The 121,896-nt window shown below is 36.2% G+C and overlaps 4 protein-coding genes across 5 annotated transcripts; 1 reads left to right on the top strand and 3 right to left on the bottom strand.

The window, feature by feature from the left end:
- Window positions 1–215: 215 nt before the first annotated feature.
- On the bottom strand, window positions 216–70,683 carry LOC128868945 (organic cation transporter protein). 2 transcript variants are annotated; one of them, XM_054111604.1, is made up of 4 exons: window positions 70,496–70,683; window positions 69,986–70,090; window positions 1,577–2,199; window positions 216–1,520 (listed from the first exon to the last, which is right to left on the bottom strand). In XM_054111604.1, exons 2-4 carry the CDS (start codon window positions 70,026–70,028, stop codon window positions 531–533), a joined length of 1,656 nt encoding a protein of 551 aa, XP_053967579.1. In that variant the 5' UTR covers window positions 70,029–70,090; window positions 70,496–70,683; the 3' UTR covers window positions 216–530. The 2 variants fall into 2 exon arrangements, with proteins under 2 accessions (XP_053967579.1, XP_053967569.1); XM_054111594.1 differs by having other exon boundaries at window positions 70,555–70,683.
- An 853-nt stretch (window positions 70,684–71,536) lies between these two features.
- On the bottom strand, window positions 71,537–73,380 carry LOC128858736 (uncharacterized). The gene is made up of 4 exons (XM_054095258.1): window positions 72,876–73,380; window positions 72,377–72,786; window positions 71,699–72,195; window positions 71,537–71,639 (listed from the first exon to the last, which is right to left on the bottom strand). The coding sequence occupies exons 1-4, from the start codon at window positions 73,378–73,380 to the stop codon at window positions 71,537–71,539; spliced, it is 1,515 nt and encodes a 504-aa protein (XP_053951233.1).
- Window positions 73,381–98,451: 25,071 nt separating this feature from the next.
- On the top strand, window positions 98,452–100,998 carry LOC128868936 (uncharacterized). The gene is made up of 4 exons (XM_054111566.1): window positions 98,452–98,912; window positions 98,982–99,296; window positions 99,372–99,483; window positions 100,907–100,998. The coding sequence occupies exons 1-4, from the start codon at window positions 98,724–98,726 to the stop codon at window positions 100,972–100,974; spliced, it is 684 nt and encodes a 227-aa protein (XP_053967541.1). The 5' UTR covers window positions 98,452–98,723; the 3' UTR covers window positions 100,975–100,998.
- On the bottom strand, window positions 100,978–102,168 carry LOC128868940 (single-stranded DNA-binding protein, mitochondrial). The gene is made up of 4 exons (XM_054111578.1): window positions 102,029–102,168; window positions 101,886–101,964; window positions 101,715–101,823; window positions 100,978–101,514 (listed from the first exon to the last, which is right to left on the bottom strand). The coding sequence occupies exons 1-4, from the start codon at window positions 102,050–102,052 to the stop codon at window positions 101,295–101,297; spliced, it is 432 nt and encodes a 143-aa protein (XP_053967553.1). The 5' UTR covers window positions 102,053–102,168; the 3' UTR covers window positions 100,978–101,294.
- Window positions 102,169–121,896: the final 19,728 nt, after the last annotated feature.

The following is a 121,896-nucleotide window of genomic DNA, read 5'->3' as shown; positions in this document are numbered from 1 at the left end:
AAAAAAAGCTTCGATCGGGCACAAGATTATCTATTAATAAAACTAATTTTTCTTGTCCGATTGGTTTTAGATGAATCTGCAAGGACTTGTGATGTTCACCGCAAGGGACTTCTGGAGAAACGGGCTTCACACAAACAGCGATAACTTTTGCAATTATTAATTTTTTTTTTTGAAATTTTGGTCAAGTCAAGTTAAAACATGATGTTTTTATGCTATGTTTTTATTTTTGTTAAATAAATTAATTAAGTAGCAAAAAAAAATTCGTGAAAATCATCATTTTTTCGGGCCTCTGACTACCCCTAACCCCTTAATTTGTAGCTTCACTTCTATATTACTATAAAATGGCGTATAACACTAAGCCCAGGCAACAATTTAAAAACAATTTACTACTTATCGAAATATATATAAAGCAATATACAAAAGAAAAAAACAACAAACATTCAGAGTATCAACAAATTTAACTTGGTATCCCAGTTGCGTACTTTGCTCGCTTGTGTACGATCGGCATGGCGGCATTCTCAAGTGCCAAATCACTTTGTCCCCATCACCTTCAAAGGCATCATCTGTTCGGGGTCTTCTGGGTAAATACTGTCTTTTCTGGGCTTACGGCCCGCACATTGCGCGAACCAGGTATCACCTTTGCCGAAGTTTTCGCCATCATCCAACGACTCGGGCATAGGTTTGTTCATTGTCTCCGGCAAGAACATCACCCAAAAACCAGACAGAAGTGCGATAATACCGAACACCACCGCTGGTATTTTCGGATCAAAGGAATCGAGCAACGTAATGAGTGGCGTGAGTGCGCCGGAGAAACGTGCGCACATAGAACCTAGACCCATTGCCGAATTGCGTACAACTGTTGGGAACAACTCGGCCGAGTAGTTGTAAATGACGGCAAAGGAACCGGCTATGAAGAGTTTGCCTATCATGACGATGGCCGTAGAGGTGGTACTTCCTTGGGCAATGTACGACGCCACGATGCAGCAAGTGCCACCAGCAAGCATAAGTGTGCTGGTGATGGGACGACGGCCGAGTCGATCCAGCACGAGCACAATGATAAAATAACTGGGGAATTCCACGAGGCCCATAATGAAGAGTATCAGAAAGGGATTGCCGTACAACTTGCCGGCGCTGAGTGAGAGCCCATAGTAGACGAGCGAGTTGGCAAACCAACAGAGACACACATTCAGTGTCTTCATGCGCAGATTGGGTGTTCGGAAGAGACCACCCAAACCGCCGGAACTTTTCTCCTCAATTGTAGCTTGCTGCTTGGCTTTTTGTATGTAATAATTCTTGTCCACCGATATGCCTGAGTCATTAATGCGCAGGCCCTTGATCACAATGTCGACTGCCTCTTCGGTGCGCCCCTGCATCCATAGCCAACGTGGTGATTCGTCCAACCACCACCAATGACCAACGAACAGCAGGCCATGCAGGCCGTAAACGATTTGCAACAGCTGACGATCCTTGATGAGTGCACCCCAACCGGCTACTAACATAATGCCACCAGCGAAGACGGCCTTAAAATAGAATTTAAATAATGAATTATCATAAAACTATTTTAAAAATTACACACCTGGAATGTGATGCCACACACAGTGCGTTTACTAGCGCCCACCAACTCCATAGTCAGCACGAAGCCACAAATATAGGCACCAGCTGAGCCGAAAATGCCCAAAAAGAAACGCGCTGCCATAAAGGAGAAATACTCTGGTATGAAGGCTACGGCAACGCCTATTATCAACTGCAGCAGCGCCGACCAGCAGAATACCGTCTTACGTCCGATCTTATCCGCCAGACCGCCCAAAGTTACAGCACCGGTAAATACACCCAACATGAAAACCGTCTGCACAACAGAACCGAGCCATCGGCGATCGCAGACGAAGTTCCAATCAATCGCACGTGAGTCGTGATAGTAAGTGCGATCGTAAACATACGAAGTGCAGGCGACTGTGTTATTTTGTGCATCGTACATGTGACAGTTGTCTAATTCGCCGCTGGCCTTCAATGGTATGGCAGCAAGTATATCGGAGGAGTTCCAGGGTGTGAACGAGTAGCTGCTGTTGTCGACGCCCTCAATGAAGCAACGATGTTCTGGCACGGCAGCAACTGTGACCAACGAGAGCATATGCAGACCAGCCGTTAAGCCAGAAAAGACTTGCAGGAGGAATTGTATGGCCTGGTAACGTCCAAATTCGCCTGAAAAGAATGAAATGAAGTCAGACAATTAGGTATTGCATTGAGTTAGTGCTCAAAATTATTATAATTGTACAAATGTAATTGTGAATCCAATTTTGTGAAGTGCTTTTCTAAAAAACGCTACATCTTTTTAAGCTAAACGTTGCCTAGTTGCAATCCATATTCATTCAGGAAAATATAATTCAAGTTCAGAATTTCAATTTTTAGTTCAGAAACTGGTTCGCTGTACAGGTATCCCTTGTATAACGCGGTCTTATACAACGCGGTTTCGATATAACGCGATTTGGAAAAATTAGGTTTCAGTATAACGCGAAATTTAGGCTTATATAATATAACGCGAAAGGGAAAATACATAATTATCAAATCTGGTAACACTAATTTGCGTACCACATATTTATAATATGTAATGTATTTTTAATGTAAACCGGGAATTACCCTTTTTTGCCTTAGATAGATAGAATAGATATTAATCTAGCACCTTATTACGAAATTGAAAAGGAGCTTAAAAAACCACCCACCAAAAACTGATAACAGATTTTGCAATTATAAAACCAGTAGAAGAACCACAAGGTCCCACAACTAGTTTCTTATCCAATAGCGAAAACTATGTTGAAGAAATATCTTCTGATGAAGCTATTGCTCCCTCAAAACGCCCACGTGCAAAGATCTTTGAAGACAGTGAAACAGATTAATTACCATATGAAGTTTGAAGAATAACAATAAATTTTTAATAAACCTTTAATTTGTTTTATATTAGTTTGTTTTTAAATTTTTTGTTTTGTGTTTTTAATTGTATAAGAAAGTATGAACTTTAGTATTGAGTTGAAATATATGTGCATCTGTTATTTTGTATGTATTTTATTTAAAAAAAAACCTATTGGAACATAACCCCCAAATTTATATGAAAACTATGTTTTAGATAACGCGGAATTACATAACGCGCAATTCTTCTGGAACGTAACTATCGCGTTATACGAGGGATACCTGTACGTATTTCAATATAACTCAGAAAGTTATAGGAGTCCCATTATGAGACCTGCAGATGTTATTGAGTATAGTTTTGGCTATTCTGGTTCACAATTTATGGGGAACCCATTGATAATGTAAACAGCTTCACTTATCAACGAAGCCAAATTACACTGGACGGTGGAGCAAAAGACGATATCGATGCGAGAATCAAAAAAGCCAAAACAGCTTTTGCAAGCCTCAAAAAGATCAGGTCTTCCAAACAACTGACAACGCGCACCAAACTACGAGTTTTTAATTCGAATGTTATATTCCTCCTATTATATAGCTGTGAAGCACGTTTGGTGTCTATATTTGCCACACGGATGTGTGAACCGATGTCTGAGAACATTACCCGTATAGGGTGGCCAGACAATTGGATTTCAAACGAACAACTCTTTAATCGAAGCAGACAAAAACCAATTGACATTGAAATACGAGAGTGCAAATGGAATTGGATTGGCCATACGTTGCGCAAACCAGCAACCGACAGGCACTGGACTGGAATCCACAAGGATCGCGCCGCAAGGGACACCCTAAAGGATCTTGGCGACCTAGCCTTTTATAGAAATTGACGAATCTCTCTCATGGACCCAAATTAAGACGAAAGCGAGAAGTTGACAACATTGGAAAACATTTGTTTCGGCACTATGCGCGCAAAGACGGCGCGATATCAATCAATAATAATTATATATAATAACACTAGTCTACAAGGAAAAGTATCCGAAATAATTTAAACTAATATCTGCTTCTCTGTCCATGCAAAATTCGGATTGATAACTAAAATTAATTTATTAGTTTGAGTTTTCGAGATATCCTAACCTAAAAGTGCAAAAAACCCCATTTTTGCCCATATTTGAGGTTATGTAGCCTTGCAGATGTTTTCTTTCACCAAAATTAAAGGATGGCATCTTTAAATACAATCCTTCTTTTTTCAAATGGCGTTTTGTTTGCTCAAATATAATTTTTTTTCGCAGAGATATCGCATTTTGAAATTTTCATGTTTCGAAATTTTCCTACGCCTGAAAATCGATTAAGATAACATAGACATGATATATTCGATTACTAATTTTTTTGAATTGAGTCTTATTTTTCTTAAAATTTTGTCTCACACCATAAGTGTGCTGACTCACCACATCCCTACACTATCTAACCTTTGGGTACCGAGTCACACACAGCCCTAACCCCTAGAAACCACCCCTATCATACCGCGAGCAGGCTAACCCACATAACCGCAAGCAGGCTTTCCCACAAACTCCAAATTTACATACTATTAATCCATATATTTCAGACCCTCAAACCCGTATGAGGTTTCGCAATCGCACAGAATGGATGTAGTCATAACTTGTTGGTAGCAAGGATGTAGCAACAAAATGGTGCGGAAGCGCTAATTGGATTCCTGATGAATCACCACTTTAACCAACAAACCAATATTTTACCCAAAAAAATTAATAAAATAACAGAAAATTCCAAAAATGTTGGAAAGAACCCAACAGCATTCAACAAATTTAAAAAGTATTAAAGTCTTTTCGAAATTCTTCAGTTTACTTCTTATTATACTCAAGACTACAAATAACCTATAACTACCGAGGTAGAAGAATATGGAATTATAAAGGAATTCCAAGCAGGACTTAGAAAGAATTACCCGACGGTTGACAATATTTACAATCTGGTGTCAATAGTTCACTTAAAGTTTCGTGAGAGAAAAAATGTGTATGTTTTTTGTTGACTTTAAAGCCGCCTTTGGCAAGGTACCTAGGAAACTGCTAATTTACAAATTACACGAAATGAGAATTTCAACAAAATTTGTTAACTTCATTGAGAAAATATATCAGAAATCTATCTTAATCATTTGTCAGCCAATAATATATCTCAACAATTAAACACAACTTCTGGGGTTAACCGTTTGAGTGCTAAGCGATTTTCTTTAATACATACGAAAATTGCGAAGCAAAATTTGGTCTAAGAAAACTGAAATATGATGGCTTTACAAATATAAGCATAGAGAACACAAAAAATTACATATTTCAATAATTTTATTTTTATTTTGTAGACTAAACTATTAGTTATGATTATAAGAAAAACTTATTTACATTTTTTTAATATCATCTTTTATTTTTTTTTTACAACAAGTTCCGGTATTATTATTCAAATTTTGGCACATTTGTGGTTCCCCACACATGTACCATGCACACCTTTTTTGCAAATGTTGCATATTAGCCGGGAACGCTTTGGATTTTTAGATCCTTTTACACTACATACTACACATTTGCGCAATTTTGTGCCAGGTAATTTTTGCAGGTTGAATTTTTGCCTTGATGAAGAAGGTATTTCTGCGGATTTTTTGCTCAACCATCGTATCTCGATAGCTTCTATTATTTTTGAAATAAATTTTAGTCTATTCATAGGCTTCGTTTCATTGTAGCGGTATAATATGTACGCATTTAACACCATTCTCCCAAAAACATTGAATACCACCTTCTTCCAGTATTTTAGGGTTCTCCTTTCATCAAGGTACACATAGAGCATTTTGTCTGACTCGTCAATACCACCCATGTACTTGTTGTAATCATGTATCATTTTTGGTTTTTCCTTCACTGATTCATATGATTTCTTACTTTTCCTTACTGTTACCTTATCGGTGCTGCTATTTGTTGAAATTAAGATCACTGGATGCTTTTTGGTCTTCTTGTCTCGATGTGCACACATTAAAATATCTTTGGTCTTAAAATATTTTGTTTCACCAACATTAAGATTTTTTGCTGCAGTGGGAATTTCTCTTTTGTTTCTTTTAATAGTTCCAGTTATATATGTTGCTTGTTGAAATAAACTCTTGGCTAGGCTGACACTCGTAAAAAAATTATCTAGGAATACATGATATCCCTTATTTAGATTGTTCCCTACTTTCAACAGTTTTTCAACAACAGTGTACCCTAGACCATATTTTTTTACATTATCTTTATCAGTTGACCCTTTATAACAAAAGAAAGATACACAGTAATTGGAAACAGCATCACAGAGCATCCAGAATTTTATTCCCCACTTGTGGTGTTTTTTATTTGGCATGTACTGCTTTATTTGCGTGTGACAATGCGTACCAACCAAGGACTCATCGATAGATAATTGTTGGTGTGGGACGTAATAGAGACGAAATAGTTTGTTGGCATGATCAACTTCAAAGGCAAATCTAGCACATGGATCATAGTCAGGATGACCTGGTGGAGCAAGAGTACTATTATTAACCATGTGGAAAAACTTGAGAATTAACTGGAATCGATCTCTTGGAAACATTCGTTTGAACCACGGAATACATCTGGAGTTCTTCTGCCAATATGAATACATGGTGGGTCTTTTTGTAATCCCCATCTCCAAAATAACCGCTATGAATGCCTTTAACTCCAATAACGTTAATGGCTTCCAAGCAAACACTCGTGATTTTGGTTTCAAGTTTGCGTTATTCAAGAAATTTGTAGCGTACCGGTTAGTCTCTAGAACTATTGTGTTGAGGAATTTGGTGGTAAAGAAAAGATTGAAATAGTCAAGTGGTTGTGAATTTGAAGGTAGCGCATGCTTTGGTCCCGGTGTTTCCAAAAAAATCGGGGGTTTATGGGAGAATTGCATATTAGAGGATATAGTAGTAAATATGTTATTTTCAAGGTTATCCCCCATGTTATTCTCGTCTTCGTCGGAACTATCACTAAAAATGCGCATCGTCCGGGTAGTAAACACTCTAATTTCACTTAAACTCGAATCACTATCATAGTCCATTTCATTGTCGGAATCCGGTATCGTATCTTCCACGTCAGTAAATTCTTCACTACTAGACATGGTCAGGAATTATTTTCAAAATATCGATATTGAACGAAAAATAAAAATTGTTTTTAACGGTCTGAACTAATTTATACTTTTATATGACATACATTTTTGATAAATATCGCAAAATAATATTCAACACGTTTGTTGAAACGTCGGCTGTTTCAATATTTTGCGCTTCGTCTGCGAAAATCTATAATTTATTTAGAAAATTAGTTTACAAATTTAGTTTAAATTTACAATTCATACTTAGATATAGATGTATGCATATATTATATATATATATATATAGGTACTTACATTGTGCTTCAGCGCACTTGTCTGCACGCGGCGATGGCTCCAAAGTAAAAGAACGAACTTTACTTTGAACCGAGCTCGTGAAGTGCAGCGCAAGTATGCATTTTTAAGCACCAAACAAAGGTAATTATTAATTACAACGCAATTACACCGCGTTGTAACAACGTTCCTAGCCGAACGCCAAATGCACAGTGATGCAATCGTCGCTATAGCGACGCGCCGCAAATTTGGAGTAATTAGTTATCGTCGCTATATCGACGAATCGCACTCAAACGGTTAAGCAAGGTTATCTATTATCTCCAATGCTTTTCGCCTTATACCTCAATGGCCAGCATAAGGAGGCTTGTTAATTGATAATTACAACACAAGGCTTTTACTTTATGCGGATGATTTCTTGCTTCTTTCGGACGATATAATCGTATATATGTATTAAAGGTCTTCCAATAAGAGGTGTTATTTTGATATTCAATCGACCCTGGGCTGTTGGCGTAGACCTTCTCTTTCACGTGGTCCCAAACAAAGAAGTCACAAGGTGTTAAATCACAAGATCTCGGTGGCCAATTGTGATCATCTCTTCGAGAGATAACACTGTCCGAAAACTTTTCCCGTAAAAGATCAATGGTTTCGTTGCTTGTGCGGCACATACCGCCGTCTTATTGAAAATAAACGTTGTTCAGATCAATACCATTCAATTCCGGCCATATAAAATCGTTAATCATCTCTCGATAGCACCGAATAATACCTGTTATTGGAAAACCCTTTATTACGAAAAACGATAAAAAATTTAAAAAGGTATTGCGAAAAATGGAATATGGAGGTGAATCTTACAAAATCGGCGATAATGCTTTTCGGACAAGGGGGAAAGTTAGGAGAGAAGAAAAATGGCTGTACATGGGAAAAGAAATAGTAATCGTAAATGAGTATTGCTACTTAGGGGTGTTATTTACACCAAAATTGTCTTTTAAAAACATTTCGAAATTAAAAATGCGGCAATAGCAAGCATAAATAGCTTATGGAATAGTTTTTTTAGGACAAAGAAAATATATCTCAGTGTTAATTGGGAAATGTTCCAGGCTTTTTGTCGACCCATTCAAAGTTATGCAGCTCAGGTGTGGGGGCATGGATTGTTTGAAGTTGTAGATAGATTACATTTGCATTTTATAAAGAAGATTTTCAAATTACCTGACTGGGCACTCCCTTACGCTATCTTTCTTAACAGAGGATTAGCACAAAACACATTTATGATCTATCACTACACTTGAAATATATATGTACATACATAAGATATTATTCGAATACAGGAATGAAAGACTGCCTCATATTCTGTCAAAAACGGTTTCAAAGCAAACAATTTTCTGAGACTGTATAAGAAAAATTGCTCCATCTGTAACTTAAATGAAATGGAAACAAACCAGCATATTAAAATTTTATCAACGCGCAGCTTTTGGGAAACACTTTCTAGTCCAATCTGAAATTATACAAATTCTCAATGGTATCGATGAGCCAAATTGGAGAAATCCTACGAGCTTTGTTATTGGTGCTTTACGATGTACGCAATTTGTTATGAAAAATTTAGATTTTTATGAAAGCGTAACTTAAATATCACACATTTCCTTTTGAATAAAGAATCATGAAAAAGCTGTGAGCCTCTCTATGTACATCCATCGTAATACGTTACTCGGTAACTATTACTGCATAAGTATTTATATTACTTTTCTATAACATTTATAAACTAAAAACAAACAACTTGGTGAACGTTGCCGAATATCGACGGGAACGGGTTCGGCCGAAATATTTCTCATATTTATTCAATTTAATTTATCTATAAGTACATATGTATATGTAAAATTCATAGTCTATAATTTATTAGAGTTCAATCATGTTAATTCATAATGGTGATTTTCGGTTTTGACAGTAACAAATGAAAGTTATTTGTATAGACGACAGCGAGAGGTATTCCATTCTAAATCCCTTTTTCACTAGTCCCACTAGTGGCACGAAATGAGTGTGTTGAATTTAACACTTTGCGAGGTTTTACTACTTTATTAATTTACTTTGATTTCCCTAACTACCCGATTCCAGCAAACTATTTACTTATTTAATACTGCAAAAACTCTGAGGCCCTACAGATGCATGTGAAATTTTGCGCGTGCCCATACTCGTTGCCTACTTTTAGGCTGTTTTGTTAATAATTAGCAACGCTCAAAATTTGGGAAGTCTGCCATATTAGACAAGTTGTGTGCATTAGTTTTAATGTTTATTTTGTAGGCTAGCGTTATTGAAATGTTGAAGGAACAAAATCGTGCAAAGTTCACGCAAATTACCGTAAAAAAGGATATGGAATTCCAATTGTATGTAAACATTCATCGAATGCAGGAAATGATCTAATATCAATAGTTAATGCTTTGTTAGTAAGTAAATAGTTAGTTTAGTAAATAGCATTTCATATATTTAGCATGCTTGTTTCGCTAATTTTCTTATAAGAAAACTTAATTGCTAGTACAGACTAGTGATGTCTGTGTGTGACACGTTCACTTGTAATATGTTCACATATTGTTTTTTGAGCTTAATTTACCAAACCGCCATACAAAATTTCATCCTTGACAGTGAAGAATTGAGAAATATGCGAGATAAATCTTTTGAATTCTAAATCAAGATTTTAAATCTGTTTTTTGAATCAGAGCTTTGGCTAGGATAGTTTCTTGTTAAATTTCTTGAACTAATGTGAGAAGGTGGCAATCACAAGCCTCCCAGGCGGCAAAGTTTGCATTAATTATCTTTAATTTGATATTTAACTTTTTTTGATCGGTTAACAGATGTTATACATTTTTATGATGCACTTTTTTTCTTTAATTAGAGTAGTGCGAGTAGCTCAATACTCGTTCGAAACTCGTTCATTGCTCAAATACTGAGATATTACTTCGAGATTTTCGAGCTGGTGAACAATTTGAACAGCTAAACAAAAATTGTCAACTTTATTTATCAACATATCTTTAGCTTCCCACCGACTTTAGCACTGTGTATAAATAATTTGTAAAATTTAAAAAGAAGTGCTTACGAAAGAGTCATAATAATCAAAATGATTGCTCCGATTACCCGAAAAAGCTCCACAGCTCTACATACTCGAGTTCATGTTCGACAATTTTCGAGCAATCAGCATCGAAGAGATACCCGAGCAATCGATGCTCATATGCCCGGGCTATTCGAAAATGTGCGAACCAAATCTAGAGCTGTATCTTTAATGTAAACCCGTTAATTGGCGATATCTCGAAAACTATGTACAGTGTACTCTCCCTTAAGCGGACACCTGAAGACTGACAAAATTGACCGCTTATAAGAAAAATATAAAAAGTGTTCATAAAAATGTGTAATAGATGTTTGTTTAAACAGTTTTATTTGCAAAACTAGAATATTAATACAGACATACATATTACACAAAGAAAGGATTGTCACCAATTTTTTTTCAAGAATTAAAAAACAAAACTTATTAAACCAGATATTCAAATTGAATTCAATTTATTAAACCTTGAATCAAATTGATTTAAAACAGACAGAAATTTTAGCTTGGCGAGTTTTTCCTTTAATTTCAATATCTTGAAGATGTATTTGGAGATCAGTGTGCAGTTCAACACCCTTAAAGTCGTTGTGGTTTAGTTATCTTATATTTAAATAAGCCTCTTTATAGAAAGTTACCTTGTCGTCAATCTCATTTTTTATAGTCATACTTCATCTTCGGACGAGATGGCCAACGATTCTTGGGCAACAGTTAATACTTCAGTATTGATATTTTTCAAATCTTCATCTAAATTAAGATAGTCTTCCACGTTAACTTGGATTTCGCTCTGAACTCGTTTAATAACGTTGGAGAACTGAGCAAGTGCTGATAGTTGAAGCTTATCTTCTGCGGTCCAACCGCTATCGTTATTGGGCATATCTGTTTTCCCAAACCCAGCCTTATCAAAACATTTTTTCATTGGTTGTGTATTGAGTTGCTCCCACGCTTTATGCATGAAATAAACAACATCTAATGAATTGATTTTAACAACTCCATAGCAGAATTTGTCTCTACCATCCGAAATGAAATGTGTTTTAAAAGTACATAAACTTAAAGTTTTCTTAACGCCTGACAAAATGCTGTTACGTTTGCTGGGAGAAAAATAACTTTAACAGTTTTCAGTTTTAGATCGCGAGGATGGGAAGCCGCATTATCTAGAAATATTTTTCTATCGAACTGCACGACAAAATATGCCACCAAATCAGACGTCATCTAAGTCTTTTTGTTTGATCTCCACGTAACGTGAACTGTTTTGCAACTGCAAATTTATGTTGCAAAATGCCCGAGGTCTTGCAGATTTCCCAATAACAAAAAGGCGTTTTCTTTATCCAGCCATATTGACGCAATGTAAAATCGTAAGCCTAAACTTAGCCACTTTTGTACCTGTGCATTTTTCACGTTTTAATGTAAATGCTTTATCGGGCATTGCTCGGAAAAACAATCCAGTCTCATCTGCATTATAAATGTTGCGCGAATCAAATCCTTCAACCAAATATGGTACATTTTCGGTAAAACTTTTGACATCATATTGATGGATGAAGCACTAAAATCGTCGTAATTGAGTCTCACTGAAATTTCTCTAACTTTGCTTCTTATAAGTGTGCCTTACAAAGGAATGCCTTTATTTCGTACCTTTACAAACCATTCGTAGCACAATTTATCAATATTTAGGCCTTTGGGCTTTAGCAGACTCATTAAAAACAAGTTCTTCGTATATAGGGGGATAGTAAACGTAAAAACAATGTTGTACGCTATCCTGTTATGAGGCATTAAAATATCCGCGTCCTGTTATGAGAGGGTTGTTCGCGCAAGAGGGAAAAATTCTCAAAAACCCTTAAGCATTTCTTAGTACTGAAAAAATTGTCCGTTTATGGGAGGTGTTGCAAAATTAACTAATAGGTGGCGCAAAATTAATCATCCAATTTTGTTTTTAAAGAATTTTTTTACTAAATAAAAATAATTATTTTGTGTGATGGAAATATTTATTTTGATATTTACGCCCTCCCGCACTGTGTATTATTATATATCAAACATTTTATATATTTTTACTAAACTTCCTTTATCGGAAATTGTAAATTGCATTCCTTTTCAAGCCACCTTGCAGCCATCGTCCCTGCTTTTTACTGTTTTCTTCCTGTCACACATCTTATGAAGAATAAATCTCACTTGAGGGTTGTACAACGATAATGCCTCAAAGGCCTTGCCTAACCGGTGCAAATGAAAACACATTCGGTTATGACCGGTAGGATAACCTGTGAGAAATCTTAAGTCGGCGCATCGGAACTAATATCGTCATTCTTACTGCAGAGGTATCCAAAAAGGTGTGCTAGTCTACGACGTTACGTATATTCGAATTTCGATTTTTTTGGTGGCGATATGTTGATACTCATGTCTCTCACTCATGCCGACGAGTTCGGCAGCTGTTTTGCTTGCACGTGTTTCGGCTCGTCTTCGATTTTTCCTATTCAAAAAGATGGTTCAAAGAACCTGTATCAAATTTTGCGTGAAAAACGAAATTAAGTGCGCGGATGCATTCCGAATGTTAACAGTGTCATACGGAGAATCTACTTTGGACCAAAGTAACGTTTATCGGTGGTACAAAATGTTCTGAGAAGGCCGAAAAGATGTGAACGACTAAAAACATGCCGGACGCCCGAGCACTTCAACAACAGACGAAAAAATTGATGAAGCGAAGAAAATGGTATTGGCCAATCGTCGAATCACCGTTAGAGAAGTTGCTGAGGACCTAGTCACATCAACTAGATCATGCCATTCGACTTTTTTCAATGATTTGAGCATGAGACGGGTCGCCGCAAAATTCGTAGCAAAACTGCTCAATTTCGACCAAAAGCAGCATCGCATGAACATTGCGAATGAAATGTTGGACTCTGTTCGCGACGACCCAGAGGGTCGAATCGTGGGTTTATGATTATGACGTGGAAACCAAAGCTCAATCATCTCAATGGAAGCTGCCGCACGAACCAAGACCGAAAAAAGCACCCCAAGTTCGGTCGAATGTCAAAGATTTGCTTACCATTTTCTTCGATTGCAGGGCCGTTGCGCATTATGAGTTCTTGCCACAGGGTAAAACGGTCAATAAGGAATATTATATTACCTGGAAATTATGCGCAATTTGCGCGAAGCAATCCGCCAGAAACGCCCGGATTTGTGGAAGAACAAAAATTGGCTCTTGCATCACGATAACGCACTAATCACACATGGTTGCTTGTGCGCGACAACACACTAATGATGCCACAGCCACCGTATTCCCCAGATCTGGCCCCCTGTGACTTTTCTTGTTCCCGAAACTGAAGAGGCCCATGAAAGGACGACGCTACGTTACGATTGACGAGATAAAGACGGCATCGAAGGAGGATCTGTGCAAGATAAAAACAAATAATTTTTTGAAGTGCTTCGAAGATTGGAAAAAACGTTGGCATAAGTGCATAATATCTCATGGGGATTACTTTAAAGGGGGCAAAATAGATATTAATGAATAAATAAATAATTTTTGAAAAAACACAAAATTTGCGATACTTTTTGAATACACCTCGTATTTATACGCATTCGATAATACTTTACCAAGTATACACAGCCGGCGACAAACGATAACTCTAAATTTTGACCTGGTTTTTTTTGTTCGTTTTTTGAATGTTCATGGTTTTGTTTAAGAATATCTCATTGTCTAACAGAAACCATAAGTGAAAGTTTCGAACTTATACAAAAATCAGAAGATTTCCACAAAATTTCCTCACAACTCCATGGTTTTTTATTTGAATTTTTAGGGTAAATTTGCGTATACAGTTTTATATCTTATTAAATTTTCATACAATAAAAAGCAAGTTTAAAGTAGCTAAAAAATTCGTTTGATTTTTTATATTTTTTTTTAACTGACGGTGTTGCATTTTCTCTATATAAAGAAAGCGCATTTGTTTTAGGTATATGCGCAAAACCGTCAGGCGAAAAAAAATACCAAAAACCAACGGGATTTTTTAACCACTTCAAACTTGCACATTACCATACTAAAACATTACCATAAAAAAAGTTTTAAATCTTCATACCAAAAATGTATATCCATAGTCCTCACCCAGTATGGCCTCGATTAAGGCATCTTCAAGCTTTTTTTGCCTGTCCAGTGTACAGACGTCCAGACGTCCAGGCGTTCCTTGACCTCTCTGTATAAGCGAGTGATTTGTGAATTTCAGCACAGGCGAAAGATGATTGCACAAATATTTGTGTACTATCATCGAGGTTTATGCACATTTACATGTATATTTCGTACCATATATTATATGTATAAAAACAAGTTTAATAAGTCATTTCATTTGACAAGCAAATGACGAGTTCAACTGTTTTTGCAGTCTCTCTGAGCAACCGCTGGCTTCGACTGCCAATGCGGTTAACACAAAGTTTGCATTTAGTAAAAAGCAAATATTTGTGGTTATGGCTGATTGAAACCGTAAAGTTTTCAATTATTACTTACTAATATATTTTTATATACATTTGATTTTATTTGCATCTTTCTGATTAAGTGTTAAAAAATAACCAATGATTTCCCACATCTTAATTACTTCGATAAAGCTATGAACTTTTACTTACTGTGCTTATGTATATAAGTATACACATTTACATACGAACATCCGATTGTACGTATGGGCATTACAAAGCCATAAATATAAACATTTTGCACTTTCATTAGCGGTTTTAATGGTTGCCTAAAGCGATTCGATTGTACGAGTACAATTTATTCGGCTCAGAATATGCAAAATAATCTGTACAAGGTGGTCCAACGACAAGTGTCTTTTGAGTATGTTGAATCATGGTCGCGGAAATGTCGTACGACGTAAAATCAGGAAGCAATAAGTAGAAGTAAGTATGCAAAAGTCGCTAAATTCAAAAATACCGGATATTGCTTTTACAAGGTTCCATTGACGTAAATGCCTATTTTCTTCCTTAACGTCTCTCTGTTTGTGCTATAGAGTAGTTTGAATTGTAACTAAAATTTGGCTGAAGAGTACTCTTCAAAAAATAAAATTGTTGAATCTGGAGATCAGAAAACTTACGCTTGATCGCCAAGTAGCCAATGCACTTGCAGGGATTAGTATAAATTTTGAAATGGAAAATTTTTGACAATAGGCTGCTAGAAACGCAAACTATAAGAGTCATGAGTACTAAAATTGAATTAGTAGAGCTTAGTTTTAAATGAATTGCGTAATATTCCAAGCAGTCAACTCAGCAATCAGTCTTTCTCCCAATCGATCTTCTTTTCAGTGTCAAGCGGCCACCTCGAAGCAGAGAATCGACCTCGTAGATATTTTGGAGAGTTGCATTACAAACCGAAGTTATATGAAAAACAATACAAAATCGATACAGGCCTCCAGAGTTAATATCGTCACATCTAGGTAAAGGCACAAATAGGAAACTGCCAACAAGATCTTAAAATGTCCAAACCAGCTACATGTATACTGGAAAGCCCTCCATTTGCTGCAACAGTGTCTTAATCCAAAAAACCAAAATGCCGAGAAAAACAACTTCAACGCTTTCAACTTACCGTGTCTCTCTAAGTAAAAGTAAGGATATGTATTTTTTACATAGCATTAAATAAGAACCTGTGGTCATTTCTATCATATTAGGTACTACATTTGCCAGATTTTTATTCGAGTTTCTTCTCCGATTTGCAATAGGCGTAAATGTTGTCTTAGGAAAGGAGAGACCGACAGATTTAAGTCGACTTCGAATGATAAGTGGTTTTATGAGAACTTTTTTCATGGCAGAAGTGAACTCGGAACATAGTATTTTCCTCTGAGGTTGACCGATATCAATTATCGACCGGGTGACCGAAACAATTTATCTATTATTTGATATTTCATGTCCACAGAAAAAATTGGCGTTCCCACGACAGTCGGTTCTACGTAACCAGAACGACCCGGATTTATATCCGGCCAAGGACTGTCACTTCAGCAGCATTCCCTGCATACATATGTATAGAGAATGTTTATGCTGCCACAACAACAACAACAACAGAAAAAATTATCATGGTTTTAAATTGCTTCCATTTTTTTTAAATGAAAACTTATATTTGGGTCACCCTTTACTATTCAACTCATTTCCAATTGTTGTAGTTAAAAGCGTCAAATTATATAAAATTAATTTAAGAAAATCAGAAACATTTGATTGCGAATTGACACTTGCGCGAACTTTGCTTCTTCGTCTTGCAATTTAATGCAGAAAGTTTCTTTTTTTATTCAATTGAAACATTTTTAAATTTAATTCCATTATTGTTTGCTGCAATAACGCCATGACTCAAAAAAATATAGATTCGAGAGAATCGAAACATGAAAATAAGCCATTTTTTTCGAATGAGAGTTAGAAATACCGCTAAGAGTTGAAAGATATCGCTATGAATTTTTTCCACAGCTTCGAGGAAGAGCTGTCTGTAATTTTTAGTGTAATAAAATTATTCATAATTTATTTATTCATACTTATATTTCTAATAAATAAATAAATAAATAAATAAATAAAAAAATTCTACACATACATACATATGTATGTATGTATATACACATATTCAGTTGTAACCACATAATTAAGTCAATTCAAGTCTAAGTTTGAAGAAGTTTAAAAATTGCATTAATTTAAAAATTTTTTTTTACATGCAATGTTGAGAATTTTCTTGAATAAATGCTTATATTCTAAAGGCTTTTTTGTACAAAAAAATGCCCAGCATCGTTTCCAAAAAAAAAAGCAATCAAAGCAATGTTTGTGCGACCTAAACTTTCACTTTGTTGTACTAAAATTAACTGCATGCCTTAAATTTTCCTGATTAAAAAGTTATAAATTTTTGATGAAATTATTTTTCTAATACCATTCGTGAAATTTTCATTTGTGAATTTTGTGCAAAGTTAAGAGCTTTGATTTGTAAGGTCTTTGTTATATAATGAACTATATTTTTTTTTAATATGGCTTTAATAATAATGTGTATTTTTAGCTGCATGACAACTATAGATATCGATGGTGAGATAACTATGGTTTCACAGCTGAGAATGGCAAATTGTGTTGACATTTCTGTTCAGTAAGGTTTGGCAAGTCAACATAAATAGTTTAACGCCAGAACAACACTTTCAAATAGTGGAAATTTGCTTTGGAAAAATAAATCTGTTCGCAATGTTCATAGAGCTCTTCGTTCATTTTTCGGTCAACATAATCGGCCTATCCAGGAATTTTGTATTTTTGTTTCACTAGGAATTTAAACCATTGGTTTATGTTAACAAACCAAGAACTCTTGTACGCATGTTAGCATACCTAAGATAGTTCTGCAGTCCTTTCGCGAGAGCGTAAGTACGAATTGAGTCAGTTTTTTGCTGCTAGTTGTATACATGACTTTTGCTGTTTGGATGTGGTCCGATTAGTCCACCTAGCTTCCACTCGCCTTTTCATGTGATCGTCCTTTTTAAAAGAAAGTAAATACATTTTTATTAAAGCTTAGCTTTGCCATCTTTCCGGCAAGTTCATTATTCCGCGCTAACTCGGATAAATGCAGGAAATGCAGAGAGGATGTTAAGGAAACTTTAGAATACCTTCTGTGCGTTTGTCCGGTATTATTAAAAACGCGACTAAAATGCCTGGGAGCGCCACGGTTTGAGGGTCTGGAGGACGTCTCAAAAGCGGAGCTTCCAGCTCTACTTAGATTCACCAAAAGCGCTGACATCCTACATGATGTCTACTTTCGGTATTCATAGAGGTCGGTCTCCATCTGGTATCGCTAGGGACCAAAAGGTCTATGCGTGGCTTATTGCCAACCAGGTTAACCTAACCTAACCTAACCTTCTTTTAAAAACTCGGCAATTTCTTTCCGGACAACTCAATAATTCGATAAGATACAAAGAGCTTAACATTTTTAGCTCGAGCAACAAACTCTTTTTGCTAGAGAATTTAGTGCAAGTAAGTCATGGTTTGAATCACTTGTATGTGATCACAGGGCTGTAAACCTCGAAAATTCAGTTGTGAAGGCGCTGTTATCAAAATACGTATTGTGTTCATATTTAGAGTCGCTCACTAAATTTTGTTTTTTTTTTTTGTGTAAATATTTTTTTATTTGCAATCTATCTTAATATAATGATATTCAGCAAATTAGGTCTTATAAACTAATAGCAGCGGTAGTATTTGTACAAATGCAAAACTACATATAAAATTACGATATTTGTTCTAAGATTTGATCTTAAATGTATTAAATTTCATTTGTACTAATGAGTTGCTTATCTTCATATAGGAACTTATGTATTTTGTTTTTTATTTAGTGTTGAATAAATAATTTAATTGAGCAAAATTAGAGAAATGGCAAGTCTAAGATATGATTACGCTTCAGTCGTATTGTTTCATTACTTGAGTCTAATTGCCAAAATTTAACTAATTATTTCATAGAGTATTAAACGAGCTTCATTCTAACCTATTAAATAGTTTGTTTTATATTAAATTAATGAATTGATTTACCTCTTCAATTTCTATACATTGCATTCATGTACACATTTTTGCATTCAATAAAAATAAAAAAATTGGGAGCAAGTGCTATCGCCGGCATATTAATGATGTGTTGTTGTAATCACCATTCAACGTTGTCTATAATCAATTGTTCATCATTATTATATTTTCCCCATTGAATTGCCTGTAAAAGGTGGCGCAAAATTAATCAACCTATCGGTAGATTTATAATTTTTCCAAACGGCGTCGCACGTCAATCATTTTCGACACTTGTCAACTAGAGAGCTGCAGAACTCGTATACAAACAGACAAGCAATGGTGCGCGCAAAGATAAAAATAAAGATTTCGCTAACTCAAAATCATTTTTGTGTTTATTTAGTCAAAATTTATTTAAAAGAAATAGATTATTAATTTTGCGCCCCCTTGTGTGTATGTACGTATTTAATTATTTAAAGTTAATCAATTTTTTTTCCAAAAAATAAACAAATCAATAATTTTCACGAGATTTAGTTGTTTGTAAATGAATTTAAGGCTAATTAATTTTTTTCCCCAAAAAACAAAATAAACAAATAATTTTCACGTGATTTAGTGGCTTTGCAAATAAATTGTAAATAAATTGTTAACACTTGCTATTGACTGCTTAGATACAATGCAATCAATTATGATGGAGAGCACTTAAACGCTTAAATTGATTTGGATTCGTTTGCATTTCGATTTGTGTTCTTACTGACAATATACATAGTTGTGTGCATGTGTGCTTGTGTGTTTTTATGTAAATAAAATAATTGACTTTGTAAATTTCGAAATGGCGCGTGTATATACAAATAAATATACCTACGTACTTACATGTAATATTTACGCACTCGAACGTACAATTTAGTCCATAAATGCGTTGATTGGTCTTAATTAGGCCACCAAATCGATAAGCAATAATAAAATGTATACAGTTAGTCACACTTAAAATGGGACAAACATCGCGTGTAGGTATAAAAATCAAATATATATTAGATAGGGTGCCCCAAATACATAGTAGTTTTTGCAACATACTCTGTTTTGACACTGGCAATTCTTTCCCGATAGAATTTAATGCAATGAGAAGATCGAGACAGGCTTTTTAGCGAGCAGTCGTGCTCCCCTTTACTATCAACAATGATCTTTTAGAATCACGTTAGCTCAAGCACCAGCACGTTTCAAATGATCTCGGACTATCTGCTAATAAAATCTGGGATCGAACCTTCATATCCGTGCAACGATCAACAACCAGACGAAAGAAATTCATGATACGCCGACGAATGCAAACGTGGAACTGTCAAAATTTAATAATACAACTAAAATATAACCCTGGATCCGACTTCGTTTTTACATAAGAGTAATGGGGTAGAAAAAATAGTGCATTTCAGAAAAGTGCATTTCTCTGGCGCGCCCAAACACAGTTTAAATATGTAAATGGTTAATTATGCAAGCTCATTTAAAAACTTTTCTCTGCAGATTCCTGAAACGGCCAAACAATAAGAGACCAAATAAGATATTCCTTATTGAATTTTTCTCTCTTTACACATACATGTGCAGTCTTGTAGATGGTTTTTTTTTAATATTTTTTGAGTGAAATGGAAAGCCTTTGTACCATAATTAAGGTGAAATAAAGGGATGATACTCACGCTAATTGATTTTATATTTATTTTTATCACATACTTCCTTAATGGCAAGTTGTTGCTAATAAAAGCCAAAGCTGAATACTTAAAACAAAAATTCAAAATTGTAGGCAAAGGGTGATTTTTTAGCTATTATCTTTTTAAACAGTTGGCTTAAACAGCTGACGCACATTTCGTGTTTTGTTTCACTGTCAAACATCTTCAGTTTGGTCTATAATTTAACCATGAATCGTCTTACAAACGAACAACGCTTGCAAATCATTGAATTTTATTATAAAAATGCGTGTTCTGTTAAGAAAGTTTAAAGTCGAAAAATTGTGTTCAGAGACGAAGCTCATTTTTGTTTCAATGGGTACGTAAATAAGCAGAATTGTCGGTTTTGGAGTGAAGATCAGCCTGAAGAATTGCAAGAGCTACCAATGTATCCAGAAAAGGTCACAGTTTGGTGCGGTTTATGGGCTGGAGGTATCATTGGACCGGACTTCTTCAAAGATGCTGCGAATCCTAAGGTAACTGTGAATGGTGAGCGCTACCGTGAAATGATATCCATCTTTTTTTTGCCCAAAATGCAAGAGCTTGACTTCCATGACATGTGGTTTCAGCAAGACGGTGCCACATGCAACCCAGCACGCGTAACAATGGACTTGTTGAGAGGCGAGTTCGGTGAATATTTTATTTCACGTTCGGTACCTGTCAATTGGCCACCCACTTCAATTAACGCATTGGAAGATAACATTAAAGCATTTATATTTGAGATACCGGCCGAAACATTGGAAAGAGTATGCCAAAATTGGACTAAGCGGATGGACCATTTGAAGCGCAGTCGCGGTCAACATTTGCATGAAATAATCTTGAAACATGATATTATATGGACTGTACTATCGATTTAAATAAAAATTGCATGCATTTTTCTGAATTTTACGTGTGTTTTTTTGAAAAACTTTGCTATAGCTCTTAAAAAATTACATTTTATTTATTTCCCTAAGTTGGCGCGGAGGGCTTCTAATTGCAGTCTTTGTTGGCCATATACCGCACCATGACTCCATTTTGGGTGGGGCAGAGTTTATTAAAATTCGGGCGGCTGTCGGTGTTCGAATAACAGTTCGATCAAACGAGTACTTTGAGCATTCGTTTATATATGTCATAGAACTGAATATGCATTTTTCAATGACGAGTGGTACATTCGTTGATGTGATGATTCGATAAGAACTCTTTATTATTACTCAAAAATACAAAAGTTTTTCCAGACTTACTGACTTAGTGCTAGTACAACTTGCACAAATATATAAATAAAGGAATCGACTAAAATACAACTTCTTTGATAAATTCATAAATGTATTAAAGACTAAAATGATGCTTTTAACAAAAAAGGCAATTGATATTTAGTTGATGTGAAGTTGAAATTATTCCAAAGCCCTTGATGTCATCAGCAATTGAACGCAAGCGGCTAACCACTATGATTTTATTTTTAGTTCGCACCTTTTATGTAGCAGCTAAAATTTGAGGCTCAACGTATTCGCAAAATCGTGCCAATGTATGCATTTTTCCTCTGCCATTTCTTTTTTGTAAACGCAACTGAAAACTTTAGTATTCATGAAAGTAAGTACAAAATCATTTGTACCAACTTTTCGTAGGTGAAATTGAAGGCATAGTCTTGGACGATCTTTGATTTCATGCTACTTATTTGACAATCGACTTTGTGCTTTGTAACATATTTAGTATTCGGTTTATGAGCCGCACTAGCCTCCCGAAAGATCAACATTAAAGTCTTGCTTGCCTAGGCATAACTTAATTCAACTTATGTAGCTTGTCTTAACCTAATGAGCTTAACTTTACCTCTCTTAACATAACTGCACTTTATTAAATCTAACTTAACTTAAGCAAACTTACCTTATCTCAAATAAAATAAACTAAACTTAATTAAATTAAACTTAACTTTATTAAACTAAACTTAACTAAAGCAAACTCAAACTTAACACTTCTTAAAATAAATTAATTTGGCTTGACTCAAGTAAGGTCTAAAAAAACATTTTTAAATTTTGTGTGCCCTCGATAGTAAAAAGTTCAAAATGGTATAAACTATATAAGAAATCTGTACCTATTTAAGTTTTTATTATTAATAATTATGGTATACAGTTTACAACATAAGAACCAGACCATCCAATTCTTATGTACCATAAAGTCAGCTGTTGTGCTAACAAATTTTTTTCGGTTATGTAGGTTTTGACATACCCCCAAATGACGATTTTGGATTAAAGAAGAAGAGGGTGATTTTTAGCTATTATTTTTTTAAACAGTTAGTTTAAACAGCTGACGCCCGTTTCCTGTTTTGTTTCACTGTCAAACATCTTCGGTTTGGTCTATAATTTAACCATGAATCGTCTTACAAACGAACAACGCTTGCAAGCCATTGCATTTTATTATAAAAATGCGTGTTTATCGCGCGCTTCTTCCATTTTATGGTCAGTTTAATCGACCCACTGAAGCGGCTATTCGAGCTATTGTGACTAAATTTAGAACCAAATTTACATTATTGGACATCAAACGACCAACACGCTTACGTAGAGTGCGAACTGAAGAAAATACCGCAGCTGTATCGGCAAGTGTTAATGATGACCATCAATTAATTATCGATTCGTCATCGTTGGCAGCAATTGGGCCTCTGTTACTCAACAACGTGGAAAATTTTGCGGAAGGATTTAGGTGGGAAGCCTTTCAAAATACAGCTGGTGCAAGAATTGAAGCCGAACGACTTACCGCAGAATTTTTGGTGAATGGGCTCTTGGAAAGTTGGCCGAAGATCCACATTTTTAACGAAAAATTGTGTTCAGCGATGAAGCTCATTTTTGGATCAATGGGTACGTAAATAAGCAGAATTGTCGATTTTTGAGTTAAAATCAGCCAGAAGAATTGCAAGAGCTACCAATGTATCCAGAAAAGGTCACAGTTAGATGCGGTTTATGGGCTGGAGGTATCATTGGACCGTACTTCTTCAAAGATGTTGCGAATCGTAACGTAACTGTGAATGTTGAGCGCTACCGTAAAATGATATCCAACTTGTTTTTGCCCAAAATGAAAGAGCTTGACTTGCATGATATGTGGTTTCAGCAAGACGGTGCCACATGCCACACAGCACGCGTAACAATGTACTTGTTGAGAGGCGAGTTCGGTGAACATTTTATTTCACGCTCGGGACCTGTCAATTGGCCACCCAGATCGTGCGATATAACGGCCGAAACATTGGAAAGATTATGCCAAAATTGGTCTAAGCGGATGGACCATTTAAAGCGCAGTCGCGGTCAACATTTGCATGAAATAATCCTCAAAAATTAAATTATATGAACTGTACTATCGATTTAAACAAAAATTTCATGCATTTTTCAGAATTTTTCGTATATTTTTTTGAAAAACTTTTGTATAGCTCTTAAAAAATCACCCTTTATCTACAGAATCCATCTTTTTGTCGATTTCAAAGCAGCATTCGACAGCACGAATTTAGTATTTACGCAAAACCAATACGGCTATGCAAGATGGCGTTATTCAATACGAGATGCACGTTTGCTGTGGAAAGAGGTTTGAAACATCTTTAACCTGTTGCTGGAAAAGACCGTGCGAGCCACTGAACTGCATCGCTCAAGCACAATTTTTTATAAGAGCGTACAATTGCTGGTGTATACCAATATTGTTTACATAATTCGGGCTTCATAACCGCGCTGTTAGTTCTGCCTTTTCCAGACTGGATAAAGAAGCAAAGCGAATGGGTCTGGTGGTGAACGAAGACAAAACGCGATACTTCCTGTCATCAAACAAACAGTCGGCGCACTCGCGCATCGGCACCCGCGTCACTGTTGACAATTATGATTTCAAGGTTTTAAGAGTTTTCATTTATCTAGGAACCAGCATTAACTCCGACAATAATGCCAGTTTTCAGATCCAATGGAGAGTCTCTCTTGCCAACTAAGTAGGCAATTGAACAGAACAGAACAAACACTCTACAAGGCTCTCATCATGCCCGCCATGTCATATAGCGCAGGAGCTTGGACGATGACAATATCCGATGAGGCGTCACTTGGAGTATTTGAGAGAAAGATTCTGTGTAAGATTTTTGGACTTTGAACGTTGGCAACGGCGAATATCGCAGCCGATGGAAAAATGAACCAAATGAGCTTTACATCGACATAGACAACTACTTTTATAGTGCGGCAAATAAAGATACAGTGGTTTTGTTGGCTGGGTCATGTCTGCCGAATGGATACAAACGCTCCTGCACTGAAAGTATTTGATGCGTTACCAGCTGGTGATAGCCGAGGAAGAGGAAGACCTCCTCACAAGCATATAATTAGAAATTATTAGATCTATCCTGTTGAGAAGACCTTCTGGGAGCCATATAATATAATTTGGGCATAGGCTCAAAATTAAAGTCAGCGCAACGCTCACATCCGCTTTCGTTATTGAATGAGTATACATTTTTGGCACAGTTATTTTGCAATAAAGTAATTATACCATATTTCTAAATGTAGCTACTTATGTGCATTTCTATGCACATACAAACATATATAATATACTTCACGCTCTAAATTATTCTCATGGCCGATACAAGCGCAAACTGGATAAAAAGCCTTGAAACTGAATTATAAGAACTTAATTACAATTTTAAACAATTGCAATTTTTACGATAATATGGAAACGCATGCACAATGCAATAGTTGAATAAATTACATATGTATCTATATGTAGGTATGCATATACTTATACATAGTTATATGTGTGTACGTATGGAAGCAGTGAAGCTTCAGCGGTGCCATGAACGTTTTCTTGACTAACTCACAAGCAACCAATACCTACTTTGGGCCAGACGTTGAGTTCTTGGTTTAATGGATTTGGACGGCTACTTCAACCTCAATGCTCAGATGTGAAATCGTGATAAAAAGTATACCTGTGCTTAGAACTAGAAGTCGAAAATAATCATTATTTTAAAAAATTGTACTAAAAAATTCAAAAGATTGTAAATATCGAATAACAGTTTCGAATATATATACTCATATGTATGTATCGGGCGAGTTCTGAGAACTAGCGAAATCGACAGTTGAGAATGGCAAACTATGTTGACATTTCTGTTTACCATATTTTTAATGTTTGACGTAACATATGCACGCTTTTGACGCTTTTTTGAATATTTTACGATTTAAAAAATGTTGAGCGATATCTATAAAAACTATTTTATTATTTAAAATTTTTGTATTATTATAAAAAATTAAATATATTTTTCGGAAATAATTTCTATGAATATTTTGTGGGTGGTCATATTTTGATAGGACATAATCATTAATTCGCATATCACAAGATATGTAAATGCGTCGCTACTTTTCTTACATTTTGATAATTAAATGGTAGTGTTGTCCTGGTTGGTTTTGTTATAAAAGATTCATTAGCATTTTTTCTATATTTGCACTTAATGCCTCTCTTATAACCCGTTCACATATAATTAGATGATATATTCTTCTTCTTCTTAACTGGCGCGATAACCGCTTACGCGATTTCGGACGATTCGACCTTCCTCTTCCTCTACTACCACCAGCTGGTACCGCATCGAATACTTAACTCAAAATCCACAATTAAAAACCGAGATTTTTCATATAAAATTTCTCGCCCGAAATCTGAGATTATAAAGTAATCCTAGATTATTGCGATACTTTTTTACACACAACCCTGTGTTTTCTGTGTTACAGATAATTATTTTTACGAATGTGAAGAGAAACGCCAAGTAAAATAGATGCCGACAAAGAAAAGAGATTTGTAATAAAAATTTTGTTAAAAATTAATTATGCATTCATATTGCAGAAAAAAGCGTGTGTCCATAGACGCTTTGGGCTCTTATTACTTATTATAAAATGTTTTATCGAATATCAATTTTGCAGGTAATCTGCCTTATGTGAACTGGTATATTAATTTTGTGGATTTATTGGTAATTAACGCATTTGCGAACATATTTTAACAATCATATCCTCAATCCAGATACCACAATACTAAAAATCACACTATTCTCCAAGGCATTCACTGAATATTCACAAACAAGTAACTTGCAAACACAGGTTTGTTTATTTTCAGTACTGAGTCCACTCGATTGTTAAATTTTCAAATATAAAAAAAAAAAACAAATGTAGCGGCTTTCCGAAAGTGCCACCTTCGTTATTCTCTCCTATACATTTGCATGGTTACAAAATAGAACCGCCAAGTGGCGCTTGGTTCGCTAGAAATCTTATCTACAGAACTATTTGACTCATAGGCAATGTATACACATACATATGCATGAATTACGTGAAGGTAAACAGTTTATAGAAAAATGAGTGCTCCACGTACATATAACGCAAAATTAACCATCCTATCGCAAGATTTATAATTTTTGTTAATGGTGTCGTACGTCAGTCATACTTGACACTTGTAAACTTGACAGCTGCAGTATACAAACAGACAAATGATGGAGCGCGTAAAGGTCAAAATCGAATCAAATTTCAATAAAAAAGTTATTGAGAAACAAAGTTGGATGATTAACTTTGCTCCACCTTGTATATAACACCAATGAGAATATTCCATTCAATCAATTTCAAACTTCAAATTGAAAGAGAAGTTTAGCCTAAACCCATCTCGCACCTTATTATTATTTTATTATTGAATGACAGACTAGAAAACACATTGGGATGTCTACCGTAATATTTCAAAATGTCAATTTGTTTGTCAACACATCAATACAGCAAAAGTGGATTTCAATTAATGGGCGCATCACAACTGATTTCACTTTCAATACTGTTATTGGACGTTAAATGTCTATCAATGCCGAATGTGTTTATGATGTGCCTAATTATATATGTACATATGTGTGTAAATAAGATTGTGGAATAAAATATGTGACATTTACGACGCCTCTAAATTGAGGCAATAATTTTGTATTAGTGATTTGAGAGCAATTAATACATGTGATGCAACCTACGTATTTGGAGTGTAAACTCAAGGGCGAACAAAGAATATGTAATGTAGAATGGTTGTTCGGATAGAAAGTGCAATTGAATTCTTCTACATATTGTATATGATATATGTATACAGGTAGCCCTGCCGGGAAAAATGAAATAATAAACAACTATAACGGTTTGGACTAATTGGGGACTACTTTTAGCAAACTACAAAGTGTGAGAGTGTCAAAGAATTTACGTGCATGGAACTTACGTAAGAGAATTTGGAGCTGAGCATCAAAATAGTGAAGGTTTGTAAACAAAAAAGATAAGTTAGGTTGGGTTAATGGAACAATCGTTACAGGCCTTCCCAGAGAAAGCATATTCCGATCGGATTTATTAAGAAAATACCAACGTTGCCTATACGAAAAACTTTTCTGTAGGAGGAAAAATTGCATATTTCCTTACATTATGTGAAAATGTAACTTCTTCGTTTTCTTCATCTTTTATTTAGAACAACATTTAACAATAAACGATTAACTATAAATATAGGTTGTCAAAAAAGTCTTGCGGTATTTCCGCAAGCTTGTCTTTGCAAGCGCGTAGTTCTAGTTGTATTCGTCGCAGCGGTTCACGCTAGAGCTGTTTGGAAAGCTCTTTTCACGTGCTAACACGTGTTTGATTAATTGCGTTCGTGAGTTATAGCGTCGCAAACATGGAGCAAAATAAAGAGAAAATACGGCATATTTTACAGTACTACTACGATAAAGGCAAAAATGCATCTCATGCTGCCAATAAAATTTGCGCAGTTTATGGACCCGATACAGTTTCCATTTCCACCGCACAACGATGGTTTCAACGTTTTCGTTCTGGTGCAGAGGTGATCGAAGATGCGCCACGGTCCGGAAGGCCTGTCGTCAAAAATTGCGATAAAATCGCTTAATTGATCGAAAGTGACCGGCATAGTAGCAGCCGTAGCAACGGCCAAGAGCTGGGCATTAGTCATCAAACCGTTATAAGCCATTTGAAGAAGCTTGGATTCAAAAAGAAGCTCGATGTATGGGTGCCACACGACTTGACGCAAAAAAACATTTTTGTCCGTATGGATGCATGCGAATCGCTTCTGCATCGCAACAAAATCGACCCGTTTTTGAAGCGGATGGTGACTGGCGATGAAAAGTGGGTCACTTACGACAACGTGAAGCGCAAACGGTCGTGTTCGAAAAGCGGTGAAGCTGCCCAGACGGTGGCCAAGCCTGGATTGACGGCCAGGAAGGTTCTTCTGTGTGTTTGGTGGGATTGGCAGGGAATCATCCACTATGAGCTGCTCCCCTATGGCCAAACGCTCAATTCGGACCTATACGGCCAACAACTAGACCGCTTGAATGCAGGACTCATGCAGAAGAGGCCATCTTTGATCAACAGAGGCCGAATTGTCTTCCATCAGGACAACGCCAGGCCACACACATCTTTGGTGACGCGCCAGAAGCTCCGGGAGCTCGGATGGGAGGTTCTTTTGCATCCACCGTATAGTCCGGATCTCGCACCAAGTGATTACCACCTATTTCTGTCCATGGCGAACGAGCTTGGTAGTCGGAAGTTGTCCACAAGAGAGTCCTGTGAAAATTGGCTCTCCGAGTTTTTTGACAATAGGGAAGCGAGCTTCTATAAGAGGGGCATTATGAAGTTGGCATCTCGTTGGGAACTCGTCATCGAACAAAACGGCGCATATTTGACTTAAATCGCATTATTATAACCAATTTTATGAACAATTGAAAATTCAATAAAAATACCGCTAAACTTTTTTGACAATTTATAAAATTTATAATACGTAAAGTCAAAATATATATAAGTTTTATAATATAGCCAATATTATTATACGCATCTTGAGCCTAATGTCCAACATTCATACCATCTTCTTAGAGGTCTTCCTGACGATCTATCATAGTTGTGGCAGGTCTCTCTCCTAAAATGAAACAGTTAATCTCAACTTTTTTCTATTTGCTTTGCTAACTGCATATTTTAGTTTGTCTAAAATAGTATTTAAATTTTTTTATTCTGAGGAATATGCGGCATTTGGCTTAACACCAATATTCGAATAACCTCAAGCAGAATCTGGGATGTATTCTACATTCATTGGACGCGCGTCTGCCACCGCACTGAATTTTGCTCCGTAAAATCCGATTTGTTAAAATGCACTTCAAGTATTTTGGCCGATCCACATAACTAGCCCTCACTTGCCACTACCATTTTTTCTTTTATTTAATCGTTTTTTTAGAGGATGCTTACAGACCATGACTTCCGACTGAACAATCTGAACATATTGAGATTGTGTCTTTTGTTATATATTTGTGATGTTTTAATTCCTATATGGACATAGGGCCTCAACAAATTGCTTTCACTGGTCCCGATTTTGCGCCAGTCTTTTAACTTCATTCCATGTATTGATCGTTTTTCCATTTCCGCTTAAATAATTTTTCTTCTGCGGCGGCTGTCCTGCTAGTACCACTCAACTGCAGTTCTGGTGACGTGGCTCTTAGGCCGGCATAGAGTGTGGCCAAGCCAGTTCCATTTCTGTTTAGAAATTTCTTTTGCAATTGGTTTATGCTTTGTAGTTCGCCAAAGCAAAGTGTTTTGTATGGCAATCGGCCTTTTGTTATACTTACATACATAATTGTATTTCAAAAATTAGGAATAGCTCATTGACATATCGAGATGAGACATAAAACAAATAACTTCAAAATTTCAATTCCAGGGAAACAAAAACTAAAAACAATGTAAAAATTAAAAGTAACAAAAAAACAACACTGAACTGCGCAAAAATGAAAATACAGAGCACGAAACTTTTACTGAAGCAAAACTCTTTGGGGATACAATACCTCAACATCTGATTCTGTTAGTATCCTCTCAACTGCGTGCTAGGTCAGTTTGTGGATGCTTAACTTAACTTAAGAAGTTGACAATCATTACTTAAGACGTACATTTTTCATTTTTCATTTTTACATTTTACATTATATCTGCTTCTAGTCACTTAAAGCAGCATTTCCATAAAATTTTTGTAGCTCTCGATGCGCTTCAGCCGCCGCTTTTCTTCGAATGAAAGAGGAAAACCAACGCTTCCCGCAAATGACGATTATTTGGCACAAAATCAGACATTTTTACATAACCTAAAGTAGATATATGATACCAAAACAAAATGTGTCGACAATGTGTCGAAGCAGTGTTTTTTACCATATGTCTTAGCTTGGTTTATGACGTTTAGGTTATGTTAGAATGGACTAGCACATACTGCTGGCGGCATCTATTGACAAACAGCGGGAACTTAGTTGCGCACTTAATATAATTTTTTTATTTCCATAATTTCTAATTTTATAACTTTTTTTCTATGATTCTTTGAAACATCTAATAAATTCTTTTCAACAAAATTTCCCATACACAATTATTTTTAGGCATTCGAAGCTATGGCAAGCCCGATTCTCTTACCGCTAACATAGAAAAATATTACTTTAAGTTAAGTTACGGAAATTAAGTTTAAACTAACTGATCTCTAAGTTACTGACTCGAATCGGCTATCTACATGTATATTTTGTTTCTTTTACTGAGTACAGAAGAGCGAACGAAAGCGTACTAGTCATAATCCTAAAGCCACTAGAAGTGTTCCAGTTGGCCAACAGTGCATTTCCTTGCGGGGTACTTGCGCGATTATACGTATAATGCATGTGTATGTGCCTATTATATTCTTCAGTCTTTAAAATAAAATTGTATTAACTTTAGCGACACTTTTAATTAAATATCAACAAATTAAGCAATTAAATTTTTTAATTAATTTTGACGCTTTTAAAGACTTTTAAGCTCATGAAACCCACACTCGATAGAATCTATGACTCAAATATGAACATTTACTTATGTATATACATACTAACATTATATTACTTATAGGCACATAAATACATATGTATGTATATGTATAGCAACGAAAATGCATTAATGAGTACAGCTTTAATTACTTAGCCAGTCGAATTGTGACTGCCTAATAAATAATTCTTATGACTGCTGTATTTAATTATTAAATTTCTTAAAATGCTAAATTTAAAAAAGGCAGGCTTTAAAATGTATACGAGAATACATATGCACAGAAATATGTCCTTGTACGTTGAATTGGAATGTTAAAAAATAATATTTTATAAGTTAGAAAGGTTTTTCAAAACCCGAGTTGAGTTAAGCAGAAAAAGTTGCTATCGGTAGGATCCTTTAATGAGGTAATCTCTGCTAAAAAAAGCTCCGGAAGTACAGTCACAGTTCGTTGGTTGGTTGGTTGGTTGGTTAGAGTGGTGATATATCTAGAATCCAACTAACAACTTGTTTACCAGTTATTTACGGCATGACTATATCCAGTCTGTGCGGTTTAAGAACCTTATTAGGTTGTTGACATCTAAGCCAGACAGTTGTTCGAGACCCTTTAAAAGAGAAATCTGCCCACAGTTCGCAGTCGGATATAAAACCAGCCGTTCCGGTAACACATAGTAAAACAGACTGTCGTGTGAATAACATCATCTAGGTGGTACTGCTATAAGAGCCTGGTTACATGAGGTGGCGCACAAGCAATCACCATATCGAAAGATTTATTACTTTTGCAAATGGTAGGGTTTTTAGGGTAAAAAAAAATCGATTTTGGTTTATTTGAGAAAATGAATGTACATAATCTCAAGAATGTTGTGTCCAAATTTTAAGTCAATCGGTGCAAAACTCACAAAGTTAGAGCATTATAACCGTTGTCCGCTCCGACTCGGCTACCTGCTATGGTCGAGCTTTAAATCGATTTTCTGGAAAACGACGTTTTTCAAGTCGGTGGACACTTTTTCTCTGAATCTACCCGGCCGATCTTCCTGAAATTTTGTACACACTTTATCTACATAATTACCGAGGTAACCCTGGGAGGTTTTTTTGTTTTTTCAATTTTTATTTATTTTACAATAAACAATATTATGCGATTTATCGTCTAAAAATCGAACTTCTACTTCAAATGTTAAAAAAAATTGAAAAACAATTTTTTTTTAATAAAAACTCGACAGGGTTACCTCGGACAATTAATTACCTAATGAAAACTCTTTGATTTTTTGATTTCAGATGATCCAATGCTGAGAAAAACTGTCCACGGCAAATTGCCTTTTTTTCGAGACGTCTGCGTAGATCTGCTGTCAACGGCGCAATTTTGTATATTTTCTTGTGAAACTTTTTGAAAATATTTTGAAATATGAGTTTACAGTATACTAATTGGATAAATAAATTTACATGAATCATCTTTCCTAAAAAATTTTTTAAATAAGTGCATATTTTTAGTGGAATTAACCCATGTCCCGCGATGTCTACCGACATAATTCAGCCTGGATTTACAGGACTCAACTACCCTTGAAGTGGTTGGAGCGCTGTCCAAGGCCATGAGAGCATCTTCAAAAAAGCTTAATTTATGATGCACACTGGTGCTTATATAATCAAGCCACCTTAGCTTTTTCAGCATTCGTAATATATTCCATGTTAAATGTTCTCGTAAATTTTTCATAACAGTTCGGAAGTCTTGGCTTACATGGAAGAAAGAACTCTGCATCGAATGCAAAAGAAATTGTAAAAAATCCACGGGATTTATACAATTTTTGTTATACTAGCGAACATATATGTATATATATATTTTTTTTTTGGTTTAACATATATTGTATTTTTGTAACATAACTTTTTTTCAATTAAGGGGGGAGCCTGGTTTATAAGGTCAAAAAAATTAATTTTTTTTTTCGTTTTAAGCGATTCCAAATAGTTTTCAGAATATTCACACAAAGTTACAGAGCCTACTTCTCAATATTTCCGTAGATACAAAGCCTCAGGTAGGCGAGCGTTCGGTAGTTACGCTGTGCCCGGACAGCCATATGTTAGTAGAAACTTTAACTTCTTTTCTCGAATTCTCATTTTTATGATTTCTTTGAATTGGCGTACATTAATGAAAAAAAAAACTAATGAACCTTTTGAAATGAATCATAGCTTGTTCCCTTCAGTATTAAATTCTCTTCTATTTGAACTAACAAAATAGATTAAAAAAAATGTTCAAGATTTTTATACCAAGTTGTAGTGAATTTTTTTTATAGAAAAGCATTTTTTTCTTTAAAACCTCCAAAAAGTTGAAATTTTGGAATTTCTCTCAGTTTTCTTAGTTCATCTAGAATAAAAAATCATGATAATTAGAAATCCATTTGAATTTTTTGCTTTAGATAATAATTACGAGCTGTATCTTGTACGCCAGTTGGAAACTCCAGCGTTGCAGCGCTCTACTAATTTCTATGTTAAACATTTTTTTCAACTTATTTTAACCAGTACAAAAATTTTTTATACTTTTTAAATGTTCATTAAAAGATAGAAAAAACTTTGCAGTGCTAAATTAATTTTTTCCTTAAAAAAAAAAAAAAATCGCAAGGAGATGCAATTTTTAGACCTCATAAACGAGGCTCCCCCCTTAATGGAAAAAGTTGACATAAAAAATATTTTGAATATTGTAAAAAGGTAAAGGGACATATTGTACAGGTAATTATGTGAGCACAATTGTTAGGTTAGGTGCTGCCAATTAGCTTATAATTAGCAAAACGTATAGGAATAAGTATTATAGTAGTTGCCACTTAATTAAAATACAGTTTAACTACCTTACAAACTATTTATTAATGATTATAAGGTTTAGCGAACGCAAGTATGTATGTCACCAAGATACATAATATCTACATGAATAAATAGTACATCAATAAACACCACCTCTGGAGACTCAATGTTAGTATTGCTTAAACAACAACCAATTTATACACCAACTTTATCTTTAATAGTAAGTCGTAAAGTACTTATAAATATTTGTATTTTTGTCTTAAAAACACACACATCTGCAACTATTTTTTTAATGACATATAATTACCTTTAAATAGTGGGAGCTCAGTATTTTAATCGCATAATCACATATGTATATAGTATGCTTTGTGTGGTGCGCAAATATATTTTCATATCTATACAAAATTTATCAACGCAGTAAAAAAAATATAGTAAAAGTGTAGCGCAGATTAGACACACATATATAGACACCACTCACGTACTTACTACTCGAAATTGTATTGTATGTAAATACACCTCAAAGTAAAATGTATGCATATATGTATGTGTATATAAATGTATGCACAGTTGCGAACACGAAAATAGCAGTACCAAAAAATGTATAGATTTAAAAAAAAAAAATGTATCTATCATACATATGATGTGATTAGAAAGTTGTTATGATTGAAATATTTTTCTATTCTTTATCTGAACACATATTTAAATCAATTCTATAATGAAAAACAAACTTTTTTACCATATAAGTAACGCATTCTGACCGAGTTAAAAAAAATATAAAAACAGACAAATCTGCATTGACAAAGTTTGCACATACAAATTTGTAATTAGTATTAGTTTAGGGAAAAAGAAATCCAATATTTTTGTGTAAAATTCAAAACTTTATTTAAGATGTTTCGCATTGTCCGATTTGGGTCAAATATGCACCGTTTTGTTGCCATTGTAAAGGTGGCTTCATAATGCCTCCTTATTAGAGAAAAACTTTAGTAATCGATTTTCACAACCTTCTCTGATACCAATTTCTGGGCACTCAGAAAGTTTTGCTATGAGAGAAAAAGGTGGTAATCGCTTGGTGCCAGGTCCAGACTAAAGGGTGAATGCATTAAAACCTCTGAAGCAAGCACCCAGAATTTTAGGCGAGTCTCTACAGACGTGCGTGGTCTTGCGTTGTCCTGATGGAACAAAACACCTCTTCTGTTGGCCAATTCTGGCCGTTTCTGGTCAATCGCTAGCTTCAAGCAGTCCAGTGCTTGACAGTAGAGATCTGAATTTAGTGTTTGGCCATACGGTAGCCACTCATAATAAATTATTTCTTTCAAGTCCCATCAAATGCACAGTAGAGCCTTCTTAGCCATAAGTCTTGGTTTGGCCACCGTTTGATCTGCTTCATCACCCTTTGACCACGATCGTTTTCGCACAAATGCACAGTGGTTCCGCCATAGGACATTGGATGAAAATAGTCATGTTAAAATTATGCAACAATATTTGGCTAAATGTTAGTTCATTAGTCATAGTAACTTAGAGTATAAAAGAAATTTCAACTGCACAAACAACTCACTTATAATTGTGCCTCCAAAGTAAGAAAATTTGAAAAGTTATAGTTAGCGTGGTCTCCGCTCCGTACTCCCGCAGTTCCGGGAAGTGTTATTTTTCTAAGAATTACTGTGTTTATGACCTGTTGTACAATGGAAATTCAAGTTGAAGGTATGTACGACATGTTGAAGGTTTTGTTATCTTTTTTAATTATATTATTATTTAATAGGTTTTCAGACCGTACGAAATACGTACTTTAAAATTTGCCGTTTATTTTTTTTTATAAGAAGTTTGTAAAGTTTTAACTAAGTTCGCACGAATATGCACAAATGAAACATACATTAAAATATTCTTACGGAAAAATAATTTCCAGCTGCGATGACCTGCGACTGCGCTTGATATAGGGTCTAATCTGTACCTATGTGTAGGAATTTGAAAAATGTGATTCTACTTTGTGTTCAAGAAGAAGAGTATTTTAAAAAAGCTATTAGTGACTTGAATCCGACTGTTGTTAAAATCGATAACCATAGTTATAAAGTAAGTCATTCTTTACAATTAACTATGGTTGATGGTAAAGTGTGCTGTGCTCTTAGTGACTCATCTACGAGTAAATGTTATATTTGTGGTGCGACACCTAAAGAAATGAATGACTTAGAAAAGTGTAGAAACAAACAAGTAAACTCCAGTATATTTGAATTTGGTTTATCACCCCTGCATTCTTGGATTAGATTGTTTGAATACTTTAATCATGTTTCTTATAGAATCGAATTTAAAAGGTGGCAAGCACGTTCATCTGAGGAAAAAGCACTTTAAGCTAAGAGAAAAGAATTTGTTCAGAGCGAGTTTAGAGAACAATTAGGCTTGATAGTTGACAAACCGCGAATTGGAGGAAGTGGCACCTCTAATGATGGAAATACAGCTCGAAAATTTTTCCTTCATTCAACCATATCATCCGAAATCACAGGAATAGACAAACACGTTATAGCCAGATGTAGTTATCTCCTACAATGTCTTTCATCTGGTTTTAAAATTAATTCGACTAAATTCAAAATATTCGCCCTAGACACTGCTAAAATTCTAGTTAGTAAATATTCATGGTGTAATTTACCTGCATCAGTTCATAAAGTGCTCATTCATGGGTCGGAGGTAATCATTGTTTATTATCAATTGGAGAATTATCAGAGGAGGCAGCTGAATCATGTAATAAATTAGTGAAACCATTCAGACGTGACAATACCAGAAAGCACTCAAGAACTGTAAATAACACGGATCTTTTGCACAGGCTTCTTCTTAATTCCGATCCATTTATATCTAGTCTAAGAAAATTACCATGTAAAAAGAAATCTATGATGTCAAGAGAAGTGTTAGATTTATTGAGTTAAAAGTTTTGTATTTCTAAGTACATTAACTTTTTGGGAAGGGAATATTTTATTGTTTTCATAAATAAGAATAAGTTAACTGGCATCAAAGTATACTTTATGCTCATCCTTTCGGAATTTAATGTTTTTTTTCTATTATTGTTTATAATTTAAGATTTATGCAGAACTTTAAACGAAACAAAAAAATTTCATATAAAAAATGTGTGTACCTAATTTTCCTTTGACTTTTTATATTAATTATATATTACTTTATTATATATTGTTATTATTATATCTTATATATATTCTTATTATATATATATTCCTTTTTATATGTCTTAATGTTTTTTTAACAAATAAAAACATTTCTCAACTTAAAAACATACCAAAAAGTCATTTATCACGCCAAAAGTTCTTATGACCGCTCTTCCTACGCGGCGGGACCACTGTGAAATGGGTCGATTTCATTTTGTTTGGTCAAGGCTTCGCAAATGGAAATTCGATCCATCATGTTTTTTGGTGTTAATTAGTGTGACACTCAATGTGCTTTGCGCACATGGTTTAAAACTATTTTGTGGTCGATTTTTAGCTCCTGGGATGTGCTCCGACTACTAACATACCGGTTAACTTCTGTTATTTCTGTGATTTTATCGACATTTTCGACGACAGGCCTGCCTGTGTGATGTGCATCTTTAGCTGCTACAGTATCGGCACCATAAACACCATTCACAATTTCTGCGGTCTGGCTTGGATTTTCGCCTTTATCAAAGAAAAACTGTAAAATGTAACGAATTTTTAAGTCCCCTCACAGACTTTCTATAGGATTGAGCTTGGAGGACTAAGCTGACCATTCCATAACCTCAACTTTATTTGCGCGAAGCCAATCCTTCTCTTTGGAGCTAAAGAATTCTGCGGGCGTCTCGCAGGGAAGTTTTTCGTTTCCTCCTCTTTTTCCGGGTTTTCCATAAATTTGATTAATTGAGTTTTGCGTGGGTTTCTGTGCAAGGTCTTCCATCTGCTCTCAATTTCACTACTGCTGTTTTCATGTTCACAGCTGTATATAGGTATTAGAGTTTACTACATAATTGTGTTATAAGTGATTATAAGCCGTTTATTGTTGTTAGCTAACAAAGGTTTTTGCTTGCTCTCTCTGGTTATGTCTCAACTTTTAATTTAGCACATGATAGATGTCAACACCTTTCTGGCCTATTTTTTAATGACCTATATTTACAATTATTTCAGGATTTTCTCCTCAAATCTGCTGTGTGCCTTTTAATTATTGCGTATTAATGAAAGAATTGAAAGTTTTACGAGGGGTGCCTTTTATATGTCGGGATTAGAGAACAAAAACAAATTTAATCATCGAAAATCACATTATTGTTTTTCAAAATATTCTCCATGAAGATCTATACACTTTTGCATGCGTTTGAACCAATTGTCGAAGCACTTTTGCCACTCTGAATGAGGTACCTACAAAACATGCATTCTGAATGCCGCAACCGCTTCTTCAGGTGTCGAAAAACGTTGACCTCTCAGTTTGTTTTTTACGTACGGGAATAAAAAGAAGTCATTCGGTGCCAAGTCAGGACTTAATTCGATGTTTTGGGTGCTCAAAAATGCAGTTGTTTGAGCCGATGTGTGAGAGCTCGCATGGTCCTGGTGAAGAGTGATCCGTCTTTGGCGATTGATTTTCCTAATTTTTTGGAAGACAACTGGCAAACAAATGGTTGTGTACCACTCAGAATTTACTGTTCTGCGTTGTTCTAGTACGGTTGTTCTAGTACTGTTGCGACATGTCCAGTTTTTCCGAAAAAACAGGCGACCATTTGCTTGGAAGTGCTTCGTGCGCGAACAACTTTTGTTGGATTTGGCTCATCTTGAAACACCCATACAGTCGACTGCTGTTTACTTTCGGGCTCATACGCGTAAATCCATGATTCATCACCTGTCACGATGTCATAGACGTGTTTCGAAGTCCCGCGATCGTATTTTTTGAGCATTTCCTTCGACCAATCGACACGAGCCTTTTTTTTGAGCGATTGACAAATTGTGTGGGATCCAACGCGAACACATTTTTTTGACAGTCAAATGTTTATGCAATATTGAATGTATGCTGGTCCCACTAACGCCTAAGATTGTCTCAATCTCACGATAGGTCATATGACGATCTTGCAATATCAGTTCGCGCACAGCATCAATGGTTTTCGGAACAACAACTGATTTTGGACGACCTTCACGAAATTCTTCTTGGAGTGAACTACAACCACGATTGAATTCACCATACCATCGATAAACACTGGTCCTTGATGGAGCTTCATCGCCAAAAAATGAATTAAGTTCATCCATGAAATGTTACTGAGTTAATCCACGTCGAAAGTTGTAAAAAATAATCGCACGAAAATGTTCACGATTTAATTCCATTTTTGGACCGAGATGAATCTTTTAAGTTACTGTAAACAACACAAATAGCGCTGGTATTTCAAAACGTTCTGAGTACGTAAAAGTCAAAAAATGTCAAACTTTGCGATACAGCCGTCAGTTGCCAGATTGCAACCTGCCAGTACCGGAAACATGCTAAATAGCCACATTTGCTGACAATACTTGTTGTTGGATTAACCGAAAGTGAATACATCACGAAATTACAGAAACCCATTAAAGAAGTTGTTACGTGGAAAATTGGAATATAAAATTGAATGAAACCAAATCAGTTCCCGGGGATTTCACTAAAAAGAAAATTTTATATAAAGCTGGATATATATTCTGTCAGTGATAGTGCCATATGCCAATACTGTCAAGCATCTAGGCATGACTTTCGATGCAAATCTCAAGTGGAAGGAGCACATCAAAATCAAAGCTGTTGAACTCAATTCAAGAATGCAAAAACTTCAATAATTAATTGGCAGAAATTCTGAGCTGTCAACTCAAAATAAGCTCCTCATTTCCAACCAAATGCTAAAGCCGGTGTGGGCCAATGATCTTCAGTTATGCGGGTGTACCGCAAAGACCAACATTGCTGCTATACAGCTTTTCCACAGGTAATCGTTAAAGCTCCCTGATACTGCGTAATGAAGATCTTCACAAGGACTTAGCCAAAAAAACTGTATCAGATTCAGACAATCTCTTTGCCCAGAAACATACTGAAAAGATAAAAACATACATTTAAGCAAAAGGTTCCGTACTAAGTGATGAAAGAACTGTTACAAGAGGATTAAAGAGGAAAAAATCTCAAACCTTAGTTGTCAATATTGTATGATTCGAATTTAAATTTTGTTGATGAAAAATTACTTATAAGTTTTAAACTAGAAGTAGTGCATAAAAAAAAATAACAAATAAATCTAGAGCGTGGGGAATACTGAGGAGTCGCTACAAGATCTATAGCCTAAGTTGCAAGAACATATATTTTTGCGATCACCGATTGTGACAGAGTCTATATGAAAATAATGATGCAATGCGAAAGGAAAGTTGGGTATGCTGGTTCATATGTATGTAAAAATATGCATAAGTACTGTACCTGCACGTATCGTAAGAGTTTCATTCATAACATGGACATGTTTAGACTTGAATATCGCGAAAGCTCAATGTAAAATTTACTTTCTACGCTCTAATATTTCTAACTGTAAGTGTTTTAGCAATGAGATTAGTTAATTAAAATTGTAAATCAATTAAAAAAGGGCAAATAAGCGGCTGACATTTAAGCAACAACGCACATGGCACCATATAAATTTTGTTGTGTTTGTATGTAAGCACATGCCCACATACATACGCATATAATAAACTGCCTACACAAATAAATATTTACATTCAGTTACAGGGTGCGTTTTTTGTTGCAGGGTGAGGTTTTTTGATATTATTTGAAAGGAATATAATTTTTTTTTTTGCGTGCTTCGCTGCGCCTCATAAGCAAATATTTTTTGAATTTTTAATCTACAGTGATTAGATATGCAATGTTGGAAGTAAAGTGTGAAAAATGGCATGAAGATTATAATATGAAATTGGGGCACTATTTTTACGATCAATCGGGCATTATCTCCCATTAAGATCCTTTGATTTGAAAGTCAAATTTGCAAAATTTCACAGTTTCAAATTTTATGCCTCTGGCTGCGCTTATTATAAATTTTGCACGCCCTCTATATGAACATCTTATTTATAGGAAAAAATTATAATTCATAGCTTAAGAAAGGACACTTAACTATTATCTGTGTGTAGTGCTCAAGGTATTAGAAAAAACTTTTTTTTTCATTTTGGTATTTCATGCATAAAGATTCAAAGCTAGGTACTCTGAATGCTAGTCACGCACAACGCATTCGGCTATGGCGGCCCGTGTCAAGTAATTTTGATAAAATAAAGTCGACATATTGCGGTAAACGTTTTAACGTTTAAGTTATTCACCTGTAAAAATCCCATCGAAATTTGTCCCGTAATTTAGCGTAATTAGAAGGCAAGGGACAAAGAAAAGCTCGTGTTTTGTGAGCCCAACTCTACCCATTCTTGCGTTCTTATAAACCATTCAATTCTACTTGTTAGGTTCCATTGCGTACACTTTAGTCAAAATTGAAAACCCATTGACTACGGAAGTGCATAATGACATCCTTTTTCTGAGCGCGAGATTTTACCACGCTCACCATGCCATTCAAGCGACTTTAGCCTTTGAGTCCTTGAAGTATGAGCTCACCTCATTCGCTCTTGACCCCGTGGTACAAATAACAATCCCTGCCTAATTTCTTAATTTCTTGCTTTACGCTGATGGCCCTAAAATATATTACTTGCAACCAGCACGACTGGACTCAGCCAATATTCAGCTCGACATAATAGAGTCAATGATTGATTATAATATTTCGAAATATCTTGATCCGAACGCCTCATAGCATGTCGATTTTCAGCAGAGATATATTTTTCCATATAAGTAGCATACAATAGTCCTTTCGGACTAAAATGAGCCATTGTAATACACCACTCTAATTTATTTATTAACAAAATATTTGTTTTCATCTATCCAAATATGCATCGAAATATGCGCTAATCTGGACATAAGTAGCAGTTTTAGAAATACATCGACACTAGTGAAACCAGGATAGTAATATTTTGAAGATACAAATTTATTATAGGTTATACGAAAATTACTCTACCTATTAGGGAAAGTCCAGTCAAACTCAATTTTTTCGCACCTGACAAACAGTCACACAATATTTATAAAAATCCTCTTTTCGTATTTTGTACGCATCCTTCCATCAGCACAATGATTGATGCAATTTTTTATATACCGGCACGACTAATCAATGGATTAGTTGCAATATAGATAATAAACATACATCATACGGCCGCCGTAGCCGAATGGGTTGGTGCGTGAATACCATTCGGAATTCATAGAGAGAGCGTAGGTTCGAATCTCGGTGAAACACCAAAATTAAAAAAAAAAATTTCTTTTTGCGGTCGCCCCTCGGCAGGCAATAGCAAACCTCCGAGTGTATTTCTGCCATGAAAAAGCTCCTCATAAAAATATCTGCCGTTCGGAGTCGGCTTGAAAGTGTAGGTCCCTCCATTTGTGGAACAACATCAAGACGCACCCCACAAATAGGAGGAGGAGCTCGGCCAAACACCAAAAAAAAAAAGAGTGTACGCGCCAATTATATGTATATATATATATATAATTTTATGTAACATTTTTTGTATGCACTATGCGATACATATGGTCACCTCGTGAAGATAAACTTCTTGAAGCACATTTTTCATTTCCTCTGCACGACTTCGATACGAGGAGCTTGGATATTCAGCGTCACATTTCTTCCACAAATTGCTTACTCCATAATACCTGCCATGGAGAAAACTATTTTTTGAGTTCCTATTTCAATATAAAAATTTGATTCTTTTACATAATAAAGAACCAAAAATGTTCAAGTTTTCTTTATACTCTTTTTTTTAAATCGATAGATAAGTTTTGGAGTTGACAGACAGACAATACCTATACGTTTTGAAAAGCGACTTTTTACTAATATATACTTCATTAGTTAGGCATAATACTAAGTTCGCGTTTCACATGAAATGGTTGTCAAAATCCACACAATTTGCATTGCCGTGAAATACTATACGCGTGAGATTTCGTATGTATCTGACGGTAAAGTAGTACTCAGTTCACGCCATGAAAACAGCGCACAATATACCAGCAACATTTTTTCATAGCTACATATTTAAAAGGCACATGTCATTTGAAATTCAGCGAAAACTGACAGTTCGCTTGCTAGGGGAGCTGAGCTGGAGTGTTCAGCAGTTCCATTGTCTAGGTGTTGAGAATTAGGCAAAAAAATGTTTGACACTATTTTTATAAGGATAGGTTGGGTTACAGCGATTGTTTACTGTGGCACACTCAGGCCCATGCCGCGTGGGGCGCTTATACCTATCTCTCCTAAAACCAGTGAAAAAAACCTTCATAAATTTTAGAAGATCACTTATTTCCACAGTACTGAGATCATCTAATTCATTCAAGAATTGTCTACCTAAAATAGTAAATCTACATACGTCTGGATAGAGCAGGAAAATGGCACCGCAGGTGCGAGATCGTCTCTTCATCTTTTTCACCTAGACAGCTTCTGCAGAACTCATATCTCTGCAAATTCATCCTCTGGTCGTGTCTGCCTATTAGGTGTCCTGGTATAACCGAAAGCAGTGTGCTAAGACTGTGCTTATTTTGGCTTAGATGAGATTCTGTGCGTTTAGCATTGAGAGTCGTAATGAGCGTAGTTTAAGTCCGAGTTGCTTCCACGTTAAAAATATGTGAGACACCTGTCTAGCAGAATACCTAAGTATTGTATTTAGTATTATCTGTTTGGCGAATTTGCGTGTTGTTTAAAGTCACAGGGGAGATACGTCTTCGCAAATGGTGTAAGTAAATCTTCTTTATAGTTTTTTTGTGTGCCAATATATAGCGTTTTTCAATAGGTGCGCTTCAACTTTTTTCCGATAGAGAGGGCGAACAACGTAATATTTTTTATTTTTCGCTTGTCATTTGTAAACTTCATTAGTATACATTTCATCATGGAACGCTACACACTTGAGCAACGCTTGCAAATCATTGAATTTTATTATAAAAATGCGTGTTCTGTTAACAAAGTTTAAAGTCGAAAAATCATCTTCAGTGTGAAGCTCACTTTTGGCTCAATGGCTTTGTCAACAAGCAAAATATGCGTTACTGGGCAGAAAGCAATCCACACGTGATTCATGTGGCACCGTTGCATCCCGAAAAAATCACTGTTTGGTGCGGTTTACATGCCGGCGGCGTAATTGGCCCATATTTTTTCGTTGACGAGAACGATCGCCACGTTACTGTGAATGGAAATCGATACCGCGACATGATAAACGATTATTTTTGGCCGCAATGGAATGGTATGGACTTAGACGACATGTGGTTTCAACAGGACGGGGCCACAAGCCACACAGCACACGCTACAATTGATTTGTTGAAGAGTAAGTTCAGTGAGCGCATTGTGATTTGACGCCTCTAGACTATTTTTATGGGGTTATGTGAAGTCATTGGTCTACAGTTCAAGCCGGCGACGATTTGTGAGCTCAGAGACAATATTGAACGCGAAATTGCTGGAATTTCGGCCGATTTGTGCAAAAGAGTGGTCGAAAATTGGGTTCAACGATTGGACTTCGTAAAACGTGCACGCGGTGGTCATGCAAAAGAAATCGAATTTTATACTTAAATGTATATGTTCAAACTCGATAATAAAAAAAAAAATTAGTTAAAAAAGTCAAACCGTTTGTGTTTTATTCAAAAAAAAAGTTGAAGCGCTTTTACTGAAAAACGCTTTACATGTATGTATATGTACATATGTATTTGTTTAAAAACACTTTTCTTACCACAATTGTGGAATTGCTTCTGGGGCTCATATACTCGACAATGTTGCTAGCGAAGTTTTACGGTTGTGAAGTTATAACTTACGCTGAAAGAATCGCTCTGTAACAGAAAAGGCACCCTGTTGCGTATGTGCCTATGTGTGCGTAGATGCACTTTTCGAAGTGAGACAATGCGAATATATTTCTATTTGTATTCGTTTTCCATAAGCACAAGCACAATGCATATTTTCCAATAGTGAGACGCCGCCGCGAAACCAAATAAAACGAAAACAAAGCAAAAACAAATAACAACAAAACTGTTGTGAAAGTGACATAGGTGCAACAAGGTTGAATTGCAACTGACGATCGAATATTTCTAAAATTCCTCTTCAGTTGTTTTGTATAGGTAGTTAATGAGTCAATTAAGTATAGATTTTAGTAAACACCAGATTGAAAAATTTAAGCGTCACATACTCGTACATAGGGATGTAAGCAAGTCGCTCACAGCTAAGCTGAGATCCGAATAAGTCCCAAACCGACCAATAATAAAGCATAGTTTTATATTTACTCTAGTAATTACGTTTGAAAGGCCAGTTAATGGTAGATTTGAAAAAGATTGATTTGAAAGAATTTGAATTGATGACTTCCGTCTTTTCGTATGCCTTAAGAACCAACGAAAAGGTTTCAAAAGTCTAGTGAAAATTGCAGGCGCAAGCGAGGCTTATGGAAGGAAGGTTATGAAAACCTGGAACGTTGCATCTAAGGTACTGTACGGATATTCTCAAAGTGTTCGTGTTTACTAGCGAAGTAACAAATTTTGTATCCGACAGTGGGGCTTACAATCCCGCACCATTAAAGTACGTCAACATATAAGCATTATCGCATTTATTTCGCGTTCAATGATTTACCCGTTTGCATAATCCGTTCGACACAAAATCTCTCAAATCAGTTTCGTTTGCATTTTCTTAATGGCAGTTTAGTACTTCTGTGCGCAAATTTATATTTTGTTGTTAGAGAAATAGAAGCGAAACAAAAAAGTGGACATTTTGTTGCCGAACTCGTTGTCAGTACCAAATTGGAAAAGAGTTCACATAACTCCAATCTTTAAAAGTGGGAACATGAGTGACGTCACACAATAGGCCTGTAATCCTATCATGAAATTGACAAAAATTTCGACATTATTTGAGAATGTTGCTAAGACAAAGCAGATTTTTACTGTGTCTAACCCGTCATGATCCCGAATCAACACGGTTTTATTAGTGGAAGGTCTACGGTATCTAACCTTGTAATTTTTTCTACGTACTGTTTCGATAGCTTCAACGCGAACTATGAAGTACACTGATTTTTCGGAAGCTTTTGATAGGGTCTCTCATAAAATATTGCTGAGAAAATTGGCTTATTTAGCATAGCATTCCACCTTCCCAACTTGAATAGCATCAATTATATTTATCTAGTAGGACCTGCCTTCTTGTTCCCTACGTACCGCCGCCGAAGAAAAAATCGGATTCCGGCGAGCCCGAAAAAACAGTTGGTACGACGAAGAATGACATGCTGCCGCTGAAAGAAAAGATGCTGCCTATAGAGCCACGCTGCGATCGGGCGCGACGCGAGCCTTGTGGGATCGCTACAGAGATCTGAAAAAGGAAGAGAGACGTATTATCCGACAGAAGAACCAAGAGGCCGAAATACGGGAGTGCGAGGAGCTTCAGATGCTGGTCAATAAGAACGACGACCGAAAATTCTACCAAAAAGTTCGGCGGTTTACAGAAGGTTTCAAGACCGGGGCGTTTTCCTGTAGGAACAAAGACGGCAATCTGGTGACCGACATCCAGAGCATTCTTAAATTATGGAGGGAACACTTCTCGAACCTACTGAAAAGTGATAGCTGCGCATGTCACAGAGAATGTGAAGTTCCCGATACCCCAATCGTTGAAGAAGGAATTGACGTTCCGCTACCCGACCATGACGAGGTGAAAATAGCGATAACGCGGCTAAAGAACAACAAAGCCGCGGGCGCCGACGGACTGCCGGCTGAGCTATTCAAACATGGCGGCGAGGAGCTGGTAAGGTGCATGCATCAGCTTCTATACAAAATATGGTCGGATGAAGACATGCCTGCCGATTGGAATTTAAGTGTGCTCTGCCTAATCCATAAGAAGGGTGATCCTCCAATTGTCGCGGGATTAGTCTTCTTAATATCGCCTATAAGGTTCTAGCGAGCGTATTGTGTGAAAGGGTGAAGCCCACCGTCAACCAACTGATTGGACCTTATCAGTGTGGTTTTCGACCTGGAAAGTCTACCATCGACCAAATATTTACAATACGCCAAATCTTGGAAAAGACCCACGAAAGGAGAATCGACACACACCATCTTTTCGTCGATTTCCAAGCTGCATTTGACAGAACGAAAAGGAGTTATCTGTATGCCGCGATGCCTGAATTTGGTATCCCCACAATACTAACACGGCTATGCAAGATGACGTTGCTCAACACCAGCAGCGCCGTCAGAATTGGGAAGGACCTCTCCGAGCCGTTTGATACCAAACGAGGCTTCAGACAGGGTGACTCGCTGTCATGTGACTTCTTTAACCTGATGTTGGAGAGGATCGTACGAGCCGCAGAACTTAATCGCTCACGCACAATTTTTTATAAGAGCGTACAATTGTTGGCGTATGGCTATGATATTGACATCATCGGCCTTAACAAGCGCGCTGTTAGTTCTGCATTCTCCAAACTGGATAAAGAGGCAAAGCGAATGGGTCTGGTGGTGAACGAGGACAAAACGAAGTACCTCCTGTCTTGAAACAAACAATCGGCGCACTCGCGTATCGGCACCCACGTCACTGTAGACAGTTATAATTTTGAGGTTGTAAAAGACTTCGTGTATTTAGGAACCAGCATTAGCACCGATAACAATGACAGCCTTGAAATCAAACGTAGAATCTCTCTTGCCAACAAGTGCTACTTTGGACTAAGTAGGCAAATGAGTAGTAAAGTCCTCTCTCGACGAACAAAACTAACACTCTACAATACTCTCATCATACCCGTCCTAACGTATGGCGCAGAAGCGTGGACGATGACAACATCCGATGGAGCGACGCTTGGAGTGTTTGAGAGAAAGATTCTGCGTAAGATTTTTGGACCTTTGCCCGTTGGCAACAACGAATATCGAAAGCGATGGAACGATGACATAGACATAGCGCAGCGAATAAAGATCCAGCGGCTACGTTGCCTGGGTCATGTCGTTCGAATGGATGCAAACGATCCGGCTTTGAAAGTATTCGATGCGGTACCAGCTGGTGGTAGTAGAGGAAGAGGAAGGCCTCCTCTGCGTGGGAAAGATCAGGTGGAGAAGGACTTGGCTTCACTTGGTGTGTCCAATTGGCGCCGGTTGGCACCAGAAAGAAACGACTGGCGCTCTTTGTTAAACTCAGCCAAAATCGCGTAAGAAGTAGGACTGGAGAGGGATTCGAACCCACGCAGTAACAAATGACTGGTACATACCAATCCGTTTGGCTACAGCATCTGCATTACCATTATACATATAATATATATTTTTTGTCTCCGAGATATCGTCTGTTAAATTTATGGGATTGGATTCGATAAAGTGAACTACAAAACCTCAAGTAACTGTAAGTTAATGAAAATGGGAAAAGGATATCTCAGAGGCTAACAAAGCCTTGTTTACCTATGGAAATAGGTTGTAAAGCAATGGAAAAGAGTTGTACTTTTTCATGCTGTTACGAATTTTAAAAAATCTTTGGTGCTATATAACCTCAAATATATCCTTTTGAGTGAAGCGCACATTGCGAGTACGCCGTGTCAGACTCTAAATGAGCTAGCGCACCACAGATTTTCAATGCCAGCTATTCACAGCAACATGCGCTTTATTTCAAACCGAAATATATCTCAATGTATCTCGGGATGCGTTGAAACTACTCTGAGTACATATTCGGATTCAGCACATCCAGAACCTTCGAAACATTTTATTTTAGTTCTTGTTTCTGATGAAGGGTACCATGCTTCCAAAGCGCTGAAATTTTTTAGTGATCTGAGTTAAAGAACTCGTTTGAGTCAAAGAAAAGGAGCCATAACTATAGTTATTTAAACATAACTAAATACATTTTTCAGGCATCCATTGGGTAATAAACGGCATTTTTATCATTGGCGGTACAGGTAACATTGGCGCTACAGGTAAAATATATATGTATATGTATCATAGTTGCTTTGCTGCTGCTTGAATACGTGTTATCAAGCTGTTTACTTATTACAATTTCATTTTTGCTTGTTGGACAATTGAAGTAGTGCTAGAGTAGTAAATAAAAATGTGCAATGCAAATACTTTATACTTGTAAGTAGCTGTATGTTCATAGGTATGTACCTACAAATTTATACGTTATTGTGTAGTTTTATTATTTTTCTTATCTTTCTAAAATACCTTGATATTATTATTTATTCATTAATAACACAGGCCGACAAAATTTAACCAACATTCAGACCCAGAAACCAGACTATATATTTCCGAAGGTTTATGATGCGCTGAATCCAAATCTGGCCTCAGAATTGCTCTATTAGTTTGAGTTTTCGAGATATCCTAACCTAAAAGTGCAAAAAACCCCATTTTTGCCCATATTTGAGGTTATGTAGCCTTGCAGATGTTTTCTTTCACCAAAATTAAAGGATGGCATCTTTAAATACAATCCTTCTTTTTTCAAATGGCGTTTTGTTTGCTCAAATATCATTTTTTTTCGCAGAGATATCGCATTTTGAAATTTTCATGTTTCGAAATTTTCCTACACCTGAAAATCGATTAAGATAACATAGACATCATATAGTCGATTACTAATTTTCTTGGGTTTGAGGGCCTGAAATATATGGATTAATAGTATGTAAATTTGGAGTTTGTGGGTAAGCCTGCTTGCGGTTAAGTGGGTTAGCCTGCTCGCGGTATGATAGGGGTGGTTTCTAGGGGTTAGGGCTGTGTGTGACTCGGTACCCAAAGGTTAGATAGTGTAGGGATGTGGTGAGTCAGCACACTTATGGTGTGAGACAAAATTTTAAGAAAAATAAGACTCAATTCAAGAAAATTAGTAATCGAATATATCATGTCTATGTTATCTTAATCGATTTTCAAGTGTAGGAAAATTTCGAAACATGAAAATTTCAAAATGCGATATCTCTGCGAAAAAAAATGATATTTGAGCAAACAAAACGCCATTTGAAAAAAGAAGGATTGTATTTAAAGATGCCATCCTTTAATTTTGGTGAAAGAAAACATCTGCAAGGCTACATAACCTCAAATATGGGCAAAAATGGGGTTTTTTGCACTTTTAGGTTAGGATATCTCGAAAACTCAAACTAATAAATTAATTTTAGTTATCAATCCGAATTTTGCATGGACAGAGAAGCAGATATTAGTTTAAATTATTTCGGATACTTTTCCTTGTAGACTAGTGTAATCTGAACTAGGTAAACCGGCTTATGTCTAGTAAGTTGTTGGCTGATTTAATTTATCACCGCAGCAGGGAGATTTGTAGTCGTACGATTCTGTGAAAAACCAGGGACTTTTACATGTTCATTTTCCATAATTAAAAAATTAAATCTTTCCTTAGGCATTTATTTATCAAGCAATGTTAGTTAACAACAGAATGTGTACCTAGTAGAAATTGTGGCGAGCGTTCGAGAATGACCTTCGATATCCAATATGAATACCGAACTGAGATCCAAGTCATAACGCGTTTTAGTTTTTCAATATCGATAGTATATTGGAAAAGCATTCGAAATGGATAAAAATATGAGAACCATTGATATAGATGGGTCCACTCCTTTTCGTATTGCTCGTTAATGACATTAGCTCTTGCTTTTCATATGCTAAGTTTCTGTTGTACGCTGATGACTTGAAAATTTACTCATTAGCAAATTCTGCAGTGCGGCCCCGGTAGTCTAGCGTAAGTGCACTAGTCTGCCATCCCAAAGGTTGTGGGTTCGAATCCCACGTGCTTTTCCACTTTCCTGTTTCTAAAAACAAAAAAAAACATCCTCCAATTCCATTCCTCAACCCCAAAAAACGTATCCTTTCCATCCTTGCTTTGTACGTTTTTCCACTATTATTTGGTGGTATTATCATCAATTCTCAATCAGCAGTATCGAGAAAACTCAGAAGGTTTCTTTTGAAAATGTTTGCGGTTTTTACGATTTACTGAATCTCTTCTATCATATAATGCTCGTTTACTTCTTTTAAATCTCAAATCTCGAGAAAGTGGATGATCTGTTCTTTCCTTAACTTTTGTATGTGGCATTAAAAAGGAAGATTTTGATTGTGCTGCCCTTCTGGAATAACTATATTTTAATGTTCCAAGAAGAGAACTTCAAAATTTCTACCCTTTTTATGGAAGTAATAACAAAAAAAATAATGCCCGAAACGCGCCAATTGCTCACGCTTGCTGAGTTCAACCAGATCTCATCTCTTAATGTGTTGAATTTTTCTTTGTCTTTTTGCTATTTTCGTTAATCTTTTGAAATCTTGTATAATTTGTGTTGTTTTCCTTGAATTTTTGGAAATTTAAACTGACGTTCTTTTTTCCTCTAATCATACGTCTTTAGTATTGATAAACGTAAGATGGCATAAATGTGTCCACTATATATAAGTACATGCATATATCATGTTTATGTTTGTCAAGGTCTCTGCTTTGCCCGCTCATAGCGCGCCATAAAGCTTCCTGGAATAAAAATAGCCTGATCTTATTATTATTTTTAATTCGTGAGATATGAAACAAATGATGCCGATTCTTATTTTGAAAGAGCTAGACACTCGCCAAGGCAAAAATGTGGATTGCTTATATATATAATATCTATGCACATAGGTATGTATAAGTAGATATATATCACTACATATTATAAAACAAAGTCGCTTTTTCTGTCCCTATGTCCCCGTATACGCTTAAATCTTTAAAACTACGCAACGGATTTTGATGCGGTTTTTTTTTAAAGATAGACTGATTGAAGAGGAAGGTTTATATCTATATAATGTGAAGAAATATATAAAGGGGGCGTGGCAATCGGTGAAAATGTGGCAAAAAAACATAATTTTTTTGTTTTCACGGTCATAAATCATAAACGAATCAACCAATTAAAATGAAACTTTCTTAGAGTTTAACTTTGAAATATTTACTTTCGTTCTGCATCAAAAAAAAAATTGATATACAGTGGCTCACAGCTTATTATTATAATTGTAAAATTATTTTTATTTGATTTACTTTAAAAAAAGTTTAAATGCACAATCAAAGATAAATTATTTCTAATTGCAAACATGTATAAATGCATTCAAATTTTTTCTGCTTTAGTAGAATATTTACAACAAAAACAGAATACTAGGTAAATTGACGTCACAGCTTATTTCGTGTGTTTACTTTTACCGTTATTGGCGCCAGTAAACCGGTTAGCAATTATAGGAAATTTGTTTTGCATAGTATATTAGATTATATCCTTATTTAGTTTACACATTGAAAGGAGTCGGTTGTCCAGCTTAATTTAAAAATACCGTGATGGGTCGCCGTACGTCGATTGAAAGGCGCGAATTAGTGATTACGCATTACAAAAATGGAAAGTCGCTGAAAAAAATTGCTGAAATTGTAAATTTAAGTACTTCCACAGTACAGTACATTATTCAACGCTTTTCTCGTGAAAAAAGAGTGGTTGACGAAGGACGCCAAGCTCCAAACAAAATTTTTACAGAAGCTGATGAAAGGTGGATATTAAGAAAAATTAAAAAAGACCCACGAATTAGTGCGCCAGCTTTGACAAAAGAGGTTGAAAAAGTACTTGGTAAGTCATGTAATCCTGAAAAAATAAGAAGAATTCTGCGCAAAGCCGATTTCCATGGTCGTACAGCTCGAAACAAACCGTTTGTTAATGAGCGTAACAGAAGATTAAGGGTGGAGTTTGCCGAAAACCATGTTAATAAAGACCAAATATTTTGGAATGACGTTATTTTCGCCGACGAAAGCAAATTCAACCTCTTTGGTTCCGATGGAAAGTCTTTCGTTTGGCGTAAGCCCAACGCGGAGCTGGACCCGAAGAATCTGCGTGGTACAGTAAAACACGGTGGGGGTCATGTAATGGTTTGGGGCTGCATGTCAACAGCTGGTGTCGGAAACTTGGTTTTTATCGTCGAAATTATGGATAAAACAGTTTATTTGAATTTATTAAAAAATAATTTACTACAAAGTGCTGAAAAATTAGGCATTCGGGACAGGTTCAGGTTCTATCAGGACAATGATCCGAAGCATAAGTCGGAATTTGTGCAACGGTGGCTTATATGGAATTGCCCTCATGTGGTAAAAACGCCAGCACAATCACCTGATCTCAATGTAATTGAGAATTTATGGAATATTCTGGATCAAAAAATTAGAAAACATAACATAAGCAACAAACAAGATCTAAAAACAGCATTGCAAGTGGAGTGGGAGAAAATATCTCCTGAATACACTGGAAAACTTGTTAGCTCCATGCAATCCCGGTTAAAAGATGTATTAAAACAAAAAGGCTACCCTACAAAATATTAGATTAGTAAAAACTTAATAAATTAAAAAAAAAATCATGTTTTTTCTAGTTTGGTTAAGCACACGAAATAAGGTGTGACGTGGATTTACTTATAATTTTGATTTTGCTGTAAACATATTACTTAAGAAGAAATAATTTAAGTTTATTTATGTATGTTTGTAACAAGAAATAGTTTATCTTTGAATGTACGTTTAAGTTTTTTTTCTAAATAAAGTTTATACAAAAATATTAAACTTTTTTATTTTGATAAACGGGCACACGAAATAAGCTGTGAGCCACTGTATTTGTTATTTAACCAAAATTGTTTAAACAAAAGCAGCTCTTTTTCCAAAAAAAGCAGTTTGTGTGTTTGTTCGCTGTCAACCGAATGAAGCAACAGGCGTTAAGCGATAATCTCACCACACCTCATTAATGTTGAATTACATCGTATGGTGACGTATGTATGTATGTATTTACGAATCGCTCGCATTATTTCATTTCGGACGTATGTACATATGTATCTATGTATGTACTGAATTCCATATAATTATATGCACATACAATTTTACAGCGAAATAAAACGCTATTTTCACGTTCTATATTAGTAAATCGCACATACAGTATGCAAAGTTCGTATTAGTACACCCTCTTACAAATAAAAATACCACGTATATTTTCAAATTTACTTTAAAGCAATTGATTTCAATCGTAGTGCGGTATTGTATAATTCATAAAAAAATAGAACTCCGAAACATTTGCATAGAATTGGAAAAAATAGCTTTAGTAGCAGTGTAGCTATTTCTACTGCAGGCAAAATTCGTATTAGTACACTTAGTATGCGTTGAATTTGTAAACAATTTGTTGGTATTTACCTTTATTTTCGAAACGATTCAATGTTTAACCTTGGGCAGTTGCGTTTTAGTAGCCATTTGCTCAAGTTCGCGGAGTTAGCTTGCAATGTCGCCAAAGTCAAACGAAACTAGGAGATTAATAATAAATATGAACAAAAACGGAAAGTCTTTACGCGAAATTGCGAGAACATTGCAGAAAAGTGTGTCTACAATACAAAACTTAGTCAAAATTTTTAGAGACAGTGGAAGGATTGACAAAAAGCTTCGAAATGTGAACAGGGCACAGCTTGGGCAGAGGCACAAGACTTATTTGAAACGCCTTATGAGAAAAGACCCCACCGTCAGTGGAGTTTCACTAGCTGCAGAACTAGAAAAATACTTTTCTATCAAAGTTACACCTCAAACAGTGCGCAATTATGTAAAAAAATTGGGATTTAGAAGCAGAACTGCGGTTAGAAAACCGTATGTAAGCTCAGTCAATAGAAGAAAGCGTGTTATATTTGCCAGGCAATATTTAAACAAAAATATGCGGTTTTGGAAAAGGGTAATTTTTTCAGACGAGTGTAAATTTAATATAAAAATGTCCGATGGACGCATAAAAATTTGGAGAGAGTGTAATACTGGCCTTCAAAAACGAAATCTGCAGCCTTCTTTCAAGCACGGTGGTGGTTCTCTGATGGTATGGGGATGTTTCGGGGCAAACGGAGTAGGAAAGTTGCATTTTATTGCTGGAATTATGACTGCGAGGCAATATATTGATATTTTAAAAAAGAATCTACGCAAAGGTGCCAAAAAATTGGGTTGCAAAAAAAAATGTATATTCCAACAAGATAACGACCCTAAGCACACGGCGTTGGATACAAGGTTATGGATGCTTTATAACTGTCCAAATTATCTCAAAACACCACCACAAAGCCCGGATATTAATCCCATAGAAAATGTATGGTCGATTTTCAAAAAGCAGCTAGAACATCATCAAATAAGGAACCGAGAACATTTAAAAAAAGTCCTCAAATCAGAGTGGAAGAAGATTTCTCCAAATCTCACAAAAAAATTGGTGGAATCTATGCCGAAGAGATTGTCTGCTGTTCTAAGGCAACGAGGGTATCCTACAAAATATTAATTTTCTGAACTATTTTTTATTTACTCTTTAAATCATTAAAAATACATGTGTACTAATACGAATTTTGCTTCTGTGAAAAGTGTTCATTTTTTTCTTTCTTATTTTTTTTTTTTTTGCATTTCAATACACTTCGTGAGCGGTTTTTTTATTTGGCCTTATTTTAGTTAATTATCTATAAAATAAAACGGTTTCAAGCATTTGTTTTAAAATTAATTTGAAAATATACGTGGTTTTTTTTATTTATTAGGGGGTGTACTAATACGAATTTTGTTTGCATACTGTAATTAAAATACAGTTTTTGAATAGTTTTTATTGATTCGGAGCGTGTTTAGTTTGCTATCAATTCCATACAATAACATTTTTTGTCATTTAATATACTTTTTACGACAACTAATAGCTTATTTTCGAAGCGATTTCAACAAATGGGTACAACATTAATCCTTATCCAATTAAATATCTGAAATACATTGTTGTTTTCATATAGATCTATGTATATGGCTCTTTACAGCATATAATTAAAAACAATATTTTTCAAGATATTACATCAGTAGTTAGTAATTGAGATCTACCGGAAAAATTGCGTTAGCTGTTGCGTCATCCGGCATTGCCGCTACTCCTTTGGAAGGAGGCCGAACCGCACACTCTACATTCAAGCTCCCGCTGAAAATCGCAACCGATGATGATAACAGCGTCTGTAGTGTTTCTAGACAGAGCAATACAGGAAAATTGATGCGTGACTGCTCATTAATAGTCTGGGACAAAGCTATCATGTCAAACAAGACGTCTGTGGAAGCATTGGATAGGACAATGCCCGATTTGAGCAACAAAAATTCACCTATGGGTGGATGTACAATTCTGTTCTCAGGAGATTTCCGTCAAATCCTACCAGTTGTGACTCGAGGAACACGTGCTGACGAAATAAATGCTTCGCTAAAAAGATCCCACCTTTGGTCGCATGTCAATAAATTAGATCTTAAAACTAATATGAGGGTTTCGTCATCTTCACGTGAGAACAGGCTATTTCCAGAGATCCTGCTAAAAGTTGGCAATGGAGAATTAGCACAAAGTGAGGGAAGGATTAACCTAGAAAACCTTTGTGTTTTGATAGACAACATCCAAGAGTTAGTCAACAAGGTCTATCCTGACATTGATAACATAAGTTATAAGACAATATCTTGGTTTAAAGAAAGAGCTATTCTGTCACCAACTAACGAACAAGTAATATAGATAAAGTAAATAACTTGATTATTTCAAAGATTGATGCGCCGACGAAAATATACTTCTCGGTCGATACTGTTCTCGATTTGGAAGAAGCTGTTCAATTTCCTACAGAATTTCTAAATTCTTTGAACCCGTCTGGACTCCCTCCTCACAAAATGGAGCTGAAAATAGGTTGTCCTGTTATTTTATTAAGAAACCTAAGTCCACCTAAACTTTGCAATGGCCCGCGTTTGCTGGTAAAATCACTGAAAACTGTCATAATAGAGTGCACAATACTCACAGGATGTGGTACCGGAGAAGATGTATTGATTCCCTGAATCCCTCTGATACCATCGGATCTACCACTCCAATTTAAACGCTTACAATTTCCGGTAAAGACATCTTTTGCAATGACCATTAATAAATCTCAGGGTCAAACCTTCAACGTTGCAGGCTTAGATTTGAGTGTTGACTGTTTTTCACATGGCCAACTGTATGTCGCTCTTTCAAGAGTAACCTCTAGAGAAAACATGTTTGTATTGTCTAATGACAAGAAGGCTATGAACGTTGTATATAAAGACATTCTGTAATATAGTAATTGTTGCAAAAATAAAATAAATACATATGTAAAAATGCAAAAAGTTAATATGCAAAAATGTAGGGTATGAATTTAGATATCCCAAAGATAGCAGGAAATCTTCATGCTATAAAGAAAGGGGAATTGTTTTACTCCAAATTTAACGCGTGCGGGCCACGGGCAGTAATGAATAAGCCAAAACTACTGGATCGATTTTAATAATTTTTTCAGTGAGTGACATAGGGTATATATTTTATACCCGTGCGAAGCAGGGCGGGTTGCTAGTATACATATATGTTCATTAGTCCCCAACCTAGCTATGCACAATTTAAAAAGAAGTTACTTGAAATAAGTTAAAAAATTGTATAGTCGCAATCACAATATGAAAACAAACAAAACGAAATTTTACCCTTATTTCATTTCCCTCAATCCAGAACGCTGAAAATACAATTTTAGAAACTTATGAATATTCAAATAAAAAAATCGCGTGTTATTCTAATTATTGCAATGGTTCTATCCCATTTTTCTTACACATTCGCCTTAGTCCGTAACACTAGTAAAATCTCCTGCTTAAAATTTCTGTAGTTAGAGGGATAACTAATTGCTGTTTTTAGTAAACTTTTCTGAAACTTTCTATTGTATAAAGAGGGTTAAAAAGAAACACCTCGGTGTTTTCAAGGAATTTCCATCTCTTCAAATATTTTATTGCAGTGTCACAGGCACTCGGAGATTGTTAATGATATCATTGAATACCACCTTAAATGACAAGGTGGTAGTGTCATCAGAATATGACAGATGGAAGTTGTGCAATTGTTAAGTGAAGTGAACTCGGGTTTATAGATAATATGAGATAAATAGAACCCTTGAGGAGACCCTACCAGGGTATTTATATATTTAGATGAATGTCTTTATCTTATATGCACCGAAAAAAGCCCTTTCGACAAGATGGTTTGAATTATTTTATGAATTCGGAGAGGCAAACTGTAGTTGGACATTTTATTTGTAGATAAAAGCCCCATAGCAGGTACTTAGAATCAAATGCTGCTTTGATGCCCAATAGTAGAATGCCAGTAGAAAATTTGTTGTTGAAAATCTCTTTCACTCATGTGCGTATCCTAACGAGAAGGTTGGTCGTGTTATGCCAATTTGACAACTTGGGTGTTAGTTATTATGTTCGACAAAGAAATTCAGTTCGTTTTGACGAATTTTTCGAGTATTTACTATTTTGCTTACGAATGGAAGTAAGTACATATCGCACCCTAAATACAAAAGGGTCACAACTCAAAATTTTCCACACTCGAGCTTGACTTGTTTACAGTAGCACAGAAAACAAACTATGTGACATATCACGCTGAAATTTGCCATGTAAGCTTATAACAGTCCTACCAAAAAACAAAAAATTTATTTTTGCAATATGTCATCCGCGGGCCGTTTTTTTGATAACGTCTCGTTCATATTTGAGCAGAAGATACATTTTGAGTTGTGACCCTTTTGTATTTAGGGTGCGATATATAAGGAAGAAAATATAGCCTAACAGCAATGCTTTCAATACAAACGTGTGCGATTGGATTAGCTTGTGCAACATACCAAGGTGTATACGAGCGCATGCATTTTTTAAGCCTGAAAACAGGTGATTACGGTGGATGCCCCATTAATTCGAACTTTAATTTATGAATTTTAGTCATTCTCAAAATGCTCTTGTGACGCGGTGCATTGTCTTGACGAAAAATAATTTTTTTCTTTTGCAAACTGGGTATTTTTTCTCGAACTTTTTCCTTCAGCTGGTCGAAAAAGTTACAATAATATTCAGAATTTATTGTTTTACCATACAAGTTAGCAAGTAATCCACAAACAAAATTTCTATGGCACATGGCAAAAAACTGATGCCCGTTCTTGGCCGATTTCTGGATAGAAATTTCTTTCGGGGTTGAAGAACCAGGTTCACATCACTTTTTACTTTTTCCTTTTATTTAGGATCATGGTGATAGACCAAAGTGTCTTCCATAATGATGAATCGACGCCTAAAAACCACTTTAGCCTTCCGAAACCGCTCTAAATGTTAATGAGAAAGTCGCATTCGAATGTTTTTTTTTTTCTATTGCTAGCGAATGCGGCACCCATTGTGCACACAGCTTTCTGAAACCCAATACTTTTGTTAAAATATTGCTTTTTCTACCCAATTAGATACCAAGGGGCCCAGGGTTTCCACTAAATCTCTTCGAGTCACTCAACGATTTTCCACGATATCCGGTATTTTTTGCACGTCAAAATCGTCTTCAAGGCTTCTACCGCCACCTTCAGCAACCCATCTCTCCACTACAGCAATTTATGGCGGAAAAGTCCTTATAAACCTTCAACATTCGCTCATAAATTTCCTTTGCTTTTAAACCTTCCAAAAATAAAAATGCAATCCCTTCACAATACTTGATTTTTGCATTGTAGAAAATACTGTGACACGTCGATACTAAATGGCTGGTAAACGAAGAATGAACCAGGAGATTGAAATGATGCTTCACATGCGTTCATATGAAGAGTGTCCAACATAACAAAACCAAATTTAGTGGCAGCGTTCTCTTTTATCGAACCGCAAAACTTATTGAACAACCTAGTAAGTAGGTATTTCGTTATTTGTGATTGTAGATCGAACGCGAGTAATTATAATAAAATACAGCTTTTTCTTAAATTTGGATACAAAAACATACAGGGGTCGTTCAAAAGTCACGTCTAGATGTTGTTTTATAATAAAACTTGTAAAAATTTAGATTATTTCAGGTTTCATTATTTTTTTTTTTAAATGGCTCCAAACAATTTTATGTGAAAATGACATCATTTAAATGTCCAAGTAATGTGCAGGTAAAACGCAGTCCAGTTTCTGGTCTGAGAGTCCTTTTTCTATCCTCGACAGAACCAGTTTCTTCACATTTTTCACCAAATTTTGAATTGTCAACATATTCGAACGACAATATCCACTGAAAAACTTTCGAATTTCGCCCTATTTTGTTCTTAAAGATCGACAATTTTCATAATAAGTTTCAATAATTTTAACCCTTAAAATTGTCTGTCTACTTCACAAGTGTCAAAGATGGCGTAAAAAATGTATCCTCTAGGAATTTTCCGCTACTGACATCCAGGCGTCACTTCTGAAAGACCCTTCACATATATACACACCCGGCTTGCGTTAAAACCCTCGCTATAACCTAGTTGTTTGGTATATTAAGTGAAGGTATGTATTTATTTCTAGTACTTCCCATCATCTTTATTTGTTTTTTCATCATCCGTAAAAATAAATAAATTTCTTGGTTTCCCAACGCCAGAGTGGACTATCTAACTATAAGCGCGAATATTGGACAGATTTAATCCACAAACGTTTATTGATTGCTCTTGCGCCATTTTTATTTTTTTGTTATTGAAAAAATAATTAAAATGAGTAGCTCGTGGGGGCCTTAGACTCAACACTTCTATTGTGGTCACATCGATAATATTGAACTTTAGTTCTTTTATGGCGAGTCCAGTCTCGTAACGAAATCGAGATGCATTTTTGTTACAGAGAATAATCATAGTTACAACAAATATAAATTTATATTCTTCCGGGTGTAATACTGGTATGCTCAAAGAATAAAAAAATTGTAACGGTTATCCTACAATTTCATCTGTATCCATTGACTCGCATGCTAGTTGTGCTTTAATTACGTTAAAGATCGGGTTTGTATTGAGTTTGTTCGAGGAATTCGGTTTGATTATGGAATCTACTGGAGATTAAGATCAACAGAATGTCTTTAATGTTGCTTAAATAAATATTTGAATACCGTAACCCCCCTGAAATATGTTCTTGCCTCAAAAAATCGGATACTGCATTTTGGAATTATATATTCTTTTTAACCTAGCAGCTATTTTGAGGGTCAGAAACTCAGTTACACTTGAACAGCGATTCATATATACATATTTTATTTATTTATTGAAGTAAAAATTTGTCGCAAAAACAAAATAAACTAAATCAAATTATTTACGGCATAACTAAGAAGTTCAATAAAAGACTGTTTAGAAAACGCAATGCCAATCCTAAATGATTTGTAAATAGTATTGAATTGGATCCGAATCCAACTTTCGTGACGGGTGCATTCCTTGCGAGAACGAGTTCCAGAGTTCTTATAAAGCCAATATGGAAAACACCTAATTACGAAGCGCTCTAGATGGAGTATTAAAACAGACTTACTCCAGAAGCGAAGGATAATCCACAACATTTTAAAACATATCAAAGACGAAAGATAAAGACAAAATAGAACACTGAAACTGCAAAGATTTCAAATTGATAAGCGGGCATCTCGAAAAGTATGAGAGCATGGGGTCATGAAAACGGAGGGAACATAGAACAATACTAATGAAAACTTCAATTCGAGTTATGTAACAGACATAATAAGGCAAGGTAGATGAAGGATGCATATTCCGATTTAGAACGAACAAATGATGTGTAGAGCACAATACCGTCAGCTAAAAAAATTATAAGAAATCAGCTGGATTTTTCAGCCATATCAAACTTGCACTTTATTAGACTAAATTTTTACGAGCTATAAAACTGCATGACAAAAATTTTAATTAAAATTAAGTAAATTGGTATGAAAATTGTATGCAATATTTCTAATTTTTGTGTAATGTTAGAAAATTGCATTAATATGGTTTTTGTTAGGCAATGAATTATACTTTTATACAAAAATAATGGTAGTTCAAAAAATACAGAAAAATAGTTAAAACTGGTAAAAATGTTAATGTGCTATCGCATTATCTCAAGGTGTATTTCCAAAGTTAGGTGTATCTTCAGTGTTAGCGAAACAGCGCGAATTTCAAAAATAAATTTTGAACTACATAATGACCTTATTGCACATTGTTACTATACAAAAATGTTTAAAAAAAAAAGTACGAAATATTGGTATGTTAGCTGAAAACACCATTTCTCATATTCGCCTAGGGCTAATCAATAGTCGCTGCTATGCGCTTGAACCCGAGAATACCAACTCGCCAGAGATCTCAGCAAATTAGCTTCATCAGCCTGATGAACATTCAACATAAAGGCGTCGGCTTATTCGCTTATAGAACTGAATTAATTGAAGGACTGCAGGTAAATCTTTATATGCTCGATCGATATCGGCTATTGGGACCGATAGTTTTTAGAAGCTGACGGCGATTTTACTTAAACAAAACGGAAGCGATGGCATTACGCTCCATATTTCCGCGAAAATGAAGACAGCAATAGCATTGGTTTGTGCAAGGTGGCGCTATGTGCCACTTAAATCTACCAAGAACTGATCTTTTTCGCATGCAAAAATTCATCATTTGTTTATTTATCCTGTTTGGTGATATCGGCAGTCTAACACTGTTACTTAAACAACAAAATTGTACATATTGTGAAATACCTTTTCATAGTATCATGATTTTTAATTATTATGTTAAAAATACTCGATACATATCATATAAACACTAGCGATTGCTAACTGTTTACTGCTACACTATAACCAACTTGTTAAATCTTTATTAAATTTCAAATGCATTATTAAATAATGATTTTTTTTTTGTTTTTAGTTCGAACTGCACATAAAAATCTCGAACTTTGAGCAAATCATAAGACCTCTGCAAAATTGAAGTGTAAGAAGATAAGATCGCTTCATGGCACAAAATGGCCATTACGGTTTCGAATATGAATAAATGCCATATCATATTACAAAAAAAAAAATTTTTTGAAAAATCAAAATAAAAAATTAGTTTGTTGTGAAGTACCTTTTTATAATCTCAAGAGTTCTGAGATTTAAAAATAATCAATAGAATTAATTTAGATATGCATATCAATAGAATCACGACATTTTCCGCTCGAAATATGTCACGACGCCAAGGGTACGTACTCAGAAATCACACCTTACGTGTGAATATACTTAGATGTATATACATTAGGCTTTTTGAGGGCGCGTGATGCGACAGCGGCGTCCGCCCTGTTACTAACAGAATTGGAATTGTCACGTGTTTGTTCATGGGAATTAGACAGAACACAAATATTGAACACTTAAAGTATATACGAGCACTTTTATTATTCAGAAAATACTTAAATTGAGTTAACTTTAAGCATTAAAAATCAATTTAATTTGCTTCATCAGTTATACCTATAGAATCTAGCAAAATTCAATAACTGTTAAATATTTAGTACCTCTGCGGAAGTCAATGAGTTGTCAATGCAAAAAGTTTGCCTCTTAATTCCAAAATAACACTGTTTATTTAATTTAATATATATATATATATATATATATATAATTGGCGCTTACACCCTTTTTGGGTGTTTGGCCGAGCTCCTCCTCCTATTTGTAGTGTGCGTCTTGATGTTGTTCCACAAAATGGAGGGACCTACAGTTTCAAGCCGACTCCGAACGGCAGATATTTCCATGAGGAGCTTTTTCATGGCAGAAATACACTCGGAGGTTTGCCATTGCCTGCCGAGAGGCGACCGCTATTAGAAAATTTTTTTTTTTTTATTAATTTTGGTTTCATTTATTTAATTTAATACTTTACTTTAATACTTCAAAACTTAAAATAAAATGTTACAGATCCAACCCAGATGTGCCGCTGCGCCTTTTTAGTAAGATCTGTATTTACCAATACTGCTTATAAAGTTCAAGACTAAACCAACAAACTGGTAAGTTATACAAGGTGGCGCAATATTAATCACCAAATCAGAAGATTTATAATTTTTCAGTTGACACCACATAAACGACAACCATATTTGACACTTACGAACTAAACAGGTGTAGCATACAAGCAGACAATCAATGGAGCATATAAAGGTCAGATAAAGATTTAAATCACTCAAAATCATTTCTTTTTTATTTAGTAAAAAGTTATTCAAAAACAAAATCGAGTTATTAATTTGGGCCCTCCTTACATATATGGCATTTTCCTATTAATATTTGATGAATGAATTTATCAATTTTTATTTCACTTTTTGACCAACCCAATGTTTTTTTAATAAATAAATTACAAACGATTTATATACCCTATATATGATAAATAATAAAAGGAACACCTTATATTAAAAGTTAGGTGACAACCTAATGGTGGTATATTCAAGGCCTCTGAAGTAGAACTTTGTGAGCTTTTTGTGTTTTATTATCTACTTTTTAAGTTAAATAAAAAAATAAGCGGCAATCCCATATGCAAGTTTTATTGAATTAAAAGTGAGTTAGAAATCTCAAAAATGCCCCTGATGTGTGTCGTTTTAAATACCAAAAAATGGTGGCAACTCTATCCAAAAATATTTTGGTAGTACAAGTGAATTACTTACTCAATAGACTGAATATGATGAGTGTGACCGATTCTGATAAAGTTTTGTTAATTTTTTGTTTGTTTATTATTTGTATTAGTTCTTTTATGTTCTCTTTTAACTTTTTGAAAAGCTAATAAGGCATCAATTTTATATTGATATGCTCAATTTTATATGACCAAGCTTAGAAGCTGAACAGAGAATAGGGGACTCGGTAAAAACAACGCAAAAACTGAACTGATCCTCTTTACAAAGAAACACAGGCTTCCTAAAATATCCCCTCTAGTTTTTAAGAGAACGAAGATTCCTTTGAGGGAGAATGGCAATTACTTAGGACTGATATTAGATAGGAAACTCACGGGGAAAACTAATATTGAGGAAAGAGTAAAGAAGGCCAACGTTGAATTATATGCTTGCAAGAAAGCAGTCGGTATTAATTGGGGGTTAACACCTCGTGTTACACATTGGATCTATAATTCTGTAGTTAGGCCAATCTGAATATGGGATATTTGTATGGTGATCATCTGCTCAAACGGTGAATTACGCTAAATTCATGAGTAAAGTCCAAAAAATAGTTTTTTATGCTTCACTTCTGTTTTAAGGACTACCGCAAGCAAAGAACTGGAAGTGATAATCTACTTGCCTGCACTAAACCTTGTAGAAAAACACGTGGCCGTCGCTTCGGCGCTTAGACTTAAAAGCATTACGCTTTTGGAAAGAAAGGCGGTTTGGCTACGCCTCCATTTGGATACTCCGAATAGTCACAAACAAGAAATATAATACTCTATCTAGACTCACCTTCGACAGACTCTTCAACACGAGCATACCATAAGAAAGTGAGTGGTAAACTCGAAGATCATGGAGAAGGGGAAATTAAATTTCTATACTGATGGTTCCAAGCCAGACTATATAGGTTTGGCTATGGAGTATTTTTGAAGGAATTAGGACTTAAGTTATCCGTTCGACTAGCAGACTACTGTAGTGTTTAACAGGCAAAAGTTCTAGCTATAACAGAAGTGGCTACGTATCTAAATACGCATGCCTTAACAAAAACTACAATACAATAAATATATTCTCGGATAGCCAGGCGGTCATTAAACCAATGAATGCGACTTTACTAAGATCAAAGGTTGCATAGGAATGCCGGGCAGCCCTTTATGATATTAGTGGCATATTCCAGGTCTTATTTGGGTACCGGGACACAGAGACATTGAGGATAACTGTAAAGCCGATGAGCTAGCCAGGAAAGGTACTACTCTTCAACTGCTTATTGATAGAAGTACCATTGAGATACCCATGGCCACGAGCAAACTAATAATTAAACTCAACATTTTCAAGAGACTAATAGGTCAGGAAGAGATGAAGGCACATGCGTGACTAGTGTGGCCGCAAATAAATAAATAATAAAATAAATACTTATGATTTAAACTTGTAAAAAACAACCTTCATCTGCAGCCTGCTTGCCTGCTTTATGTAGTATACCACGGCTACTCATACATATATATGTACACCAATTGCTCATTTAAACTTTACAGTAGTGAGATGTAATCAAAAGTATACACACAAAAGCTTCAATCCTCGTCACATCGTAACACCGTTTGAACCTTATCGTTTACTTGAAAGATAAGATCGCATATTTGAACTAAAGTGGCAGCGGACGGTTGACCCCCGATACTGCAAATGAAGAACTAAATACCATATATACCTACGTAGGAGTATATAAAAGTACACTCCCGCCAAAAGCACAAATTATTCGCAGATCTGCCGTTACATTCTGTTTCTGATAAGCGGAAATCAGCTGCGATGCAAACAACTACCAGCTACTTGCGGCTCGCCAACGACAGTAATCAGCAACTCCGCCAAAACCTTCAACTGATAAGCGAAGCTGTCTAGCTTTAGTATAGACGTACGTACGAGTACAAAATAGGAACATACGTAAATATTTGCTCAGCCTTGGTGAATACGTTGCTGTAATGGAAGCATTGGCTCTGTTCGTATGTATGTAGGAAAGTATTTATTTGCCTTTCACATGACAGTGGAAATTTGCAGCTAATCAGAGAATCAATTGAATAGGTGATACAAATTTATAAATGTACACAAATGAACTTGTGGATATCGCTCAGTGCAAATTTCCTCTCCAAAAGTTGCTAATTATATATTGTACATATGTATGTATATGAATGTCCGTTTTGTTTAATTATCATTGACTAGCAGAAATATGGTATATATCATATAAGTATATGTATGTACACCGGTCCTCCCAATAGTAGCAGCGCGAAATATTGCAATGGTTTGTCTATTTACTTATCTTTAGTTAATTAAAAATTTTTTTTTTTTATGAAAATATACTTTATACTACAACAAAACCCATATAACTTAAAGTATTAAACTTTGCAGGGGATTTCAATGAATTGAAAAAATTTTCGTTAAGATCTCAAACTTTTTAGAGAGACTTTTTAGAAAAATTTCGAATATGCAGTTTTGCAACTGCACTGAATTTTGGTCCAATGAAGTGAAAGTCTGAAGTGGCTCAAAAATTCCGTTGATTCTAATTTTTTATTTATTTACATATGGAAGAAAATGTATAGTACGGTTAACAAAAAAATTATTAAAACTCAACGCAAATTTTGAGCCACTTTATACTGGCACTTTAAGGGGATACAAAACAGCATATCTAGAGGATACGATACACTAGACAGGGCTAGTATACTGGGGCGGGAGCCCTTGGTCGGGAAAAACCCGAGTCATTCCGGTAACGTAGAACCAGCTGCCATGGGAATGAATCGACGCCGACATACTAAACATATGTCCAGCATGTGAAGGCACCCCGCACGACACTAACCACCTTTTCACATGCCCCATCAAACCCACTCATCTAACACCTCTCTTCCTCTGGACCCAACCCGTCGAAACAGCTAGTTTCCTGGGCCTACCGATAGATGAGCTAGACGAAGACGACCGGTAATTACACTACACTGACAGGGCGAAGATACTGCTACAACAACAACCACAGCATATCTGGAATTTTTCTAAAAATTCTGACAAAAAAAGTTAAAGTTTTAATGAAAACGATTTAAATTTTTTTGAATTTTGTACAAAGTTTGAAACGTTGAGTTATATGGGTTTTGTTGTAGTACGAACTCTTTTTTATAATGAAATAAAAAATAAAAAAAGAAATAAATACTAAAAACTTGGCAACAGGTCGCGCTGTCATTTTTTGTGCACACAGCAGTATGTATTTAAACAGTATCAGATGTCTGAACATTTTTGCATAAATCGGTACCTTCAGAAACGGGAACGTGGTATCCAAATAATTTCACGAGCTTTAGAAGTTTACTTTTGCCAAAGGCCATGTTTGAAAAGTTTTGCCAAGAAGCGTCTTATAAAAGCACGTACATATGCAAATTTTCTAAATGATCTGTCCAATAGTGGCGTTAGAGTGCTCATTAAGCATTATTTTTGCGAGGAAAAAAACCAGGAATTTAAACAAAAGCTTCAAACATATTATTGGCCACTCTTCATCATTGATTAGAGTCACAAACCTTCAGTTTACTCAATTTCGATGCGGTTTCACCAGCATAAGTGGTGCTAGAACTGAACTGATCGAATAATGATCCCCGAAGTTGTCCACGAAAATCCACGGTATAATATTAGATAAGAGGCAACTGAAGGCTTGCGAACTTGGAGCGAATAGAGGCTTACCAAATCAATCAGTGATCTAAGTTTTGCATAAATATTTGGATGTGAAAAGGATGTCCGCAAGGCAGATGCCGCGCTTGCTCATCATTAGCAACAATTCTCGGATAACTTCAGAGGAATATTCAATTATATACTCCAAACGAGATTTTACGCCATTCCATAACTGCGGATTAAAATATGAATAAACGCAATACAATAAAGAATATGGAATATTCGATACGATGCATTTCTGGTGGCTAATCGGAGCCAAAGAAGACCAAATAGCTGACAGTTTGTTTGCAGAGCTTTGAAACGAATATACTCAAATTTGAAGCAAAAACGGCGCATTTGACGAGGAGAAGCGTTTCAAGTGCACAAGGCCTCAATCGAAATTGCAACCTTGGCAACCATGTTTTCCAGGTTTAGCCCCTTGCGGTAATGTCCTGTTATTGAAATATGAAGAAATGTGGCTGAAAAAGGTTTCAAGCGGCTATTTTTAGGTTCTTGCACCCGTTGCACCCTTTGTAGATGGCGAACTTCAGCTGTCTCATTAGACCCACGTTATTCTGGCACACTTTTTTCTGGATATTGTAGCAAGTTAAACTTCTACTTTTCCAGAATTGACTCCGACGTACACGTAATATGTGAAGGTACCCCACATGACACTAATCAACCCTTCGCTCACTTCTTCTCTTTCCCTTCTTAAACCTACTCATCTAACAGCAGTCGCTCTATGCTTCTTACCTATCCAAACCGCGCGTTTCGTGGGCATTAACATGCCTGATGGCTTCACAGTTCTAAGCACGGATTTGTAAGTGTTATAAAACCACAATAGAGTTTCATGAAATTGTATTATTTGAAGGGTGTCGAGAAATTGGATAAAGTGTATTGATTTAAAAGTAGATTATGTTGAAACACAAAATGTATCTTTTTACCGAATAGAGTATGCCTTATTTCAATTCAGGTACTTATTGACACACACTTGTTAAACAAATATCTCAACGTACCCACGATAGTTTTTTCTACGTTACCAGAATTACCTGGATTTGTATTTGATAGACAACTTTCTTCTCAGGAACATTCCCAAAACTTTTAAGGTGCACATCAGCGCAATACAGGCTTGGTTTAATTGCCTTTCTTGCTTAGCTTTGCTTTACTTTGAAAAATAAAAAACAGCAATAAAAAAACGAAACGTATTGCGCTATTTGAATATTTAAAGCGCTTCAAGCGAGTGAACCAAAGCTGTCATTTGCCCAATTTTTCAAAGATTACAGTACAGTTATATTCTCTTTCGACAGTTGTCGAATCGAAGCAAGTAAAGCAAGCGTGCATTGGGTCAACCACTTTATGGGGTTTATATTTTTGCAACAACAACAATAATATCGTATGAGTAAAATGATATATTATACTACTCAACGTTGATTTTTTAATTAGCAAAGATTCGCAAAAATTTGATTGCGTAAGTGTGATTTAAAATTCCGGTAAAAAGTTTAAATGAATAAATTTGAATTTAATTAATAACGGCGATAAAATAAAATCTTATCTAAAAATTTGTATTATAAATTATGAAATTTTGCTAGTGATTTAACTGCAGTAAATATGGAAAGTAAAGTAATTTTTGGGAAAAACCAAGGGTTACTAACTCATAATTTTTCTGCATTTTTTTTATCGGAGAACGGCAATATTTTTTGTGGGTTATTTTGCATGATACGGGATTCGTTGGTTAATAATTTAAAATATATGCATATGCATGTGTGTGTAAGCGTGGCAATACTGATAAGATGTACGAACACTTTATTTGCACTTGGAGTTGATTGCTCAAAATTTTAATTTTCTCATAGTTCCACATGTATGTATGGATGTATGTATGTATGTAAATAAACATATTAAGAGTAATTGTAATTACTGAACTTACCAAGTTTGGCCATCAAATCTTCGAGAACGTAATCCACAGCCATTTTTCTTAATTTTTAATTTTTTCTCTCTTCACTCTGAACTTAACTGCAACTCTATAGAGTATCTTTTTTTGATAAAAATATTAAAAAAAAAATATTAATATTAATTATACACTTTTTACTAATTCTACTAAAATTCAGAGTCAGAACAATTTTTTTTTTTTTATAGTTGAAATACAAAAGTGTGGTTACTACAAGTCGTTAGACGTATGCGAAAAAATTTCAGCAAACGCGCATTCGCAAAAACTAGTTAGACCACTTTTACTAACAGCAAAATAATTAACGAACCCAATAATCGAAAGAAAATGGTAATAAGGTATTTTATTGAATCTATGCAGTATTGAAATTTTAATATATTCAATAAAAAACATTAAATACAATTTTATTTTTTTTAAACCCTCACAGTTTCATTGAGTTGTTTGTATTTTCTTTCTTTTTTTTAATATTTGGCATATTTTATTTTCACTCACTTCGACCCACACTGAATGAAAATCAGATACAAAAAAACAAGAAACACAAAAATACCGACCACGTTGATGCGCGTTTGTTGTATTTGTACGCGCCGTGAAACGCACGCGGTATACAGCAGAACACGGAGTGCCAAACACTTTAGCACACGACACCAGTCAGCACCACAATGAAACTGCGTGCGCGCAGCGGTACCGTTAAGAGTAAAATCCAAATCGAACGTTGAGCAACATAGCAGCGCTAACAGCAGAAAGTCAATTTAGAATATTGCGCGCCGTTGCTGCCACCCAGTGCTGCCAGAATCTTCCAAGCTAAAATTGCTAGATTTTTGAAGAAAAATTGCTAAAAGTTGCTAAAAATTTTCTGAAAATTGCTAGAAAAATTGCTAAGCCATTAAAATCTTAATTTTCAACAAATGTACATATTTATTTAATGAAACGTAGAAATTATTACTGAAAACACTTAAAAATAAAAAAAAAACCAAACAATTTACATTTAAAATTCATTACTTAATCAATTTATAAACTAAATCAGTCTTAAACTAAAGGATACTTAAAATATTGTCTAGCTCGTCAGCTTCACATACATCAGAATATTTTTCACTGCTTGTTATTTGACTCAAATATTCATTTGGCAGGACATAATTATGGCAACATTTGCCATGTCTTTCTAGTCCATATCTGTAATAATATTCGAAGTTAAATATGTTCCATTTGTATTTTGGTGAAAATTATTTAAAATTAAGTCTTACCTTATATACATTATTGCATTTAATGTTTTAAGGCTCATGGCGTTGCGTAATTTGCTCTTAACGATGTTCATTTGTGAGAATATCCGCTCAACTTCTGCATTCGACCACGGCAGAGAAAGAATTTTTAAGGCGAATTCCGCTAAGTCGCTAAACGGATTATTATTTCCAGCATCTTTGTACTTAATAACTTCCGTCCAAAATTTGCTGGTGTCCTCTACAAACTCCCATTTTATAAAATTAATTTTTTCAATTTGCAATTGAATATTTTCAATGTTTTTACAGTCAATATATTCTATATTAATACTTTGAAAATTTCTTTACTTTTTGAAACTTTTAGCATGTTTTGTACAGAAAATAAATTTACCAGTTGCATTATTTCTATATTATCTGGCAACCTAGAAATTGTAAAAAAATTATTGTAAGATATGAACTTAAACCAAAATTCCCATATTACCTTTCACGTAGTTGGATTATTAATTCTTTAACAAATTCCATGCAAATTTTTCTAATTTCCAGCTCCTGTGATAGAAATTGAGCCTCTTTAATTTTTTGCTCAAAAGCATAGCCCAAATACATATTAGGCACTGCTGCATTTTCCAAATCATCTTCTAAAATGTTAATTTCATGATCTGGTGGTATTATTTTAGATTTAAGCGAATTTATGGCCACAATTACATCGGAAAGTAATTGGGTTGGGTTTCCATTCCGTGCTTGGAAGTTTTTATTAAGACTTTGCATCTCTTTTAGAATTGGCTTTAAAAACACCAAATACAGATAATTTGTATCGTCTTTATACAATCCGTTTAGAATGTGAGCTTTGTGACACTTTTCAGTAGTAGCTGCTAACTCGAAATGCAGCTTCAGCTCCGTCCACTGATCCACGATACGAGAAACCGCACTCTCTATCGACAACCATCTTGTGTCACATACTCTCGGTATTTTTAAGGGATTCTATTGTATTAAATAAAAAAAAGCGATTAGTTTAAAATAGGAAAATCAAAGAAAACAGACATTTAACAATTACACACACAAAACAACAAAGTTTTACTGTATCTATCCATTTTTAATACATTAGTTATAGACAATCACAATTCGGATTATTTTTGGTTAATACATATATTTGTATGTGTACCTTGTTATCATTTATGCATTGATACACCTTTTTATAATTTAATTGGCGACTACAACTTTTCGAAAACCAGGAGTAAGTCTCATGCACAAGAAATTCCAGGTTGTCCGGTAAAACTTTTGTGCACGACTTTGTAACAGCTAGTTGAACTGAATGACATACACATTTTAAAAGTTTCAGAGAGGGAACTGATTTCCTCAACTCTGTGTATACACTCTTTTTGGAGCCAGTCATTACATTAGCGTTGTCAGTGCCTATGCCAATTAAATTGGATATTTTTAAATTATTTGATAAAAGCAAGCTTTTTACAGCATCTGCTATGGAAATGGCGTCTCCAGCATCGATTTGCTCGAGTCCTAGAAACGTTGATACTACATCCCATTTACTCTTACTGAAGTAACAAATAGCAACTCCTTAAGATTTAACAATATTTACAATTACATATTAATTAACATAAATACATGTATATACAAGCTAATATTTACTTAGACAAAAAGCTTACCAAGAATTTTTTCGACGCTGATGTCAGTAGACTCGTCCAATAGAAGACTAAAGCCTGAGTCTCCGATGTCGCTTCTTAAATCGCTAATAAAATGCATTGCCAGTACATTTTTAATGATGTAGGTGCACTTCGTTCTGCCTAGTTTTATATTTGCAGCAGCTTTGCAAGCTGAAAACTGCTCAACACACAACTTCGACAAATGATCACTTGTCGCAATCGCTGAGTGTTTGGCAATATGCAGACATAGTGCTGCTTCCTGCTCCTGCGTTTTGGTCGACTTTGGAACGAAATGCAACTTATTTTTCTGGGTACATGCGCCCATCACAGCTACATGTTTTTTTGAGGCAGCGTGGTGGCGAATGTCAAAAAGCTTTGCGCCTATTGAGGATTTGCAGTAGGCACAATATGCTCGCGTTGGATCAGTGCAATCCTTGCGAATCCATTGCTTAAACTCCTCGTCTTGAAGCCAGGCATCACGAAAATTTTGCTTGTAGACTTTTGGCATTTTGATCGCTTTGCTATCACCAAACAAATTCAAAGAGTTACCATACAGAATAAAGTTGTTCATATAAACGAACCACTGAAATAAATACATGTCCCGATATCTTTGCGAACCGCTTTCATCGTAATTTGTGCAATCGATGACAAAAAGGTATAAAAAATGAAAAAACTCTGAAGAAAAATATAAAATTTGCGTTTTTTATAACAAAATTGCTAAGAAAAAATAAAAAGTTGCTAGATTTGTGGCTAATAGCATTTTATAAAGAAAAGTTGCAAATTTTTTTAAAAGTTGCCAGATCTAGCAACTAAATTGCTAAACTGGCAGCACTGCTGCCACCACTGCGAGCATCGCTTTGGCAACATTATGTATTACCTATGTATGTATGTATGTGCATGCACATGTTCGCAATAAAAACAGTGCAAATTACTCACGAAGCGGTGAGTAGTTGCGCTTTATGCCGCGCATTGGCTAAAAAGTGCAAAAGGCCACCTACTCATACTCTCCTTGACTCTCCTCATTCAGACTTGCACTGTAGTTGGCTAGCTGGCCAACGAACAGAGCGCACTGCGCACTCACTTATCAACTTGACGCCGTTGACGATTGGCGCTCTTCTCTTTATTGGATTGGATTTCATTCGGTTTAGTAATTTATTAACTTCTCGGCTAGTTGTGCTGCTGGAGGCGCTTGTCTGGCAGCATTAGCCATAGATGACTAGATGTGAAACTCTTTTTCTCGTGAGAGCGCTGAAAAATGTGCATTTTTTATAACATTTTCCAATATTGCCACACCGGTAGAAACATGAATTGGGTATTTTTGAACCAACGGTCTGGAATTTTTAGTTTCCACACCACCATTGAGGTTAGTATTTAGTGTGCGGTTGCCCAATAGCCTTATATCACTCGTAAACACCTACATTTACTAAAAATAAGCACAATCCGTATGAAATATGTACATAAATAAGCAAAAAATTTAAAAATTTACATGTAAATGAAATTATTTAAAACTGAAATACAAAAGTAATTTAATAATAATAAAGTAATGAACGCGAAAAACATAAGTTATAATTAAAAACATGACTTATTGCGATTTTTTAATAGAATACAGAAATTGGGTAACAAAAAAATTCTCAAACAACGAACAGAATAAGTTAAAGCAGATTACCTTTAATTTTTGTAAAATATCTCAAACACAAATTCAGTTCCCTTACCTACGCTTTTCAACCATAGAATATTTACGTATATACAAATTTACATAAACCAATACACAGTTTTCAATAAAATTACATTATGTACATAAGACTAATTAAAAGTAGAAGTCGAAAAGGATATAACGAGCTTTGGATTCTACAAACTCACTTAAATTCAAATTATTACATTTCAATTTAAGATAAATAATTATAAACATTTTAACACGTCATTTCTCCATTAAGCAAAAACGAACTGTTTTCGTCTGTTATTTTTGGCGCGTTTCTTCTGGCAGTCTGCCATTTCGCCTATCAGCTGTTCAAAATCCCATAATGTGTGAGTGCTGCCAAGTTTTGAAACGCCCTCATGGGCGCGCTCTCTCTCAAAATGAATAAGTTTCACATCTAGTTATCTATGGCATTAGCGATAAAGGCGTAGAAAGTGTGCTTTTATTTAATTTTTTTCCTGTATTTTGCCATTTTTAGTGTTTTCAAAATATTTCGCGGAGCGTATTGTTTCAAACTATTGCAGTGGAAGATAGACAACTTTTGCTTTGTTCATTTTTATTTTTCTTGTTTTTCTTTTTTTTAAATATTTTTTAGTACACACACTTTTAAGAAAATATGCATATGTAATATTTAAATAGATGGTATGATGTGTTTTCCTTTTACATATATTCCCTCTGTGGTACTGTGATTTGAAATTTAGTCGTTTGGTTATAAAAGTTCGAAATGGAGGCAATCGGTCATAAAATTTATTATAAAGTATGCAACTGAAGTTTTTTTGACTTCAAAAGGTATGAGTTACATACATTAAGTAAAATATTAGGTGAAATGAAAGTTCTCAACGTTTTCCGCTAGATGCTTTTAGTGAACCGTATCTCATGATGTATTTGCTCTAAGCACTAATAATTCGTACCCCTATGATTTTTTCTCATGTACACATCGTTGCAAAATTATAAGTACACCACTTGTTTTTCATAAAAATATAATTGATGCTACACCAAAACATAACCAAAACCATATAACTCAAAGTTTCAAAATTGTGCATAATTGCACTGAAGCTTTCAATTCTTTAACCAGAATTTTTAGAGTTTCTCTGTGTAGAGTTTCATATCGAGTTTAATTTTAGTATAAAAAAGTACAAGTTTCAAATGACTACAAAATAGCGTTAATTTTCAACATTTTTTTATAACCAAAATACCAAAAGTTGTATTGCATGCAACCACACAGCTGCGATTTCACAGATTCCATTCCGATCAGGCACTCACATAAAATATTTATGAAATCATGGGAATCGTTCCTATGTGTTGTCAAGTTCAAATAAATGAACACGTAAACGAGCTAGCAAGAATAAGCTCAGGTATCATTCCCGCCGTCTTTAGTTCCCCAACTCTCCCTAAGCTAGTCAATTGATTATACTGACTACCAAGTTATTAACCGCCTGTAGCTTATTCGCTTGAAGAGGCGATCTCAGCCATTCCAAAATGAGTTATAACCGACATGTATCTCAATGTGTAAGAAAAACTGAAAGTCAGACTGTTCAACAACTTGTGATAATTATTGAAAATTTTCACAAATTATCAGGTTTTCGCGTTCATTCATGCAAAAACATATAAAGTAAGGGGAAATTGAGAGCGCAAAGTGACAGTTGACTTGAAGGGGAAGTTGCTTATTTGATAAGAATTTGCAAAAAATGAAAAAGCTGATTAAAGAGAGTTAAACAATCAAACAAAGCGACAAACTTATTTTAACATACATAGTAAAAAACAAGAAAATACCCAAGGAATAAAGGACTATTAAGGTTTCCATCAAAAAAGTTGCCTACAAAAAATCGTGTCCTTATGAAGTGGGCTCTGCATGCGATTAACATAAACAAGACACCAATCAACTGTCAACGAGACTTGCAAATTTTCGCAAAGTTTGCATTCGCGTACTTTTCTGGATATTTTTCTATTAAAAAAAAATTGTGCGTTACTCTCTTGCAAGTTGCAGCTGGATTACTGAAGATCTATTCGAACAGATTAAGTATCAGAATCGGCAACGACGCATCGTTAAGCAACTATGCTTTATTTATTACATATGTGGAACTAATTGTAAATATATAATCCGCTAAAGATAAGCGCTGGCTACATAATTTTATTACACTTTTTGGGAACGAGTTTTTTCTGACTTTCGCATTGTCTAATCATAAATAAGCCCAAGATAGCCGCAAACAAAACTATCTATCCAAAAAAACGGTATCTCTACTAAATAAAAGGCGGATTTAAGGGCTGTTTACATTCAACTTTTTCGTTACTTTCGCATTGGCTTTACTTTGATGCAACAAGAGAAACTTGAATGTATATTAAGATAAGCATTTGAGAAAGTTTTACGCTGAAAAATGCGTAAATTATGCAAAAAAAAAAAATGAATAAAATAAATTAGTTACAAAAATATCCGCATTTACTAAATTTTTACTTATTTATATTTAACTCGGACTCAAATCTTTTGGAATAATTGTATTTGTTTTCATCTGGTGACTGTCGACGCAGGCGAAAATATAGGGGTTCTCTATCTCTATGCTTTGTTTTGCCGTTGTTGTTGCTTAACTGTTGTTATGTAAACGTCTTCATATAAATGTGTGTATTCATAGTCAGCTGTCAAAGCAAACGGAGAGCCAAAGCGACGGGAAAGTTATATATTGACATACCTTTAAAGTCTTCAGCTTTATCAAAGCAAAGAGCCAAGCTCACATGCATAGAATCCGATCTTATGACACGAGTAAAAATTTATCTTTAAAAATTACCTAGATTCCCCTCTTCACCTATATTAGAATACATAGAATTTTATCTCGAGATAAAAGACCAAAGCAATGATGCGGCTGCCATAGACGAATGGGTTGGAGGGTGACTACCATTCGAAATTTAGAGAGAATGAAGGTTCGAATCTCAGTGAAACACCAAAAAGAAGAAACAGTTTTTTCTACTAGCGATCGCCACTCGGCAGGCAATGGTAAACCTCCAAGTGTATATCTGCCATGAAAAAACTCCTCATAAAAATATCTGCCCATTTGTGGAACAACATCAAGATACACGCCACAAATCGGAGGAGGAGATCAGCCAAATACCCAAAAAGGGAGTACGCGCGAATTATGTGTATATGTATATAATGACGCCTGATGGGGGTGGCTTTAAGTTACACGCGAAACGTATACGCGAAGTATGATGAACATTTTTCGACTACTTTTTGGGTAGGCGAAAGTATTCCTTCTTCTCGATTACGAAATTTTAATTATAACTAAATTACCAAAAGCCAATTTGCTGATCAATGCGAATTTATCAAGGCAGCCAATCAGCTAAGCTTCAACATTCAATCGAACTTTCGCCCTGTGAAACACAGAAACTATATCACCGCAGGCATAAAAGGCAAAGTAAGCCAGCGAAATCGGTAGGCAATATTTGCTTAGTGAGTATAATTTTTAACTGAATGATAGTTGGAACTACACCCTCGTTGCTGATTGGAGGAAGTCCATGGCTCTGAGAGCAACCACTAATACTATGACGAGATTTGCATATATGGTCTTAAATGAACGATTTTCTTATGTCAAGGTTCAAAGTTTTTTGAAAGTGTTTTCAAAGTGTATTCATTAAACTGCCGCTCAGAAGAAAACTCTTAAAATTCGAATTTTTATGGCAAATTCCAAAAGTGTACTTTCCTGCTATTTACAGAACAGCGCCAATCCTATTGAGCACTGTCCCGAGTTCAAAACACTTACCCCTTAATTGCTACAATTTATGAGCAAGAACAAAAAAATGCCAAAACTGTCAGTAGCTACTAACTGGAGCATACCTGTGCATTTACAGCTGTATACAGGGCGTATAAGTAACCTACAAATCTGAGTTACAGTACGTGCATCAAGACACGTTGAACAGGCAGTAGAAGCAGTAGAGCAAAAACAACAAGGGTTACGTAATATCAAATGTCAAAAGCTGTAACCAAGGATTGAGTAATTTCAACTAATTTAAACAAAATTTAACAATTTTGAGACCAAATAAATAGAAAAAATTCAAATCAGCTTATCTACTGCTCCTACCTGTTCAATGTGCCTTAATTTATAATTTAATGAGAAAATTGCTCTATATATAAGTGAATGAATTGCCTAAACTGTTGCTGGAATTAGAGTGTTCAAGCGGAAAGGATCACAGTGGAATGATATGAAGTGTGCCAGGTAGCAATGGCATTCTTTTTCAGTACGTAGACTTGACAGCTACACCGTAATTTTTTTATCATTGTGCCACATTCTTCAAAAAATATTTATTCCGCCTAGTAAATATTTTTTTATAATTTAAAAGTAGATAAATAAAAAAGAAAAGCCCGACGTATGCATTTAAGAATTATGCATTTGAATAAAGTATTAACTAGGGCAAAAAGAAATCCATTATTTTTGAGTAAAATTTTTGCGCAAACGATTTAAAACTATTTGCTGGTCGATCTTTAGCTCCTTGGCAATGCTACGACTGCTAACATACTGGCCAACTTCACTTATTTCTATTATTTTACCGATATTTTCGACATTATCGAAACACCAAAAATGCCTGAACGGAATCGACGAACCCAAAATTGCACGTAATTAACTGTTACAATGTCGGCACCTAAATACCATTCACAATTTTAGCGGTCTGGCTTATATTTTCGCCTTTATCAAAGGAAAACTGTAAATTGTACCGAAATTTCTCTTTGTTGGCTTCTATTGTTAACACCCTGTCACTCACAATTGAATGGAACAAACAAAAAACAGCAAAGGAAGCGTAAAAACAGCAAAAAATGTATACAAAATAAGAAAGTGCTTACACCTCCTTTTTAAAAATGCGCAGGATGTAATTTTCATCATTCGAAATTTTGACAGTGATTTCCTGCTGGACTCGACAGAAAGTCAGTATTATATTTCTGCGAAACGAAATGAATCGTCTACGTTTGAACAAAGTAGGAAAAAATTGCAAATTTCTTTCCAGAGTGAAGGTTGTGTAGCCCTTATTAGAAGGAAGTAAAATCTACTTTTCTCACAAACATCATTTTCATCTCGGCGGCTATGTTAACAAACAAAACTGCGACAGCTGAAGATAGCTAATCTCTCACGTGATTATCAAGAAGCAAATGCATCCTCAAAAAGTGACAGTTTGGAGCGATGTCAACATGAATTCGTTCGTCTTTGAAAATTCTGCTGAAAACGCCATTTCGGTCATTAGGCCACCTCGGATTTCCGATTTTTGCCGTTCGACTTTTTTGTGGGGTGCTGTTATGACCGATGTTATGCGAATAATCCATTAACAATTAAGGCCCAAATTCGAATATCGAGAAGGCCAATTGCGAAATAGAGACAAAAGCCTAATCGAGGCCTTTTAAATCTCAATTAAGAGAGATTTTTGAAAAAAGTTTACTCGGTTACTAAAGAAGCTCGTTGTGGTGCTCACAAGATGTTTCCCCAGTCTTATTTCTATATGTTATGTTCTTAAACCATCTTGAACATTTGGCGAATCCAATTCGCCCCTTCTGCAATGAAGCTTCTAAGCATTTCAGAACCTCGAAAAATAATATTTCTCACTAAATCTGAACTACAAAACTTTAAGACTTCGAATCATTATGCAGACCTCCAAAATGCATTCATAGTGGCCCTTGGGTATTTCCCTGAGAAGCGGTATATTCCTTTTAAGAGCCTTAGTGTTAGCGCGTTGGCCAATTTCTGGCTCAGTTGAGAATATGCAACGTAAATTTTGTGATGATGATACAATATTTTAGACCTTAAACTACAAATTAGCTAGAGATTGCAGCGAAGTGAAGAAAAATTTGGCGCCGTAACGGCCAGTGTCGAAGATTCAGCGCCGGCCAGCTGAGTTGAGTAAAGCCGGAAAATTAACCATAAATTAAATTTATGGCGAAAAGCCAGAGGTAATGCCATGACTTCGCTGGAAATGTTGGTCAAAGCTCCGTATTTTGACATAAAAATTAATAATTTTCTCGAACGAAGCCCAGTTTTAGCTCATCGGTTGTGTTCTTAAGCAAAACTCTCTTTTTGGAGCTAACACAATCCATAAATTAATAATAGTAACCGACTTCCTTTACTCAAAGCTCTACACCTTTGCTATATTTGTGCTGTGGGTCCAACAAGACAGTGCTATATGCCATACATGCGACGCAGCGGCTGCAGTTTTTAAGAGGAAATTTCACTCCTGGGTCATCTCACGGCAAGTGTTCATCAATTGGCCACCACGATCATGTCTACGTCACCTCCTTAGTCTATGCTAACAAGCCAATCACTTTGGTTGAGCACGAGGCTCACATTCGAGACGCTATTTCCAGAATAATGTCACAAATCTTGTACAGAGTCATCAAAAGTTGGGCCGACAGCTTGAGGAAGTCGACCGAAATCGAGGTGACATTCCAGCGTTTGCTTTTCCATACGTAATGGCAGAAATATAGTCTCAAAATAGAGGCAAAATCACTTTGGTATCTCACACCGTTGTTTCATTTACATAAATATATATTCTCATGGGTCTTATCTGGTCACCCATTACGTCTCTGAGGTACTCAAAAGTTCAATAATGACATTATTGCGATTAATTATAGAAATAATACAGAAAAAAGCAAGCATTAAGGGGAGAAAGTGGACGCGGTAGGAGCCGATTCTTCTTATCTCGTAAAGCCAAGCTTAAACTCTCAAAGAAGAAGCGAATGGCGTATATAAATTTGTTATTGTCTTCATCTTATCTTTAACGCTACGCAAATCGCTTCTATCGTCTACTTAAATTTACACAACCTTATAAAGACATTTTCTTTTACTTTTACTTTATTAAATATGTCTATATGTCTATACAATTGTTTACTTCGGTTATTGTTTGCATATTTTTATAAACCTATGGCTCTTCGTAGCAGTGCTACTACAACAAAGTTAACCGAACAGGAATGTGCTTTTGCATTTTTGCACTTTGTCCGTCTTTCGTCAGTCCCTTCAGAGATAGCCCTGCAGGAGGAAGTAACTCTTAACAATTAAGAATACAAAATAAAGGTGCTTAAATTATATAAATTTAGAATTCATTTATTTAGAAGCCTTTTTTGGATGTGTAAAAATAAAAAAAGTTAAATATTTATTCTTCTGCCTAGGTGTAGAGCTGCTGATATCACCCCGCTAAACAGAATTTTCTTCTTTGACTGTTTCTGAAAAGGCATTGTGAATGAAAAAGCTTTATACTAAATATTTGCTTGTTTCTCTATACTCACTTTTCCCACCTTGAATTTTAGTACCTTAAAGTCTACGTACTATATATTCTAAAATGATTATGATTTTAATAAAAAGTCTATAAAATGAAAAAGTTAATACAATTTTAATAACTGTGTTCGATAAAATGTGTAAAAGTAGGCATTCATTAACGCCAAAAAATTATCCACCACTCAAAAATTTAGAGAGCAAAGTGACAGTTCGATGCACGAGAGACGCTATTAAAAAATTAAGAAGAGGCATTTTACAAATTTTCTTAGTGTGGGCAAAAATATTCTTTGGAACTAATATACAAAAATTAAAAGACTTGAGAAATCTTCTCAGGAAGGAATGAAGTTGTTGTTTCTTTTGAGCATTTAGATAATCAGAAAGTACCCTTTTGCACTAAGTGCCCTTGCTAACACACGTTGCTCTTCGAAATTGGTCGGTGAATGTAAGACAAAACTGAACAGTGCCTTATTTGGGTGCCTGGACATTATGGCATTATAGGGAATGAGTTGGCTGATAAACTGGCTAATGAAGGCTCTGCAAGAATACCACTATGCGCTGAACCCTTTCTCTGTGTCAATTCTGTGATACATCGATTCAGCTATGGTTCGATGATTAAATGAGGTCTATCCATAGAAGACGTGAGGCGAGTAAATCAGCTGATTTCCTCAAATTCGCTGAGAGCCGGTTAACGGCCAGTTGTTGATCATACCTTCTGAATTTTTTTCCTCTATAATTGCTGGTAAGGGCGGCCGCCGTAGCCGAATGGGTTGGTGCGTGATTACCATTCGGAATTCACAGAGAGGTCGTCGGTTCGAATCTCGGTGAAAGCAAAATTAATAAAAACATTTTTCTAATAGCGGTCGCCCCTCGGCAGGCAATGGCAAACCTCCGAGAGTATTTCTGCCATGAAAAAGCTCCTCATAAAAATATTGCCTTTCGGAGTCGGCTTGAAACTGTAGGTCCCGCCATTTGTGGAACAACATCAAGACGCACACCACAAATAGGAGGAGGAGCTCGGCCAAACACCTAACAGAAGTGTACGCGCCAATTATTTATTTTTATTTTTTAATGGCTAATAAGCCTGCCTGAATAAGTCCGTTGTGTCCTATTGCCGCATCAAACTGTGAGCATTAATATTTATTTACTAATATTTATTTACAAACAAAGGTACTCTTTTCAAACAGGAAAGTACAGACAGACAACAAAAATCTAAATTTTTATTGTTATGGTTTCCCTCGCCCATGATTCAATGGTATCAATGGCTATCAACATTCCAGAAACACCTCGAGAAATGCTTGGTTTTTACAAATATTGAGGCAATTGCGCAGCTGTTACCTGCTCCCAATATATAAAAATGGGAAAGGTCCAAGAGCACTGAATTAACGGCGAGCACAACCAGTAAAAAGTTAGATCTCTATTGTCTGCCTGTACTTTCATGTTTTAAAATAGAGGCATTGTTTGAAGTAAATATTCCGGAAATATCCAGCTTGTTTGCATCTACTCCCTGCTGCTGCTTGCTCAATATTTAAATAAAAAATATTCAAATAAAGGTTTTAAGTACAAACATTCTTTTGTTAGTTTGCCTATATGCATACATACATATGTACATATAATTACGGTTATATTTTCAGTGTAACACCGCAAAACCGCATACAAAATTCTTCTAACAAAACAAAAACGAACACTGCTCAAGTAGCAGCTATGGGAATAGTAGTAGCGCAACAGAAGTGAGAGTACCAGAGCTAGCTGGAGTACACATGAATAATTTCGCAAGTAGCGCTCCGGTCGATGCCGAATTCTCTCCAGGTTCAATTTCAATCCCTGGTTCTTTTACATACTTTTCATATGAAACTTTGCTATAAAGGGTGGTTAAGTTTCAAGGCCCGGTGTTGATTTTAAATAAAATACAATTTTTTTAGGAAATTATTGTCATTTCTCTTCATTATGATAATATTGATATGGCTCAATTACGTATGGAACAAAATATCGGCCTCGGCGGCACACCTCCATCCGATGGCCAAATTTTCGATGACGCTGAGGCATAATTGAAGTTCTATGCCGTTAATGTGCCGAATTATCTCATCTTTTTTCTCTTGAATTGTTGCTGACTTATGGACATACACCTTTCCTTTCAAATAACCCCAAAGAAAGAAGTCCAACGGTGTCGTTGACGTTTAGGTGTGGTTCACATTCAACATCGGCCAATGAAATTTAACCACCCTTTATATCGTTGATTTTTATGGTATTCTTTAAGACAGCCAAGCAGAACAGCTTACGCTGAGAAGTGTAATTACTTTTTATTTTTGTAATCATTTTCATTTTTATACCGCCTAGTGTCCACCCGTGGTACCAAAGCACCCATATATTTTATATGAAAACTTAAAGGAAACTGCGCTTTCGCCTGCGGGATATTAAAAAAACAGCAGCTTGTTTAGTTTTGATAAAAACATTAATGGCTTGTTATTGATTTAATTTATTTATGTATTATATTTCGTTTGTGGTAGGTTAGGTTAGGTGAGGTTAGCCAAGTTGCTTGTCTAAGACAAGACTCTCGGTGGCCCTAAGGCCCATTGTGACATCTGCATTTGATAAACATCTCCTAATTAAGTTGTTTAAACCACTTAAATGTTTTTAAGAAGGTAATTAGTTCCTCCAGTGAGACATTTTGCTAATTCCCCAGCTCCTCAAAGAAATAATCGCCAAGATATTTAGCATAACTTCTTTGAAGTGCTGGGTATTCACAGAGGAAGTGTTTTACCGACTCAATTTCTTCTTCATCTTCATAACTCCTGCAGAAGTCATTGTGAGGTACACCCATTCTATTGACTAGAGTGCCAATAATGCAATGACCCGTTATAATACCTGCGAGCACGCTGGTAGTTGATCTGTTGAATCCAAGCAGACATTTTGTATTGTAAGATTCAGTTTTGGCCCGAAACGCTTTGGAGACCCTACAGTTAATAGGACTATGAATAAGTTCGTGCGGTTTTTTTTCGAAATTTGAAACTTTATTGACGTAAAATGGTTACAAATTTAATATTCAAAATATTGTCCATCGCTTACTACTACTTTTTCCCATCTTTCTGGCAATTCACGGATTCCCTTTGTGAAAAATTCGGTCGGTTTTGCCGCAATCCACGAATCGATCCATTTTTTGACTTCATCGTAATTACGGAAGTGCTGGTCAGCCAGGCCATGTTGCATCGATCGGAAGAGATAGTAATCGGATGGCGCAAGGTCTGGACTATACGGCGGGTGGGGTAGGACATCCCATTTGAGCGTTTCTAAGTATGTTTTGACCACTTGTGCAACATGTGGCCGAGCATTGTCATGTTGCAAAATAACTTTGTCGTGTCTATCGGCGTATTGCGGCCGTTTTTCTCGCAGTGCTCGGCTCAAACGCATCAATTGTCGTCGGTAGACATCCCCCGTAATCGTTTCATTCGGTTTCAGTAGCTCATAATACACAACACCCAGCTGGTCCCACCAGATACACAGCATAACCTTCAGGCCATGAATATTCTGCGCCGACGTCGATGTTGAAGCATGGCCAGGGTATCCATACGTTGCCCGACGTTTTGGATTGTCGTAATGGACCCACTTTTCATCGCCAGTCACAATTCGATGCAAAAAACCCTTTCTTTTGTGCCGTTGAAGCAGTTGTTCGCATGCCATAAAACGGCGTTCAACGTCTCTTGGCTTCAATTCATACGGCACCCAATGGCCTACCTTTCGGATCATTCCCATGGCTTTTAAACGTTTGGAAATGGTTGATTGATCAACTCCCAAAGTTTTTGCAACCTCTTCTTGCGTTTGAGCCGGATCTTGATCGAGCAATTCCTCCAATTCGGTATCCATGAACTTTGGCGGCGCACCCTCGCGTTCTTCGTCTTCCAAGCCAAAATCACCACTTTTAAAGCGTGCAAACCACTTCTGGCACGTTCGCTCAGATAGAGCATGCTCACCATAAACTTCCACCAAGATACGATGACTTTCGGCTGCTTTTTTCTTCATATTAAAATAATGAAGAAGAATTCCCCGCAAAAACACATTATTTGGCACGAAATTCGACATTTTCAAGTGTGGTAAAAATATTGTTGTTTACGCTTCAAATAAAAAACTTATACTGACGTTTGTGCCTTACGACAGTAGCTCTCCAATGAATGTTTGGAAATGTGGATCGATGGAATAATAATCAAGTTACGCCATCTGTTGTAAAACCGCACGAACTTATAAATAGACCTATTAGTAGTCGAAGACCATTTTCTATTGGTTCCGTCATTACGCTCAAGCCAATCGCAGAATACAGTTCGTTTAGAGAAATGCTAATGCCCACTACCTCTCGTTGAAGGTCAAGCTCAGAGTCTTTCCTTGCACACTCATCCGCTCTTTCATTTCCCTCTACTCCAGAGGGGCCGGAGATCCAACAAAGTGTGGTGATGTGTTGTTGAATAAGCAGCGCGACCTCCTACATTCTTTAAATTATCTTGAATTGATGGTCAGCGCCTCGATCGCGGCTTGACTATTAACAAAAATGGTACGGTTTCTCGGAGGTAAGTCCATTAGTCTTATGGTTTTTGCTGATTTGTCTATAGCGTAGACCTCAGCTTGGAAAACGCTACAACAGCTTAGAAGTCTTAGGGTGCGAACAGAGTGAGCGCTGATGCCGAGCGGAGCCGAGCCGAGCTAATTGACACTTATTTTCATGCGAGAAGAAAATTTGTATATAACACAGTGAATGCGAGAATCAGCGCTGAAATTCTGTTTATTCCATGTGTTTTGCTCTATGTCATTTAATTTTGTTGTTCATTTGTGTTTATAAAATTGCTGTACACGGTAATGGATTCATCTGATGAAGAGTATTTTGCTTCTCCTAGTGTGATTAATGCAATTATTAACACAAAAGAGTTTGGAAAACATCCAATTACACTAAAAAGGAATGAATTTGGTGAATTTCATCATTTATATAATGATTTTAGAAAATATCCAGCTAAATTTCAACAGTATACCCGAATGAAAATTGAAACATTTGATTACATTCTGGACAAGATAGGTGTGAAACTAAACAAAAACTGGACATATTTTATTAAGGTGCCAGTAACTTCTTGCGAAAGATTGATAGTGACTCTGAGGTAAAATAATTATTTAATACTTTGTTTAATTCAATTATATTTCATGTAATAATTTGTATTTATAAAAAACTATTTATGTATCGAGTCAGTGTAATAAATTGGCGTCTTTTTTGCTGTTTGTATTTGGTCCAATAATGGCTCACTTCCAATTTGTATGGAGGCAAATGATGAAGTGGTTGGTTCATTTGTGATTTCAATTGGCACAAATGTGCTGGACTGAAAATGTCCTGATGTGCTCAAATCAATGGAGTACACATTCTCAGAGGAGATGCTAATTGGAGAGGAAATTGTTTCATAGCGTGAGCGTTCGTTGCGCAGTTCTGGCAAACTGTTGGCTTTGCCATACACATATTTGTACAGTGTATTCTGCATTTCCATCCTGCATAAATATTTTTTTTCCGGCTCCAATTTCCGAATATGCGGCAGTAATGTTAAGAAAAAGGCCTCATCTTCGTCCAAGACTGTTTTTTTTTTTCCTGAATTTCTTTTTTCAAGCAAAAGTAATTTTTTTTTTTCTATTTCTAACAGTTCGGCACTGCTGCTGTTCGCAGTCCGTTTCCTCTTTGTGCATGATTCAGGGTTTGTGTCAAAGCTTTCATACATTTCCTCACTTTCCTCAACTTGTGATGTGTTGTGGACGTCTTCCTTTTCATACTCCTCCACCTGACTATTCATAAATTTCCCTGGCTTTAAATTTCCACTTAAATTTCTATATTTCATCTGATCCTTTAAAAAAAGTTGAAGTGATTTGTGATGCAGTGTCACCAGCATCACCAGACTTTGGTGTTGGAAACTTCCTCAGTTCACTCCGGAATTGGTCGCGCAAATATTTCCATTTTTTCTTCAAATCTTTAAATATTTCCATTTTTTCTTCAATCTTAAACATTTTAACAAAAGACAAACTCTTTATTTAGATATTTGGCTACTGGTGCATCGTTTGCGTCGCTGGTTTTTTCGTTTAGACTTGGCAAATCACCTGTTGGACTAAATTGTAAATGAAACAACTCAAACGCTATGGGAGGAGTTATTTCCTGTCCATATGCTGCCGCCAACTAAAAACACTTGGAAGAAGTTGCTGCGCAATACTGGAATTTATGGAACTTCCCAAATTGCATTGGTGCTATTGATGGAAAGCACATACGTATCAAGTGTCCAGCAAGTTCTGGCTCAATGTTTTATAATTACAAACATTTTTTTTTCATTGTGTTACAAGGTATTTCCGTTGCCAACTGCAAATTTATTGCGATCGAAGTTGGAGGGTATGGAAAGCAAAGTGATGGTGGTACTTTCAGTTCTTCTCAAATTTATAAACTTTTAAAAACTGGGGAACTACAGGTACCGCGAAGCACAAGTCTACCAAATACTAACCAAATTTTGCCATATGTTTTTCTTGGTGATGAAGCCTATCCCCTATTGAAATGTTTATTACGGCCATATAGCAGAAAAGACTGCACTGAAGACCACGAGTATTTTAATGCGCACCTTTCAAGGGCTAGAAAGTGCATTGAATGCGCTTTTGGACTTATAAATGCCAAATTTAGAGTTTTATGGAAACCGATAGAAACCGATCCTTCCCTTGCCGAAGTAATTATTAAGGCAATTTGCCTACTGCACAATATTATCATTGATCGAGAGGGTTTGGATGAGAACTTGAGAGAAGAAGTTGAGAAGCAAAACACAAAAGAACCGCAAAATGAATTCAATAAAACTAGCATCAAGAATGGTAGATTAATAAGAGATCACTTTTGTAACTATCTATGCCTCAATAAACTAAAATAATATGTAATAATACTTACTTGGCACTTTTATTTCTGCTGCAACCGATGTCCACAGTTTTTCCACACAAACACGATTGTGTTGTGTAATCTGTTTTTTTGGTCCCACAAAGCAGGCCGGGAAAAAATTTCACTTATTATTTGATCGATATCCATTTTTGCTTATTTTTAAACCATTAAAAAACACAACTGCGCTCTAAAAAGTAAACATCAACAATGCAAAAAAGCGCGCAAAACGCTTTGAAACTGTTTTCTCGCACTCATCAGTTTTATCGCACTGACAATCTTTATCGCACTGACAATCTCGGCTCGGCTTTCAGCGCTCACTCTGGTCGCACCCTAAAGAGCAATTTAACATACATATCAATGGATGGAGTCACTTCCAGCGCCACCTGAGGCATGGATCGGAGTGCACCTGTTATTCCTACACATGCTAATCGTTGGACTTTTATAACTACGACCACACGAAAGCTCCATAAGCCCAACGGTTTCAGACCCCATTTTTTGGTAAATGTCCTCATGCAGATAAAGATGGCATTACAAGTTTTCTTCATCCTTTCCTCTTTTTCAGTCCTTTTCCAAGAAAGCTGTGAGTCCAGAATTATGCCAAAATATTTGACTTCGTTCGGTAGGGTTAGTATTACTCCATCTATGGACGGTAACTGAAAACTTTGTATTTTATATCTTCTAGTGAACAGAACTAGTTCGATCCTGACTGGGTTAACCATTAGACCGTTAGAGGTCGCCCACTTAGAGAGTTCCCTTAACGCTGATTTCATGATTCCGCTAATAGATAGATACTTCCTTGTGATCAAAATGACTACATCGTTCGCATAAGCAACAATCTTGATCGTTTTCTTGCTCATGTTAATAAGCAATTCATTTCAGAGTTAGTCTCACAGATACTTTCCCTTGCAAGTTCATCTATCTGAATTACAGATGGGCTAGAACTTCGTGTATTGTTCGTCCATTCTTGGCATCCAGGGATGTGTATTTGCATGAGATACTCAAGTGTTTTCTGCCCTGCTCTGTGAAGCTGCCTTCCGATCTTTTCAAAAAAGCTGGGCTTGCAGGGTTCCTTGGAGAGACATTTTCACAGTCTTGAGAACTTAGTTATGTCATCCAGTTCTTCACAAAACCTCCTCCAGGATTCTTCCTTTGCTTTCTCTGTTTGCCTCTTATAGGCATTGAAACTATTTGTCGCCTTTGACGCATTTGGTACATTGTGAACCCTTCTACTTTCTCTTCTTAGTAGTTTGAGTTCCCGGGTCCACCTTGAGTTTGCTTGGTTTTTTCGGGGCCTGCTTACTGAACAAGATCTACGAAAAGCTTTATCAACTGCAGATGTTAACAAATTGACGCTATTTTCCAAGCTGGAGACGTTGATTGTTTCCGCCTCTTCAGGGGGATCTGACACTTTTAAGTCGTTTGTGATAGATTTAGTTGATTATTAATGCTGCTTGTTGGGTTGCTAGTATTTTTATGTTCAGTCATGCAAGCAACTGCGTTAGCTTATATGTATTCATCATTCCTGAGCTTAATTCTTTCGTGATATAAGAAGTGTAATGGCCTACAAATCAATAATATGCCATATATTGTAGAAATAAAAAATGCACAACCACAACGAGAAATTTAAAATATTTCACAAAATCTTAAACACTAGAATTTCAATCATATTTTTTATTTTTTCACTTATGAACACTTGTCAGAAATACAATATTAATTCCAAAAATACAATACGTAGATATACATATGTATGTATGCATTCTTTTTAAACATGAACCAGCCATTATTATTTTATTACAATGCATTTATAAATGCATACGCATGCACATACGTACGTATGTAAGTAGATTTGGCTTCTTTTGTGAAGTGCGACTTGTAAGTCTAGTCATATCTAATCGGTGATAAGAATGCATCTATGGAATTTTTTGTTTATTTAGCTGTTGAACGGTGTTTCTGCGGAGCATATATAAGTAATTCCACCTGAACCCTATGGGGGCTAGTATGACTTCCTAGGAGGTACAGGTATAAAAGGCGTAATCATATCTTTGTACATATGGAGCATTCCACTAGAAATGGAACGAAATATAATTTCTTGTAGCTGATTTATATCGTATTTGGGAAGGTGGATATTATCACGCAATACGACTTCATTTTGTGTGTATTTTTTTAATGCAAGTTGATTTGTTTTCCATAAATTTTCAGACTCTTTTACTTTTCCGTTTTTGATTGCTTAAATTTTTGAGTCAAATTCTCATTTTCTGATGTGTATATACATATATGAATGTAAGTACATATATAAATATGCGATTTTGACTAAGTTCTTTGAATATGCCGAGGTAGTATGCACTAATACATAAACAATTATACTTATACATGGTCCTCATCCTCCTTATACACCCTCCTCATGGTCTTTTTAGACGGCTTATTGTGATCCTCAAACATTTGCAATTTGGCCCATGAAAAGTAAATTTGCTGACAAAGGTGGACTTTTGTGTAAAATTGGTCTTTGGGGGATTATTTCGTTTCGCTTAAGCAAATTTAAGGATATTCGTACCTTATTTCCTCTTTCGACTTTTATAGTTTTCATCAAAGAGAAAGACGGCGCCGAAGTGATAGACTAAGACAGGAGAATGCCGTAATCGTAGTCCAACCACCACCCATTGCAGATGAAGACTTCAACTCCAACTTCACCGTGTGACCCGCGTAGTACTAGCACAATTACGTTCTGGATATTGTAGCAGGTTAAACTCCTACTTATCCAGAATTGACCCCGACATACCAAACATATGTCCGGCATATGAAGGCACCCCGCGCGACACTAACCACCTTTTCACATGCCCTTTAAAACCCACTCATCTAACACCCCTCTCCCTCTGGACCCAACCTGTCGAAACAGCATGTTTCCTAGGCCTACCTTTAGATGAGCCAGACGAAGATGTCCGGTGAAATACTCTACACTGACGGGGCTTCTATTACTGCTACAACAACAACACCAGCGCCGCAGTACAACTCCTATTTAAAATTCATTTTAAATATTTCATTCTTCATGTAAATTTTCATAATCTCAAACTCAGCCGTAATATAAAAAGGTGCTTCCGGATTGAATGGCGCTCTAGGCTTTCTCGTACTTTGATGTCAAGTTTTCAGCAGATTAAAGATATTACATTTATTAGGGACGCGCAATTGCATTCAGCTCATAGGCATAGGCTAGGAGCGAGGTAGCTAAGCCATTGGCTAAAGAGACTACGGCCTTGAACCAATAAGACCTGAGCCTCTTCCTGCCATGGGAGGAACGCTCAAAAGTGAAGATCTAAGGCTACGAGACGTAAGTTGATGCCAAACTGTAGGCTTACGCCAGGCTAATTCCTTACTCGAAGAATATAATAAAGAGAAATTTAAACATCTCATAAACCTCCCCTACTGGCATTCTCACTGTCCTTTGCAGACTGCGCAGCTATCTGTACAAGTTATGGTCTATGTAATGACTCCTGTCGATTCTGTGTATTATTTCAGAAAAACATCATTTGCTTCCCGAATGCGATGAAGAAGTAAACTGCGGCGGGTGCTGTCTCCTGGTGGCCAATCGATGACTCAAATTCTCGTATGAACGGTCGGTCAAATAAACGCTATCTTTTTGCGAGTTTACGAACTGCTCAATTTGCTTTGGTGTGAGATCATGCGCCTTTTGGATCTTGTAAAGCTTGACGTTGAGGTCATTTTTTATTATGCGACGGATGCTACGGTCAGATATTTTCAGTTCTTTCGTTGCAGTCTTTTGATGAGCGTCTCCATGACGTTTCGCGATACTACCAGTCTCATTGTAACAAGTAATGGTGCGGTAAAAAAAAGCTTTATTTTCTTTAAGGAGCTTGAGCTCACGAAGAATCGCTGGTTGTGATTTTCCAGCCAAATGTAATGCAATACCAGTATCACCCATTACTGATTTTCTTATTTCGCGTTTTCTCGCGGCAAAATGCTTCTGCGCGCTTGTAAACAATACTCGGACTGCCATTTAGCCAACTAACAGACAGCTGATGTCCGTACATAAGCTGCGCGAGCGGTCTGAAGTTGATTACACTTCGAGTGCTGGCCCCTGTAATTGCTCATAAATTATAACTAACTAAGAAAATAAATCAGATTTCTAGAGAGAAAGCAAAATTATGGTAACTGACCTCAAATTGCTATTTGGATTGGATCAAAATTGAAGACCTAAAACTTTAAGTACAAAGAATTTTCTGGATAAATTTTCTGTAAAAGATTCTCATTACTATATTTGAAATATGTAAAGAGGGCAAAAAAAAGATAGAGAAGATAATTAATCGCCCGATTATGTGTTTGAAAAACTTTTTTAATAAATAAAAAAAATTATTTCGAGTGGTAAAAATCTATATTTTGACCTTTACGCGCTCCATTACTTGTTGTTTGTATAAAGCATGACGAGTAGTGTTGCTATCGTTCGAACTAGCAAAGCCACATATTTTGTGCTTATTTCAAACTGCTGTTCCCAAGCCAAGTTTTTCCTAAAATGCATTTTGCACTGATGGCTTCTTCACTTCTGCTTTTTTTTTGGGCTTGCCTCTTATTTGCCATTGTTACAATTTCGCACCTTTCTCCGCTCTATCGGATAAATTGTTACTACAGGAAACAAAACTTCAAAACAAACTATGTCTTAATACTTGCAAGCGTTATCACATGAAGTTTTCCAAGTCCATGGATCCCCTTTCGTCAACCTATTATGTTTCAAATGTACATAACTCTTGTCTCAGTCAATGAAATTCGTAATCACGGTTATATTTTTGATTCGTATTTTGCGTTTGTTATCCATTGACTGTTCAGATCTACTCGGCCAAATAAGTTTCAATATTCCTAATAGAGTACTTCACTCTTATAATACATTTTATGTTGAAGATCTCAGTTCTAATTACCTTAATTTCGCCCTTCTTACAAATAAACTATCAATTTAATTTGAGTTCTTAAGGTTTTGTTATTTTGCCCTGTACTACTGACTAGAAGTCAGTAAGGTTGTTACCATTGTTAAAGAAATAAAATACTCTTGTGATATTGAAAAGAGAAACAATTGGCAATCCTATCCAAATATATTTTTATCGAAGCTGACTTAAAACTGCCGAGTAAAAAGTTATTAAAAAACCAAATTGGACGATTCATTTTTTCACTCCCTTTTGTTTGCCTTTTCCTTATTCCAAATAAGTGAGAGTCTTTTACAGAAGACTTGCCTTGAGAAAATAATTTTCTCAACCATCACAAGATAAAGGGTGTTTTTTTTAGAGGTTAGGTTTTCAAGATGAAATAAAACGTATATAATTTAATGTTATGGCCAAGAATTTAGCTTTATTATAAAGATAAGGGTTTGCCATTATGTTTTAAAAATGATTTCGGGCAAGTGGCCGCCGCGGCTGGCTCGAATAAATTCCAGCCGAGAGGCCCAATTTTCGACCACTTTTTGCAGCAATTGGGGCCGTATGTCAGCAATAACGCGCCGAATATTCTCTTCCAAGACGGCAATCGTCTCGGGCTTATCTGCGTAGACAAGCGACTTCACATAGCCCCACAAGAAATAGTCCAGCGGTGTTATATCACACGATCTTGGAGGCCACGCCACAGGTCCACGGCGCGAGATAATGCGCTCACCAAAAGTTTCCTTCAATAAATCGATTGTTGCGTTGGCTGTATGGCAAGTAGCGTCGTCTTGTTGGAACCAAAGGTCGTCCAGATCAACATCGTCCAATTCAAGCACGAAAAAGTCATTAATCATGGCTCTATAGCGCTCTCCATTGACTGTAACATTATGGCGGGCTTCATTTTTAAAGAAATATGGACCAATGATTCCCTCTGCCCATAGAGCACACCAAACAGTGACTTTTTGAGGATGTAACGGCGTCTCAGCAATGGCTTGTGGATTATGTTCACTCCAAATGCGACAATTTTGCTTATTGACATACCCATTCAACCAAAAGTGAGCTTCATCGCTGAACAAAATTTTCTTGTGAAAATCAGGATCGGTGACCATCTCGTTTTGGGCCCATTCACCGAACGTGCGACGCGCTTGATGGTCGTTCGGCTTCAATTCTTGCACGAGTTGGATTTTGTAAGCCCGCAAACCAAGATCCTTCCGCAAAATCTTCCATAAAGTGGATGGGCACATCTCCAATTGCTGCGCGCGATGGCGGATGGACCCCGAATGAGTCCTTCGATACTCTGCTCCACAGCAGCAATAGCGTCTTCGGTGCGCACTGTACGACGTCTCTGAGGATGCGTATTATCCACTAGAGCAAACGTGGTGCGAAACCGATCCATGGTTAATCGAATTAGTGACTCTGATGGACGATTATGTCGACCGAATATTGGACGCAGCGCGCGATGCGTCGCGCGAACCGAACCATTATTTTCGTAATAAATTTGCACGATGTTCAGATGTAAGTCTATTCATTATGAAATGGCAAACCAAACTGAGCATAAATCAAGTGACAGCTGTCAAAAAGACCATCTACGAAAAAAGTAGTGCCAACTTAAAAACCTAACCTCTAAAAAAAACACACTTTATCATAACTTTATTGTGTAGTGATTGTTTCTTAGCCAGGCCTAGATACAATTTTCTAAACATTATAAAATAAAAAGTTAAAACAAACCCACCTACATATGCCCATATATATTTTATCACAAAATCGCTATAATTTGCTATCACAGCTCTTTAACATCTACTCACGTATAGCTTTAGTCTCCATATCGGCTTTTTTTAAGAATGCGTTCTAACGCTTTAATAACAGCAATTCAAATGTACACTCCTTGCCTCATAGTCCATCGAGTGCATGTTCAATTAAACACAAATAAGCAGTTTAATACATACTAACGGCACTCATATGCTGGAAAATTTAAAATATGTTCTCGTACAGCTCTTATATTATTTTTATCTATTTCTCGTGAAGATCCAGACATCTTCCCACGACGAACAGTTCTAGGTGTTTCAGCATTGAGAGCACAAGTTCACCGCCCTACTGAAATTGTATAGGTGTCTAAAAAAAGTTTCTGCAAACCGACATTACTTCTGACTTAAGATTTTTTGGCTTTAAAAAAAGCGAGACAAACGCCATAGGAGACCACACACGCGCCCGCATGATAACGAGCGCAAAGCAGCAAATTAGAGCACATACACTGCAAATATGGCAAGAGCGATGGGAGTCAGAGACGAAAGGCCGATGGACGAAGAGACTTATACCAAATCTAGACAAATGGTATAACAGACAGTTCGGCGAGGTAAACTATTATACTACACAGATGCTATCTGGACATGGATACTTTTACAAATACCTTAACAAAATAGGCAAGGCAGAAACCACTAAATGCATCTACGGAGATGCACTTATTGACGACGCAGATCACACTTTCTTCAAATGTGAGAGATGGAAACTAGATCGCAAAGCTGTCGAAGGCAGACTAGGCCCCTTAAGAGCTGATAACATCACTGATAAAATGATAGAAAGTGCAGAAAATTGGCCAATTATTCGCACGTATATAGAGTGAGTCCTACGTGCCAAAAAACTTGACATGGACAGAGATGCTAATATACTTGACTAGAAGATAAGCCGACAACATGAAGCCCCGCAGATAGAGACAAAAGAAGACGAGCCTATAGCATGAATGCTGGTTACAAATATGGTGGACCCAGACGTGAGTGAATTAGAATTGGTCCTTTTCATGGACACCGTTCTGGGCCCTCCCGAAGTAATGTACAAAGCAGTTCCGGGAGGGGAGTCTCCCCAGGAGAGGAGGAGGGACTGTTTTAGTGGCCGCACCACATGACGCAGTAGACGACGGTCGCTGTAAGTGCGAAGGCATTTTGAACCCTAGCTCACCCACCAAAAAAAAAAAAAAAAAAAAAATATTATCCTTATTTTCAAAAGTTTTGGTACTCACAATTTGAGATTTGTTATTCGTGTATTTTTCGCCATGATTTCCATTAATTTTTCTGATACTTTGTGCGTAACTATCTTCATTTCTTGCTTTTCTTATCTTTTTTTACTTGCACCATTTCCGGGGTTTCTAAATTTATAGTGAAGATTTGGTTTGATTCATCTGAAGATGATAGTTGTCTTATTCTTTTCCATTTCTTGAAAGTATTACGTGGTCGTATAATGTCTGCGGATCACATCATAATAATAGTAACTTACCTGAACCGCTATCTGTTGACATAGTGCTAAAATATCTAAATTATTTGCCACCAATAATTAGTTCTGAGGAGCCGAACTGAATTCTTTGTGACATAAACCGAAATGAATTCACGTCTTCGTTATCTTTATTTTATCAGCCTACTATGTGCATAGTTCAGAATCGCATCGAAGTGGGACACGCGCTATTTTCAAGTTATGTTTATATGCAATTTCTTCAAATTTTTGATTTAGACCACTTTCATAATTAACACTAAATGAATTTCGTATAACGTTGAAATTACATCCACTATCTGAAGGTTCACTTTTGACGATATATACATTAAATACATATAATATTAATACATATAGTTTAAATACATATAGTTTAAAATACATATACAATAGTTTAAAATAAATACATATACAGGTATCCCTCATATAACGCGATAGTTACGTTCCAGAAGAATTGCGCGTTATGTAATTCCGCGTTATCTAAAACATAGTTTTCATATAAATTTGGGGGTTATGTTCCAATAGGTTTTTTTTTTAATAAAATACATACAAAATAACAGATGCACATATATTTCAACTCAATACTAAAGTTCAGACTTTATAATACAATTAAAAACACATAACAAAAAATTTAAAATCAAACTAAAACAAATTAAAGGTTTATTAAAAACTTTATTGTTATTCTTCAAACTTCATATGGTAATTAATCTGTTTCACTGTCTTCAAAGATCTTTGCACGTGGGCGTTTTGGAGGAGCAATAGCTTCATCAGAAGATATTTCTTCAACATAGTTGTCGCTATTGGATAAGAAACTAGTTGTGGGACCTTGTGGTTCTTCTACTGGTTTTATAATTGCAAAATCTGTTATCAGTTTTTGGTGGGTGGTTTTTTTAAGCTCCTTTTCAATTTCGTAATAAAGTGCTAGATTAATATCTATTCTATCTATCTAAGGCAAAAAAGAGTAATTCTCGGTTTACATTAAAAATACATTACATATTATAAATATATGGTACGCAAATTAGTGTTACCAGATTTTATAATTATGCATTTTCCCCTTCGCATTATATAAGCCTAAATTTCCCGTTGTACTGAAACCTAATTTTTCCAAATCGCGTTATATCGAAACCGCGTTGTATAAGACCGCGTTATACAAGGGATACCTGTAGTTTAAAATAATTTGGATGTGAAATAAGTGATAAACTAATTTTTTTTCGAAATTTTGACTAGACCACTCTCATTATTATTATTAGAAGGCCATTACGCACTGCGACCAGAGCTGATCTATTGTGAAAGGCCTATTTTGTAACCCTAGTTTTAGGCTTTTTAAAAAATTTAGCACAGTTTTGGGTTTGTTGTTCCATATATTGCATGGAGATACTACGATACCACCACTTATACCACCACTTTCATAATTATGGGCTCAGGGATTTAGACCATAAGGCAAAGTATATAGATAGCAGTGTATCAGATTAAGAGTATCAATACGGGAGCTCCAGCGCCGCTTCTTGGTTAACAGAACGACTCAGATTATACTCAGCCTATTACTGCCACTTCGGCAGTATTCCCGAAAAAGATATGTGGAATGTTTTATGCTGATACAACAATAGCAGCTTTTCGTAGATTATTCCGAGATTCTGGCATGTTTATATTCTTACTACGACACCACCAACTTCCAAAATTTGATTCCATTTATTTAACATGTCGTGCTTTTAAAAAAAATCAAATTAAATCGATAAAAATAAATGGAAAACCAAATAAATCTAAAAAATTTTAAGTTACGCAAAAGAATAAAACACGTCTAATAATTTAAAAAAAAAATTTATAAAAATGTCAAAATTTTGTGGTGTAATTTCAAAGCATACAAATGCCGAAGATTTCGAACCGTTGCGTTTCAGTCACTTGGAAATGCTCACCAACTGGCTGGCTAGTGAGACGGAATCGCTCAAAACAGACTTTCAAACTAAAGGCGAAGCTGTGCAAGATCAGCAACTGCGAGTGATACAGAATGAAAACAATGTAATATAAAACTTGAAGTAAAAACTTAAACTTCTCGCATTTTTATTCACGCACTCTACGCCATTGCAGCTTACACAAATTCACGATATAATGCAGACGCTTAAGCGAAGAATAGCAGCCACAGAACTAGAAATTAATGTGAATGATTCGAGTATAAAAATACTTGAAAACAATATTAAAGCGCTGGAGGAGTATGCCAAGAGACCACTTACGCCAGCTGGGGTTACCTGTGGTTGTCCTCTCGTTTGTAGGCAACATCAACAGCACAACATGTGGAATTTGTTGCAGGACACAGATCGCAGCATGGCACAGCTCAGTACGCTGAGGGATGAGATACATGAACTGGAACCATATGTGGAGCGTATGAGTAATCCGTATTATACTGTGCGAAATGCTGCATTTTACAATATATGTTGCGTTAATGCACAACAAGAAAATGACAGAATATTTTCTCTTTAGATAAGCAGCATATTGGATTGCCATTTGACGACTTTGAAACAAACCGAAAAGAATCTAGATCGTTTGGTTGATAAGATGAGTGCGGTCGATGGCCTATTTCAATTGATGATGCGTGAGTGCAAAAATATCTATATAATTTGTGTATTTAAGGGGTAACACCACTGTAGGAATTTCAAAAAATTGATTTTTTTTTTATAAGCTTAAAAAATTCTTTGAACCTTTTAAAATACAGAACAAAAAGTTTTATACGTTACCGAAGTTCATTTCATAAATATTTTAAGTTTTTAACCAAGCGTTAGTGACTGCTACCTAACGACTTCTCCAAATTTCCAAACTTTAAACGCGTTTTCTGAAATTGGCACGCAGCATAACTCAAACAATTTTAAATATTTTTAATCAGGTTTTTCACTACGTCTGTATAATAACCTTCTTAAGAGAAGAGCGTAGGGGATTTTTGATAGATTAATTTAAACGATTGTTATAATTATTTAAGTCCCGTTTTTTTAGTCCAAAATAGAGTTTTTTCCTTCAAATGCTTGCTAATTCCACAAAAATAAATATTTTTTAAATCCCCTACGTGTTTCTCTAGCTATTCTTATCTAGATTAAGAAAAAAAATGCTTCTTTGTTCCAGATTAAAATTGGCACCCTCTGTGCTGCGTGCCGCGGAGCTCCTTCAAGAGAAACCACATTACAAAAATGTCTCCATTGCGGCCATTTTGTAAAATTTTTCGATCAAACTTTGTAGTTTTGTATTTTAGTATATATGTAATAACTTCCCAAATCAGAGTGATTGTTTTCACTTTCCTTCTATACAAAAAAATTCTTTAAAAATCGTGTTTATTTTACGCGTGTACAGTAGTGTTACCCCTTAACTCCCAGCATAGACACTCTAATGCCAGAAGTCATAATGGATTCCCATAGGAAAATCAGTACCACGACAGTTGGGCATATGCCCAGATTTATATTTGACCACAGTCTGTCACGCTAGAAACCTCCCACAATTACATAAATAACAACATTTTGATCCTTAGTGATCCATTTTAAAATATAAATGTTGTTCATACTTCTCTAAGGAATGTTCTATGACACACATTAGTGCGAAGAATTCGGTATATAACAATTTGCGATTGCCGACGGTTAAAAATACTACTCAATAGTATTTTTTATCTTTCGATTTAAAAATAAGAGCAGCTAATGATTTCCATTAATGCATTCTGAAGTTCACTCACTCACAGTTACAATTGAGTGGCTCAGTGCCATCCTTGCCTAACCCTCAAAATTTCATATATGGAGTTATTATGCGACACTACTTAGAAATACTCCAAACTATCCGTGCTAAAGTTGCACATCCCTAATTTTTGAACGAGACAAGGCTGACATCTAATTAAATGATTCAAACCTTCCTAAAAAGGCTGTTTAATTTTTAATTATCTACCTATTAACTTTGTCACTAATTATTAGGAAATGACTAAATTGAGGCTTAGGCAAGGATGGCACTGAGCCACTCAATTAATTATGTTTTTACTTATACAGGACATCTTGCCGATTCACGTCGAAACAGAGCAAATCCCGTTCCACCTAAATGCAAGCAAAACAGATGACGATTCCATTTTAAATATGAAAATAATTTTCGTTTAGTGTAGTATTAAATGCTTAGTATATTGATGTACATTTTAGCTCATTAGCGTACTCAAATTCCCTTTTTAACATAACAAATAATGTATTTTCGGTGCAATGAAAAACAATTTAGTAAATGAATGAGTTCCCTGAACCATTGCGGCGAGATGATGTTTGACTGTATGAGTTCCTATATACTAACGAACGCTTTGTAACTATTTTTGGACACTTTTAAAGTTTAGTTACATAAGAATAGTGTGTGAAACGGCTTAAAAATAAGTGCCTAACAACTTTCATCGTATAATCACGAGTCAGTGCGGAAGAAGATTACATCATCAGCTATAATGCTTGTGGTTGTCTTTTGGTTACCCTGCTGATCAGTGATTTCGCCATAAGTGATTTTTCCTTGCACCATCGTGCGTTGACCTTTCTTCAAATGCTCCATGACAGTGTCGCGCAAATTCGGTTTGAAGACCACAATACGATGCCAGTCCGTACGTTGCGCCCAGTCACCATTTTCGTATCTGCAAATTGGAAACTGGGTTAATAACTAACTTAAAAGTGGAGTGCGGTTGCAAACGCGAGCATGCTAGATAAAACGAAATGCAATGGAATTATAAATACGCTCTATAAAAAGTGTACGACGTATACTCTCAAAAATCTATTGAATTATGAAGAATTGTGTGTAATAATTTCACTTTCACAGCATAAAAATTTAAATAACCTGTAATTAGTGTGGGTCGCCACTGAAAACATGACAACCGGATGTTCAACGGAACCGCGCATTTGTGGATCAGCGCCAACTCGCCCCAGAACGGTTACATTGTTGACAGCTAAAAGAGAATTGGATTTATTTGTAACTAATTAATTTATTATTGGTTGAAAAGAAACAAACTTTTTTCCACACGAGGCGGAGCGCCTGTGGAGCTGCAACGTGCTGCTTGTACCAACGCCATGCGTAGTGGTGAAATTAACTGCAATGATAAACAATTTATTTATGATTATTTTATACTAAAATGCAAAAATTATAGACTTTACCGAGCGTGCTTTCTGTGATAACATTGTTTATTTTCAATGATTGGAAGTAAAGACAATTATAAAATATGTTAATCATACGATTTAAAACATCGCCGGTATATCAGCTGGTTGTCAAAAATGCGCAGCAGTAACGGGTCGAGGTTGCGCGACATCTGTCGTGGAAAAACGAAAGTTAGAAACTGTCGCCAGCAGATGTCACGAAGGTTGCTAAGGAATAATTTTTTTACATTTCTGCCTTTTAAATTAATGGAATCAAATTAATAAAATTAAAACTTTAATAAACAGAATTTCGTACAAATCACTTGCAACAAAAGCAAAACGTTTTGTTTAACTACAAAAGGCATTGCAAAAAAAGGGAATTACATCTACGGCATTATGGTCGTATAGTGTTCCTTGCAAAATTTACATACCCCATGTCAAGTTTCTCAGAGAACGTAAATAATTTACGTTCTCTGTTTGTTTGTACTACAGGGTGTCACTTTATATTCAAGACAAACACCGCCTATTGAATTCTGGAACACAATAGCTAGAAAACGCGTAAATAACGGCATACCAGAATAACTCCGCTAATATAGGTCTGTTTCTTTAATCGCCCGGCGACATGGAAGAAGAAGACGTCATATTAAATTTGAGAATTTTATTCATTCGAAATGTTTGCGGTGAATTTCTTGTAACGTACGTAAAGGACTTTGCATTTGTGTGTATTAGAAAAAAAGCTCATCATATTGCTCGGATCACATCCGGAATATCCAAGGTTGAGGCGCCAGTAATACCTATTTTTAAAGCTGGCAGAGCTTTGTATACTCAATAATGTGGACTTTGTGAGGATATTGGAACTCGCGAGTTGCCGCCAGCAAGAATAGAAATAGTTTTAATTGAGCGACAACGACCTTTTGCAGTTTTGCGGCCTGAAGTCGTGCTGTCGTCAAAATAATTTTCATAAGAACGTATGTGTGTATGTTATTTCAATATTTGACAGATGATGCCTCTCGTCAATGTACAGGATTTATATTAATATATTATTTCACTCAAAATTGTGGATCACTGTAAAGGATGACAGATTTATCAGGATTGCTTTTTACTTATGGTGAAAAAAAAAATGTTAGGGGAACTTCGGCTCTCACGCAAGGTGTGAGGGAGAGAATTGAGAAGGTGTGGCCAATAACAAAATATTATCCGGCTCTCAACGAATTTGCCAGAATCAGCTGTTAGACTGACGTAACTGGGATCACAAAGCGGTTTGCTTACGGAAAAACTAAATTAGTGTTAGTGATATAATAAAAATCAACACAGTCCCCATTCATGTTGTTTCGTTGCCATCTGAACCATAGATAACTAGATGTGAAACTTATTCATTTTGAGAGAGAGCGCGCCCATGAGGACGTTTCAAAACTTGGCAGCACTCACACATTATGGGATTTTGAACAGCTGATAGGCGAAATGGCAGACTGCCAGAAGAAACGCGCCAAAAATAACAGACGAAAACAGTTCGTTTTTGCTTAATGGAGAAATGACGTGTTGAAATGTTTATAATTATTTGTCTTAAAATTAATTCAATTGAAATGCAATAATTTGAATTTAAGTGAGTTTGTAGAATCCAAAGCTCGTTATATCCTTTTCGACTTCTACTTTTAATTAGTCTTATGTACATAATGTAATTTTATTGAGAACTGTGTGTTGGTTTATGTAAATTTGTATACACGTAAATATTCTATGGTTGAAAAGTGTAGGTAAGGGAACTGAATTTGTGTTTGAGATATTTTACAAAAATTCAAGGTAATCTGCTTTAACTTATTCTGTTCGTTGTTTGAGAATTTTTTTTTTGTTACCCAATTTCTGTGTTATATTAAAAAATCGCAATAAGTCATGTTTTTAATTATAACTTATGTTTTTCGCGATCATTACTTTATTATTATTAAATTACTTTTGTATTTCAGTTTTAAATAATTTCATTTACATATAAATTTTTAAATTTTTTGCTTATTTATATACATATTTCATACGGATTGTGCTTATTTTTAGTATATGTAGCTGTTTACGAGTGATATAAGGCTATTGGGCAACCGCACACTAAATACTAACCTCAATGGTGGTGTGGAAATTAAAAATTCCAGACCTTTGGTTCAAAAATACCCAATTCATGTTTCTACCGGTGTGGCAATATTGGAAAATGTTATAAAAAATGCACATTTTTCAGCGCTCTCACGAGAAAAAGAGTTTCACATCTAGTCATCTATGATCTGAACAACGACTGATTGGATGAGTATGAGAATACATGTGAAATGATAGTGCAGAATTCGGCTGGCGTATCCCCAACTGAAGTTCGCCCAAGGGGAATTTATTACAGGTGACAGCAAACACATATAAGTAAAACCCTACATGTATTTGTTGTTGCGTTTGGTCCAACCATCACGTCAAAATCAGCAAGCAAATGCAAACATATGAATCAAGGCGAATTTATTACAGGTGACAGCAAACACATATAAGTAAAACCCTACATGTATTTGTTGTTGCGTTTGGTGCAAGCATCATGTCAAAATCAGCAAGCAAATGTAAACATACGAATGTAAACATACCAATACATACAAACAAAGCATATCATTTTGACGTAAGCCATACCTACTGCGAAAAATTCAGCTGGGTGAATGCTGTCACCTTATTAAATCCACCTTGATATGAATGTAAACATACCAATACATACAAACAAAGCATATCATTTTGACGTAAGCCATACCTACGGCGAAAAATTCAGCTGGGTGAACGATGTCACCTTAATAAATCCACCTTGAGTTCGCCTAACAATTTTCTTTTTCACTATAGTTATGGACCAAACTTTGTAAATCTGTCATCCTTGGCTGTCACGTCACTTAAGAGATTCTGCCGAATTCCGCATGATCATTTCAGATGCATATATTTGCACACTCGTCCAATCAGTCGCTGTTCAGACAGCAATGAAGTGTGGTTAGTTGAATTTGTTCGTATGTCACCAACACAATTTCGGTTTTTTTGGAAACACACCTAAAATGACGGTCTGCTAAATAGCACACCTCTAAACATCATTTCACCACGGTTTATATGTAAAAACTTTAATTGTGGCACATTTTCAAACAAATTGCTGATGTGCAGCTTCTTGCTTCTGTTCATATACATACATACATATGTATATAATAAATAAATCAATCCATTAAGAGCGATAGATATTCCGAACTGGTTACTTCCGGCAGCAAACTGAAGCGGAACTTTTGGAGGTGATAACCAACTGCCTTGTTGTTTTCTACTCGCAAATAGAGCAGCAACTCAAAGTCAACTTTGTCCTGTGCTTCGGAGAATTTCTTTTTCTCCACACTGGAAGATGTGTACACTGTGCGGATGCCAGCTTTTTCGTTAGAATCTACTTCGCCATAGTTATGTACATATGTACATCACAATCTGTTAACATAAAAAAACCAGTGTTCCCCGAATGCTACAAAGCTACACTTTTGATAACACAAAACTTATTTCAACGTACAAATAGTATCGTTGCTTTACTTTGCAGAATAGTAGATTAGAGACCTTTTGGAACTCCCAATAAAGGCATATCGCATTGTGTAAGTTTATTGTATAAGGTATTTGACTACTAGATGAACGTTTAACCGTGCGCTTTACATTTGCAAAAAGGTGAGAGTACGATCGGATCAATTGTGGAATATGCTACAAAACTTATATGGACTCTTTAAAACTCTGACTGAATTCAATAAAATCCCGAAAATAACTAATATTTAGCTTTCAACGCAAGCGTTGCTATTTAAACCGAATGTTGAATCTTTTAGTTCAATTTAACTTAGATCTTTTTCAAGTCTCAGACCAATATTGTGAAGCATCATGTTCGATGTAAATGCCCTATGTAGCAACTTTTGCACATGCCAGGTGTTCGAGCAATTCAAATTTTGACGTTACGCGTAATACCAAGGCGAATCTATTAACAGTGATATCAGTAGGTCAGCTGATGGTGCGCACACTGACCAACGTGTCGTAGTCCTTTACCGCAGCCCGTAGACAACACAAAATTGAGCAAAACTTATCCCGTAGAAAACTATTGCGTTCTTTTAGTTACATTTTTGCACAATACATCGGTTTGTGTGTGTATGTGTTTGGTTGTATCTACACAATGTTGCCATTGATATTTTTGTTTACACACTTTTTCACACATCCGCTTTATCAGTTACAATTTTTCATTGTTTAATAAACCATGCCAAAAGCCAACAATGCAAATACAATAGTTCATTTATCTATAATTTACATTATTCAACACTGTTTTTCAGTTATTTCAATACAAATTAAAATTTTTCTAACTTTATTTTGTAAATGATTTTGAAATGTACTTTGTGGCAAGACTGTGTGGTGAGAGAGCAATCAGCTGACACGATTCTACGTAAACTATCCGAAATCCTACGATAACATCTACGATACTACGGAACGGAAGGGTGGTGATTTTTCATTTTCATGAGGCTCTCATTAGTTTCATCGTAACAGCTGACAGGGGCCTGCGTTTATGTCGATTTGAGTTGGCACTATGATTTATTTTTTTCTTTCGCTGTGTACATTAGGATGTGAGCACAAAATAAATTGACGACAAGCCGTTCCATTCGCCTCATCGTCGTAAGCCTCTAGCTCCAATTGCATGTCGGTTGTTAAACCTGGGGGAACTAGGTTTTCTTTCCTACTTTCTTTTGTTTAGTGGCACCACATTTATTGAATTCGCCTTGCGTAAGACTGCGAAAAACCGAAAGATGACAGAATACAAGGTTACGCCCTCCGAATTCGCTGTGTCGTCAAGATGCATGAATAAACAAACAAAAGGAAGGAGAATTATTTGTTTGTTAAGAGGAAGAGTAAGCAAAGGCAATATAAACTATCAAACACAAGAAATTATACACACACCCCATTATTGCCACGGAGTCCTCCGCATAACATATATACATATATATATATATACAGGGTTGGCCATATTAAACTGACCCATTGAGTAACCCTATAACTTTTTACTGTAATTTCAGATCAGCTAATGACATATCGCGTTGGAAGCGTCAGTCGAAGGAGATTTATACCATGAAACAGTACACCCCAATAGAACGCGCTGAAATTGTTCAGCTGTACATTCAAAATTCCTTCTCGATTGTAAAAACGCAACGTGCGTGGAGAAAAAAAAATAAAGTGAAAAGTGCGCCGTCAAAGAACGCAATCAAGCAAATGCACAAAAGATTTTTGTCTTCCGGCACTGTGGCTAATACCCGACGTCCAAATAAAAAGCGGCCAAGACGATCTAACGAAAATATCGCGGCCGTACGAGCCAGTATCGAGTCATCGCCGCGAACGTCAGGTAATCGTCAATCAAGAGCGTTATCGGGCCATGATAACCGATTTTGTGATGCCGATTGTTCGTGAAAATGGTATGGAGCACTTCTGGTTTCAGCAAGATGGCGCACCACCACACACAGCACGAGCCACCGTCAACTTATTGAAGACTTTGTTCCCTGGCCGTTTGATATCAAAAAGCGGCGATTTTGACTGGCCGCCACGATCACCGGATTTGACGCCACCGGACTTTTTTCTTTGGGGCTATTTGAAATCTAAGGTTTACGTCAACAAGCCAAAGACACTAGGCGCACTTAAGGCCAATATCCGACGGGAAATAGCCGCCATATCGGCCGAGACGCTGGCCAAAACTATGGAAAACGCCGAAAAACGGGCACATTACGCTATACGAGCTAAGGGCGACCACTTGCGCGATATCATATTCAAAAAGTGATGTAAACGAATCTCCTTGAACTAAATTAAATGTTTTTCACAATGAAACACAAAAAAATGTTTCTTTTTCCATATTTTTTTAATAATCACATGGGTCAGTTTAATATGGCCAACCCTGTATATATAATTGGCACATACACTCTTTTTGGGTGTTTAGCCGAGCTCCTCCTGCGTATCCATTTCTTATTTTAGAAACAAATTAAAAACTAGCGCTCTCGCTTTTGTTCGCACATTTTCGAACAGCCCGGGCGTATGAGCAACCAGCACCCGCGCCTTTTTTCAGGATCTTTTTTTAAGTTTTAGGAATTGTTAAAACAGAGTGCAAACATAGTAGGAAAATTAAAAAAATGTAGACAAATAAAATCGACAATTGTTTTATGAATTTTAATGCACAAAATTCGAGCGAGTGTAAAGCTACTCGCACTGCTCTTTACGCAATTATCTTGAGCTCTACTTAAAACCTTTTTCTCACACTTCACAATATTTATCATTTGTTTACCTGAGCACCTGACAGCTTCTTTCCCCCCTTCGTTATTGCTTTGTAAAAGAAATGAAATCGAATTTATCGTATCTATAAATTTAACTACCAATTTAATGACCAGATATTAGCAGGGAGTCGATGAGTGTCTTAAAAGCTATTGGTCACAAGTCGTGTTTTTTGTCGTCCGAGTATTTGATCTATTTTGCAGTTTTTTAGCGTTTTTATACAGATGACTCCGTGGCAGGAATGTGTGTGTGTGTATAATTTCTTGTGCTTGGTAGCTTATATTGCCTTCGCCTACTCTTCCTCTTCTCAAACAAGCAAGTACCCTTCCTTTTGTTTGTTTATTCATGGAGACTGACACCACAGCGAATTAGGAAGACGCAACCTTGTATTCTATCATACTTGTGCTTGCAGTAATAGCACTTGCAAAAGCTCGGGCGCTCACACGTTTCGTTTTACATGTGTTCTAATCTCTTCTTCTTCTTAATTGACGCGATAATCACTTACGCCATTTTGGCCGAGTTTAACAAAGTGCGCCAGTCGTTTCTTTCTCGTGCTAACCGGCGCCAATTGGACACACCAAGTGAAGCCAAGTCCTTCTCCACCTGATCTTTCAAACGCAGAGGAGGCCTTCCTCTTCCTCTACTACCACTAGCTGGTACCGCATCGAATACTTTCAGAGCCACTCAGACGACATGACCCAGCCAACGTAGCCGCTGGATCTTTATTTCTTTATCTATGTCTATGACGTCGTAAAGCTCATACAGCTCATCGTCCCATCGCTTGCGATATTCGCCGTTGCCAACGTGCAAAAGTTCAAAAATCTTACGCAGAATCTTTCTCTCGAATACTCCAAGCGTCGCTTCATCGGATGTTTTCATCGTCCAAGCTTCTGCGCCATACGTTAGGATGGGCATGATGAGAGTCTTGTAGAGTGTTAGTTTTGTTCGTCGAGAGAGGACTTTACTACTCAATTGCCTACTTAGTCCAAAGTAGCACTTGTTGGCAAGAGAGATTCTACGTTGGATTTCAAGGTTGACATTGTTATCGGTGTTAATGCTGGTTCCTAAGTATACGACAACCTCCTTTACAACCTCGAAATCATAACTGTCAACAGTGCCGATACGCGTGTGCGCCGATTCTTTGTTTGATGACAGGAGGTACTTTGTTTTGTCCTTGTTCACCACCAGACCCATTTGCTTTGCCTCTTTATCCAGTTTGTCCTAATACAACAACAAAATAGACTATATTCGAACAATAGCACGTCTTGTGAACTTCCAAAATGGTTTTAATGCTCTGAAATATTTACCTAAGAATAAAACTACGAAAAATGTTTCAATCCGCACAAAGTATGAAAAACTATATTAGTATTTAAACATTGAGAGTAATGTTATTTTAGTTCCTTAGATATTCTTAAATCCATAACAGGTTCGCTGGTAAAATATTGGCCCCTATTATGAGCAACATTCGATCTTCGACTGTAGTCGAAAGTGCTGATCGAACGAATTTTCATTTGGTATTGTGGTGCTCATTCGTTGAAGAATAGGACTATTGTGAATTTCGATCGCTCGATGCATTTACAATAGATAATTTTTTCTAAGCTGATACAGCAAATTAAAATAAAAGAAAAACCGATTGTGTTGAAATTCTTTGCTAACAACATTTTTAAAAGTAAAAAAAAGTATTTTTTGTGAAAATAAGTCCAACGGAGTTGTGTTTCGACGATTCATCGGTCGATAAAAGATTAGTGGAACTAGCTAGATGTAGAAAACAGCTGAGGGGCGCATCCAACCCCCTAGAAATGGCTTCCACTGAGTAAGTTTAGTATTTTCAAAATGTGTTGACGTACTTAATATTACAGAAATTTCCTTACAGTTTTTTTAAGAACTTTAGATTATCTAAAGAGGCGTTTATGAACCTACTGTCCAGTACAGAAAACCAGTTGCAGCAGTGCACCCGAGCCAAGAGCTCTTCACTAATCTCCAAAAAAAAGCAACACAAATTATTAATGTGTGTGCAGTTTTGCACAACATTTGCTTGTTTTATAATGTTCAACTTCCGGATGAAGAGTTATCCGATGAGACCCTCAACGATGATGCTGAAGATATTGAAGTGGAGCCAAATAACGGAGAAGCAGAAAACATAAGAAATGAAATTCTTAGAATATTATAGAAAAATCTAAAAAGTATTAAATAGAAACCTTTACGCCACAGTTTCTGCTTTATTTTTGTTATAAATTTTCTTTATTCAATTATTCGTCATTCGAAAAAATATGTATTTCAGTTCCTCTATGTATTTCAGCCCATACCTGCCAAGGGAAAATAAAAATGTATTTCTATAAACATCACAAAAAAAAAAAACTATTATTAACCTTAATTCATTTTGCTGCCGTTCTAACTGGTGGTCCCAAGCAATTCAGCTCCCTTGTAAATTCCTCCCATTTTTTTGCTGCTTGTACTTTGGTGGAAATCCCTTTTGCGAATTGTGGATTCTCTTCCATTAATGCAACTAGCCTTTCTAATTGCTGTTTGGTACTCACGACTTTCGACCTGCATAATATTAACAAAATTAATATAGTATATATTTATTATTTAGTTACTATAAAACAATAAATAATCGCAAACAGCTTACATTTTAACAAGTTTTCCCACAATACGCTACACAATCGAAAGCAAAATTGCATTCGACTCTAAATTCGGTATGCAACGAAAATTTCGACAGCGTTGCACCGCTCATAATACCAAATTGACATTCGATTTTCGATCTTCGACAACCAACGAATATCGAAGATCGAATGCAACTCATAATAGGGGCCATTGTGTCGTTAATTGTAATAGTTATAAAGAAACAACACTTTTAATTTTATAGTAAGCGACAGCCCTTCGTTTAAGTTACCGGAAAAATAACGTAAGCGACATAGAAGTTTATAGTGGCACTGAATCCATACTTGTATTAGAGCGGCCAAGGAATGAGCAATAAGGCCAAGAGATTTAGGAATTTATGATGAGCTCTAAACTACGCGAGAGAATAGTTTTCATCTACCTATCCTTTAGTTTTTGTTATTGTATTTCACTTAATTCACTTTGCAGTCGGAAAGCACCAGTCGTTGATAAAATAGCAGCAATAGAGCAAACACAACAATGGTGTGCATTTTGTGGGTACTTGAAACCACTACCATTCCAAACTTGAAATGCCAAATTTCTCAGGTGCGTGTTTTTTTTAGTTAAAAAAAAATTAAACAGCTAGAAACAGAAGAATTTATGTCTCATTTAGATAATAAAGATCAAAGCAAGGCTATTTTTAAAAAACAAAAGGAGAGTGCTTCTATGCGTAAGTTTTGATCTGCTAAAGGTTCTGAATTGGCCTCGCAGCAAAAAAAAGTTCCTCTATTATTCCAGGAAGTACGTGTTTTACGGTTTAAGAATCCATTACAAAATGGATTCTATTTTTCAGGAAGGCAGAGGTGGTACATTTTTTTGGTAATTTTTCGTCACTAGAAATATAAACCTTTATTTGGGTACTGAGTATCGAAATCATTGTATACTTTTGAAATCGCTACAGCGTATCGATCAGCACGTCTCTAATCCTTATTCCTAGTACATATATATATTGTTAAATTTCGGCATATACCAAGCTAATATGGCAACAGAATTTTGGCAAGTGCCTTTGAAAAAATATGACTTGAATGTCATTTGCCAAAATGCGGACTATCCTTCTTTTCTTCAATTTAGTCACAACTTTACATTGCTTTTCCGTTGCTATGCATTACACGAATATACTTGTTTGTAAGGATGTACATATGTTTGCATGTATGTATGCTGTTGTTCACCGCTACATAAGATTTTTCTTTACACGTTGGCAGCATTCACCAATTTACCGCCAGCTATGAAAAAAATACATATTTTACGCTTTCATCTTATTACTCGATTGTAAAAAAAATTACTTTTGTTGTGCCATTTGGTATGCCATGCAAGATTCGATTTTTCTCGTTTAGAGTCAAACAGCGTCAAATCACACAAAAGTGGCCCTCCTGTGTCGGTGGTCAAATTCGCACATTAGGCGCTTGGATAGACTCAGATATATTTTGTGCTTATGTACATGTAAATATACATTATTATTAAGATTTTTGGCAGGTAATATAAAGTAGGTAAATAAGAAATGTATTTTATTTATGATTTAATTTTTAACTTAAAAAAGGCGAGCTGACCACCACAAAAGAATGAGGATTGGTGACCCATGTTTTTTGCTTCTAATTATAAAAAATAGAGGTGTTTGTGGGGTGTGTCTTGATGTTGTTCCACAGATGGAGGACCCTACAGTTTTTAGCTCAGTTTGGGTTAGTTGGTTGGAGTTTAGACCAGAAGCAGTCGTCAGTTGCCTCCATCCTTTGTAAATTTTGGTCAGTTTTTCAAACAGATCCTTCTGAAATTGGTCTTTCCATTGTGTTCACTTTCGTTGCGCACCCATAGGTACTAAATCGAATAGTTTTTTGCATCGAAATATCATCGTCCATATAAATTGAAAATATTTAAAACAGGCCGTACTTATTATTGTAGTTTTTCATCTACCTCTGAGACTTTATATCGAAAAAGTTTAGAAAATTGTGCGTAAGGATCGTCGTGTGAGCATGAGAAAGTTTATTTAAAGAGAATAATAAAAAGGATTTTAAAGAAACAGAAAATTGAAATATAGGATTTGCAATTAAATTAGGAATTAATTAATTATTTCCTCTAAATGTTGATCGCTACATTGGATACACTCCTGGAATTTGGCCTTCGTACTCCGTGACACTTTCCGGAGAACTGATGTAGGGAAATCTCGCTATTATATTTTCTTTTTATTTCATAGAGTGGTCGATTCGGTGACAAACCCGGGAAGGGAAGAGATCACGGCGTATCATATCGCCATAGTCTCTCTGGTCGTGTGTGGCGTGACGCTATCTTTCGAAAACCATGTGTGTGTACTGGAGGAAGGATGTTCTCCCATTACTGACAAAAAAGAATCGTTCAGCATGCGCCGATAAGAGATACCGCCCATCGATTTTCAAGCAAATATGGTTCCAACTATTCCACACCAAACCGTCACTTTGAGACTGTGAAGTATCTGTTGATGTTTTAATAATGGGTTCTGTCTTCTTATATACTCCAAGTATATGCTTCCTGGCATCTACTCTAAAGAGAATACAGTTGAGGAGTGATAACACACAATCCATACTGACTGAAATAATAGTAGGCGGAGTAACAAGTTTTTTCGAGCTTCAAAACAAAATCAACTAGTCTAAAATGCACTAGTTTCACTAGCCTAGAGTAACTGCGATTTCCAGCAAGGATGTATTCGTAAGGTTCATTGAAGGCATACGCACCATTACTAGCATACGGGAATATGGTAAATGGTGGCGCATGCAGTATATTTTCTTACCCTTGAAAAAGGCTTTATTTCTCTATGCTTGTGTGTGTACGGGCAAGTGTGTTCGTGTGCTTTTTTGTTTCTCCCAATTTTACCCGTATTTGGTGAGCTGTCGCTTTGCCCTCGCAAGCAATCACCACTTAGCTTGTGCTACGAAACTCATACCGGCTTCCACCAGAGTCGCAAATGGCTCAGGAGCGTTAGAGTAATTAACGGGTTTCTGTTTTTGGGCCATACTTTTCTTAGGGATAAGCCCGGCGCTATAATATTGACGTGCATTAATAATAATAAGATGGGGGAAAAAAGGAAGTAAAGAATATTATCTCGCCATAGTATGAAGTATGTTTGAACCATCCGAAAAAAAGGAATAAAGACAGTGCTACTATAAAAAAATCAACAACTCGATTTCCCGAGACACCAAGTCTCCAACAACTGAAAGTACTACTAACCTCAAAAGCAGGTGTACCCTTGAAGAACGGTAACTCTATCGGTAAACAAGCAAACGCTCCGCTGGAACGAGGTGCTACCTCAGCTTCGAAAATATTTACGACTTCAGTACTAACGAAAACTTCAGTACCAATAGCTATTTCAGCACAAACAACACCTTAAATACTTACAGTCGCTTCAGTATTAGGGAGCAATATGACCGCAAGCAATGACCATACGAAAGCAAAGCACCAACGGCACTTCAGCTCTCAAATAAAACTGAGAATAAATGACCTTAAAGTTACCACAATTTCGCCACAACTATCAGCCAAATACTCAAATATCGACAAAGCGCTCTCAGAATTCAGCGGAGACGATGGGGCCGGCATATCTGAAGGGATTCGAGATATAGGGCACTTGTCGAGAGGCTACGGGTATTCGCACGACGTGAGCTCATGGGAAGTACAAAAATTTATTTAAAACTCATCAGTGTTCACTCTTTGAGCAAACTAAAAACAGCCCTCATCTATTAATTCAAAGAAAAAGTGGGAAATCCGGGCAGGGAAAAAAGCTTAACTCATTTCATGTTCTCTATACACGATTTTCTCCGATAGGGAAAGAGGAATTAGTGGAGTTCATTGTAGATGGACTAGGAGACCATACGAGCTGTGTTCTGATTTCCGGCAGCGTGTCCAGCACGAAGTCGCTAAAATAATATACGAAAAACTTAAGGTTAGGGGCCATAATACTACTAGCGTAATAAGGTGCGGCGTCGACCAAAAACCAGTGAGATGCTGTAATTGCTCCAGGTACGTACACAGGCGAAAGATTATTAGCGAGAAAAACGCGAGAGTGACTCCGTCCAACAAAGACGATGGCGGTGGTGGAAATAGTTCAATCTGACCCAAGTTTCATACAAAGCTTGTAAAATATTAGGTGCGCAACTAAATTCCCGCTGTTTGTCAATAGATGCCGCCAGCAATCTGTGCTAGTCGATTCTAACATAACCTAAACGCCGTAAACCTAGCTGAGACATATGGTAAACAAACTGCTTCGACACATTAGTGATTTTGTTTTGGTATCATATACTTTTGGTTTGGGAAAACGTCCGATTTTATGTCGAATAATCGTCATTTGCGGGAAGTGTTGATTTTCCACTTTCATTCGAAAAAACGGCGGTTAAAGCGCATCGAGAGCTACAAAAAGTTTATGGAGATGCTGCTTTAAGTGAAACAACGTGCCGAGGTTCCGTCGCTTCAAAGACGGTGATTTTAATGTTGACGACCGTCCGCGTGAAGTAAGGTCAAAAACCTTCGAAGACTCAGAATTGGAGGCATTGCTCAATGAGGATCCGAGTCAAACGCAAGAAGAGCTTGTCTCAGTATTAGGAGTTACACGCCAATCCATTTCCAAGTGATTACATGCTTTGGGAATGCTGAAGAAACAGGGGTTCCTTATGAGTTAAAACCAAGGGATGTTGAACGTCGTTTTTTCGCCTGTGAACAACTGCTCCAGCTGTAAAAAAGGAAGGGTTTTCTTCATCGCATCGTGACGGGTGATGAAAAATGGATTCATTACAGCAATCTAAGGAAAAGAAAATCATAGGGACTGGCTGGTCATGCTTCTACGTCGTCGCCTCGGCCGAATATTCACGCTGCGAAGGTTATGCTATGTATTTATTTGGTGGGACCAAGTTGGGGGATCGGTATCGACTTCAATTGATGCGATTGAGCTGAGCACTGTGCGAGAGCCTGAAAAGATGAACAGTTCAACGCGACGGTATGCGAGATTTACCAGAAAGATGGGAAAAAGTAGTAGCCAGCGGGCAATACTTTCAAGGACTCACTTGTAACCATTTTTTTTCAGAATAAAATTGTATTTTCATAAAAAAACAGTGATAACTTAGTTGTATAATAGTATATGGTGCAGTATACGATATTTCTTTCTTCATTCGATACGAGCAGCCCCAGTAGTTTCGTGAACATTACAGGATTCGAACCACAGAAAGGATATATCAACATTTTTAGAAGTATAAAACCTGAAGGAAGAGTTTATGTTTTAGTTGAACTTAGAAGCATTACAAAATTAACTACACTTTTCATCTTGGCTAACGCCGCAATGCCATTTGAATTAGCGAAATCAATAAATACTTTATACATAATTTACGAAGTTCTTTTTACTCCAGTTCAAGTTTCGAAATTCAGTGAATATTTTGTAATTCAGAAAAACTACTGACGAGGAAAAGACGAAATGTTTTACTCAAAAACGTCCAAATGGCTTGCTGCGTATTGCGAACATTCAAAATCTTTACATGCGTCGAAAAGTATTTGTTTAGGTTTAAAAATATATGGCATTTCAGATAAATGAAGGGTATCAATATTACATTGAAGCCTGACCTTAACAAATAAATCTTTGGTTAAATACCTTAAGTTAAGAATTGGCGATGGGAATGTTATTTATAAAAAGGACTAACAATAGATGACCTATAGCGCTGCCTTGCGAGACTTCTGAAGAAGCCACAAGAGATTCAGAATACACACCATCACTGGAAAAAATATATTTGCTCTTGGATAAGCAAGATTTTATTCACCTCAAAAAGACGGAATGAAAACCTAATATTCCATGAGGAACTTGTCAGAAAATTGGCAATGCTCGGCCAAATGTTGTAAAAGTAATCAAAACATATTTCAAAATATTAAAATAAGAGCCACATTCCACTCACAATATTCACCAAATTATACTTCCGGTTCCTAGTTGTTCCGGTTACTGGTTGATTTATCTGATCTCCCTTTTTGTTCTCTTGAATAAACTGAAATATTACAATATTTACTCCTTATTATCTCCAAAACCAGGCCATTTTTAAAGAGCGAATCCGAACTTTGTCAAAAGATGGACGAACTTTTGGTTAGCGCTGGACAATATTTTGAGTAAATGAGTTGAGCACCCTTTGGATTAATAAGCATATATAACTATAATTGGGTCGTACACCCGTTTTGGGTGTTTGACCGAGCTCCTCCTCCAATTTGTGGAGTGCGTTGTTCCAGAAATGGAGGGCCCTACAGTTTCAGCCGACTCCGAACGGCAAATATTTTTTATAAGGGGCTTTTCCGTGGCAGAAATACATTCGAAGGGTTGCCATTGCCTGTCGAGGAGCGACCGCTATTAAAAAAAAAACTGTTTTCTTCATTTTGGTCTTTCACCGAGATTCGAACCTATGTTCTCTCTGAATTCCGAATGGTAGTCACGCACCAACCCATTCGGTTGCGGCGGTGGATTAATAAATACTCAAAAGTAAAAAAGGAAAGATTTTAATGTGTGCTGCCAATATTAAAGTAGAAGCTAAATGAAAATTCTTTTTCGATGAACCGAGCAATCCACTCTTAGAAAATGCTACTAAACCTTGGACTAAGGCCGACCGTGCAACGTAGACTCAGTTGTAATGAAAATTTCGAAAATAAGTGGCAAGAAGCTGCTGGAATTTTAGAATTGTTCTATGTTAAGAACATTTAAAAAGAAATTTTTGTGAATAAAATGACTCTGTCTATTCGAAAAAAATACGACCCTATGCGCTACTTTATTAGAAAGTTGAGTTTCAAAATTTGTTTCAACTATACCTATACGGAAATGGTTTGCTCGTTTGGAATTTACGGTAAGGCCGAACTTCATTTTCAAAGACGTCCAATGAATTTATATTGATCATAATACGAGCTAAGTTGGAACTGACAGAAGGTTAAGGATTTTGTGAAAAAATCACCAGGACTATTTGTGCAATGCAGACATCTGTCAAGTAGTTAAGTGCTTCTTGAAAAGATTGAACATGGCAGTACCAGAATTTAATTTTGAAGTGGAAAGAAAGTGGTACGAGCCTTTTGACGACTGATTGCATACCACAATATATAGTAAGCAGACTTCATGTGATCGTAGTGGATATCGGCGACAACACAGTGACATCCTGAGCGACAGTGTCGTCGAGAGTAGGTCTATATTACAAGGCCGTTAGACATTTATATTATATTTAAGATAATCACTTCAGCATTCTCACAACAGTAAGAGTATCCTCGTAAAGTTATAGAGTTTAAAAATATATGAATATAATTTCGTTCGGTGGTAGTTCAATAAAAAAAAAATAAACAAATTTTTACTATTTGTTATTATTTGAAACCCCAAGAAAATAGAATTCGTGGGTGTACTTATTGTTGTTATTGCTGTAGTCGGGCTTCCTCTAAGTGAAGACATTTAGGTCACCTAACGGTAGGCCCAGAAACTGAGTTGATGTAAGAGAATAAGTGAAAAGGTGGCTATTATTGTGGCAAAACTCTTCATATTTAGGACTTGTGTTTGGGGTTTCACGGCCTATCCTAGATAGATAAGAGTTTAGGCGGCTACAACTTTCAGGACATTGTTTTGCGACTCATGAGGTAACAATTGATCTGCGATTACGGCATTCATAGGTCGAGAGTTATAGGAGTAGTCGTCGTTCGATGAATGTCTGAAGACTTTCCTTCGGTCTACCAGCTGACGCACTGTTTCAACGCGTCTTTTGGCTAAAGCTGGGGGCTAATGATGTGTCTAAGAGACATTTCTGCTTCCAGCAGTGTCTGCTGGGATATTACCTGTGTTGTTTTTTTTTGTTTTGTTTTTTTTTTTGTTTTTTGGAGAGGAGGTTAAAATCGAAAATGTCAGAAACATTGTCAAAGGTACTGTCACACCAGTGGTATTTGGGACATGCACCCACTACCCCTATAACATGCCTCTCCTCTCGGCTGATTCCACCCTGAGACTGCAAAAAATAATTTCATCTAGGTGAAGCCGTGTTTAGTTTGGATAGTACCAACCGAAATTAGTATAAACTGCTTATCGGACTTATTTTCGATGTGCGCTATAAGTCCTTTACTATCAAGGATGGGAAAACAGCAGAAATTACCTCGTATCTGTCCTCTTGATGTACTTATTTTGGACCAATATACTCGCATATATTAAATGAAATTCTAAAAAATATTAGAAAATGATAAGCAGCATTTTACACCTTTTTCTCGACTAGCCTATTTGGTCCAGCTCTCCTGATTATATTTACTCATATTTTCTCCCTAAAGCTTGTTAATTCTAGGGCTGATATATTTAAAAGCTTGTTGATGTGGTTAGGTTTCAAGTGAAATTAAATTATTTGAACCCATATAAGTAAAGAACAACTGGTTTCGCTCACCGCCATTGCTAGTCTTGAAATAATTTCCATAAAATGGCCGATTTTAGCTTAGGTTAGTTTAGGTCAGGCTGCCTTTGCGAGGCACCCACTTGGACAAATATTCAAAATTCGTCCCTTGTGATGCTACTCAGGGAAAAGCAGAAGGAAGGGAAGAAGTGGCCTTGGGATTAGAGGATGACAATCATGCACTTAGGACGACCACCGACGGTCGCTAATTTACGTTGTTAGTTATCCGCTTCAAGCTACTGATGAACTTCACCGGATGTGAATATCCACAAGTGTAGCGAAAAGTGATAGCTCAGATGTTTAAATCTTTGCCCGACAAGAACAGGTCAACTCAGAAGAAGATGCTAAGATAATTCCGCTTTGTCCTCCAGACAGCTTCTGCAGAAAGGACTTGAGGCAATCCCAACTCTCACCGCTTGAACACCTAACAGACAATTTCCGGTAAAGATACCCACCAAATTCGAGAGCTGAATCTTTGTAAGCCTTAGAAGTTCCCTCGGCCGCTTCCGATCTACTCTTGGTCAGAAGGGTCTCGCGACTTTGCATGTTTGCGCTCTGTCCCAATGTTCACTGAGTACACGATGGCCATCTTTCCAGGAGCAGACCACAGGTTCTCAAGGGAACCCAATTCTGTCGTTTTGCGATGAAACCTCCTCCAAAGTTCCCTCTCTAACCAGCTCATCAGCCCAGCAGTTTTCCTCTATGCCGCTGTGACCGGAAGCCCAAATGGGCCAGATATCGAAGTATTCGGATGCAATCGAGAGAGAATCCAGGCATTCCCCGACTAATTTCGAACGCACAAACAACGAGCCCAAGGCCCTAGGATCGCTCGGTTAGTAAAACTAACTTCATTGATTAAAGGAAAATTCGACCTTCATTCAAAAAAACTCACGACAGCTTTTGCGCTCATCAAATCCGCCACTGTTTCCGAAATACGTCTGTACATTGTATGTATATAGATTTAAGTTTTCGCTCCGGAAGGCAGCTACTTTTCATTTCACGTTAGTGGCTCTGCCATGTTTGCTGTCATTGATAAAGGTGTTGGTGGTGGCAATCACGGCTATGCCAACTGCTCCGTTTCGTTTTTGGGCCCTACACTCATTTTCGCAAGCACTCGAAATATAAATAATTTATATGAGTTTAAGTTTGTATGTGCATATGTATGTGTGACAGTTGGGTTTCTGCTCTCCACTCTATGCTCGTGGCGAATTTATGTGAGCTCGTATTGGGAATTGTGCTCGAGTCTCTGCTGCGCGACATTCAACTGGCATTACAGCTGCCAGCAATTTTGTAGACCATCGCAGCCACACCATCATCAGCTGCACGTGGAGCACAAAGTCTGCGATTTCTTACTAGCGTCGTCTTGGCTTCATTGTCGTTCTTCGGTTTTTCTTTTTTGTGGTCATGGCTTAACGAAAAGCGCAAATGTATTTTCCCGTTACCATTCTACGAGTACCTACCATTATCACGCGCCACCCTTCAATGCCACCATACATAAGGATCTTTCGCATACGTATTGCATTCAGTTTCGTCATTTATTTCAAATTTTCCTTTAGCAGAGCTTGTGTCTTTTTCTGTTTTTCCTTCACTTCAAACTGTTTTTTAGGTCAAAGAAAAGTAAAAGTTATCAAAAATTAAAGGAATTCCGTTAAGCAGGCGAAGTAGGAATGCCAAGCACGCAGCGCTGTTGTGAGTTTTGTTGGGGCCATGGCCGATGTCGAGTGTGAGAGCGGGAGCGCGAGCGACGGGAGACATCACAGCATGGGCGGCAGGATATGCTCGACTGCCGGCAAGAATATGAAAGCGTCGCTTAACGACTGCAGTTTCCATACAATCGGGCTAATGGGTATGCTTTATTAACTGCCACGGTTGCTACTGTTAATGCTGCTGCGAATTTTGTTAACGTCGTTGGAGAAGTAATTGGGCAGCCAGTGTTTTAACTTCGGTTTCAATTTCAACTTCATACGATAGAGGGCATAGCGCATGTGAATGTGATTATGTGTAGGCATTCACATGACGGAGGGTGGATGTGTTGGCGATTGGGCGGTTGAGGGGTTGGGTAGTTGATAGCGCCTTTAGCTAGATGCTGTCAAAAACAAAGTAGTGACGTTTGGCCGTGGCGTGGTAAATTGGCGAAACGTCGAATGGGTTATTGTTGCGTGGCCTTGAAATTTCATTGTAATTGGTTTTGCTAGCATGCGAAGGCCATTTAAATGTGCCAAAAATGTATGAGCTTCCTATTTCGTCCTTTTGCCGGCAACTTTGCGTGTATATATATATAGAATACTCGTATACGTTCCCATTTATTCGTTGAATGTTGGGTAGTAAATGGCGTAATTTTCATTTCATTATTGCTTTTATTCATTGTGTTTCTTTCCTTTTAATAAATTTGTAATAATGTATGCAGAAGTATATATGTAAGTGTAGTGAGGTAATGGTCACTTGTATTCTGTACTCGTATGGAAAAAATTGGGCGCCAAAAACACGACCCGGCATTTTGCCGGCAATTGAAATGGGCAGGTGCACAAATCCATACATATGTACATGTATGTATGT

Source organism: Anastrepha ludens, chromosome 2 (assembly GCF_028408465.1).
Source record: "Anastrepha ludens isolate Willacy chromosome 2, idAnaLude1.1, whole genome shotgun sequence".
Taxonomy (NCBI): Eukaryota; Metazoa; Arthropoda; class Insecta; order Diptera; family Tephritidae; genus Anastrepha; species Anastrepha ludens.
The sequence above is the reverse complement of the archived record's forward strand: the minus strand, read 5'-3'. Positions and strand labels throughout refer to the sequence as shown.

Excerpts from the sequence above, each read along its gene's own strand:
- LOC128868940 (XM_054111578.1), bottom strand. The coding sequence starts at position 102,052 with ATGTTATCACAGAAAGCACGCTCG. Across the intron at positions 101,965-102,028 it reads TATCACAGAAAGCACGCTCG|TTAATTTCACCACTACGCAT; the intron begins GTAAAGTCTATA and ends TTATCATTGCAG. Across the intron at positions 101,515-101,714 it reads GCGACCCACACTAATTACAG|ATACGAAAATGGTGACTGGG; the intron begins GTTATTTAAATT and ends TCCAATTTGCAG.
- LOC128868945 (XM_054111604.1), bottom strand. The coding sequence starts at position 70,028 with ATGGCTGTGGATTACGTTCTCGAAGATTTGATGGCCAAACTTG. Across the intron at positions 2,200-69,985 it reads AGATTTGATGGCCAAACTTG|GCGAATTTGGACGTTACCAG; the intron begins GTAAGTTCAGTA and ends CATTCTTTTCAG. Across the intron at positions 1,521-1,576 it reads TGTGTGGCATCACATTCCAG|GCCGTCTTCGCTGGTGGCAT; the intron begins GTGTGTAATTTT and ends TTCTATTTTAAG.
- LOC128868936 (XM_054111566.1), top strand. The coding sequence starts at position 98,724 with ATGTCAAAATTTTGTGGTGTAATTTCAAAGCATACAAATGCCGAAGAT. Across the intron at positions 98,913-98,981 it reads TGATACAGAATGAAAACAAT|CTTACACAAATTCACGATAT; the intron begins GTAATATAAAAC and ends ACGCCATTGCAG. Across the intron at positions 99,297-99,371 it reads TGAGTAATCCGTATTATACT|ATAAGCAGCATATTGGATTG; the intron begins GTGCGAAATGCT and ends TTTTCTCTTTAG.
- LOC128858736 (XM_054095258.1), bottom strand. The coding sequence starts at position 73,380 with ATGCCAAAAGTCTACAAGCAAAATTTTCGTGATGCCTGGCTTCAAGAC. Across the intron at positions 72,787-72,875 it reads CAGCGTCGAAAAAATTCTTG|GAGTTGCTATTTGTTACTTC; the intron begins GTAAGCTTTTTG and ends TTAAATCTTAAG. Across the intron at positions 72,196-72,376 it reads AATGCATAAATGATAACAAG|AATCCCTTAAAAATACCGAG; the intron begins GTACACATACAA and ends TTAATACAATAG.